This window comes from Hevea brasiliensis, chromosome 10 (genome assembly GCF_030052815.1).
Source record: "Hevea brasiliensis isolate MT/VB/25A 57/8 chromosome 10, ASM3005281v1, whole genome shotgun sequence".
Lineage (NCBI taxonomy): Eukaryota > Viridiplantae > Streptophyta > Magnoliopsida > Malpighiales > Euphorbiaceae > Hevea > Hevea brasiliensis.
This window is the reverse complement of record NC_079502.1, coordinates 62,555,745-62,699,923: the sequence shown is the minus strand read 5'-3', so window position 1 is coordinate 62,699,923 and position 144,179 is coordinate 62,555,745.

Genomic DNA, 144,179 nt, shown 5'->3' with positions numbered 1-144,179 from the left:
TGGTCTACGAGGTTCATAAAATGATTTAGAGAAATCATTTATGGTAAGAAAGAGTTCTGATGATATTAAGAGTTCATATCATGTCTCATTGCCAATTAGTGATGAGCCTAGTAAGTCACACACATACACAAGTTATCACCTAATTAAATATGATTTAATTAATTAATTAAAGAGTTTAATTGATTAATTAAATAGGTTTGGTTTGCAATTAATTGCAAAGTCCCTAGCATGACTTGAAACCAAATCTAGATTATTGGATGTATAATATAAGTTAAATTTATATTTAAAGTGTTTAAATATTAATTTAATTAATGAGAAATTAATTAATAGAGATTGATTAATTAATTTATATTTGATATAAATTAATTAGAAGAAGAAAAATAATTATTTTGGGTTAAGAACTCAAAATTAAGACACAGGGGCATTTTGGTCATTTTGCAGTGTGACACGTGGCACCATGAGATGGTGACACATGGCATAACACATAAGCTTGCCAAATGTTTTTTAATCATGTAAGATGATTAAAATCAAGATTACATATAGGTTTGACACTTGGCACAATGTGATTGGGTCACTTAAACCTAGAGCTAATCAAAGGGTGACATGTGGCAAGGGTTTAATGTGTTAACCTAGCTATTTAAGTGTTGTTATGAGAAAATAAAACACAACCAGCAGCCACACTCCTTTGTCACGCCACTTTGAGGGTTTTTATCTCTTCTTCTTCATCTCTTATCAATTCAAAGAGATTAGCCATCAATCTCTTGAATTAAGAACACTAGAAATTGTTTCTAGTGTCCTGTTTACATCTTTAATCTCTTAAAAGGCAGAACTTGATTTTCTAATTAATAGAAAAAGCTTTAGAAGCTATTCAAGGGCTGCCATAGGTGTTCTTGGTGTGGACAAGCTAGAGGGACAACATCTGGTGTCCTGAAGACGAATCTCAAAGGCGCAGACACACTGCAGTGCATCAAGAGGTTAGTGTAATCGTTCTTGATTTAATCTAGGGTTCTAAAATTAATCTGATTAATTTTAAAATCTTAAATGGCAAATACAGATCCAAAAATATATTAAAAAAGTTTTAATATGTTGTTTATCATTGAAATCAAATAGATAAAAATAAATCTTGCATGATGCATGTGACCCTAGGTGAAAATTTTTGAATTCAATGGTATAAACTTGTGTTTTTCACGCTTCCGTTCCTTCAATTGGTATCAGAGCCACTATATTTGCCATTTAGATTGTTGATTATATAATTTAATTGTGTGTTTGATCATGAGATCAAGAGATTATTGCTGGTTGCAAAGCAAGGTGTGGCGGCATGCTTGATGAACTCCAACATGGTGCGCATGGTTTGGGAAGATCATGGTGCGCATGGTTGTTATTAAATTCTGCAATTGTTGCATGATGAAAGGTTCATCATATGACTAATTAAAATGTTTAATTAGGATTTTTAATCACACAATTAAATTATGATTCAAATCAGATTTTTAAAAATTGTTTGAATGTGATTCAAATCTGAATTTTAAAAGTCGTTTGAATGTGATTCAAATCTGAATTTTTAAAGTTGTTTGAATCATATTTAAATCTGAATTTTTAAAATTGATTGAATAAAATTTAGATATGATTTTTTAAAAAATATTTGAATGTGATTCAAATCTGATTTTTTTAAAAATGTTTGAATGTGATTCAAATCTGAATTTTTAAAGTTGTTTGAATGTGATTCAAATCTGAATTTTTAAATTTGTTTGAATGAGATTCAAATATGAATTTTTAAATTTATTTGAATCATATTCAAATCTGGATTTTTAAGTTAAATATGAGATATTCAATTTAATTTAAGTATGTATGTTTTTATTTAATTGTTAAATAGTGATATGCATGATGGATGATCATGGACTATAAAAGACCAATGTGATTGGATTTATTTCTTTTATGTTTCTTTGGGATTGTAAATTAATTAATTTATTTTAATTTATTTTGGGCATGTATTATTAAGTTTGTAATAAATTTTGGGTTGTAATTTCATTTATTTAAGTTCTTGTAAATTCGCCTTGGTATGCCAAGGATTACTATGTAATACTGGATTGCAAGAAGTTCAAGGAGGTCAAGAGCATTGGTGGGACCAGTGGGAGGAATTCAAGATCAAGTGTTGATTATGTACTCCTTCAGCAACTCTTGTAAAATGAATGAATGAAATGCACCTAGGAATGCCCTGATTCAATTCTTGGTGGCTCAGAATTGAATCCCTTAGAAAGTCCATGATCATACCATATTTACTGCTTATCCATGAATGCATGAGATGTATGGGAATGTATGCAATTATATGATATATGCATGCTAAATGGATAATGTGCAAAGTGAGACCTTAATAGTAATAAGAATGACCATAAAATCTTCCAAACAAATGATTAAGTTAGAAATGCTATAATTAAAGTAATTATAACATAGGGCCTCCATTGAGGCAATTATTTTAAGAATTTTTAAATAGTTGCATAAGATGCAATTAATTTAAGAGATTTTCTTAAGAATAATTGTTAAGCATGAGATGTTGTAAATATGTAAATGGTTTAGTGGCCAATATTGGATGTACCTAAGGACATTAAAATTATTTGCATAATTACTGGCTCAATGGGATCAACTTAACTAATGCAAGATAAGTCAATAATGGATGTACCTGAGATTTTGAGCATTAGGGGCTAGGTAAAGGATTGAACCTCACATGAAATGTGATGGGCAAGGAGTTGCTCACTTATAGTTTATTGTAATTCCAATAATGGATGTACCTGAGGATGATCAATAGAATTATAAGAATTCAATCACCCACTAGAAATCCATCCAACTAGGATTTCCGTTTTCTACTTTGGAAGTGTAGGATTCGCTAAGTTAGTGGGAGGACCAATTTGATTAAAAGACCATAATCATTTTGGTTAATTACATGATATATTTACTAATTAATCTGGTTTTTTTCTGTAGTTAATTTTCTGATAAAAATGAGCACAAAACAACCACCACCATCCAATATCCTTGCAAACATACTTGATCACAATAGGTTGACAGGACCTAATCTGTCTGATTGGCTAAGAAATTTGAAACTTGTCCTGAACCTTGAACATATAGGATATGTTCTAGATTCAAATGTTCCTGGTCCCTTACCTCCAGAGGCCACACAAGAGGAACATGAAACTTTGGACAAGTGGAAGGAGCATGATATGAGAGCTAAGTGTTACATGTTTGCTTCCATGAGTAATGAGTTACAGAAGCAACATGAGAACATGCAGAGTGCGAGTGAGATCCTCCTTCACCTACAAGAGTTGTATGGTGAGCACAAAGAGAATGCTAGGTATGAGATATCTAGACAGCTATTCCGTATGAGGATGTCTGAGGGACAGAATGTTGGGGATCATGTCCACAAGATGATTCGGCTGATTGAACAGTTGGAACATCTTGACTTCAACATGGATTTCCAACTACAGACGGATTTGATCCTTGATCCTTCCTGAGTCTTTTGGGAATTTTGTGACAAATTTCCATATGACTAAACAGGAATGCACCTTAGCTGGTTTACTCAACATGCTGGTTATTACCCAAAAGAATATGCCAGGCAATAAAGGAAAAGAGGTAGCTTTGGTTGCATCTTCTTATGCCGGAAAGTCCAACAAGAAGAAGGGCAATAAGAAAAAGAAACCTCAGATTCCTGGTCCTTCCAAGAAAATAGCTAAACAGAAAAGGAAGACTAAAGCTGATAAAGGCAAAGGAAAGTGTCTCCACTGCCAACAGGAAAGTGTTTCCATTGCCAACAGGAAAGTGTTTCCATTGCCAGTAAGAAAGTGTTTCCACTGGCCAGAGTATAGCAATCTAAATGAATGCAATGCTATGGTGAAAACCAACTCAAGTTCAAAATATATTTGGCACTTAAGGTTATGTCATGTTGCAGAAGATAGGATTGCAAAAATGGAGAAAATGGGGATTTTATCCTCATTGGGCTCTGAGCCTACTTCAACTTGTGAATCTTGCCTTTAGGGCAAAATGACTAGATCACCCTTTGTTGGACAAGGGCTAAGAGCTGAAAATATTTTGGAGCTAATACATAGTGATGTATGTGGTCCATTTAAAGAAATGGCTAGAGGGGGCTTTCATTATTTTATTACCTTTACTGATGATAAATCAAGTTTTGGGTATTTGTATTTGATGAAATACAAACATGAATCCTTTGAAAAGTTCAAAGAATTTAAATCTGAAGTAAAAAATCAAACAGGAAAGAGTATTAAAGCTCTTCGATCAGATCGTGGAGGTGAATATTTGAGTACTGAATTTGATGAATACTTGAGAGAGCATGGCATTGTTTCTCAGCTGACTCCTCCAGGAACGCCACAGCTAAATGGTGTATCTGAAAGGAGAAATCGTACCCTATTGGATATGGTACGTAGTATGATGAGCTATACTGAAATGCCAATCTTCTTTTGGGGATTTGCATTAGAATCAACTTTGTATATTCTGAAAAGGATTCCATCAAAATCAGTTTCTTCCACACCTTATGAGATATGGCATGGAAGAAAACCAAGTCTTAGGCATGTTAAGATTTGGGGTTGTCCAGCTTATATCAAAAAGCTGAACATTGATAAATTAGAGACCAGATCAGAAAAAGGTCGATTTGTTGGATATCCAAAAGATAGTTTTGGATATTATTTTATTTGCCTACTTCACAAAAGATTGTGATAAGTAGAGATGCCACAGTTCTTGAACAACAGTTTGTTCAAGAAGGAGGCAAATGAAGGCAAATAGAGTTAGAATTGGAGGATTCTGACCAATCAACAGATTAGATGGATATAGATCCATCTAGTCAACCAATACCCGTTGATGAAACATCTACAGCTGTTCCTCGTAGAACAACCAAGGTATCTCACCCACCAGTGAGATATGGTTTTCTTCATGAAGAAGAACAAGAGTTGTCTACTCATGAAGAAGTAGATCATGGGGATGATCCACTTACCTATGAAGAAGCTATATCAGATATAGACTCTTCAAAATGGATTGAAGCTATGAAATCCGAGATTGATTCCATGTATAAGAATCAAGTTTGGGATCTTGTTGACCCACCTGAAGGTATTATACCTATAGGGAACAAATGGGTTTTCAAGAAGAAAATTGGTTCTGATGGAAAGGTAGAGACCTATAAGGCAAAGCTAGTAGCGAAAGGGTTTCGCCAAAGGCAAGGAATCGACTATGAGGAGACTTTCTCGCCTGTTGCCATGCTTAAATCAATTAGGATTTTATTAGCAATAGCTGCGTACTATGATTATGAGATTTGGCAGATGGATGTCAAAACAGCTTTTCTCAATGGATACATTGAAGAAAACATTTTCATGGAACAACCTAAGGGATTTGAATCCCAAGATGGTTCCAAGGTATGCAAGCTAAAGCGATCCATTTATGGGTTGAAACAAGCTTCGAGGAGTTGGAACATCTGTTTTGATGAAGCCATTAAATCCTTTGGTTTTATCAAAAATGAGGATGAGCCATGTGTATATAAGAAGGTTAGTGATAGCATAAGGATTTATTCTTGACTTATGGAGGTGGAGACTTGCAATTGGATGGTTATACTGATTCTGATTTCCAATCAGATATCGATGATAGAAAGTCTACCTCTGGATATGTGTTCATTTGTAATGGAGGTGCAGTCAGTTGGAAGAGTTCCAAACAGAGCACGACTGCAGATTCCACTACAGAGGCTGAGTATATTCTTTGCATCGATGTCGCAAAGGAAGTCGCTTTGGATAAAAAGTTCGTGATGTAACTTACAGATTCCTTCCATTGAGTCAGCAGTTCCATTACACTGTGACAACAATGGAGCAGTCATGCAGGCTAAGGAACTAAGGTCTCACCCAAAATCCAAACACATAGAAAGGCACTATCACATTATCAGAGATATAGTTGGGCAAGGCGATATAGTCATGCAGAAAAATAACATCGGTGAAAAATTGGTGATCCATTCACTAAGCCTTTGTCATAAGCTCAGTTAGACTGACATCTTGAGAAGATGGGTCTAAGGTATTGTAATGAATGGCTCTAGTGCTAGTGGGAGATTGTTAGTAGTATGCCCTAGAGCATATCATTTATTATGTATCTTGTATATATTTTTATTAATAAAAGGCATTTCCACTTTTCCGTTTACATAACATATTTATGTGTAATAGAAAAGGTCCATTGATATTTTGTTAGAAATATTATTCTTAAGTTGTTAAGAATATGAGTGACAATATTTATAGCGTAAGTATCATAAATAGGTTCACAATCGAGGATACTTCATAATAAGGACATGACTTATCCAGAAAGATTGTATTCATGTTTGTTCCCAAGTTATTTATATGAGATATAAATAAGATGGAATGGTGAGTCTCATGCCATATAACAAACATGATAGGCACTTATAAATGATAAGTAGGCCGAACCAGTGACACTTATGACAAGCACATGGAGTTTACTCTTGTCAATGTTTTGTCATAAATCATATAAGTGCATATAATCTTTAGACCTGAGATAGCACAATTATCTTGTATATAGGTAGTTTGAGTTTGATACTGCTTTCATACTTGTACTGTGTATGGGTATATGGGCATGTGTTGGCTCCTACTAGTTATATATGGAGGTAGGTGTTGATCAAGATGGAATCTGTTCCTCTAAGTAAATAGAGATAAAATCCTATGTTCATTTAATTGTTCTTGATGTTTCAAGTTCTGGCCAGGACAGATAGATTTATTCAGAAAAGAGTTTCTGATGAGAAAATCTTTTTAATCAAGAACTGGAATTAAAAGAGAATATAATATTCATAGCAAATGGAGTTTGACATAAACCATGACTCCAGCTTGATTTGGGATTTTGTAACAGAGAGATTCTAGTGCATGGTAACATATGATTATAGGTTCATATAAGGTAAACCATATTACTAATTGGGTGGCCATGGCATGCTATGCTAGGTGTTAACCATGGTCTATGAGGTTCATAAAATGATTTAGAGAAATCATTTATGGTAAGAAAGAGTTCTGATGATATTAAGAGTTGATATCATGTCTCATTGCCAATTAGTGATGAGCCTAGTAAGTCACACACATACACAAGTTATCACCTAATTAAATATGATTTAATTAATTAATTAAAGAGTTTAATTGATTAATTAAATAGGTTTGGTTTGCAATTAATTGCAAAGTCCCTAGCATGACTTGAAACCAAATCTAGATTATTGGATGTATAATATAAGTTAAATTTATATTTAAAGTGTTTAAATATGAATTTAATTAATGAGAAATTAATTAATAGAGATTAATTAATTAATTTATATTTGATATAAATTAATTAGAAGAAGAAAAATAATTATTTTGGGTTAAGAACTCAAAATTAAGACACAGGGGCATTTTGGTCATTTTGCAGTGTGACACGTGGCACCATGAGATGGTGACACGTGGCACCATGAGATGGTGACACATGGCATAACACATAAGCTTGCTAAATGTTTTTTAATCATGTAAGATGATTAAAATCAAGATTATATATAGGTTTGACACTTGGCACAATGTGATTGGGTCACTTAAACCTAGAGCTAATCAAAGGGTGACATGTGGCAAGGGTTTAATGTGTTAACCTAGCTATTTAAGTGTTGTTATGAGAAAATAAAACACAACCAGCAGCACACTCCTTTGTCACGCCACTTTGAGGGTTTTTATCTCTTCTTCTTCATCTCTTATCAATTCAAAGAGATTAGCCATCAATCTCTTGAATTAAGAACACTAGAAATTGTTTCTAGTGTCTTGTTTACATCTTTAATCTCTTAAAAGGCAGAACTTGATTTTCTAATTAATAGAAAAAGCTTTAGAAGCTATTCAAGGGCTGCCATAGGTGTTCTTGGTGTGGACAAGCTAGAGGGACAACATCTGGTGTCCTGAAGACGAATCTCAAAGGCGCAGACACACTGCAGTGCATCAAGAGGTTAGTGTAATCGTTCTTGATTTAATCTAGGGTTTTAAAATTAATCTGATTAATTTTAAAATCTTAAATGGAAAATACAGATCCAAAAATATATTAAAAAAGTTTTAATATGTTGTTTGTCATTGAAATCAAATAGATAAAAAATAAATCTTGCATGATGCATGTGACCCTAGGTGAAAATTTTTGAATTCAATGGTATAAACTTGTGTTTTTCACGCTTCCGTTCCTTCAGGGTAACCTAGTAGGAAGTTGCAGTTCCCGCAACTAGGAGCCCTAGACCCGGGGGAAAATTCATAAAATAATTTTTGGGACTCCAGAGAAGAGTTATTGAGGATTTTATGTCATTAGAATGCCAAAAAAATGCTTAGAAAAAATTTTCAATCGATACAGATAATTTTAGTCTGTTAAGCCAAACGGAGGGCATTTTGGTCATTTCGCCTTCAAAGGTGATTTTTGGCCGACTTGTTCAGTTAAGCAAATAATTATTATGACATAAAATGTGATTAAATATTGCTAAAAATTGAATTGAAAATGAGTAGCAAATAAAAGAAAAGAAAATGAATTAAAATTGTAATTTTGACCTCATGCTTATGTCACTAAGCACTCTCACCCAATCATATTGTGACATATGTCCATAAACCACTTAAAATGAGTCAAATGGGCAGAAAATTGAAATGAAAAAACTGAACTCTTCTTTCTCATTTCCCGTCCACCACAGCCAAGAAGCTTTCTCTCCATTTTCTCTTTTAAAGGTTAATTTTCCTAAGCTTCCTCACCTCAAAACCTTATCCTCCCTTCACTAAAAATTATACCCACACCAAGGAGAAGTGTTTGGCAGCCAAGAAAGAGTAAGAAAGTAAAGATAAATTAAATTCTTGGTTGGCTTGGATTTGAGCTACAAGAGGTTAGTGCTTATTTATGCATATTTCTCTCTTTATTCCATGTTAGGGACTTAAAATGAGTATGAAATTGGAAGTCAAATGAAATAAAACTTATGTGTATGTACAGCATGGAATTTGGTAGCCCTAAGGAAGGGATAATGTTGATGGTTTTGATGGATTTAAAATGGCTTAGAAATGGTGTTGATGTGTAGACATAAATTTGAAATGGATTAGTATGCCTAATTGACATGTGTTGTGTGAACCTTGAATATGAGCTAGGGTTTGGACACAAAAACTTGAATCTTATTCATGTGTTGGTGAATGAAAGCTTAAATAGTCAATTAGTGACCATTTGGCTGTGTATGATGAAGAATTGAAGTGAGTTGTAGCTAGGGATTTGATTTTGGCTAAGCTGCCTTGTGTGACCTGCAGGTCTGGATGTGAGTCCAGCCTGTTTGGGCAGCTATAACATGGGTTGTATAGGTTCAATTGGTACAAGGCCAATTGGACATGAAACTAGACACATAATGGCACAACTTTGGTGAAGAAACCCTGCCCAGAAAACCAAATCAAGTTGGCCTAAAAATTGCCTTAATCCGGGTGACCTGCATTCTGCCTGGGCAAAATGATCAAATGAATAGTATTTATTCATTTGGTCATAACTCAGTGTAGAAAGGTCCAATTGACCTGAAATTTTACCAGTAGAAAGCTGAGACATAGAGCTACAACTTTCATGAAGAACACAAATCCAAATTCTGACTATAACCTAGTCAAATTGCCAACCAAACTTAGGTTACTAAATCTAGTAGAACCAGTTTTGCCCAGAATTTTGGATTTTGTCCAATCCGGCCAGTTATGGTTTTTAGGCCATAACTTAAGCTACAAAACTCCAAATGGAGTGATTCAAAGAAGGAAATCTAACTAGACAAAATAAGGAACAACTTTCATGAAGACAATTTTGCCAAATTCCTACTGTACAAATGACCAATGGAACAGTAAATATAAGGCTTGAAATTTGAAAATTGTTAATAATTAACACTAAGCTTAGAAATGGTATTGGCAACCAATACCAACAACTTTAGAATGCAAAATGTGGTATGTTGAGAGTATTAGAACCAATGTACCTATTTTCTATGCAAAAGTCAATATTTTAGCTGACTAATGAAATGAATAGTAACACCTAAACTTAAATTTCAAGAATTGTAAAGTTTAAAAGTGTAACATGCCCTAGTACACCTAGCAAGATTGGTTTGGATAGGTTGGCACGCCAATAAGGTTGATTAGCGATCGCACATGGCATTATGCCATTCGTGATTTCATGGCTTTTAGCCATTCGACATTATGTTGATACTTGGCCTTGTGCCTAATGTTATCTGACTTATTAGTCGTTACATTACTGCCGGAGACACATATGTGACCGATGGTGTGACGGCCCGAGGTACTTGATACCCAGTGCCAGTTTACCCATTTATCCAGTCCAGTCGTGTAACACCCCTATTTGCATAGCTTGGTATATTTCATTGTTCCGGTGACGGGAGTTAGTTCGGACAATTAAGGGGATTAGGACCACACTTAAGACAACTAGATAAGCTTTAAATACAAATAATTAGTAATTGCCAATTAGTTGAGTATAAATAATAAAAACGGAACACAAGAAGTTAAACGAGCTGAGAGTCACAGCGATGGGTGACCTTCTCAGGAATGACTGCGAGGTCATTTTAAACTCAAATTTCGAACCGTAAAATGTGACGGCGCGGTCCTTAGGACCCTTATGAACACAGTGGAAAAGAGAAGATCATGAAAAAGAACTGTTAAGCCAGTCAAATAATTAGGTCAAAGAGCCGGAAGAAATATGAAATTAATTGCAAACTGAGATGAACCGGCGAGGGGCAATTTGGTCAATTGACCCCAAGAGCTGACTTCTGACCTAACTGTTAAATAAAATCGGAGAAAAGAAAATTTCGGAATCGAGAATTAAATTAAAGAACTAATAGAAAAATTAAAAAAAAAAAGAGAAAATGGAAAAGTCAAAAGGTGATGACATCATGCATGACCTCATGCATGATGCCATAAAGAATAAAATTAATTTATTTACTTATTTGGATTTTTGGTCTTCCTAAAGAGATAAAAGACAAAATAAAAGAAAAGAAAAAAAAATCATTCTTCTTCTTCAAATAAAAAATGTGCATCTCTCCTCTCTCTCTTTTTTCTCCTTAGTTTCCTCCATAGCCATGAAATTCAAGCTTTCAAAGCTTGAATCAACCCCATAAATTCCCCAAAAATTCCACTAAATTATGATTAAGCTTTGTTTAGGCTACTAGAAGAGGAGATTGAAGAAGCAAGAAAGAAGAAAAAAGGGAAGAAAATTAGTGATTGGAAAATCAAACAAAGTTAGTATGTAAATTTGAATTCTTTTGTTAAATTTCTATGTTCTTAGTTTAATTAACTTAGAAAGTAACTTAAAATGAAATAAAAATAATTATGAGGGACCAAAGCTGAATTTATGCCAGCTAGAGTTTGATGTGTGTATGCATGAATTTGATTCAATTCAATATGTATGGAAGCTTAATTGAGTGATAGAGTGATGTTAGTATGATTTGAATTGGTTAAATGCAACAAAATTAGTGAGTTAGGGTTTTGAACATTAGGGTTTAGAGACAAAAAATGTGAGAAACTTGTAAATGGTGTCTTTGACCTAATGTGAAGTGAGAAATGGTCATTTGTGACCTAATTAAGTGTGTTAGAAGTGTTGGAATTAAAAGCCAATTCGGATTGGATAAGGTCATGTTGCTGCAGCAAGACAAAAATCAACTTTGAGGGACCAAAAATAAAATTTTACAAGTCCAATGGATATGAGACCAATTGGGGATGAAAATAGGCACTAAATGACACAATTTTCATTTAGGAAGCATGCAAAAAAAATGACTAAAACCTAGTGAACAAATTGATCTAAGTCGAAAAATCGTAGGCTGCCCTGCACAAACTGACCAAATGAACAGTATTTGTTCATTTGGTCATAACTCGAGCTAACCAGGTCAAAATGACCTGAAACTTTACCTGTAGTTAGATGAGATATAGATCTAAAACTTTCATGAAGAATACAAACCCAAATTATGCCATTAACCCAATCAAATTATTAAGTAAATTTGAGTTACTGAATCTGTAAAACTGCAGAATTGCCATATGAGCAGTAAAGTTTTAATGGCTATAACTCTCTCTAGAAAACTCTGATTTAGGTGATTCTTGAACCGATGGAAACCTAAGGCATATTAGAACATTTCACATGAAGAAAATCAGACCAAATTATGGACTTAACTTGGTCAAATTGCTGAACGAAGTTGGATCAATAAATCTGCAGAACTAAATTCTACAGCATGAACAGTAAAAGTAAATTGCATATAACTTGAGTTACAAAACTCCAATTGGAGTGATTCAAAAAGGAGAATAAACTTAAGACAATAAGGAACATTTTCTATGAAGGAAGTTTTGCCAAATTCCAACAGTAAAATGACCAATGGAACAGTGCAACCGAGACACCAAAAACTGAAAATTGACAATTTTGCCTAAAAGACTTAAGTGTTTAGAAAATGACCAAAACCAATAAGTTTAGTGACCAAAATGTGGTATATGGGTGAAGTTAGAATTCCCATACCAATTAAGCCTTAGAAAGTCAATAATTTGACTTGAATAGTGTAGTGAATAGTAACCCAAAACACAAAATTTCAAGAACGTCGAACTTAGCACGTTAGAGCTAGGTAAAAGTGAAGTTAAATTTATTTTTGGATTTATACTAAGTTATGGTACTGAAACACTGTGAAACTGTGTGTTTCAGCTGAAAAAGACTTGGAAGCTTTGAGAGACTGAGTCAAGGCCTAGAGGCGACTCACGTCAGGTTTGTGCACAAAAATTTATAAATTATAGTTTTACAATGAAAATTGATTTGTTATACATTGTGAATATGTTTTATTCATTATGAATTTCGAAAATGTTGTGTTGCCTATTTTACAATGGAAATTTGAAATGAAAATTATTTATTGATTTGTAAGGAATATTTGAACAATATGGTTTTGAAGTTAGTTATGGCTTTGGAAATTTTATTTGAGAATTTGTGTGTTGCCTACTTTGGAAATGGAGATTTAAAATGAAGCTTGTTTATCAATTATAATTGAACATCATATTTTTAAATCGATTTAATTCACACTTGGCATGGCAATATTAATATGTTCCTCATCCACTTGTGGGGTGAGTTTGACATTTGATCAATTTCCTCCCTCTCTGGCTTCCCAGTCTGAGGGGCGAGTTTGGATGAGTACTCATTAGCTAGCTAGCCACCTCCCTAATTGATTTCGATTAGTGGGGGTGTTTGCCTTGTCGTGATGTACACACGGCATGTTCAGAAATTTTGTGTCATGGCCTAAGTTGTGTTATTGATTGGCAACACTATCTTTATTGAATTATTTAATCAAAGTTGTGTTGTGTTAAGCTTTGAAAATTATGATTTGTTATAAATGTGATTTGAAAATTTGAAATATGATTGTGAAATATTTGAATTATGAATTGTTCATGAATGTTTTAAATTATACATTTTACGTTTTATTGTGCACCACTGAGTGTCTTTATACTCAGCGATAGCTTTAACTTGCTGTCGCAGATAGAGAAAAGGACATAGCAGTAGAGTGAGCTGCTATAGTCAGAGAGGAGCACAGTTGAAGAAATTCTGTACGGGTATTGTCTATACCCTGGTAGTTTAGTTTGATGTAAATATGATAGTATGCATATGTATCTCTGTAGTTTTTGCAGTTGTACAGATAAAATTGTAATAATATTATTTTTGAGATTTTGTGTTTGTAAATTAAATAGTGAATGTAAATTAAATATTTAAAATGCAATGTGCTTGAGTTTATGAAATGTTTTGAGTTATTAAATTTTGATGTGAAATTTGGATTTTGAGTTGAAGTATTGCCATTGTTATTGATTTGAAGTTTGGTGGTTGCAAATGATGTTGTGATTGAGTAATATATTAGAAGTGTTTTTTTTTTATTTTCAGGTTTTGAAAAACTGTTTTCTCAAAATACAGACAGCACTCTGCCGAAATTTTTGTAAAAATTACGGAAATTTCAAATATCCAAAAAATTTAATTTATGTTTGGACTTTAAATAAAGGTTTTTAAAATTTGAAAAAAATTTTACCCACCAATTTCAAAATGAATGAAAATTGTTTTAAAATCCCTTGTAGTATATTTAATGGGTTACCAGTAGGTGAAGTACGGCAATTCATTAGGTGTACTACGGGAACATGTTACATCTTACAATGAGTAGGGTGTGACATGTTTAGTGGTATCAGAGCAAAGGTTTTAAATAAATTTTGAACTGTGAATTTGCAATATTTTGTTGGTAAATACAACTGCTCAAATGTTTGATATATGTGACATAATTACATCATGAATATGCACTAACGGAGGTCAACCTCCTTGTGTTTGTTATCAGAGAGTAGAAAATTTCTGGAAAATGGAATGGAAGAGGGAGATCATTCCGTAGAGCAATCTGTCGAGGCTGAGGCCCAAGGAGAAGCCCCAGCATTCCAGAATGTGAGTGGGTCAGCCACTTTAGTTCCTCCTCAAGCACCGCAGTTCCCTGCTCAGTTTGCACAGCAGATGGTTGCGTTCTTTCAACAAATGGCAGGAAATGTGCTACCTCAAGCACTGACACAAGCACTTGCAGCACAACCTCATCCTCTGGCTCAGCAATATGAGAAATTAATGAAATTTGAGGCTACAGAATTCAAAGGAACAGTGGATCCACTGGAAGCAGAACAAAGGTATGAGAGGATGGAACGGGTTTTCAGAAAATTACAGTGTGCTGAAGAGTTGAAGTTTGAATATTCAGTATAACTTTTGCACGGGGATGCAAATGAGTGGTGGAAGACCATCCCCTACAGTCTGGTAGAGCCACCAGTCCTCACATGGGCAGACTTTTTAAGGGAATTTCGACAAAAGTGGGTCCCTGATACTTATGTAGACATGAAGCTGCAAGAGTTTTTAAGTTTGAAGCAAGGGGATAGAACTGTAGCAGAGTATAAGCGGGACTTTTCAAGGCTAAGCCATTATGCTAGAAGCTTAGTCACCAATCCCAGAGACCGGTGTAAGAGATTTGAGGCTGGGTTGAGGCTTAGCTTGAGAATGCAAGTGGTGGGGTTTCGACACCAGAATTTTTCTGAATTGATTTCACAAGCCCTAGAACTGGAAAGGATAAAATCAGAATGGGCAGTGAAAAAGAGTACACAGGAGAAAGAAAAAACTGAAAAGGTTACTGGCCAAGCTACTGAGAGTGGCTCTGGGAAAAGAAAACATTTTGGAGGGTCTAGCTCACGCCAATCAGGTAGAGGTAGATCTTCTAGACAGAAACCATCCCAATCCGATCAACAAACTCAACAGACACGCAGAAAAATGCTGTCGGATCGACTTTGTGAGACTTGTGGTAAACCACATAGTGGAGTATGTTATAGAGCTATAGGAGCATGTTTCAATTGTGGAGGGACTGGTCATTTTGCTAAGAATTGTGTAAGTCCATGCCGTTATGGATCATTTACCACGTCAAAAGGATCAGCTCAAGTTTCTACCCTGAAGAGTTCATCAGCAGTTGGCAGAGGTAGGGGTAGTACACCTGGAAGTCAGAGTACTATGAATCAACCAGGACAAGATGATGCTCTAGTGAGAGTATACACTATGCGACAGAGGAACGAGGATGAAACTTCTGACATGATTGCTGGTATTTCCTCGATTCTTAACTAAGATATGTATATGTGTTGAAACAAAAAATAAATAAAAATCAATTTTGACATGTTAGTGACTAGTCTTTTTAAAATTAATTTTGGAAGAGTTTGTCAGTGAAAAGTATTTGCTAGCACACAAGAATTTGTAAAGTTAATTAGTAAGCCTAATTATGTAAGGAAAGAGAACCTAAAAGTAAGTTATAGTAATATAGCTACCTTAGATGCGGGTAAAGGTATTACTGCTGATATATGTCAGTGGGTACCATAATTAAAATAAGTTCAAGATATTAGTGAATATAAAAGAAATAAGATATAGGGAAGTTTGTTCTATTTGGATGTATCATAGTAACTATATAATATTCTTGATGTTTGTGCTGTAAGCTGCAGATTACAGTACTGACTTGGGATTTATTGTGTGGAGCTACGTACTACCCAATAGTACACAAGAATAAGAATAGTTGTAAACGGCATCTGTTTTGGTACAGTTATGATAAGATAATGTTTTCTTATTGGAAAGGAGTTTGAAAATCCTAACCTGGGATTTAAAACTCTAAAGTTAGAATATTGAAAGGTTATAGTTCAGTACAAAAGAAAATAATGACTACACATCAGTGCAAAATAAGCTGTAGAATATCGATAGATAAAATTAAATAGAACAGTAAGAAATGAGAAAAATAGTAGATGAGGAATTGCCACCAAGGCAAGCAATTTACTTAAGATGCGTAACGATATTCCGAATTATTTTATCAAGAAAGAAATAAGTTAAATCAAAGCAAACAAGATAGTGCAAAATGGCACATAGGCCTTGGTCATAAATAGATATGGTAAGATAATGGTTATGGACCTATGGCCAAGAAAGAAAAGACTACAAAAGAAAATAATTGCTAAAACAACAGCAAGAAAAGACTAAAATATTCTAAACTAAACTGAAGGTTACATCAAATGATTAATAGATTTGATAAGAAAAGAGTAAAACTAAGTTCTCACCCACAGGATCATGCGAGGCCCTAGAAAAACAGATCCACTAGCACACAGATTTGCTTACCTCTAAAATTGAAATGAAATTAATCTAACTTATGACAGAAGCTCATAAGAAACTTGGCACACGAGGTGAGCAATCGATGAGTAAATAGCATTGGTTAAAGTGCTAAGGAACTATCATTCAGGCCAGGAAACTACTTAGGAGCGTGAATAGGATATAAGGAGACAACAATCCCAACTGTTCAGAGACTGATACTGGGTAAAATTTCGAGGACGAAATTATTTTAAGGGGGGGGGGGGGGAATTGTAACACCCCTATTTGCGTAGCTTGGTATATTTCACTGTTCCGGTGACCGGAGTCGGTTCGGACAATTAAGGGGATTAGGACCACACTTAAGGCAACTAGATAAGCTATAAATACAAATAATTAGTAATTGCCAATTAGTTGAGTATAAATAAGAAAAACGGAACACAAGAAGTTAAAAGAGCCGAGAGTCACAGCGATGGGTGACCTTCTCGAGAATGACTGCGAAGTCATTTTAAACTCAAATTTCGAACAGTAAAATGTGACGCCGCGGTCCTTAAGACCCTTATGAACACAGTGGAAAAGAGAAGATCACGAAAAAGAACTGTTAAGCCAGTCAAATAATTAGGTCAGGGAGCCAGAAGAAATATGAAATTAATTGCAAACTGGGATGAACCGGCAAGGGGCAATTTGGTCAATTGACCCCGAGAGCTGACTTCTGACCTAACTGTTAAATAAAATCGGAGAAAAGAAAAATTCGGAATCGAGAATTAAATTAAAGAACTAATAGAAAAAAAAAGCGAAAATGGAAAAGTCAAAAGGTGATGGCATCATGCATGACCTCATGCATGATGCCATGAAGAATAAAATTAATTTATTTACTTATTTAGATTTTTGGTCTTCCTAAAGAGATAAAAGACAAAATAAAAGAAAAAAAAAATCATTCTTCTTCTTCAAATAAAAAACGTGCATCTCTCCTCTCTCTCTTTTTTCTCCTCAGTTTCCTCCATAGCCATGAAATTCAAGCTTTCAAAGCTTGAATCAACCCCATAAATTCCCCAAAAATTCCCCTAAATTATGATTAAGCTTTGTTTGGGCTACTAGAAGAGGAGATTAAAGAAGCAAGAAAGAAGAAAAAAGGGAAGAAAATTAGTGATTGGAAAATCAAACAAAGGTTAGTATGTAAATTTGAATTCTTTTGTTAAATTTCTATGTTCTTAGTTTAATTAACTTAGAAAGTAACTTAAAATGAAATAAAAATAATTGTGAGGGACCAAAGCTGAATTTAGGCCAGCTAGGGTTTGATGTGTGTATGCATGAATTTGATTGAATTCAATATGTATGGAAGCTTAATTGAGTGATGGAGTGATGTTAGTATGATTTAAATTGGTTAAATGCAACAAAATTAGTGAGTTAGGGTTTTGAACATTAGGGTTTAGAGACAAAAAATGTGAGAAACTTGTAAATGGTGTCTTTGACCTAATGTGAAGTGAGAAATGGTCATTTGTGACCTAATTAAGTGTGTTAGAAGTGTTAGAATTAAAAGCCAATTCGGATTGGATAAGGTCATGTTGCTGCAGCAAGACAAAAATCAAATTTGAGGGACCAAAAATGAAATTTTACAATTCCAATGGATATGAGACCAATTGGGGATGAAAATAGGCACTAAATGACACAATTTTTATTTAGGATGCATGTCCAAAAAGTGACTAAAACCTAGTGAACAAATTGATCAAAGTCGAAAAATCGCAAGCTGCCCTGCACAAACTGTCCAAATGAACAGTATTTGTTCATTTGGTCGTAACTCGAGCTAGGCAGGTCAAAATGACCTGAAATTTTACCAGTAGTTAGATGAGATATAGATCTAAAACTTTCATGAAGAATACAAACCCAAATTATGCCATTAACCCAATCAAATTATTGAGCAAAGTTGAGTTACTGAATCTGCAAAACTGCAGAATTGCCATATGAGCAGTAAAGTTTTAATGGCTATAACTCTCTCTAGAAAACTCTGATTTAGGTGATTCTTGAACCGATGGAAACCTAAGGCATAGTAGAACATTTCATATGAGGAAGGTCAGATCAAATTATGGACTTAACTTGGTCAAATTGCTGAACGAAGTTTGATCAATAAATCTACAGAACTAAATTCTGCAGCATGAACAATAAACATAAATTGCATATAACTTGAGCTAAAAAACTCCAATTGGAGTGATTCAAAAGGGAGAATAAACTTAAGACAATAAGGAACATTTTCTATGAAGGAAGTTTTGCCAAATTCCAACAGTAAAATGACCAATGGAACAGTGCAACCGAGACACCAAAAACTGAAAATTGACAATTTTGCCTAAAAGACTTAAGTGTTGAGAAAATGACCAAAACCAACAAGTTTAGTAACCAAAATGTGGTATATGGTGAAGTTAGAATTCCCATGCCTATTAAGCCTTAGAAAGTCAATAATTTGACTTGAATAGTATAGTGAATAGTAACCCGAAACACAAAATTTCAAGATCGTCGAATTTAGCACCTTAGAGCTAGGTAAAAGTGAAGTTAAATTTATTTTTGGATTTATGCTAAGTTATGGCACTGAAACACTGTGAAACTGTGTGTTTCAGCTGAAAAAGACTTGGAAGCTCTGAGAGACTGAGTCAAGGCCTAGAGGCGACTCACGTCAGGTTTGTGCACAAAAATTTATAAATTATAGTTTCACAATGAAAATTGATTTGTTATACATTGTGAATATGTTCTATTCATTATGAATTTCGAAAATGTTGTGTTGCCTATTTTACAATGGAAATTTGAAATAAAAATTATTTATTGATTTGTAAGGAATATTTGAACAATATGGTTTTGAATTTAGTTATGGCTTTGGAAATTTTATTTGAGAATTTGTGTGTTGCCTACTTTGGAAATGGAGATTTGAAATGAAGCTTGTTTATCAATTATAATTGAACATCATATTTTTAAATCGATTTAATTCACACTTGGCATGGCAATATTAATATGTTCCTCATCCACTTGTGGGGTGAGTTTGACATTTGATCAATTTCCTCCCTCTCTGGCTTCGATCCGAGGCGAGTTTGGATGAGTACTCATTAGCTAGCTAGCCACCTCCCTCATTGATTTCGATTAGTGGGGGTGTTTGCCTTGTCGTGATGTACACACGGCATGTTCAGAAATTTTGTGTCATGGCCTAAGTTGTGTTATTGATTGGCAACACTATCTTTATTGAATTATTTGATCAAAGTTGTGTTGTGTTAAGCTTTGAAAATTATGAATTGATATAAATGTGATTTGAAAATTTGAAATATGATTGTGAAATATTTGAATTATGAATTGTTCATGAATGTTTTAAATTATACATTTTACGTTTTATTGTGCACCACTGAGTGTCTTTATACTCAGCGATAGCTTTAACTTGCTGTCGCAGATAGAGAAAAGGATATAGCAGTAGAGTGAGCTGCTATAGTCAGAGAGGAGCACGGTTGAAGAAATTCTGTACGGGTATTGTCTATACCCTGGTAGTTTAGTTTGATGTAAATATGATAGTATGCATATGTATCTCTGTAGTTTGAGCAGTTGTACAGATAAAATTGTAATAATATTATTTTTGAGATTTTGTGTTTGTAAATTAAATAGAGAATGTAAATTAAATATTTAAAATGCAATATGCATGAGTTTATGAAATGTTTTGAGTTATTAAATTTTGATGTGAAATTTGGATTTTGAGTTGAAGTATTGCCATTGTTATTGATTTGAAGTTTGGTGGTTGCAAATGAAGTTGTGATTGAGTAATATATTGGAAGTGTTTTTTTATTTTTAGGTTTTGAAGAACTGTTTTCTCAAAATACAGACAGCACTCTACCGAAATTTTTGTAAAAATTGCGGAGATTTCAAATATCCAAAAAAATTTAATTTATGTTTGGACTTTAAATAAAGGTTTTTAAAATTTGAAAAAAATTTTACCCACCAATTTCAAAATGAATGAAAATTGTTTTAAAATCCCTTGTAGTATATTTAATGGGTTACCAGTAGGTGAAGTACGGCAATTCATTAGGTGTACTATGGGAACATGTTACATCTTACAATGAGTAGGGTTTGACATGTTTAGTGGTATCAGAGTAAAGGTTTTAAATAAATTTTGATCTGTGAATTTGCAATATTTTGTTGGTAAATACAACTGCTCAAATGTTTGATATATGTGACATATTTACATCATGAATATGCGCTAACGGAGGTCAACCTCCTTGTGTTTGTTATCAGAGAGTAGAAAATTTCTGGAAAACGGAATGGAAGAGGGAGATCATTCCGTAGAGCAATCTGTCGAGGCTAAGGCCCAAGGAGAAGCCCCAGCACTCCAGAATGTGAGTGGGTCAGCCACTCCAACTCCTCCTCAAGCACCGCAGTTCCCTGCTCAGTTTGCACAGCAGATGGTTGCGTTCTTTCAACAAATGGCGGGAAATGTGCCACCTCAAGCACAGACACAAGCACTTGCAGCACAACCTCATCCTCTGGCTCTGCAATATGAGAAATTAATGAAATTTGAGGCTACAGAATTCAAAGGAATAGTGGATCCACTGGAAGCAGAACAAAGGTATGAGAGGATGGAACGGGTTTTCAGAAAATTCCAGTGTGCTGAAGAGTTGAAGTTTGAATATTCAGTATCACTTTTGCACGGGGATGCAAATGAGTGGTGGAAGACCATCCCCTACAGTCTGGTAGAGCCACCAGTCCTCACATGGGCAGACTTTTTAAGGGAATATTCAGTATCACTTTTGCACGGGGATGCAAATGAGTGGTGGAAGACCATCCCCTACAGTCTGGTAGAGCCACTAGTCCTCACATGGGTAGACTTTTTAAGGGAATTTCGACAAAAGTGGGTCCCTGATACTTATGTAGACATGAAGCTGCAAGAGTTTTTAAGTTTGAAGCAAGGGGATAGAACTGTAGCAGAGTATGAGCGGGACTTTTCAAGGCTAAGCCATTATGCTGGATGCTTAGTCACCAACCCTAGAGACCGGTGTAAGAGATTTGAGGCTGGGTTGTGGCCTAGCTTGAGAATGCAAGTGGTGGGGTTTCGACACCAGAATTTTTCTGAATTGATTTCACAAGCCCTGGAACTGGAAAGGATAAAATCAGAATGGGCAGTGAAAAGAGTACGCAAGAGAAAGAAAAAATTGAAAAGGTTACTGGCCAATCTACTGAGAGTGGCTCTGGGAAAAGAAAACATTTTGGAGGGTCTAGCTCGCGCCAATCAGGTAGAGGTAGATCTTCTGGATAGAAACCATCCCAATCCGATCAGCAAACTCAACAGACACACAGAAAAATGCTGTCAGATCGACTTTGTGAGACTTGTGGTAAACCACATAGTGGAGCATGTTATAGAGCTACAGGAGCATGTTTCAATTGTGGAGGGACTGGTCATTTTGCTAAGGATTGTGTAAGTCCACGCCGTTATGGATCATTTACCACGTCAAAAGGATCAGCTCAAGTTTCTACCCCGAAGAGTTCACCAGCAGTTGGTAGAGGTAGGGGTAGTACACCTGGAAGTCAGAGTACTGTGAATCAACCAGGACAAGATGATGCTCCAGTGAGAGTATACACTATGCGACAGAGGAACGAGGATGAAACTTCTGACATGATTTCTGGTATTTCCTCGATTCTTATCTAAGATATGTATATGTGTTGAAACAAAAAATAAATAAAAATCAATTTTGACATGTTAGTGACTAGTCTTTTTAAAATTAATTTTGGAAGAGTTTGTCAGTGAAAAGTATTTGCTAGCACACAAGAATTTGTAAAGTTGATTAGTAAGCCTAATTATGTAAGGAAAGAGAACCTAAAAGTAAGTTATAGTAATATAGCTACCTTAGATGCGGGTAAAAGTATTACTGCTGATAGATGTCAGTGGGTACCATAATCAAAATAAGTTCAAGATATTAGTGAATATAAAAGAAATAAGATATAGGGAAGTTTGTTCTATTTGGATGTATCGTAGTAACTATATAATATTCTTGATGTTTGTGCTGTAAGCTGCAGATTACAGTACTGACTTGGAATTTATTGTGTGGAGCTACGTACTACCCAATAGTACACAAGAATAAGAATAGTTGTAAACGGCATCTGTTTTGGTACAGTTATGATAAGATAAAGTTTTCTTATTGGAAAGGAGTTTGAAAATCCTAACCTGGGATTTAAAACTCTAAAGTTAGAATATTGAAAGGTTATAGTTCAGTACAAAAGAAAATAATGACTACACATCAGTGCAAAATAAGCTATAGAATATCGATAGATAAAATTAAATAGAACAGTAAGAAATGAGAAAAATAGTAGATGAGGAATTGCCACCAAGGCAAGCAATTTACTTAAGATGCGTAACGATATTCCGAATTATTTTATCAAGAAAGAAATAAGTTAAATCAAAGCAAACAAGATAGTGCAAAATGGCACATAGGCCTTGGTCATAAATAGATATGGTAAGATAATGGTTATGGACCTATGGCCAAGAAAGAAAAGACTACAAAAGAAAATAATTGCTAAAACAACAGCAAGAAAAGACTAAAATATTCTAAACTAAACTGAAGGTTACATCAAATGATTAATATATTTGATAAGAAAAGAGTAAAACTAAGTTCTCACCCACAGGATCATGCGAGGCCCTAGAAAAACAGATCCACTAGCACACAGATTTGCTTACCTCTAAAATTGAAATGAAATTAATCTAACTTATGACAGAAGCTCATAAGAAACTTGGCACACGAGGTGAGCAATCGATGAGTAAATAGCATTGGTTAAAGTGCTAAGGAACTATCATTCAGGCCAGGAAACTACTTAGGAGCGTGAATAGGATATAAGGAGACAACAATCCCAACTGTTCAGAGACTGATACTGGGTAAAATTTCGAGGACGCTAAGTTATGGCATTGAAACACTGTGAAACTGTGTGTTTCAGCTGAAAAAGACTTGGAAGCTCTGAGAGATTGAGTCAAGGCCTAGAGGCGACTCACGTCAGGTTTGTGCACAAAAATTTATAAATTATAGTTTCACAATGAAAATTGATTTGTTATACATTGTGAATATGTTTTATTCATTATGAATTTCGAAAATGTTGTGTTGCCTATTTTACAATGGAAATTTGAAATGAAAATTATTTATTGATTTGTAAGGAATATTTGAACAATATGGTTTTGAATTTAGTTATGGCTTTGGAAATTTTATTTGAGAATTTGTGTGTTGCCTACTTTGGAAATGGAGATTTGAAATGAAGCTTGTTTAATTGTTGCATCAATTATAATTGAACATCATATTTTTAAATCGATTTAATTCACACTTGGCATGGCAATATTAATATGTTCCTCATCCATTTGTGGGGTGAGTTTGTCATTTGATCAATTTCCTCCCTCTCTGGCTTCCCAGTCTGAGGGGCGAGTTTGGATGAGTACTCATTTGCTAGCTAGCCACCTCCCTCATTGATTTCGATTAGTGGGGGTGTTTGCCTTGTCGTGATGTACACACGGCATGTTTAGAAATTTTGTGTCATAGCCTAAGTTGTGTTATTGATTGGCAGCACTATCTTTATTGAATTATTTGATCAAAGTTGTGTTGTGTTAAGCTTTGAAAATTATGATTTGTTATAAATGTGATTTGATAATTTGAAATATGATTGTGAAATATTTGAATTATGAATTGTTCATGAATGTTTTAAATTATACATTTTACGTTTTATTGTGCACCACTGAGTGTCTTTATACTCAGTGATAGCTTTAACTTGCTGTCGCAGATAGAGAAAAGGACATAGCAGTAGAGTGAGCTGCTACAGTCAGAGAGGAGCACGGTTGAAGAAATTCTGTATGGGTATTGTCTATACCCTGGTAGTTTATGTGACACCCCTTACCCGTCTACAGTATATTCTAATAAGATATGTCACACAGTGTACCGGAACACTCTATTTTATCTCAATCATTTTTATTCTTCCTTATTTTATTTTTATCATAGTTTTGAATACAATTTGTGAAATATAATTCATTTAAGTCATTTATTAAAATTATAATTTATTTGAGGTTCCGAAAATTTTATAGAAAATCCGGCAGAATACCGGCTAAAAATGGAGAAAACAGTTCTTCGGAACCTGTGAAAAACACTTCCAATAATCATTTCCAATCAATCCCAAACTCCAATATCAAAATCTCAATATGTTTTTCAACAACATTTCCATTTCTCAATCATTCATCTCATGTAATAATCATGTAAAAGTCATAAATAAATATTCACTTTTCCATTCACAAACACAATTTCTATTATTTACATGAACATCAAAATACATTACATAAGTTTCAATTACACAAAAGAAAATTAAAGTTAGTTACAAAATACCAAAATGAAACCTAGTGTCCTACCAATGCACTGAAGATGGTGAGGTGACACGGACACTATGCAGAGCTGCAGGAGGTCTCACCCAGTCTGCGGTCTACTGGGCTCTAAGTCAGTATCTCCAGAACCTACGCATGGCAAAAGCAACCCGCTAAGCAATAATGCTTAGTGGTGCCAATAATAAAATAAAAGGAAATAATATAAATAAATATGCATTGAATGTATCGATGTTTTACTTGATTTGTACTTGTTATATTCATTATTTCGTTAAATTTATCCACTTTCATTCTTTTGGTTGCCCAAGTAAACTATACTGGACGACTGGACTGGATAAACGAGTAAACTAGCACTGGGTATCTAGTACCTCGGGCCGTCACACCATCGGTCACATATGCATCTCCCGGTGTGCAACAGAACAGCTAATAAACTATAATGACAATAGGCATAAGGCCAAATATCAACACAATATCAGAATGGCTAAAAGCCATGAAATCACAGAATGGCATAATGCCATGTGCAGTACTGCTAACTGAACCCTATTGGCATGCCAAACTATCCAAACCAATCTTGTTAGGTATACTAGGGCATTTGATACTTTTGAATTTTGTAATTTTTGAATTTCAAGCTTTGGTGTCACTATTCACTTCATTAGTCAACAAAAATGTTAACTTTTGCATAGAAAATAGGTACATTGGTTTTAACACTCCCAACATACCACATTTTGCATTCAAAACTTGTTGGCATTAATCACCAATACAATTTCTATGCTTAACACTAATGGAGCAGAATTTTCAGTTTTTATACCCTAACTTTACTGTTCCATTAGTTACTGTTGCAGTGGGAATTTGAGAAAATGATAAACATGAAAGTTGTTCCTTATTTTGTCTAGTTAAATTTCTTTTTTTTGAATCACTCCATTTGGAGTTTTGTAGCTCAAGTTATGGTCCAAAAACCACAACTGGCCGGATTGAAAAATTTCAGAACTGACCATATCTACAGTGCAGTGAACAGTGAATGCAACTGCCTTGTTGAATAAGCTCTGGTCATAATTTGGAGTAGGTTTCTTCATGAAAGTTATTGGTCTATATCTTAACTTGTTGCTGTAAAACTTTCAGGTCAATTGGGCCATTCTACAATGAGTTATGGCCAAATAAACAATCACTGTTTATTTGGTCATTCTGCAGAATCTGGTTGCAGGACATCTTGATTGGGGCAAGTTTTTGGTCCACTTGCTTTGGTCTTTTGGGCATGGTTTCTTCACCAAAATTGTGCCATTATGTGTCTAGTTTCGTTTCCAATTGGCCAAACACCAATTGAATCTACACAGCCAAAGTTATGGCTGTCCAAACAGGCTGGACTAACAGCTACACCTGCTGCTCTCACTAGGCAGCTACACTAATCCTAAATCCTATCACTAAACACACTTCAATTCTTGTTTACCAATACCCAAATGGTCACTAATTGACCATTAAAATGTTCCTACACCATTATAGGAGCTAAACTCCAATTTGCTCAAAACCCTAAATTTTCAATTTCCCTACTTTTCCATTAACCTACAATTCAATGTGCTAAATATTAAGTTCATATCAAGGGCAGCTTATATACTCATTTAATCCAAAGAAATCATCAAAACTCTAATAAATCCATGGCTGCCAAAAATATAAAGTGAGTACATCAAAGGTTTTCATTTGAATTTCTTATAAATTTCAAGTTAAATCAACTTTCTAGTCATAAATTTAAACTTTCTAGTCATGAATTTAAAGAGAGAGGAAAGTATTGGATACTAACCTTATTAAAGCTCCCACTTGAGCTTGTCAATCTTCAAGATTTCTCCCTCTAATGGCTGTCTAAATATGATTTAGGGTGTGAGGATAAATTTTAGTGAAGTGAGGATTAGGTTTTATGGTGTAAAGGGTGAGGTTTTAGCAAGAAAAAGAGGAAGTTTTAATGGAGATAGTGAGGGAAGAGAGGCTGCCGGAAATTGAAGGAGATGAGCAGAAATTTTTTTCAATTTTTAACTCTTTTTTGTGCTTTTTAATTGATTTAAAGGTGCTTGTTAGATGTTGATTGGTGGAGCTCTTTTAAAGACATCATATGGTGTCATAATTTAGTATTTTCCTTCATTTTCTTTTCTTCTTTTCTCTACTCATTTTCAATTCAATTTTTAGCAATATTTATTCACATTTTATGTTATAATAATTATTTACTTAACTGGACAAGTCGGCCAAAAATCATCTCTGAAGGCGAAATGACCAAAATGCCCTCTGTTTGGCTTAACAGACCAAAATTGTCTGTACCGATTGAAAAATTTTTCTAAATATTTTCTTGGCATTCTAATGCCATAGGAACCTCAATGACCCTTCTCTGGAGTCCCCAAAATTATTTTATGAATTTTCCCCTAGGTTTAGGGCTCCTAGTTGTGAGAACCGCAACTTCCTACTAGTTTACCCATCGCTTGGGCACCGGCTCATTTGACTTAGTTGTATTTTATTTCTAAAATTTTTACTAAATTTTTCTTATTAATATTTGAGTTAATTATGGTTCCTCACTTTAGTTTAAATATTTTTCCGGACGTTCTAGCTATCCGGACCGACACTGGCCACCGGAACAGTAGAATGTACGGAGTTGCTACAGGGAGGGTGTTACATTTTAGTTTGATGTAAATATGATAGTATGCATATATATCTCTGTAGTTTGAGCAGTTGTACAGATAAAATTGTAATAATATTTTTTTTGAGATTTTGTGTTTGTAAAGTAAATAGTGAATGTAAATTAAATATTTAAAATGCAATGTGCATGAGTTTATGAAATGTTTTGAGTTATTAAATTTTGATGTGAAATTTGGATTTTGAGTTGAAGTATTGCCATTGTTATTGATTTGAAGTTTGGTGGTTGCAAATGAAGTTGTGATTGAGTAATATATTGGAAGTGTTTTTTTATTTTCAGGTTTTGAAGAACTGCTTTCTCAAAATACAGACGGCACTCTGCCGAAATTTTTGTAAAAATTGCAGAGATTTCAAATATCCAAAAAATTTAATTTATGTTTGGACTTTAAATAAAGGTTTTTAAAATTTGAAAAATATTTTACCCACCAATTTCAAAATGAATAAAAATTGTTTTAAAATCGCTTGTAGTATATTTAATGGGTTACCGGTAAGTGAAGTACGGCAATTCATTAGGTGTACTACGGGAACATGTTACATCTTACAAGGAGTAGGGTGTGACAAGTAGTCCAGTGTGGGTTACTTGGGCAACCAAAAATGAAAGTGGATAAATTTAATGAAATAATGAATATAACAAGTACAAAATAAGTAAGACTACAAATACTCATCGAAAATTTATTTGCAATGAGACATCAATACATTCACTGCATATTTATTTTATGTTATTTCTTTTTATTTTATTATTGGCACCACTAAGCATTATTGCTTAGCGTGTTGCTTTTGCTTCGCGTAGGTTCTGGAGAGACTGATCGAGAGCCCAGTAGACCACAGACTAGGTGAGACCTTCTGTAGCTCTGCATAGTGTCCGTGTCACCTTACCAACGTCAGTGCATTGGTAGGACACTAGGTTTCATTTTGGGTATTTTGTAATTAACTTTTATTTTCTCATATATAATTGAAACTAATGTAATGTATTTTGGTATTAATGTAAATAGTAGAAATTGTGATTATGAATGAAAAAGTAAATATTTATTTATGACTTTTACATGATTATCATATGAGATGAATGATTGAGAAATGGAAATATTGTTGAAAAAAATATTGAGATTTTGTTGATGAAATGGAGTTTGAGATTGATTGAAAAGATTGGAAGTGTTTTTCACAGGTTCCGAAGAACTGTTTTATCCATTTTTAGCCAGTACTCCACCGGATTTTCTATAAAATTTGCGGAACCTCAAATAAATTTTTAATTTCAATAAATGACTGAAATGAATTATATTTCACAAATTGTACTCCATAACTATGAAAAAAAAAATAAATTAGGAAGAATAAAAAATGATTGAATTAAAATAGGGTGTTCCGGTACACTGTGTGGCATATCTTGTTCGACTACACTGTAGACGGGTAAGGGGTGTCACAGAGACTAGAGGAGCAGCAGAGTGAGCTGCCGAGGATTGAGGAGCTACCTACTTTGAAGTTTATGGGGTATATTTTATACCTTGATTGTAAAAATTATTTTGATGTATATAATGTATGTAATGTAGGAAATGGTCATGAGCAGTTGTATAAAGCTTGTAATAAATTTTGGTTTGGATTTTTCCTAATGTAAATTTTTGGAATGATGTATATAAATTATTTTATCTTTATTGAAATATGAATGGAAATATTTTGTTTTAATTTGAATGAAATTGAATTGTAGTATTTTGATGATGTTGAATTTTGGAAAGTGAGAAATGATGTTGAAATTAGTTGGGATGGATGTTGAATTGATGAAGTTGTTGAGATAAATCTTTGAAAATGCTTTTTACAGGTATTTGAAGAACTGTTTTCTCAAAATACAAATGACACTTTGCAGAAATTTTTATAAAATTTACAGAAAAATAAAATGGAACAAAAATTTTAACTAGTTTCAAACTCTAATTAAATGTTTTAATACCTAGTAGAAAATGCTCACCACTTATGAAAGTAAGAAAATTGTTTTAAAATCCCTTGTAGCATACTTAATGAGTTATCGGTAGGTGAAGTTCGGTAGTTTATTAGGTATTCTATGGGATGTTATGCCTTACAGAGGGGTAAGGTGTGACATGTTTTAATGGTATCAGAGCAAACTTTTAAAGTACGTTTTAACTTGTGAATTTGTGTCTTTTCTTTGTTTAGTACAATTGCTCAATGTCCTTATTTGTTACATACAGTGCATTACATCATAAATATGAACTAACGAAGGAAAATCTCCTTGTGTTATTTGTTCAGGAGATATCCTAACTTCAGACCGAAATGGAAGAAGGGGATCGCTCTGTTGCACAGTCTGTAGAAGTTGAGGCACAAGGAGAAGCCCCAGCTCTACAAAATGTCAGTGGGTCAGTGGCACCAGCCCCATAAATGCTGTAGTTTCCTGCACAGTTCGCACAGCAGATGGCGGTAATGTTTCAACAAATGGCTGGGGGTTATGCCTACTCAAGCTCTACCCCAAACTACTGTGGTGCAACCTCAAGCTCCAGTTAGACAGTATGACAAGCTGTTGAAGTATGGGGCTATAGAATTTAAGGGTACAGTAGACCCACTAGAGGCAGAGCAATGGCTGGAAAGAATGGACAGAGTGTTCAAGAAGCTACACTGCCCAGAAGAACTAAAATTCGAGTACTCAGTATCACTACTGCAAGGGGATGCATATGATTGGTGGAAGACAATCCCCCACAGCTTAGTTGAACCACTAGTATTGACCTGGGATGACTTCATAAGAGAATTCAGACAGAAATACGTCCCAGATGCATACGTGGATCAGAAACTACAAGAATTTCTGAGTCTAAAATAAGGTAGCAGAACAATGACAGAATATGAGAGGGAGTTCTCCTGCTTAAGCCACTATGCTGGGAGTCTCCTTTCTACTAGCAAGGAATGATGCAAGAGATTTGAGACGGGTTTGAAGCCCAGCCTACGGATCAAGCAGTGGGATTCAGACACAATAATTTCTCAGAGCTCATCTCTCAGGCACTTGAGTTGAAAAGAATTGAATCAGAAGCGACCCTAGTAAAAGAAAAATCAGAGAAAACTGAGAAATCAGGGAAAGATAAAGGGGAACAGTCAGTAGAGCAAAGTCCTAGTGGTACCTCTGGAAAAAAGAAGAAATTTGGTGGACCTAGCAGAAGTCGAGGTGGAAGGTTTGGAAGGGGCAGATTCTCTGGACAGAGACTCCCTAGGTCTGGTCAACAGTTGAGCAGGGGTTCACAACCTCTCCGCCCCTGTGAGACTTGTGGCAAGATTCACGGGGGAGAATGCTATTGGGCAACAGGAGCTTGCTTTAACTATGGAGGCAAGGGCCATATTGCAAAAGATTGCACTAGTGCTCCTAGATTCGATCCAGCTCCCACTACTGCAGAAGGATCTGTTCAGAGTCCTGCTCCCAGAGGTTCACAATCGGTTGACAGAGGAAGAGGCAGAGGTAGAGGCAATGCTTCGGGCAGTTAAGGTACTGTTGGTCAGTCAGCACAAAGAAGTGCTTTAGCCAGGGTTTATACAATGAGACAGCGAGAAGAGGCTAAGACTTCCGATGTGTTAGCCGGTATATTCTCTATCTCTGATCAAGAAGTATTTTTTGTTGTTTGGCATAGTCAGTTCACTCGCCGTTCCGTGTGTCAAAATGGATTTTGAAGTGCTAGTAACTAGTTCATTAGGACAAGAGGTTCGGGTCAACAGAATCTATAGAGACTGTCCTTTGGTGATCCAAGGACATGTTTTTCTATCAGATTTGATTGAAATGCCCTTCAGAGATTATGATATTATCTTGGGCATGGATTGGTTAGCCAGGCATCATGCCATGATTGACTGTAGACTGAAGACAGTCACTTTTGATCTCCCTTTGTACGGTGATGTGGTAATACATGGAGAGAGGCATTTATTGCCATCAAACATCATTTCGGAATTTATTGCCATCAAACATCATTTCGGCTGCACTAGCCAAAAGGATTATCAAAAAGGGGTGTGAAGCATACTTGGCACATGTGATAGACACCCAAGTGGGAAGTCCAGCACTCAGGGACATCCCTACAGTATGTGACTTTCCGGATGTGTTTCCTGATGAATTGCCAGGATTACCTTCAGAAAGAGAGGTACAGTTTGAGATTGATGTTATGCCTGGTGTGGACCCAATCTCTATAACACCATATAGAATGGCACATGCAAAATTGAAAGAGTTGAAAATGCAGTTGCAAGAGCTGCTTGACAAGGGCTTTATCCGCCCTAGTGTGTCACCTTGGGGAGTGCCAGTGTTATTTGTAAAGAAGAAAGATGACACTCTCCGGTTATGTATTGATTATCGATAGTTGAATAAGGTGACAATAAAGAATAGATATCCATTGCCCCGCATTGATGACTTGTTTGATCAGTTGAGGGGTGCAGCTGTGTTCTCCAAAATTGACGTGAGATCAGGTTATTATTAGCTGAAAGTACAAGAGCAGAGTATCCCTAAAACTGCCTTTAGAACCCATTATGGCCATTGTGAGTTCTTAGTCATGCCATTCGGGTTAACTAATGCTCCGGCTACTTTTATGGATCTGATGAACATTGTCTTCAGACCATATCTTGACCAGTTTGTTGTGGTATTCATAGATGATATATTAGTCTATTTGAGGAGTGCAGAAGAGCATGATAGACATCTGCGGATTGTACTGCAGACTTTGAGGGAGAAACAGCTATACGCCAAATTGTCAAAGTGTGAATTTTGGCTGAAGGAAATATCCTTCTTGGGGCATGTAGTATCGGTAGAGGGCATTAAGGTATATCCAAGTAAGATAGAAGCTGTCCTTAATTAGAGGCCACCCAGAAATATCACGGAGATTCACAGTTTTTAGGGTTTAGCTGGATACTACCGTTGATTTGTGAAGGGATTTTCTATGTTGGCATCTCCATTGACTAAGTTACTTCGAAAAGATGTGAAATTTCAATGGACGGACAAATACCAGTAGAGTTTTGATGAATTGAAGAAATGTTTGACTGAGGCTCCGGTCCTGACTTTACCTACCCTGGGTAAAGAATACACAGTATATAGTGATGCTTCTCACAATGGGCTAGGCTGTGTACTAATGCAAGATCGAAATGTCATTGCCTATGCATCACGCCAACTAAAACCGCATGAGAGGAATTATCCGACACATGACTTAGAGCTTGCAGTTATAGTGTTCGCTCTTAAGATCTAGAGACATTATTTGTATGGGGAGAAGTGCTACATCTACATAGATCATAAGAGTTTGAAGTATTTGGGCACTCAGAAGGAGTTAAATTTGAGACAGAGGAGATGGTTAAAGTTGATAAAAGACTATGATTTTCTGATAGACTATCAGCCAAGGAAAGCTAATGTGGTGGCTGACGCCTTAAGTCGCAAAACTATGGCAAGTCTACGGGTTACTCGTTTGTCTATGGTACATGAGTTGAGATCATTACATGCTAGCTTAGAGATTAATAATGAGGGGCAAACAGCAGTTGCGTGGCATTTACAACCAGTGTTGATTGATCAGATCAGAATGGCTGCTTAGATTGATGAAAGGTATCAAAAGCTGTTGGAAGAAGTCCGACAGGGTAAGAAACCAGAATTCTCAATAAGAGATGACAGTCTATTGCTACACCAGGGCAGAATGTGTGTTCCTAATGATGTTGATTTGAGGAAGATCATTTTGAAGGAAGCACATGAGTCTCCTTTTACCATGTACCCTGGTGGCACAAAAATGTATAGAGGGCTAAAGAAGCATTACTGGTGGATGGGTATGAAAAGAGATGTGGCAGAATTTATTTTCAAATTCCTAACTTATTAACAAGTGAAAGCAGAGCATCAAGTACTCGCTGGGTTGTTACATCCACTACCGGTACCAGAATGGAAATGGGAGAGAATAACAATAGATTTTGTCATGGCACTTCCGAGGACACAGAATAGTCATGATGGAGTTTGGGTCATTGTTGACAGACTAACCAAGTCTGCTCATTTTCTGCCAGTTCAGATGGACTACAGTTTAGAAAGATTGGCCAAGTTATACATTGATGAGATAGTAAGACTGCATGGTGTGCCAGTATCCATCATATCAGACAGAAATCCTAGGTTCACTTTTAGATTCTGGGGTAGTCTTCAGAGAGCCCTAGAAACTAGATTGAACTTTAGCATGGCATTCCACCCACAGATAGATGGCCAGCCTGAGAGGGTAATTCAGATCTTGGAGGACATGCTACAAGCTTGTGTGATTGAGTTTGAGGGCAGTTGGGACATACACTTGCCTTTGATTGAGTTTACTTACAACAACAGCTACCAATCAAGCATTGGGATGCCTCCATATGAAGCTTTGTATGGCAGAAAGTGCAGAACTCCCCTATGTTGGGATGAAGTAGGTGAAAGAAAGTTGATTGGGCCAGAAATTGTTCAGCAAACTGAGGAGAAGATTAGGGTGATCAAAGATCGATTTAAGACTGCATCAGACCGTCAGAAATCCTATATTGATTTAAAGAGAAGGGATATTGAGTATACAGTGGGTGAGAAAGTATTCCTTAAGGTTTCTCCTTGGAAGAAAATTATGAGATTCAGCAGAAAGGGGAAACTGAGTCCTCGTTTCATTGGGCCTTATGAGGTTCTGGAAAGAGTGGGTCCTTTGGCATATCGTTTGACACTACCTCCAGAGTTGGAGAAGTTACATAATGTCTTTCATGTATCTATGTTGAGGAGGTATAGATCAGACCCATCTCATGTATTACCAGTGGAAGAAATTGAAGTTAATACAGACCTCACATATGAGGAAGAACCCATAGAGATGCTAGCATATGAGGTGAAGCAGCTACAGAACAAGCAGATACCGTTAGTGAAAGTGCTGTGAAACCATCATTTGGGCCAAGAAACTACTTGGGAACGAGAGGAGGACATGAGGAGATAGCACCCACAGCTATTTAGAGACTGATACCAGGTAAAATTTCGAGACGAAATTTATTTTAAGGGGGGGAGAATTGTAACACCCCTATTTGTATAGCCTGGTATATTTCACTATCCCAGTGACCGGTGTTAGTCCGGATAATTAAGGGGATTAGAACCACATTTAAGACAACTACATAAGCCCTGAACACAAATAATTAGTAATTATAAATTAGTTAAGTATAAATAAGAAAAACAGAACATCAGAGGTTAAATGAGCTGAGAGTCCAGCGATGGGTGACCTTCTCGGGAAGGATTGCGTAGTCGATTTAAACTTAAATTTCGAACTGTAAAATGTGACGCTGCGGTCCTTAGGACTATTGCGAACACAGTGGAAAAGAGAAAATCACGAAAAATAATTGTTAAGTTGATCAAATAATTAGGTCAGTGATTTGGAAGAAATATTAAATTATTTGCAAACCGGGTCAAACCAGCGAGGGGCAATTTGGTCAATTGACCCCTAGAGCTGACTCCTGACCTAACTGTCAAATAAAATCAGAGAAAAGAAAAATTTCATAATCGGGAATTAAATTAAAAAACTAATGGAAAAATAAATAGAAAAAAAAAGAAAAAGGAAAAGTGAAAAGTAATGACATCATGCATGACATCATGCATGATGCAATAAACATAATAATAATAAAAAGTTAAATTCAGATTAATTTGTGGTATTCCATAAAGGATTAATTTATAAAAGAAAGAAAAAAAAAAGTCATCTTCTACAATTGTCATTCCATCTCTTCTCTCTCAACTCTCTCACTTTTCTTATCTTCCTCCATTGAAGCTTATTAAAAAGCTTCTTAAACCCAAAAATTGAGCTATGAAATTTATAGATTTCTTAGTTAAAACTTTTAGTTGAGTCTTGTTAAGAATATTGAACAGAGAAAAATTGAAGAAAACTTGAAGAATCAAGGAGTTAGGAAGCTCCATTTGAGGTAAGCTCCCTTGCTTAACTTTGGTTTAGTTATAAGTATAGAAGTAAGATTTAAATGGTAGAATTACATGAAAATATGAAAAGAAGCATGCCTATCTAGAATCCTATGAATTTTGGCCAGCAGTAGATTAATATTGTAATTGGTGTTCTGATGCAAATAATGAAGTGGTTAAGTATAAATGAATGTATAAGTACTAAATATGCATTTAGAATTCAACAAATGTAACAAATTGGAGAATGAAGGTTTGAACCTAGGGTTTTGGCAGCCAAAAATTGGAGAATTAGTTAAATGGTGTGTTTGACTTAGTTTGAGCTAAAAAATGGTCATTTGTGACCAATTGATGTATGTTGGAAGTGTTAGAATTAGGTTCAAATTCGGATTGATTAGGAACATGCTACAGGCAGCATGACCAAGGTCCCTTTCAGGGACCAAAACTGAAAATTTACAAACCCAATTGGTGTGAGGCCAATTGAGAATGAAACTAGACACAAAATATCACATTTTTCATTTAGGAATTATGCCCAAAAAGTGACCATAGCATAGTGAACAAATTGGCCAAATCTGGATGTGAGTATTTTTCCCTATACAAAAATGGCCAAATGGATGTGAGTGTTCATTTGGCCATAACTTGGGCTAGGCAGGTCTAAATGACCTGAAAGTTTACCAGTAGAAAGCTGAGATATAGACCTAAAACTTTCATGAAGAATATAAACCCAAATTATGCCCTTAACCGAGTCATTTAGCCACCCAAAGTTGGTGACCTAAAACTGCCAGAACCCAGAAATTTGACTAGAAATCTGGGTAAGTCCAATCCGGTAGCCATGATTCAAATGGCTATAACTTTAACTACAAAATTCTAATTGGAGTGAATAAAAAAGGAGAATAAAGTTAAGACAATAAGGAACAATTTCTATGAAGAAAACTTAACCAAATTCTAATAGCAACATGACCAATGGAATAGTGCAACATAGAATATCAAAACTGAAAATTTACAAATTTTCCTAAAAGATTTAAAATTTGAGTAAACAACCAAAACCAACAAATTTAGTAACCAAAATGTGGTATGTGGGTGAAATTGGAATTTCCATACCTATTAAGCCTTAGAAAGTCAACAAATTGACTTGAATAGTATAGTGAATAGTAATCCCGAAACACAAATTTTAAAGAACGCCAAGTTTAGCATATTAAAGCTAGGTAAAAGTAAATTTGAATTTATTTTTGGATTTATGATAAGTTATGATACTGAAACACTATGAAACTGTGTGTTTTAGTTGAAAAGAATACCAGGAAAGAACCCGAGGGATCGAGTTATGGCCAAGAGGCGACTTATATAAGGTTTGTGCACAACATAGAATTTCTATAAATTTTCTTCTGCACATTTTTTTGAATAAATTGAAATATTTAATTGTGACACCATTGTTTTGAAATGTTTACTATGCTTCTGATTTAAATTATTGAAAGATTAATTGTTTGTGTTTGAAATGAAAATAAATTTTTAGTAAATTGTTAAGATAGTTTTGAAACCACAGTGTCATAACCATATATTTGAATACCTCACTAGCATGATTAGTGGGGGAAATCAGTTTCAAATTTTGATTCCTTCTCTGGCTGAAGTTTTGAGGTGTGTGCCAGTAGAAGAAGAAAAAGAATAGGTTCCCATATATTTGAGCTAGCTAGCCTTGTGATGTGACCTCTCCTTAGCCTCTGGCTATTGAGATGATATTTGTTTTGAATGGCATGATATAACTGTGTGTTTTTATGAAATTTGTTTTGAGACTTTCGAAATGAAATTGTTTGGATTAAAATCTTATAAATCGTGTTTTGAATTTATATTTCATGTTCAGTTTAATTTTTGAATAAATATGATTTAAATTTTGCATGAATGTTATTTTAGTATGTTGTGCACCACTGAATCCTAGTACTCAACGATGGCTGTTGTTGCTATCGCAGATATAGAGACTAGAGGAGTAGCAGAGTGAGCTATTGAGGATTAAGAAGCTACCTACTCTGAAGTTTATCGGGTATTTTTATACCCTGATTGTAAAAATTATTTTGATGTATGTAATGTATGTAAATGTAGGAAATGATCATGAACAGTTGTATAAAGCTTGTAATAAATTTTGTTTTGGATTTTTCCTAATGTAAATTTTTGGAACGATGTATATAAATTGTTTTATCTTTATTGAAATACGAATGAAAATATTTTGTTTTAATTTGAATGAAATTGAATTATAGTATTTTGATGATGCTAAATTTTGGAAATTGAGAAATGATGTTGAAATTGGTTGGGATGGATGTTGAATTGATGAAGTTGTTGAGATAAATATTTGGAAGTGCTTTTTACAGGTATTTGAAGAACTGTTTTCTCAAAATACAGATGGCACTCTGCCGAAATTTTATAAAATTTGCGGAAAAATAAAATGGAACAAAAATTTTAATTAGTTTTAAACTCTAATTAAATATTTTAATACCTAGTAGAAAATGCTCACCACTTATGAAAGTAAGAAAATTGTTTTAAAATCTCTTGTAGGGTACTTAATGAGTTATCGGCAGGTAAAGTTCGGTAGTTCATTAGGTATTGTACGGAATCATGTTATGCCTTACAGAAGGGTAAGGTGTGACATTATTCTATGTGAAGATGTTGCTAATTATTTTTAGTGACACCTTATCCGTTTTTAATACTTTTTAGCGACACTTTATCCGTTGCTAATACTTTTTAGTAACACCTTATCCATCGCTGATACTTTCAGCAGCGAGAAGTTTTTATATAAATTTATCGCTAATAATTTTTTTTAACAAGTTATCCATCGCTAATACATTTAGCAATGAGAAGCTATTCAATGTAAATTCATTGCTAATAACTATTTGCAATGACTTATCTGTCACTAAATATATAAAGAATTTTAATTTCTAATATTACTATAATTAATATAAATTAATATTTTAATAGTAATTGTACTTATACTTAAGATCCTATTATAATTGTATAGTCTTAATTCTATAGGTATTATCAATTCATTAAAAATTATTTAGTTTTACAGAGGGGTAAGGTGTGACAGTCCACACCATCAATGGGCAGCTCTCCAGGGACGGTGTTTAGGGGACCAGCCCCTGCATCTTCTGCTTGTCAGTACTATCAGAAGTGGCATAAGGGGGAATGTTGGCGAGTGGCCGGTGCATGCTTACGGTGTGGATCGACAGAACACCAGATCAAGAATTGTCCGAAGAGGACTACTACTGTTGCTCCAGCACAAACTGACAAACCTGCTCCTGCACCACAAAGGCATAGGAAGCCCGGTAAACCTGAGGCCGCTGGTCCATCATTGAGGCTTGCATCCGAGTCAGCTGAGAGGCCAGACACTAGAATACCTACCAGGGCCTATGCCATCAGAGCTCAGGAGGAGCAAGATGCCCCGGATGTCATCAGGGGTATGTTTTCCCTCTACAACACTACTGTGCATGCATTGGTGGATCTAGGATCCACTCATTCCTACATTTGTATCAAACTACCCATAGAGAGGGGAGTTCCAGTAGAGGAGTGTGATCAAGACATTCTGGTCACAAATCCATTAGGCCACAGTGTGGTAGTGAATAAGGTGCATAAAGGTTGTCTGTTGAGGATTCAGGGGTATGAATTCTCGGCAGACCTAATTGAGTTACCCTTCCACGAGTTTGACATGATTTTGGGAATGGACTGGTTGTCACGTCATCAGGCAATAGTTGATTGCAAATTGAAGAGGATTTCTCTGAAAACTTTTGAGGGTAATGAGATCACTGTTGTGGGTGAAAGGACAAATTTCCTGTCCAATGTTATCTCAGCCACAGTTGCAAGAAGATTGATGAGAAAAGGCTGTGAAGCTTACCTAGCACACGTGGTTGATACTAGGCAAGCTAAGCCAAACCTGTGTAATATACCCATAGTAAGAGACTTCCCAGATGTATTTCCTGAAGAGGTGCCTGGTTTACCACCAGAAAGGGAAGTCGAGTTTGCTATTGAGGTAATGCCGGGTACAGCACCCATTTCTATTGCTCCTTATAGGATGGCACCCACTGAATTGAGGGAGTTGAAAACTCAGTTGCAAGAGTTGCTTGATAAGGGGTTCATACGCCCTAGTGTGTCACCATGGGGAGCTCCGGTGCTGTTTGTGAAAAAGAAGGATGGAACTTTGAGATTGTGTATTGATTACCAGCAGTTGAACAAAGTAACTGTGAAGAACAAATATCCATTGCCCAGAATTGATGATCTATTTGATCAGTTGAAAGGAGCCGGTTTATTTTCAAAAATTGATCTTAGATCAGGGTATCATCAGTTGAGGGTAAAGGATGCAGATGTGTCAAAAACTGCATTCAGAACTCGGTATGGACACTATGAATTTTTAGTGATGCCGTTTGGTTTGACAAATGCACCAGCAGCATTTATGGACCTTATGAACCGTATCTTCCATCCATACTTAGATCGGTTTGTAGTGGTCTTTATTGATGATATTCTGGTGTATTCCAAGGCCAGGGAAGAACATGATGAACATTTGAGGATTGTTCTGCAAACCCTGAGAGAAAAGAAGTTGTATGATAAGTTGTCTAAGTGTGACTTTTGGATGAGTGAAATCTCTTTTCTTGGACACATAGTATCAGCTGAGGGGATTAGAGTAGATCCCAAAAAGATAAAAGCAATGATGGAATGGAAGCCTCCTAGAAATACAACTGAGGTCAGAAGTTTCTTGGGGCTAGCTGGGTATTACATAAGATTTGTGAAGGGGTTCTCTCTTATAGCTACTCCAATGACCAAGTTGTTGCACAAGAATGTGAAATTTGGCTGGAACGACAAGTGCCTAGCCAGTTTTGAGAGGCTAAAGGCTATGTTGACAGAAGCACCAGTGTTAACACAGCCAGTGACGGGAAAAGACTTTGTGGTTTACAGTGATGCCTCGCATAATGGGCTAGGGTGTGTATTGATGCAAGAGGGGAAAGTGGTCACCTATGTTTCTAGGCAGTTAAGGCCACATGACCAGAACTATCCTACTCATGAATTGGAGTTAACAGCAATTATTTTCGCACTGAAGATATGGAGGCATTATTTATATAGTGAAAAATGCTACATCTATACAGACCACAATAGTCTAAAATATTTGCCAACCTAGAAGGAGCTCAATCTTGGACAGAGGTGATGGATTGAGTTCTTAAAGGACTATGATTGTGTGATAGATTATCATCCTGGGAAGGCAAATGTAGTTGCTGATGCCTTGAGCAGAAAGTCCATCACAGCTTTAAGATCACTCAAGGCCTATCTGTCCTTAGCTCAAGATGGAGCTATTTTGGCTGAGTTGCAAGTGAGGCCAACCCTGCTACAGCAGATACAAGATGGGCAGAGGGCAGATGAAAAACTAATGGCCATTATGGGTAAAATTCCTAAGGGGAAGGAAACTGAATATGAGGTGAAAGCAGATGGGTGTCTGTACTACAGAGGAAGAGTGTGTGTACCAGATGATGGGGAACTGAAGACTAGTATTCTGAAAGAAGCACACACTAGTGTTTATGCTATGCACCCGGGAAGCACGAAAATGTATAATGATTTGAAGCCTCATTATTGGTGGCCTAGTATGAAGAGGGATATAGCTGACTATGTGACTAAGTGTTTGACATGTCAGCAAGTTAAAGCAAAATATCAAGTTCCATCAGGATTGCTACAGCCTATAAGCATACCTGAATGGAAATGGGACCGGGTCACTATGGATTTTGTTAGTGGTCTACCTCTCACCCAAAAGAAGTATGATGCAGTGTGGGTGATAGTGGATAGATTGACAAAGTCAGCACATTTTCTGCCAGTTAGGACTGACTACTCACTGGAGAAGCTAGCAGAATTATATATCAGTGAGATAGTTAGACTGCATGGAATCCCACTTTCCATCATATCTGATCGAGACCCAAGGTTTACATCGAGATTCTGGAAAAAGCTGCAAGAAGCCTTGGGCACACAACTCCCCTTTAGCATGGATTTTCATCCTAAGACGGATGGACAGTCAGAACGAGTAATCCAGGTAAACCTAAGAACTAAATGAATTTTTGCAATTAATAAATTGAAATGATAGTAACAATGTGAATTATGTGATAGATCCTAGAGGATATGCTAAGGAGTTGTGTCATTGAGTTTGAGGGGAGCTGGGATAGATACCTCCCACTGGCAGACTTTGCATACAATAATAGCTACCAAGCTAGCATTCAAATGGTTTCGTATGAAGCACTGTATGGGAGGAAATGTAGAACCCCAGTGTGTTGGACTGAATTGGGCGAAGATAAGCTGGTAGGACCAGACCTGGTGAAACAGATTGAGGAGAAAGTAAAGATAATCAAAGCTAACCTGAAGGTTGCCTTAGATAGACAGAAATCTTATGCTGATTTGAAGAGAAAAGAGATAGAATATGCAGTTGGCAATAAAGTGTTTCTCAAAGTCTCATCGTGGAAGAAAGTACTGAGGTTTGGGAGAAAGGGTAAGTTAAGCCCTAGGTTCATTGGCCCATATGAAGTCATTGAACGTGTGGGACCAGTGGCCTATCGACTAGCTTTACCACCAGAACTGGATAAAATTCATAATGTATTCCATGTTTCGTTGCTGAGAAGGTATTGCTCAGACTCTTCACATGTCATTTCCATGGAAGAGATTGAAATCCAACCGGATTTGACATACACAGAAGAACCTATATAAATCCTAGCTCGAGAAGTGAAGGAATTGAGAAATAAACAAATTCCACTGGTGAAAGTGCTTTGGAGGCACCACAACACTGAAGAGGCAACTTGGGAAAGTGAAGAGATAATGAGGCAATAGTTCCCTCAACTGTTTGCATCAGGTATATTTCGAGGATGAAATTTTCTTAAAGGGGAAGAGTTGTAACATCCTCATTTTAGCTAGTCCGTACAGTCTACTGTTCCGGTGACTAGTGTCGGTCCGGACAGCTAGAACGTTCGGAAAAATATTTAAACTAAAGTGAGGAACCAAAAAAAAATTAACTCAAATAATTAATATATATATATATATATATATATAGGAAAAATTATAAAATAATTCTTGGGACCCCAGAGAAGGGTCATTGAGGTTCTTATGAGATTAGAATGCCAAGAAATTACTTAGAAAAATTTTTCAATCGGTAAAGACAATTTTGGCCCATTAAGCCAAACGGAGGGTATTTTGGTCATTTCGTCTTCAGAGATGATTTTTGTGCCAACTTTTCCAGTTAAATAAATAATTTATATAACATAAAATATGATTAAATATTGTTAAAAATTTAATTGAAATTAATTGGGCAAGAAAAGGATGGAAAAATGAAAGAAATTGAAATTATGACATCATAAGGATGTCATTAAAAGTCTCCAACCCAATCAAGTGTTGACACATGTCACCAAGGTATATAAAGAGGTAAATGGGATGCAAAAAGAAAGAAAAAAAAATCAGAACTCCCTTCTTCTCTTCTTCTCCTTAACGTAAAACTCTCCCACCATAGCCACCATGAGCAAGCTTTTGAAAGCTTGAATCCACACCCTTTCTCACCAAAAAAAACCCTAGTTGTCTTTATAAAAAATTCACCCCACACCTTGAGGAAGCTTTGGGCAGCAAATTTTTATAGAAAAATTGAAGTTTTGCAAGACCCAAACTTAGTTCCAAAGAGGTTAGTGACCTAACCATGAATTTTTCTTTAAATTCATGTTAAGGACTTTGAATGAGTGTAAATTACAAAGAAAAAAAATTGTTGAATACCATTTGTATGTAAACCCTAGATTTTTGGTAGCCATGGTTAGGGTTTGATTGTGTTGAGTTTAATGAAATTAAAAGACTATCATGGCTGCCCACAACATGTATTTACTAAGTGGATTGATGAAATGAAGTGAAAATGCATGTGGGGTAATGTTTGAGATGTTAGGGTTAGGGTTTGGAATGGAAAAATGGGACTTTGAGCATGTAATGATGAAAGTGAGTTTTAATGGTAAATTAGTGACCATTTGGTTATGTGTAAACAAGAAATGAGGTGGTTTGATTAGTGAGAATTGCAGTTGGTGTGGCTGCCCATGGTGACCTGCAGAATTGGACATGAGTCTAGCAGGTTTGGGCAGCCATAACTTGAATTGTAGAGGTTCAATTGGTGCAAGGCCAATTGGAAATAAAACTAGACACATAATGGCACAACTTTGGTGAAGAAACCATGCCCATAAGACCAAACCAAGTGGACCAAAAGCTTGCCTTAATCCAGGTGACCTGCAGTCTGTTTCTGCAGAATGACCAAATGAATAGTGACTGTTCATTTGGCCATAACTCAATGTAGAAAGGTCCAATTGACCTGAAATTTTACCAGAAACAAGCTGAGATATAGATCAACAACTTTCATGAAGAAACCTACCCCAAATTATGACCAGAACCTATCCAAAAAGTGAGTTCCATTCACTGTTCATTGCACTGTAGATATGGTCAGCCTAGAAAAATTTCAATCCGGCCAGTTGTGGTTTTTGGATCATAAATTAAGCTACAAAACTCCAAATGGAGTGATTCAAAAAAGGAAATTCAACTAGACAAAATAAGGAACAACTTTTATGTTGATAATTTTGCCAAATTCCCACTGCAAAAATGACTAATGGAGCAATAAATATAAGGTATGAAAACTAAAAATTCTGCTCAATTAACTTTAAAATTAGAAATGGTATTGGCAACCAATACCAACAAATTTTGGTATGTTGGGAGCATTAAAACCAGTGTACCTATTGTCTATGCAAAAGTCAATATTTTGGTTGACTAATGAAGTGAATAGTAACGCCAAAACTTGAAATTCAAAAATTGTAAAACTTAAAAATGTAATATGCCCTAGTATACCTAGCAAGATTGGTTTGGATAGCTTGGCATGCCAATAGGGTTCTGTTAGCAGTACTGCATATGGCTTCATGCCATTCTGTGTTTCATGGCTTTCCCATGCCATTCTGTGACATAATAGCCTTTGGCTAAGTTATTTGAGTTGATATACTTGGGTTTTAACCCTAATAATTATTACAGCTTATTAGCTGTTTTGTTGCACACCGGGAGACACAATGTGACCAATGGTGTGATGGTCCGAGGTACTTAGTACTCAGTGCCAGTTTACCCATTTATCCACTCCAGTCAACTAGTATGAGTTACTCGGGCAATGATTATAAACCTTACCAAAGTTTAATCAAATAATAATGAAATTAATATCAGAAGTTAAGTCTACCAAAAATGTAAAAACACATTCTGCATATTCGTTTCATTTTATGTTATTTTATATTATTTTATATTGTCACCATTAAGCAGAATTGCTTAGCGCGTCGCTTTTGCCACGCGCAGGTACTGGAGACCTAGCTGGGGAGCCCAGCATACATCAGATGGGGTGAGCCTTCAGATCTGCATCTGGGGTCCGGAGTCACCTCATATTTGCACTGCATATGGTAGGACATTAGGACTATAGGTGGCCCTTTTGTATTTTTGCATTTTGTATTAGTTTGGATTGTAACTATAAACTTCTATAATTATGTATTAATGTAAATATATGAAATTTCATATTATTGAGATTTTCTGCATAATGTATGTTGATAAATGAAATGTTGAGAATTATTTGTGAATATGCTTCAAATGATGAAGTGAACAGAAAAGTTTTGAAAATAGTATTGTGATTTGAGATTGAGATTTTGAGATTGACTTGAATGTGTATAATGGAGTTTGGATTTGGAAATTATTTTTAGAAGTGTTTTTAAACAGGTTCAGAAGAACTGTTTTTTTTTCCAATTTACAGTCGGCACTCTGCTGGATTTTCTATAAAATTTGCGGATAAATTCATATTTATCAAAATTGAAAATAAATGAATTATAAAGGGATAAATTGCAATACAAACATAAATTGGTGCTCCGGCACACTGAGTGGCACAACTTGCTCGGCTATACTATAGACGGGTAAGGGGTGTTACAGGATTGTTACCAGTTAGGCATGGAATTCACCTTTCTAAAGAATTGTCCCCCAAGACTCCTGAAGAAAGGGAAAAGATGGCCAAGGTTCCTTATGCTTTGGCTATAGGAAGCCTAATGTATGCCATGTTGTGTACTAAGCCTGATATCGCCTACGCAGTTAGTATGACTAGCAGGTTTCAGTCCAATCCAGGTTTGGAACACTAGATAGCTGTCAAGAATAACCTTAAATATTTGAGAAGGACTAAGGATTTATTCTTGATATATGGAGGAGGTGAACTTCAACTAGAAGGATTTACATATTCTGATTTTTAATCAGATATTGATGACAGAAAATCTGTCTTAAGGTTTGTATTTTTGTGTAATGGAGGAGTTATCTGTTGGAAAAGTTCCAAACAAACAACTATAGATGACTCCATTACTGAAGCTAAATATGTTGTTGCATGTGATGCTACAAAAGAGGTTGTTTGGATCAAGAAGTTCATTACAGAACTAGAAGTGGTTCCTTCCATTGAGTCAGCAGTTCCTCTCTACTGTGACAATAATGGAGCCATTGTACAGGCAAAGGAGCCTAGGTCTCACTAGCGATCCAAACACATAGAGCGGCGATTTTATATTATCAGAGAGATAGTTGGAAGAGGCGACATTGCTATGCAGAATGTCACACCCTACCCCTCAGTAAGATGTAACATGATCCCGTAGTACATCTAATGAATTACCGTACTTCGCCTACCGGTAACCGATTAAATATATTACAAAAGATTTTAAAAAAATTTTCTTACTTTTTGAAAGTGGTGAACTTTTATAGTAAGTATTAAAAACATTTACTTAAAGTTTAAAGACTAGTTAAAATTTTTGTATATTTTTATTTTTACGCAAATTTTGAAAAATTTTCGATAGAGTATCATCTATATTTGGGAAAAATAGTTCTTCAAACACCTGTAGAAATTTATTTCATCAAAATCAACTACAACCACAACACAAATCAATATCATTTCTCCCAACTCCATAATTCAAAACAATTCTCAATTCAATTGTCTTCAAAAATAATATTAAATAACTTCATTCATATTCCACTAAAGAAAAATTAATTTACATTAATTACAAAACTCAAAAATAAGTTTGAACATTACAATAATTTGCACTTCCATTACACATCCAAAATAACATTTCAAAAGTTTTATACATCTGCTCAAATAATTTACATGCATATATTTACATGCATAATCAAATCTAATATACAAGGGTATAACTAAATACCTGTACAAAAGTCTCAGTGTAGTCCCAACAATCAGCAGCTCACTCTGCTGCATTTTTTCTTATTTCTATCTGCGACAACAAAGAAAATTATCGCTGAGTATAAAAATGCTCAATGGTGCACAATAAAATATAAAATGCAAAATATAAAACATTTGTTATTAATTCACAGTTTAAATATTTTACAATCACATTTCAATTTTCAAATCATATTTATCACAAATCACAATTTAAATATTTCACAATTTTTAAAGCTTAATAAACACAAATTTTATCAAACAATTTAATAACACAGTGTTACCAATCAATAACACAACTTAGGCCATGACACAAAATTTTCAAACATGCCGTGTGTACATCACGACAAGGCATACTCACCCCACTAATCGAAATCAATGAGGGAGGTGGCTAGCTAGCTAATGAGTATTCATTCAAACTCACCTCCGACTGGCACGCTAGAGAAGGAGGAAAATAATCATACTCACCCCATAAATGGAGGAGGAACATAGTGATATTGCCATGCCAAGTGTGAATCAAAAACAATTTAAATCAAGTTATTCAAACATTTCACACAAAACACAAATCAATTTCCAAATTCAAATTTCAAATCATGAAATGGCAACACAGCATTTCTCGAAACCCATAATTAGTACAACTAATTCACAATGCATAGCTAAATAAGTTTTCAATTAGAAAATAATAAATTAAAGTTTATTGTGCACAAACCTGATGTGAGTTACCTCTAGGCCTTGATTCAGTTTGCCCTATCCTTATCCAGGTCTTTTTAAACTGAAATACACAATTTATAGTGTTTCAGTATCTTATCTCATAATAAATCCAATAATTAATTCATATATTCTTAATTCTAGCCCCAATATGCTTAAACTAACATTCTTGAAAATTTTCATTTTGGACTTACTATTCACGATACTATTCAAGTCAATTTGTTGACTTTCTTATGCTTAATAGGTATAGGGATTTCAATTTCACCCACATATCACATTTTGGTTACCTAATTTGTTGGTTTTTGTTGTTTCCTTAATTTTTAAGTCTCTTAAGTGAAATTTCCAAATTTCAAATTTGGTGCCCTGTTTTGTACTATTCTATTGATCAAGTTACAGTTGAAATTTGGCTAAGTTTTCTTCATAGAAGTTGTTTCTTATTGTCTTAACTTTATTTTCCTTTTTGAATCACTCCATTTGGAGTTTTTTAGCCCAAGTTATGCCTATTTGAATGGGGCTGGCTGGATTTGGTGTTACCCAGAATTCTGAGCATTTTCTGGATTATGGCAATTTTGGTACATTGACTGCAGGTGAGTTTTTGGATAGGTTATGGTCAAAATTTGGGTTTGTTTTCTTCATGAAAGTTGTAGGGCTATGTCTCAACTTTTTGTCGGTATAAAATTCAGGTCATTTGGACCTTCCTAGACCAAGTTATGGTCATTTATGTAACTACTGTTAATTTGGTTATTTTTGTACAGGGCAGTGTGCCCTAATCCGGATTTAGCCTAATTGTTCACTAAGTTATGGTCATTTTCTGGGCATAATTCGTAAATGAAAAATGGTCCATTTTGTGTCTAATTTCATTCCCAATTGGCCTCACACCAATTGTGTTGATAAATTTTCAGTTTTGGTCCTTGAAAGGGACCTAGGTCTAGCTGTCTGCATATTGGCCCTAACCAATCCGAATTGAAACTTATTTCTAACAATTCACACACATCAAAAATGGTCACAATTGACCATTTTTCATCTCAAGTATGGTTATTTGCATCCATTGATCATTTTCTACAATTTTTCTCCCAAACCCTAAGTGCCAAGAATCCTAATTCACTAATTGTTACATCTCACTAAATCAAAGCATATAAACATTACCAATCAAGTTATTCAAGCTTATTTCTATGCATTTTACTCAAATTAAGTTGAAAAGATGAACTTACTTATTGAGCAGAATTTGTAACTCCAAATCTTCACTTTTTTTTTATTTTTCTTGTTTCCAATCTCTCTATCAAAGTTAAAGAGCAAGACCTTACTTTGGTGAGTATGAAATTTATGAAGAAATAATAGGGTTTAAAAAGCTTAAATGACCATTAATGGAGGAAATTGAAAAGAGAAAGAGAGAGAAGAAAATGGGAGCCGGCTAAAGTTGTAGGGAAGAAGAAAAATGCTTTTTCCTTTCAATTTTTGTCTTCTTATAATAAGATAATTATCCTATAATTAATTAATTAATTTTTAAAAGTTTAATTATGTCATACATGAGGTCATAATTCAATTATATTTTGAAATTTTCATCATTTTATTTTTTTTTAAATTGTCTTTTAAGTCAAAATTATTTCCAAGTTTCTTAAATTAAAAATTATCATTTATTGGGTCATGCATGTGTCATCCATGATGATGTCGTAATTCAAATTTTCTTTTCTTTTCTTTTTCTTTTCTTTTTTCATAGTTCTTTAATTTAATTCTTGATCCCAAAATTTTCTTTTTTTTGATTTTATTAGACAGTTAGGTCAGGAGTCAGCTCTAGGGGTGAATTGACCAAATCGCCCCTCGTCGGTCTGATCCGGTTTGCAAATAATTCGATATTTCTTCTGGATCCCTGACCTAATTATTTGACCTACTTAAAAATTCTTTTTCATTGTTTTCTCTTTTTCACTGTGTTCGCAATAGTCCTAAGGACCCCGGTGTCTCATTTTCCAGTTCAGAATTCGGGTTAAGATTGACCTCGCAGTCATTTCCTGGGAAGGTCACCCATCGCTGTGACTCCCGGCTCATTTAACTTCTTGTGCTTTGTTTTTCTTCTTTATACTTAACTATTTGGCAATTACTAATTATTTGCTCTTAGGACTTATCTAGGTGTCTTAGATGTGGTTCTAATTCTCTTAATTGTTCGAACCGACACCGGTCAGCGGAACAGTATAATTTACTAGGCTATGCAAATAGGGGTGTTACACGGAAAGTAGCTTCAACCGATAACCCGGCTGATCCATTGACTAAAGCCATGACACAGCAACAGTTAGACAGACATCATGAGAAGATGGGTCTTAGATACTATAGTGAATGGCTCTAGGCCAAGGGGGAGATTGTTAGTTATATGTGCCCTAGAGCATGGACTAGTCTTGTAACTTGTAAATAACATTGTAAATATTTTAATGGCAATAAACATTTCATTTAAATGTTGTGTATATTTAATAACATATTTATTTGAAATTGTCCATTAGCAGTATGTCATATATTCTATTCTTATGAGATAAGAATATGAGTGACAGAATATATGGGACATTTGCTATAAATCAGAGTTCGCAGCTAAAGGATATTTTGGTGGGCACATTATATCCAAAGAGCTATCACATCTTTTTATCTCCATTGATCAGTATGAGATATTGATGTATATGGAATGGTGAGTCACGTGCCATCTGATATGAGATACCAGGATAAATATAGTGGACACTTATGAGATAAGTAGGTCGAACTTGTGACGTACAGATAATATGAACATGGCATTTACTCGAGTCAATAAAATGTTATTTGTGTCATATTAGTGCATATAATCCTCAGACCTGATATGACACGGTTGTCTCTTATGTGGGTGGTTTGACTTTGATACCACTTACATATCTGTACTGTGTATGGATATTTCGGTGTGTGTTGGCTCAGATTGGTAATATGTTGGGACAGGTGTTCAGTCAAGAGGGGATCTGTAGCCTTGAGTAAACAGGGTTAAAAGTTCTATGTGGAATTGAGCTATTCTGAACAAGATTAAGTTCCTAGCCAGGACGAATGACTTTGTCAGAAAAGGTGTTTCCTGATGGTAATGTAACGCCCTCACTTTAGGTAGTCCATACATTCTACTATTCTGGTGACTAATGTCTGTCCCGAGAGTCAGAATGTCTGAAACTACATTTAAATTAGGGTGAGAAGTCATAATGTCACACCTATTCCCTTGTAAGGCATAACATATTCCCGTAGCATACCTAATGAATTACCGAACTACACCTACCGATAATCCATTAAATATGTTACAAGGGATTTTAAACAAAACATAGCTTTTTAGCTTATCAATTCTTTTGCGAAAAACTGCATGGTGGTGGTTAAAACTTTAGAAAACCCAAATTTATAACCTATGGAAATCATAAAATAAATCAAGTAAAAGATTTCCCTCAACCCATTTCACAAGCATAATAAGTTTAATTATATTTCAGGGAGACATTCATTATGTAACACCCTCACTTTAGCTAGTCTGTGCATTCTACTGTTTCGGTGACCGGTGTCGGTCTGGACAACTAGAACGTCTAAAAAAATATTTAGACTAGAGTGAGGAGTCATAAATAACTCAAATAATAATAAGAAAAATTTGGGAAAAATTTTAGAAATAAAATACAACCAAGTTAAATGAGTCGGTGCCCTAGTGATGAGTAACCAAGTGGGAAGTTGCGGTCCTTGCAACTAGGAGCTCTAAACCCAGTGGAAAATTCATGAAATAATTTTTGAGACTCCAGAGAAGAGTCATTGAGGTTTCAAGAAAAGGTTTAGAAAAATTTTTAGATCGGTACAAACAATTTTGGCTCAATAAGCCAAACGGAGGGCATTTTGGTAATTTCGTCTTCAGAGATGATTTTTGGCCAACTTTTCCAGTTAAGTAAATAATTATTATGACATAAAATGTGAATAAATATTGCTAAAAATTAAATTGAAAATGAGTAGAAAAGAAAAGGAAAGAAAATGAAGGAAATTTGGAATTATGACATCACAAGATGTCATTAAAATGCCCCCACCCAATTATATTGTGACACCTATCTATAAACTTAATTAAAAGCATAAAATGGGCAGAAAAATTGAAGGAAACAATTTGCTGTCTTCTTCAACCCAGTTGCATCTCTCTCTTCTACACCTTCACCATTGTCAATTCAATCAAAGCTCCGTTTCCCTCTCCATTTCACCATAAAACCACTAGCTTGCTTCACCAAAATTCATCCTTGCAACTAGAGCAAGCTTGAGGCAACAAAAAGGAAGAGAAAAGAAAGAGTTTTAGAAGCTTAGAAATTCCATCAAACAAGGTTAGTGCATGTACTTTTTTTCTTCCTTCTTATCTTTTGTTTAGAAAGCTAAATTGAGTTCAATTTGTTGAAGAATAAAAGAAAATATGTATGTATAACTAGCCATGAATTTTGGCAGCTTTAAGTGAGTGATGATTTTGATGATTTAAACTGAATTAAATTGGTTTAATGATGGTGTTTGAGGAGTGTGTATGGATTAGAGGTTGAAGTCCAAGTGTTATGCATGAGTAGGAAAATTGAAAATTTAAGGTTAGGGTTTGGGCAACAAATTTATGATTTTGCTCATGTAGTGGTGAAAGGAAGTTCTAATGGTCAATTAGTGACCATTTGGTTGTGTTTGAGTAGGAAATGAAGTGAATTGTGCCATGGGAATTGAGGTTATAGGTGCTGCCTTGAGTGACCTACAGGTCTGGATGTGAGTTCAGCATGTTTGGGCAGCTATAACTTGAGTTGTGTAGGTTCAATTGGTGCAAGGCCACTTAGACATGAAATTAGACACATAATGGCACAATTTTGATGAAGGAAACCTATCCAGAAAACAAACTTAGGATGCCCTAAAAAATTGACCAAATCCCGATAACACACATTCTGCCTAGGCAAAATGACCAAATAAACAGTGTTCATTCATTTGGTTATAACTCTGTGTAGAAAAGGTCCAATTGACCTGAAGTTTATATCATTGGAAAGGTTAGGCAATTTATAATAACTTTCATGTAGAACACAAACTCAAATTCTGGACTTAACTAAATGAAATTGCTAGCCAAAGTTGGACTACCAAACCTGGCAGAACCAAAAATTGCCCAGAAATTCTAGGTAAAGGCAATCCGATCAGTTATGGTGCAATAGCCATAACTCAAGCTAGAAAACTCTAAATGGGGTGATTCAAAAAGTGAAACGTAACTAGACACAATAAAGAATAACTTTGATCAAGAACACTTGGCCAAATTCTCACTGTAGAATGGCCTAATGGAACAGTGAACTCTAGTACCCAAAAACTGAAATTTGGATTTATTCTCCATTGGTTAGAAGTATGGATTGGCAACTAATGCCAACACTTTTGGGAACCAAAATGTGGTAAATCTATGTGATTAAAACTCATGTAACTATTATATATGAAAAAGTCAATATTTTGACTTAAATGACCAAATGAATAGTAACCTTATATGTTAAGTATAAATATTCAAGAAATAACTTTGTAATATACCATAGTAGGCTTAGTGTGATTGGTTTGGATAGGTTGGCATGCTAATAGGGTTCTGATAGCAGTATTGCATATGGCTTCATGCCATTCTGTAATATGATAGCCTATGGCTATACTGATTATGATGTTTTACTTAGCTTTATGCCTTATTGCTTTTATGGCTTATTAGCCATTCTATCTGCACACTAGGAGACACATTGTGACTGATGGTGTGACGGCCTGAGATACCTGGTACCCAGTGCTAGTTTACCCGTTTATCCAGTCTGATTAATTTGTACAGGTTACTTGGGCATGGAAAAGTATAAATGTAATTGAATTGATTATTAAAGGAAGTAAGGAAATTAAATGTCAAGATAAAGAACAAGAATGATTACAATAAAATGAGGCTCAAAGTCACCAAAGAAAATGATTAATAAAATACTAGAAAGAATTGAAATGAATTGGACTGATAAAAAAAAAAGTTATCTATTATTGAATACACTGGGAACTTTAATTATTATGAAATAATTTAAGATAACCTAGAAGGTTTTGAATTAAAGGATACAAAAAGATTAATAATAGAAATATAATTTAAATAAATGTTATAAATGTACCTTTCATAATAATATTAAGTTAAGAATAATGCTATTAGAATATTAGTATATTGTATATTTTTACTGTAACCTTATGAACTAAGCACCTCCAAAGAGGACTAAATTAGGAAAAAAAAAGGATATTAAATTTTAGAAACCTTATTGAAGCATAATTAAATCTAAATTATTTGAACCATGTTTTATTTCCATCTGTATTTTTTATATTATTTTCTTGTTATATTATTGCACCACTAAGCAGCAATGCTTAGAGCGATGGATTTGTTTCCTCGCGCAAGTACTGATGGTAAAGCCCAGCGAATATTAAATAAAGATTTTAGAGTTCTGATCTACAGAAGTGTCTGAAGTATTCAAGGTTGTCACCTCCTTAGCAATGCATGTAGATAGGGCCCATATAGGTCATAATTGTATATTGTATAAAATGCTTAGTTATAGTATTGTAATGTAAATTATGAAAATGTAATTAATAGGTATGTGATGTGAATTAATAAATCGGTTAATTCATATGTGATTAAATTGTATATCATGTAAATTAATGAAGATTGAAAATTTTCATATATGAGTTGAGCATGAATGGGAATGTATGGAAATGGATATGAATGAAATTGTATAGATTTGAATACGGAATTGAAATATATAGATGATGCATGATATTATTGAAAATTTCAAATAGGTGAATAGTAAAACACGTCAATCGTTAATAAAATAGGAGAAATTCTGTTAGTTTCTCCATCGAAAAATAATTGACATTAAAAGATAATAACTTGAAAATGATTAAAGGAATAAAGTAAGATAAGATAGGGTGCTCTAGCACCGAATGTAGCATGCCTTGCTCCGCTACACTGTAGTCGGGTGAGGGGTGTCACACATTAGGGGAAAGTAAACTTAATATTTCAAAAGCTACAGTTACACAAGTCTCAAAATGAAGTGTAAATATTTACAACTCAAAATGCTTTTTAATACAAACTACTTAATGCCCGTACATCATACATATAGATACAAAATTACATCAAAAGGAAATTACAAGGGTATACCTACTATATATACCCATATTCAAAACCAAAATACTGCTTCCAAGTCTCTCACTCTACAACCTTCTCCTTTCCCTTACCTGCGATAGCATAAATAAGCTATCGCTGAGTATATCACTCAGTGGTGCATAGCTAAAATTTCAAAACTTAGAATAAGGCACAATTGTCAAAACATAACAAATCACAATAAATTTTCTAAGCCCATGGCAACCATTTATTGAAAAGCACATTTCAAATAAGAAATCATGTTTCACAATTCATAGTTCACAACGTATAAGTGTTGCCAACAATAACACATAGTTTAGACCATGATACAAAATTTCACGATCAATGCCGTGTTTTACACTACGACAAAACAATCTCAACCTCACTAACCGTTATTAGTGACGGAAGGGCTAGCTAGCTAATGAGTACTCATATAGTCTTACCCCACTAACCGTTATTAATGGGAGACATAATCAATATCAATTATCAACTCCAAGTAGCCGTTACTAATGGAGAGTTTCGAAAGGGACTGTCATGCTAACTGTGATTTCAAAACAGTTTCCAAAAGTTTCCCACTCAACAATCACATTTGTAACCCAATAAACACATTCAAATCATCATAAAATCCATATTGAGGTGGTAACACCCCAATTTCTCAAATGTAAGAGAAAAACCATATTTCATTCAAAGTAAACTCATTCAAATAAACACATCCCAAACAATTTACAAGTTTAAAAATGAAGAAAAAGGTTAGTTATGCACAAACCTTCAATATTTCTTCTTTCTCGTTACTTACTTCTCCTTGTCCATTCCAATTTCTTTTTCTACTAAAAACATGCAAATAGAATGCCTCAATACTCATCTTAATTGCTGCCAAGTACTCATCACATAAAGGTCTAATGTCTCCCTAAGTTAGATTTGAAATTTCAAAGTGTTTTGAAATTTTAGACAACTTGGAGGTCTAAGCCTTGAACCCAAATTTTTACCTAGTTTCATTCATAATTTGATGACATGTTCTTCATGAAAAATGTACATCCAGGTCTTAACTTTATTTTCATTTTTGAATCGCCTAATTCAGAGTTGTGTAGCTTAAGTTATGACCAAAATAGTGATTACTGTTCACATGGGGCTGATTCTAGCAGCTTTGGTGACTTAAATTTAGCTAACAATTTGATTGGGTTATGTTCATAATTTAGGCTCCAAGTTCTTCATATGAAATGTTCTACTATATTTTAGGTTTTTATCAGTTCAAGAATCACCTAAATCGGAGTTTTTTGGAGAGAGTTATGGCCATTTAAAGTTTACTATTTATGTTACTATTTATGTTACTATTTATGTGCTGACAGATTCATTGACTCAAATTTGCTCAGCAATTTGGTTGGGTTAAGTTCATAATTTAGCTTCAAGTTCTTCATATGAAATATTCTACTATGTTTTAAGTTTCCATCGGTTCAAGAATCACTTAAATTAGAGTTTTCTAGAGAGAGTTATGGCCATGTAAATTTTACTGTTCATATGATCAATTTGTGCAGACTCAGATTTTGATAGATTTGGTGACTCAATTTTACTTAGTAATTTGATCGAGCTAAGTCCATAATTTGGCTTGGCATTCTTCATATGAAATGTTTTACTATGTTGTAGATTTCCATCAGTTTAAGAATCACCTAAATCAGAGTTTTTTAGAGAGAGTTATGGCCTTGCAAAGTTTACTATTTATTTGGTCAATTTTCAGATTTTGGCTTCTAGTTTCAAGGTTCATTTAGAGCAGTTTATGGTCATTTTCTGGGTAGGTTATCTTCATGAAAATTCTAGCCCTATGTCTTAAGTTTAATTTCCAATTAGTTTCTCACCAATTAGAGTTGTGTAGCTCAAGTTATGAGCTACCAAGCACACTGAACTTAGTGTGCAAAATTTGGTCATAAGGTTCAAATTTTCATTTCTTCAATTACTTCCATTAACTAACCTCAATTCACATTTAATTCACCCCAAATGACCATAATTTAACATTAACTACATCAATGGCACTTTCTAGCACAAAAACCCCAATTTTCCAAAACCCAAGTTTGCAAATTTCCCTAATCCATGCCATTCTATTAATTCCTTCCACCAACTAACATCAACCCACATTTAATTCATGCTAAGTAGTCATAATTTAATATTACACACATCAATTTCACTCTCTAGCACCAAAGCCCTAATTTCCCCATGAACCCTAATCTTCCATAATTAAATTTATGCAAATCTCATGTAATTTATTTACCCCAATCATGCATACTACTTCAACTAAGCTTTATTTCATCATCAATTACATTAAAATACATCAAACCCTAATTTACCCCAAATTGGCCAAAACCCTAGTTTAGGTTCTATGCATGATTCTCAATGCTTCCTTATGAAATTTTCCCATAATCAACATTAATTCAAAGCTAGTACAACTAATCTAACATAAAGAGAAACTTACCTCAATTGTGACCTTCCCAAATCTTCAATTTCTTCCAAATCTCTTATTTCCCCTTTCTTTTAATCTCTCAATCAAAGATTAATTTGATGTTCTCTACCAATTAGATGGAAAACCCATGGAGGACAAGTGGGGAGATTATGGGTTGAGAGAGGTTGTAAGTGGAAGAGTGAAAGAAAAAGAAGAAAGAACAAGAGAGGGAAAGAGAGGGAATGGGGCGGCACATTGAAGAAGAGAAGGAGAGGGTCTCCTTTTTTATATTGATCCCTAATTTTAAATTTCTTTAATTCATTTTAATTGAGTTGTCCAAAGCCCATTGGTCCTAAAATTTTAATTGGGTCAAAATGGACTTAAAATTCTAGATTTTTGTTTCTTTTATTTTCCTTTCACTTTTTACTTGAATTCTTTTCCTAAAATAAATTATTCCATAATTCAATTCATTAATTTCACTTAAATTAATAAATATTTTGGTCAAAAGTTAACTCTTGAGGTGAATTGACCAAAATAGCCCTCATCGGGTCATAATCTCTCTTTTTCAATATACCGGTGAGTCCTTTTATTTTTGGATCACTTAAATTTTTATTGTGTCTATCTCAATAAATTTTTATTTTATTTTTGGTCCTCAAGGTATCTTTGAATAGTACAAGTCACAGACCAAAAATAATACTATTTAAAGTGAAGGAGCGGAAGCATGAAAATTGTTAGATTAGAACATTGAATTCAAAAATTTTTTCTAGGGTTTCATGCATCATGCCACATTCATTATGTGCCTAATTGATTTCAATGTTCAATTGCATATTAAAACTCTTTTAATATGTATTAGGATCTATATTTTTCATTTAAGATTTTTAAATTAACAAATTAATTCATTAGAACCCTAGATTAAAAGAATAATATGTGCACTAACCTTTTAATGCACTGTAGATGTAATTGGTACCTTTGTGAAGCACCTACAACCCCAAGAGTTGTTCCTCTAGCTTGTCCACACCAAGATCACTAATGGGAAGCCCCTAAAATAGCTTTTCAAGCCTTGCCAACCAATTAGAAATTAGGGATTTGCCTTTAGAGAGGTTGTAGCTGTGTATAGAACACTAGAAATAATTTCTAGCAATTTCAATTCAAAGGAATTTGGGCAATTCTCTTTGAATTGATGATAGAAGATGAAGAGAAGAGGAGAGCATAGAGGTGGCGACACACTTGAGAGAAAATAAGAAGAGTGGCTGATTTTTATTTTCTCATAACATCACTTTATATAATTAGTTCATTACTTAAAATCTTTACCACATGTCATCACCTGATTGCATCTTAATTTTAATTGACCTAATCACATTAAGCTAAATGTCAAAGCTAGATTTAATCTTGACTTTGATCACCTTGCATGATAGGATGACAAACGGCAAACTTATATGGTGCCATGTATCACCATCTTATGGTGCCACATGTTATCCTGTGAAATGACCAAATTACCCTTATGTTGTAATTTTGAGTTCTCAACCCAAAATAATTATTTCTCCTCTTCTAATCAATTTATATCAAATATAAATTAATTAATTAATCTCTATTAATTAATTTCTCATAATTAAATTCATATTTAAACACTTTAAATATAAATTTAACTTATACTATACATCCAATAACCTAGATTTGGTTTCAAGCCATGCTAGGGACTTTGCAATTTAATTGAAAACCAAACCTATTTAATCAATCAATTAAACTCTTTAATTAATCAATTAAATCACATTTAACATGGTGATTACTTGTGTATGTGTGTGACTCACTAGGCTCATCACTAATTGGTAATGAGATATGATATCAACTCTTAATATCATCAGACCTTTTTTCTTACCATAAATGATTTCTCTAAATCATTTTAGGCATCTCATAGACCATGGTTGACACCTAGTATAGTATGCCATGGCCACCCAATCAGTAACAAGGAATACCTTAAATGAACCTATATTCATATGTTATCATGCACTAGAATCTCTCTGTTATAAAATCTCAATTTGAGCTGGAGTCATGGTTTATGTCAAACCCCATTTGCTATGAATATTATGTTCTCTTTTAATTTCAATTCTTGATTAAAAAGATTTTCTTGTCAGAAACTCTTTTCTGATTAAATCTGTCTGTCCTGGTCAGGAACTTGAAACATCAAGAACAATTAAATGAACATAGGATTTTATACCTATTTACTTAGGGTAACAGATTCCATCTTGATCAACACTTACCTCCATATATAATTAGTAGGAGCCAACATATGCCTATATACCCATACACAGTACAGGTACGAAAGCAGTATCAAACTCAAACCACCTATATACAAGATAACTGTGTTATCTCAGGTCTAAAGATTATATGTACTGATATGATTTATGACAATGCATTGACAAGAGTAAACTCCACGTGCTTATCAAAAGTGTCACTTGTTCGGCCTACTTATCATGCATAAGTGCCTATCATGTTTGTTATATAGCATGAGACTCACCATTCCATCTTATTTATATCTCATATAAATAACTTGGGAACAAACATGATTACAATCTTTCTGGACAAGTTATGTCCTTATTGTGAAGTATCCTCAATTGTGAACTAATTTATGATAATTTGTGCTAAAAATACTGTCACTCATATTCTTAATAACTTAAGTGTGACACCCCTTACCCGTCTACAGTGTAGCCGAGCAAGATATGCCACACAGTGTGTCGGAGCACCAAATCATATTTCCATTACACTGTACCCTTTTTAACTCATTTATTTATAATTTTGATTTAATTTGAATTTTTCGCAAATTTTATAGAAAATTTGGCAGAGTGCCGACTGTAAATTGGAAAAACAGTTCTTCTGAATCTGTTAAAAACACTTCCTATATAATCATATTATCAATCTTAGTCAACCACCAATATATTTCCACAATTTCTCAAATGACTTCAATATTTCAAAATTCAATTCATTTCATATCATACTAAACTCAACAAGAAATACTCAAATTTGTTACTGAACATGATTTATAGATAATTACATCAAAACATAATTACATGAGTTCATAATATACATGGCAAAATAAAGGTCTGATCACAAAAGTTTACAAAATACAAAATATCAAAAGTAGCCTAATGTCCTACCAATGCACTGCAAATGTAACGTGACTTTGGACTTTGTGTGCAGATCTGAAAGTTCACCCGGTTTGAGGTCTGCTGGACTCCCCAGCTATGTCTCCAGTACCTGCGCGTGGCGAAAGCAATGCGCTAAGCAATTCTGCTTAGTGGTGACAATATAAAATGAAATAACTAAAATAAAATAAATATGAAGAATGTATATTTATATTTTATGCAGACTTAATTTTTGAGATTTATTGCAGTATTATTCGATTAAAATTTGATAAGATTTTATTTTAATATCCCGAGTAAGCCATACTAGTAGACTGGACTGGATAAACGGGTAAACTGGCACTGGGTACCAAGTACCTCGGACCATCACACCATTGGTCACATTATGTCTCCCAGTGTGCAACAGAACAGCTAATAAGCTGTAGTAATTATCAGGGATAAAACCCAAGTATAACAACTCAATCAACAAAGCCAAAGGCTATTATATCACAGAATGGCATGGGAGGCCATAAAACACAGAATGGCATGAAGCCATATGCAGTACTGCTAACAGAACCCTAGTGGCATGCCAACCTATCCAAACCAATCTTGCTAGGTGTACTAGGGCATGTTACACTTTTAAATTGTACAATTCTTGAAATTTAAGTTTAGGTGTTACTATTCATTTCATTAGTCAACTAAAATATTGAATTTTGCATAGACAATAGGTACATTGGTTTTAATACTCTCAACATACCACATTTTGCAATCTAAAATTGTTGGTATTGGTTGCCAATACCATTTCTAAGCTTAGTGTTAGTTATTCAAAATTTTTAGTTTTCAAGCCTTGTGTTTACTGTTCCATTGGTCATTTTTACAGTAGGAATTTGGCAAAGTTGTCAACATGAAAGTTGTTCCTTATTGTGTCTAGTTACATTTCCTTTTTTGAATCACTCTATTTGGAGTTTTGTAACTTAAGTTATGGCCTAAACACCATAACTGGCCGGATTGCAAACTTTCTAGATTTTCTGGACTGACCAAATCTAGAGTGTTTTGTGCAGTGATTACAGGTCACTTTTTGAACATGTTATGATCAAAATTTGGGTTAGTTTTCTTCATGAAAGTTGTAATTCTATATCTCAGCTTTCTTCTGGTAAAATTTCAGGTCAATTGAATCTTTCTACACTAAGTTATGACCAAATAAATAAATACTGTTCATTTGGTCATTTTGCTCAAGCAGAATGCAGGTTACCCAGATTAGGGCAATCTTTAGGTCAACTTGATTTGATTTTCTGGGCATGGTTTCTGCACCAAAGTTGTGCCATTATATGTCTAGTTTCATGTCCAATTGGCCTTGCACTAATTGAACCACTACAACTCCAGTTATTGCTGCCCAAACCTGCTGGACTCACACCCAGTCCTGCAGGTCACCAAGGGCAGCAAGACTAACTTCAATTCCCACTAAACAAAGCACTTCATTTCTTATTCACACATAACCAAATGGTCACTAATTGACCATTAAAACCTACTTTCACCATTATATAATCAAAGTCTCAATTTCATACCCAAACCCTAACTCAACCCTCTCAAATCATGCATTTAACTTGCATTTCATTATCCCACTCAAGAGATTAGTACTAAGGGCATCCATGCTACCATTTTAGTTCCATGAAATCCTCAAAACCTTACCACATCTAAGGCTGCCAAAAATTTGGGACGGGCATACACATGATATTTATTCCATTTTCTTGTAAATTTTGTATTCAATTCACTCCTTTAACATGAATTAAAAGAAAAAGGGTAAGTTTGGTCACTAACCTTTAATGAAGTAAATTCCAAGCTTATCAAAGCTCCTCCTTTCTACTTCCTTTTGCTGTCTTTAGCTTGCCCAAGATGTATGGTGTGACACCCCTTACCCGTCTACAGTGTAGCCAAGCAAGTTATGCCACTCAGTGTGTCGGAACACCAATTCATATTTCAATTTTAATTAATCTCTTTTAATTCATTTATTTATAATTTTTGATAAATCTAAATTTTTTTGCAAATTTTATAGAAAATCCGGCAGAGTGCCGGCTATAAATTGGAAAAATAGTTCTTCTGAACCTGTTAAAAATACTCCCAATAATATCATCACCTTATTCTCAATTAACCTCCAATATATTCTCAACAATTTCTCAATTCACTTCAATATCTCAAAATTCAATTAAATTCAAAATTCAATTAAATTCAAACCACAGTCAACTCAATTAAAAAAAAAGCTCAATTTATTATTGAACATGTTTCATAGATATTTACATCAAAAGCATAATTACATGAATTTATAATATACATTACAGAAGGTTACAAAATACAAAATATCAAAATATCAAAATGGCCTAATGTCCTACCAAATGCACTGCAATGTGAGGTGACTCTGAACTCTGAGTGCAGATATGAAGGCTCACCCTGTGTGAGGTCTGCTGGACTCCCCAACTATGTCTCCAGTACCTGCGCGTGGCAAAAGCGACGCGCTAAGCAATTTTGCTTAGTGGTGACAATATAAAATAAAATAAAATAATATAAAATAAAATAAAATAAGACATGTGTGCAAAATGTATATTTACATTTTTGGGGTGGACTAAATTTCAAATATTATTCGATTAAAGTTTAGTCAAATTTATTAATACTGCCCGAGTAACCTACACTAGTTGACTGGACTGGATAAACGGGTAAACTGGTACTGGGTACTAAGTACCTTGGACCATCACACCATTGGTCACATTGTGTCTCCTGGTGTGCAATAGAACAGCTAATAAGCTGTGATAATTATCGGGGATTAAACCTGAGTGTAATAACTCATTATCATAGCCAAAGGCTATTATGTCACAGAATGGCTTGGGAAGCCATGAAATACAGAATGGCATAAAGCCATATGCAGTACTGCTAATAGAACCCTATTGGTATGCCAACCTATCCAAACCAATCACATTAGGCCTACTAGGGCATTTAACACTTTTAATTTGTGTAATTCTTTGGAATTGAAATTTTTATGACCACTATTCATTTCATTAGTCAACCAAAATGTTGACTTTTACATTGACAATAGGTAATTTAGTTTAAATATTATCAACATACCACATTTTGCATTTTAAACTTGTTGGTATTGGTTGCCAATACCATCTCTAAGCTTAATGTGAATTGGACAGAATTTTCAATTTTCAAGCCTTGGGTTTACTGTTCCATTAGTTACTGTTGCAGTGAGAATTTGGAAAAATGGTAAACATGAAAGTTGTTCCTCATTTTGTCTAGTTGAATTTCCTTTTTTGAATCACTCCATTTGGAGTTTTGTAGCTCAAGTTATGGCCTAAAAACCATAACTGGCCGGATTGGGCAGATTCCAAAAATCTGGGCAAAACTGGTTCTGCCAGATTTGGTAATCTAAGTTTGGTTGGAAATTTGACTAAGTTATGGTCATAATTTGGGTCAAGTTTCTTCATGGAAGTTGTTGGTCTATATGTCACCTTGTTTCTGGTAAAATTTCAGGTCAATTGGGCCTTGCTAGATTGAGTTATGGCCAAATGACCAAATACTGTTCATTTGGTCATTTTGCCCAGGCAGATTGCAGGTCACCCGAATTGGAGCAAGGTTTTGGTCCATTTAGTTTGGTCTTATGGGCATGGTTTCTTCACCAAAGTTGTGCCATTTTATGTTTAGTTTCATGTCCAATTGGCCAAACATCAAATGAACCTCTACAATTTAAGTTATGGCTGTCCAAACAGGCTGGACTTACATCCAAACCTGCAGGTCACACAAGGCAGCCACTCCAACCTCAAATCCCACAACCCAATTCACTTCATTTTTTATTCAAACCAAACCAAATGGTCACTAATTGACCATTAAAACTTAATTTCATCATTACATGATCAACATCTCAATTTTGGGTCCAAACTCTATCTCTACCATTTCAACTTTTCAAACACATAAAATCAATGGATCAATTCACACTCCTAATGATGCATATATAAGTTTAAAGAATTAATTGTCACTAACCTTTAATGGAGCTAATCTCAAGCTTGTAAGAACTCTTCCTTTTGATTTCTTTTTGCTCCCAAAAGCTTTACTAAGAGGAAAGAACAAGAATTTGTGTTGGGAACTTAGGCTTTAGTTGGGTAAAAACCAAGAAAATCAAGCTTGGTAAAGCTTGGCTATGGTGGACAATGGGAGAGCATGGGTGACGTTTTTGAAGAGAGAAAGGGCTGCTGAAATTTTCTAGAATTCTGCCTCATTTATCCCTTTTTATTGAATTTTAATTGTCTTGCTTTAATGTGATTGGCCATAGCATTTTTAATTACCTAAGCATGACATCATAATTCCCAATTTAGCTCCTTTTTCTTTCTTTTCTTTTCTACCAAATTTCAATTTAATTTTTATCAATATTTATTCATATTTTGTGTCATAATAATTATTTACTTAACTGGACAAGTCGGCCAAAAATCACCTCTGAAGGCGAAATGACCAAAATGCCCTCCGTTTGGCTTAACGGGCCAAAATTGTCTGTACCAATTGAAAAATTTTTCTAAGCATTTCCTTGCCATTCTAATGCCATAAGAACCTCAATAACCCTTCTCTGGAGTCCCAATAATTATTTTATAATTTTTTCCCCGAGTCTAGGGCTCCTAGTTGTGAGAACCGCAACTTCTCACTAGGTTACCCATCGCTAGGGCACCGGCTCATTTAACTTGGTTGTATTTTATTTCTAAAATTTTTACTAAATTTTTCTTATTAATATTTGAGTTAATTATGGTTCCTCACTTTAGTTTAAATATTTTTCCGGACGTTCTAGGTATGCGGGTGACCTTAGTCACCAAAACAGTAGAATGTACGGAGTTGCTACCGGGAGGGTGTTACAACTCTTCCCCTCTAATTTAAATTTCGTCCTCGAAATTTACCTGATGCAAACAGTTGAGGGAACTGTTGCCTCATCATCTCTTCACTTTCCCAAGTTGCCTCCTCGGTGTTGTGGTGCCTCCAAAGCACTTTCACCAGTGGAATCTGCTTATTCCTCAACTCTTTTACTTCCCGAGCCAGGATCCGTATGGGTTCCTCTTCATATGTCAAATCCAGTTGTACTTCAATTTCTTCCATGGAGATGACATGTGAAGGATCTGAGCGGTATCTTCTTAGCATAGACACGTGGAACACATTGTGGATCTTGTCCAGCTCTGGTGGTAAAGCTAGCCTGTAGGCTACTGGTCCCACACGTTCAATGACTTCATATGGGCCAATAAACCTAGGGCTCAACTTACCTTTTCTTCCGAACCTCAATATTTTCTTCCATGGTGAGACTTTGAGAAACACTTTATCACCAACTGCATACTCTATCTCTTTTCTCTTCAGGTCGGCATAAGACTTCTGTCTATCGGAGGCAATCTTCAGGTTAGCTTTGATTATTTTCACTTTTTTCCTCAGTCTGTTTCACCAGGTCTGGTCCCACCAGCTTATCTTCGCCCAATTCAGTCCAGCACACTGGAGTTCCACATTTCCTCTCATACAGTGCTTCATACGGAGCCATTTGAATGCTAGCTTGGTAGCTATTATTGTATGCGAATTCTGCCAATGGGAGGTATCTATCCCAACTTCCCTCAAACTCAATGACACAACTCCTCAGCATATCCTCAAGGATTGACATATATTTCATGTTATTATTATCATTTCAGTTCAATATTTGCATTAGTTCAATTGGTTTCAGTTGTTTACCTGAATTACTCTTTCTGATTGCCCATCCGTCTGAGGATGAAAAGTCATCTTTGAAGTGGAGTTGTGTACCCAAGGATTCATGGAACTTCTTCCGAATCTTGATGTAAACCTTGGGTCTCGATCGATATGATAGAAAGTGGGATTCCATGCAGCCTAACTATCTCACTGATATACAATTCTGCTAGCTTCTCCAGTGAGTAGTCAGTTCTAACTGGCAGAAAATGTGCTGACTTCGTCAATCTATCCACTATCACCCATACTGCATCATGCTTCCTTTGGGTGAGGGGTAGATCACTAACAAAATCCATAGTGACTCGGTCCCATTTCCATTCAGGTATGTTTATAGGCTGTAACAAACCCGATGGAACTTGATGTTCTGCTTTGACTTGCTGACATGTCAAACACTTAGTCACATAATCAGCTATATCCCTCTTCATACCAGGCCACCAATAATGAGGCTTCAGATCATGATACATTTTTGTACTTCCTGGGTGCATAGCATAAACACTGGCATGTGCCTCTTTCAGAATACTGGCTTTCAATTCCCCATTAATTGGTACACATACTCTTCCTTTGTAGTACAGATACCCATCTGCTTTCACCTCATAGTCAGTTTCTTTTCCCTCTGAGATTTTGCTCATAATAGCCATTAACTTTTCATCTGCCTTTTGCCCATCTAAAATCTGCTGTAGCAGGTTTGGCCTCACTTGCAACTCAGCCAAAATAGCTCCATCTCGAACCAAAGATAGACGGGCATTCAATGATCTCAAAGTTGTGATGGATTTTCTGCTCAAAGTATCAACAACTACATTTGCCTTCCCAGGATGGTAGTCAATTACACAATCATAGTCCTTCAGGAACTCAATCCTTTGCCTCTGTCTAAGGTTGAGCTCCTTCTGAGTTGGCAAATATTTTAGACTTTTGTGATCTGTGTAAATGTAGCACTTTTCACCATATAAGTACTGCCTCCATATCTTCAGTGCGAAGATAATTGCTGCAAGCTCTAGATCATGGGTAGGGTAATTCTGTTCATTTGGTCTTAACTGCCTGGAAGCAAAGGCGACCACTTTCCCCTCTTGCATCAATACACACCCTAGCCCATTATGTGAGGCATCACTGTAGACCATAAAGTCCTTTCCCGACACTGGCTGTGTTAACACTGGTGCCTCTGTCAACATAGCCTTTAACCTCTTAAAACTAGCCTGACATTTGTCATTCCAGTTAAATCTGACATTCTTGTGTAACAACTTGGTCATTGGAGCAGCTATTAAGGAAAATCCCTTCACAAATCTTCTGTAATACCCAGCTAGCCCCAAGAAACTTCTGACCTCAGTTGTATTTCTGGGAGGCTTCCATTCCATCACTGCTTCTATCTTTTTGGGATCCACTCTAATCCCCTCTGCTGATACTATGTGTCCAAGGAAAGAGATTTCACTCATCCAAAAGTCACACTTGGACAACTTAGCATATAGCTTCTTTTCTCGCAGGGTATGCAGAACAATCCTCAAATGTTCATCATGTTCTTCTCTGGTCTTGGAATACACCAGAATATCATCAATAAAGACCACTACAAACCGATCTAAGTATGGATGGAAGATACGGTTCATAAGGTCCATAAATGCTGCTGGTGCATTTGTTAACCCAAACGGCATCACTAGAAATTCATAGTGCCCATACCGAAGTTCTCAATGCGCTTTTGACACATCCGCATCCTTTACCTCACCGATGATATCCTCGACCGAGATCAATTTTTGAAAATACACCGGCTCCTTTCAAATGATCAAACAGATCGTCGATTCTGGGCAATGGATATTTATTCTTCACAGTTACTTTGTTCAACTGTCGGTAATCGATGCACAATCTTAAGGTTCCATCCTTTTTCTTCACAAACAGCACCGGAGCTCCCCATGGTGACACACTGGGGCGTATGAACCCCTTATCAAGCAACTCTTGCAACTGAGTTTTCAACTCCCTCAATTCAGTGGGTGCCATCCTATAAGGAGCAATGGAAATGGGTGTCAGATCTTGCATTACCTCAATAGCAAACTCGACTTCCCTTTCTGGTGGTAAACCAGGCAACTCTTCAGGAAATACATCTACGAAGTCTCTTACTGTGGGTATATCATTCAGGTTTGGCTTAGCTTGCCTAGTATCAACCATGTGTGCTAGGTAAGCTTCACAGCCTTTTCTCATCATTCTTCTTACAATCAGTGAGATAACATTGACGTAAAAATCATCCTTTCACCCACAACAGTGATCTCATTACCCTCAGAAGTTTTCAGAGAAATTCTCTTCAATTTATAATCAACTATTGCCTGATGACGTGACAACCAGTCCATTCCCAAAATCACGTCAAATTCGTGGAAGGGCAATTCAATTAGGTATGCCGAGAATTCACACCCCTGAATCCTCAACGGGCAACCTTTATACACCTTATTCACTATCACACTGTGGCCTAGTGGATTTGTGACCAGAATGTCTTGATCACTCTCCTTTACTGGAACTCCCCTCTCTACGAGTAGTTTGATGCAAATGTAGGAATGAGTGGATCCTGGATCCACCAATGCATGTACAGAAGTGTTATAGAGGGAAAACGTACCCCTGATGACATCCGGGGCATCTTGCTCCTCCTGAGCTCTGATGGCATAGGCCCTGGCTGGTATTCTAGTGTCTGGCCTCTCATCTGACTCAGATGCAGGCCTCAGTGATGGACCAGCTGTCTCAGGTTTACCAAGTTTCCTACCCCTTTGTGGTGCAGGAGCAGGTCTGTCAGTTTGTGTTGGGGCAACAGTAGTAGTCCTCTTTGGACAATTCTTAGTCTGATGTTCTGTCGATCCACACCGTAAGCATGCACCGATCACTCGCCAACACTCTCCCTTATGCCACTTCTGACAGTACTGACAAGCAGAAGATGCAGGGGCTGGTCCCCTAAACACCGTCCCTGGAGAGCTGCCCATTGATGGTGTGGACTGGCCTCTCCTAAGTGTGAATCGTGGTCCGGCCTCGAGATCGACCACGACTCGTGGTGGTCCTGAACTCTGAGCAGGAGGACCCTTACTCTTCTTACTGGGAGCAGAATATGCACTGGACTGACCCGGACCCCTCTTCTGCTGTCTTTTCCTTCTATTTTGTTCATTGATTCTAACCCTTTCCACTTTTGATGCTGCATCTACCATTTTAGCAAAATCCGTAATCTCCAGTGCTGTGATCATAACTTTGATGTTGTCATTGAGCCCTTCCTCAAACTGTCTGCACCTCTCCGTCTCGGTAGGTATTATCTCCCTCCCATACCGGCTCAGTCTGACAAACTCACGCTCATACTCAGCCACTGACAACTGTCTTTGTCTCAAACTGATGAATTCCCTTCTTCGCTCTTCTAAATACACTTTACTAATATATTTCTTCCTGAACTCTGTGAGGAAGAATTCCCAGGTGATCCGTTCAGGTTGCACCTCACCGTTCTTGTGTCCCACCACTGATATGCATCATCCTGAAGTAGGGACACAGCACCCACCAGGTTCTGCTCGGGGGTGCAGTTTAGCTGTTTCAGTACTCTGATGGTTCTGTCCAACCAATTTTCTGCAGCCATGGGATCATCCTCCCTCTTCCCAAAGAAGTCTACAGCCCCATGTTTTCACAATTTCTCCAAATGGGACTTCTGTGGTGCTGGTGGAGGTTGTGGTTGTGGTTGTGGTGGTGGAATTGCCCCCATCATTTGCCTGTAGAACTTGGTCATTTGCTGAAATAGCGCAAACTGAGGTTGAGTAGGTGCCTCAGCTGCTGGTGGAGTAGGTTCTCCCCTGCCCCCAGACTCAGCCCTTGGTGGAGCATGACTCTCCACCTCTTCATCAACTGCTTTTTACGAAGCAGGATCCATGTCCTATTCAAAATAAGAAAACAACAGATCTGCATCAGTGTCACCTCAACACTTACAAATGCAATGCAATGGTATGTACTCTATCTAGACCCAGAACGCCTAAACCGATGCTCTGATACCATTAAATGTGACACCCCTTACCCGTCTACAGTGTAGCCGAGCAAGTTATGCCACTCAGTGTGTCGGAACACCAATTCATATTTCAATTTCAATTAATCTCTTTTAATTCATTTATTTATAATTTTTGATAAATCTAAATTTTTTCCAAATTTTATAGAAAATCCAACAGAGTGCTGGCTATAAATTGGAAAAACAGTTCTTCTGAACCTGTTAAAAACACTCCCAATAATATCATCACCTTATTCTCAATCAACCTCCAATATATTCTCAACAATTTCTCAATTCACTTCAATATCTCAAAATTCAATTAAATTCAAACCACAGTCAACTCAATAAAAAAAAAAGCTCAATTTATTACTGAACATGTTTCATAGATATTTACATCAAAAGCATAATTACATGAATTTATAATATACATTACAGAAGGTTACAAAATACAAAATATCAAAATATCAAAATGGCCTAATGTCCTACCAAATGCACTGCAATGTGAGGTGACTCTAACTCTGACTGCAGATATGAAGGCTCACCCTGTGTGAGGTCTGCTGGACTCCCCAGCTATGTCTCCAGTACTTGCGCGTGGCAAAAGCGACGCGCTAAGCAATTCTGCTTAGTGGTGACAATATAAAATAAAATAAAATAATATAATATAAAATAAAATAAGACATGTGTGCAAAATGTATATTTACATTTTTGGGGTGGACTAAATTTCAAATATTTATTGCAATATTATTCGATTAAAGTTTGGTCAAATTTATTAATACTGCCCGAGTAACCTACACTAGTTGATCGGATCGGATAAACGTAAACTGATCGTTACTAAGTACCTCGGACCATCACACCATCGGTCACATTATGTCTCCCGGTGTGCAACAGAACAGCTAATAAGCTGTGATAATTATCGGGGATTAAACCTGAGTGTAATAACTCATTATCATAGCCAAAGGCTATTGTGTCATAGAATGGCTTGGGAAGCCATGAAATACAGAATGGCATAAAGCCATATGCAGTACTTGTCACACCCTACCCCTCTGTAAGGCATAACATGATCCCATAGTATATCTAATGAATTACCAACTCCGTCTACTGATAACCCATTAAATACACTACAAGGGATTTTAAAAACTTTTCTTACTTCTTTTACAGTGGTGAGCACTATTTACAGGTATTAAAAACCTTTTTGAACTGAAGTGATAAAACTAACACATTTGAATTATTTGGAATTTCTATAAAAATTTTGGCAGAGTGCCATCTGTATTTTGGATAAAACAGTTCTTCAGAAAACCTGTAAAAAGCACTTCAATATTTTTCCAAATCTCAACTTCAACATATTTCTCAACACAACATATTTATCAACTCAAATCCACAGTGATTTTTCAAATATTGAGATAAAAGAAATATAATACAATTTTTACAAGCCAAAATAACTCATAATTATTTTACAACTTCAAGGTACAATTTGAATTTACAACTGCTCAAAACCAACAACAATATGTACATACAGTGAACATACATTACATTACAAAATACAAAATGTGGGTATACTCATTATACCCGGTAATCTCTCGCTGGAGGTACTAGCAGCCTAGTCTCATACATGCTGTCTACTGCGGCAATAAAAGCTATCGCTAAGACGATGTCTCAGTGGTGCACAACATTAACCAAATACAATTTAAATCACAATTCATAAATCATATAAATAGTGGATACTTAAAACCATAGTTAATTTCAAGACAGTAATTGTCAACAAGAATTTAAACTCCATTTCTCAATATCACAATAAATTTCAATAAGTCAGATCATGGTTGAATTCAAAAGACAGTATATGTCCATAAGAGTTTAAATTCATTTCACAATCTCACAATACAAATCAATAAATCACACACAGCTTAAATCATGTTCCAAGGTTCAATTCGTCCCAAAAGCCAATGGCTAATGAGGTATTCAATTCGTCCCAAAAGTCAATGACTAATGAGGAATAACATAGCTAGCTAGCAAAAATATGAGCACTCATCCAATTCGTCCTCAACAGGCACACACCTCAACACTTCAGCCAGAGAGGGAATTCAATTCGTCCCACTAGACAAGCTAGCGAGGAATACAATCAATATACATGATAGCTATGGTTTCAAACCATTTCCAATACTTTTCAATCAATAAGTATCCATCAATATCATTCAAATAATTTATCACAGTGTTCAAATCATTTACAATGCTTTTCAAGCAATAAATATCCATTCAAACACATTTCCACAATTTAAAACAATAATGTACAAATAGTCATAATTCATTTCAATTGAAAAATTCAAAAGAATTAGTTGTTGTGCACAAACCTCTGATGACTGTCTCCTGGTCTCGACTCAGTGTTTCCTTCCCTTTCTCTGAGTCTTTACTAACTGAGAAACACAATTTGAAGTGTTTCAGTACTAAATTAAACTGTCTCTAACGATAATGTTCGATAAGTAATTCACTGAAAGCTATTATTTGCTTAATCACCTAATATACCGACCCTCGATGCGTTCTAGGTAAATTAGGTTTTAGTGTCACTAATATGTCACATTCGATAGTGTTTTAGGGTTAGTACTCATTACCAATTTCATTTCCTTGTTTAGTGCATTTTATTACAAATTGCTAGATTCCGGGATACTAGTTTGACCTAGCCGGACGACCTAGTTTCCTCGGTTTTCGGGTTTTGATCAAAACTACAAACTTGTAGATCTATGTCTTATTGCACACAGGGCAAAATTTCAGGTCAATCCAAGTTATGTAGACCAAGTTATGGTCATTTTACTATTGCTGGTCAAATGCCATCAAATTAGGTCATTTTAGGTCAACTTTGGTCAACTTTGGTTCGGCCAGTTTTTGGACCCGAACTTGTGCAAGTTGTTTGACTTGCTTATGGTCCTTTCTCGGCTTTGGTGTCTTCATAAGACTTGTAGGTATGGGTCTTAAATATTCATGGTTAAAATTTCAGGTCAATTGGACCTGTTTTGAGTGAGTTATGGCCTAAACACTAACTGCTGCCCAATTGGTCAATTTTCAGATCTCAATTGTACTTAATCCGAATTGGTCATTTTTCATGCTACCTTGCAAGCAGAATTTTGGTATGCTTTCTAAATGAAAGTTGGCACATTTTGTGCCTAGTTTCACCTCCAATTGGTCTCATACCAATTGGAGTTACACATTTAGAGTTATAGGCCAAAATGCACACTATCCTTAATTACCTTGCTTAAACATGTAGCAATTACACATTTACCTTACCATAAATCCACTCGTCAACCCAATTCTGTTTTGGTACATTACCAAAACCATATACCACTTCACTTTAAAGTCACTTTGGGCAGATTACAAACATCCTTAACACACCAAATAAAACTCTAATTCATAAAGTCCAAATACAACCACAATTACACATAAACACTACTCATTATTTCAGACAATTTCCACAACTAATTTATATACATATCCATCAATCCTCAATGTCATAATTCTGCCAATATTTTCATGAATTCATACATTCATCATGGAGTCTCAAGGCTGCCAAAATGTGTAACACCCCTAAGTTCGGTAGTGCGTTCTACTGTTCTGGTGACCAGTGCTGTCCGGACAGCTAGGATGCCTAGAACTACACTTCGTTATGAGTGAGGAGACATAAAATAGTGAAATACAAGAAAAGAAAATACAAGAAAAACAAAGGAAAAATAATAGCAAAGAAATGTAACCAAGTTAAACAAGCCGAGAACCCTAGCGATGGGTGATCATGGCAGGAAAGTCACTGGCGTGGACCGTTGACTAATACTCGATTTGCGGAGAACCCTGGAAAATATTTTTAGGACTTAAATAGACCCTTATGGAAGTATAAATATCATTAGAAATATCAAAGAAAAATTAAATAATTAGTACAAAGAAAAGTGAGAAATCGAAAAACAAACAAAATCCGGTGTTACCGAAAAATCAGGAATGCAACCCGAACAGGGGCATTGTGGTCATTTGACATCCCGAATTGTCTTTTGACCTAAATGTCCATTAAAAATAAGTAATATTACACTTAGAAAATAAAATGAAAAATTAATTTGGTGGTACCTAAAGTAAATAGCAACAATTAAGGGTTTAATGTGGAATAAGTGGGAGTTAAACTTATTATATGATTTATTTGAGTGAGTGGGCCACTAAATGATTAATTAAAAGCTAAATGGGGCAGGTGTACACCCATTATCCCATCTGCATTTCATCTTCCTCACTTAGATTCAACCATGTCGAATTGAGAAGGAAGAAAATCCTCCATTGCAGTTTCACTTAGAGCTTGATCCTTTCCTCCATTTCACCTCTAATCACTTAGATTGCTTCATAAAAAATTGTCCCCACATCACAAGGAAGAGCTTGATACCAAAATCAAGAAGTTTGGTGAAGGTTTAACAAGCCCCAACCATAGGTAAGTTTGTATTTTTGAACTTTGCTTTGTTAAAGTTTGTATACTTGTTATGGGTGTTTGAATTGTGAAGAAAATTTTCAAGTTTGAGGAGTTCTTGATATATCAATTTTGGGCAGCCATGGAGTTGTATATTTGATGATTTATTTTACATATGTTTGATGGAAATTCATGTTGAATAGGGTGAATTGATGTCCTAGTAGTTAATTCCATATGTAAATGGTGATTATGCACTTGGAATGGAAATTGATGAATTATGGAGACTTTGGCATGGTGAAGCTTTTCGGCAGCCTTGAGGCTTCTTTGATAAATGTATGTGTTCATGAAGATATGGGTAGAATTGTGACATTGAGGATTGATGAGTGTGTATGTAAATTGGTTGTGTAAAGTATGTGTAAGAATTAGAAATGTCCATGTGTATGTATTGTTTTATTTGGACTTCATGAATTGGAGTTTTATTTGGTGTATTGAGAATGTTTGTAATCTGCCCAAAGTGACTTTAAAGTGAAGTGGTATATGGTTTTGGTAATGTACCAAAACAGAATTGGGTTGAGGAGTGGATTTATGGTAAGGTAAATGTGTAATTGCTACATGTTTAAGCAAGGTAATTAAGGACAGTGTTCATTTTGGCCTATAACTCTAAGTGTGTAACTCTAATTGGTATGAGACTAATTGGAGGTGAAACTAGGCACAAAATGGGCCAACTTTCATTGAGAAAGCATACCAAAATTCTGCTTGCAAGGTAGCATGAAAAATGACCAATTCGGATTAAGTACAATTGAGACACAGCCCGACCATTTGGGCGTGATTAGTGTTTAGGCCATAACTCACTCAAAATAGGTCCAATTGACCTGAAATTTTAACCTAAATAGTTAAGACCCATACTTACAAGTCTTATGAAGACACCAAAGCCCAGAAATGACCATAAGCAAGTCAAACAGCTTGCACAAGTTCGGGTCCAAAAACTGGCCGAACCAAAGTTGACCAAAATTGACCTAAAATGACCAAATTTGATGCCATTTGACCAGCAATAGTAAAATGACCATAACTTGGTCTACATAACTCGGATTGATCTGAAATTTTGCCCCGCATGCAATAAGACATAGATCTACAAGTTTGTAGTTTTGACCGAAACCCGAAAACTAAGGGAACTAGGTCGTCCGGCTAGGTCAAACTAGTATACCGGAATCCAGCAAGTTGCAATAAAATGCACTAAACAAGGAAATGAAATTGGTAACGTGTACCAACCCTAAAACACTATCGAATGTGACATATTAGTGACACTAAAACCTAATTTACCTAGAACGCATCGAGGGTCGGTATATTAGGTGATTAAGCAAATAATAGCTTTCAGTGAATTACTTATCAAACATTATCGATAGAGACAATTTAATTTAGTACTGAAACACTTCAAATTGTGTTTCTCAGTTAGTAAAGACTCAGGGAAAGAGAAGGAAACACTGAGCCCAGACCAGTAGACAGTCATCAGAGGTTTGTGCACAACAACTATTTCATTTGAATTTTCCAATTGAAATGAATTATGACTATTTGTACATTATTGTTTTAAATTATGGAAATGTGTTTGAATGGATATTTATTGCTTGAAAAGCATTGTAAATGATTTGAAAACTGCGAGAAATTATTTGAATGATATTGATGGATACTTATTGCTTGAAAAGTATTGGAAATGGTTTGAAACCACAGCTATCATGTATATTGCTTGTATTCCTCGCTAGCTTGTCTAGTGGGATGAATTGAATTCCCTCTCTGGCTGAAGTGTTGAGGTGTGTGCTTGTTGAGGACGAATTGGATGAGTACTCATATTTTTGCTAGCTAGCTATGTTATTCCTCATTAGTCATCGACTTTTGGGACGAATTGAATACCTCATTAGCCATCGGCTTTTGGGACGAATTGAACTTTGGAACATGATTAAGCTGTGTGTGATTTATTGATATGTATTGTGAGATTGTGAAATGAATTTAAACTCTTATTGACATATACTATCTTTTGAATTCAACCATGATCTGACTTATTGAAATTTATTGTGATATTGAGAAATGGAGTTTAAATTCTTATGGACAATTACTGTCTTGAAATTTATTATGGTTTTAAGTATCCACTATTTATATGATTTATGAATTGTGATTTAAATTATATTTGGTTAATGTTGTGCACCACTGAGACATTGTCTCGTGATAGCTTTATTCTTTATCGCAGTAGAGCAGACAGGCGTGAGACTAATTTGCTAGTACCTCCAGTGAGAGATTACAGGGTATAATGAGTATACCAACATTTTGCATTTTGTACTGTAATGTATGACCACTGTATGTACATATTATTTTTGGTTTTGAGCAGTTGTAAATTAAAATTGTACATTGAAATTGTAAAATAATTATGAGTTATTTTGGCTTGTAAAAATTGTATTATATTTCTTTTATCTCAGTCTTTGAAAATCACTGTGGATTTGAGTTGAGAAATATGTTGTGTTGAGAAATATGTTGGAGTTGAGATTTGGAAAAATATTGAAGTGCTTTTTACAGGTTTTCTGAAGAACTGTTTTATCCAAAATACAGATGGCACTCTGCCAAAATTTTTACAGAAATTCCAAATAATTCAAATGTGTTGATTCTATTACTTCAGTTCAAAAAGGTTTTTAACACCTGTAAATAGTGCTCACCTCTGTAAAAGAAGTAAGAAAAGTTTTTAAATTCCCTTGTAGTGTATTTAATGGGTTATCAGTAGACGAAGTTGGTACTTCATTAGGTATACTACGGGATCATGTTATGCCTTACAGAGGGGTAGGGTGTGACATGTTTTAGTGGTATCAGAGCTAGTTTTTAAATTCTATTTTCACATGTTATTTGAATATTCTTTCTTCATAGTACAACTGCTCAACATCATTGTTTGATACATACAGTACATTACATTATAAATATGCACTAATGGGAGGAAATCTCCTTGTATTTTTTGTTCAGGAGATCTAAAATCCTCGCATTGACTATGGAAGAGGGTGATCGTTCAGTCGATCAATCTATTGAGGCTGAGGTGCAAGGGGATGCCCTAGGCCTACACAATGTCAGTGGTTCAAGACACCAGCCCCTGCGATCTGTGATTTCTGCTCGATTCGCTCGTGAGATGGTCGCAATGTTCCAACAAATGGCTGGTAATGTGCCTACTCAAGTCCCAATACAGACACCAGTGGTACAACCACAGTCTCCTACGAGGTAGTATGATAAATTGATGAAATATGGGTCTACAGAGTTCAAGGGGACAGTAGATCCTCTAGAGGCTGAACAGTGGTTAGAAAGGATGGATAGGGTATTCAAGAAACTGCATTGCACAGAGGAGCTCAGATTCGAATACTCTGTATCTTTGTTCTGAGGAGATGCTTATGATGGTGGAAAACCATTCCCCATAGTCCAGTAGAACTGCGTGCTAACATGGAATGACTTTCTCGGGAATTGATGTAAATATGTCCCGATGCTTATGTAGACCAAAAGTTACAAGAATTCCTAAGTGCGAAACAAGGAGCAGATCGTGGTGAGTATGAAAGAGAATTTTCCACTTTGAGCCATTATGCGGTGAGTTTACTTTCTACCAGTAGGGAGAGATGCAAGAGGTTTGAGCGGCTTGAAGCCAGTGTCAGTTACAAGTAGTCGGCTTCAAACACACTAACTTCTCGAACTTATTTCTCAAGCTCTAGAGTTAGAAAGAATTGAGTCCAAGTGCTCTGAGAAAAGAAATCGAGAAGATAGAGAAAGAGGAAAATTTGTAGAAACGAGTTCGGTGGTCCCTCTTGGAAAGAGGAAGAACTGTGGGGGACATGGCAGAGGTGGCAAGAAATCTAGTAGGGGAAGATATTCAGGACAGAAGCCTCCCCTATCTGGTCAGCAGAGTACCAGAGGTTCCTACCCTCCCCGCCAATGTGAAACATGTGGAAGAAATCATGGTGGGATCTGCTACAAGGCTATAGGAGCCTGTTATAACTGTGGAGGCACAGGACACTTTGCTAAGGACTGCACCAGTAGTCGCATAGTTGGACCACCTCCTACTACTGCGAAGGTCGATTCGAGCCACTGTCACGAAGTTCACAACCACCAGCAGAGGTAAAGCGAGGTAGAGGTAGCCAGCGGCCAAGGCACGATGAAACAATCGAGCAAGAGCGATTGCTCGGTCATAATGTATGCAATGAGACAGAGGGAAGAGGCCGAGACATCTAACGTTGTAGCTGGTACCTTCTCAACTTTTAATCAGAATGTGTTTGTGTTATTTGATCCGGGTTCTACCCATTCTTATGTGAGTGCTAGCATCATTGATTACATTGTTGTTCCATGTACAAAAATGGACTTTGAGGTGCTAGTAACAAGTCCGTTAGGACAGGAAGTTAGGGTTAATAGAATGTATAGAGATTGTCCTTTGATGATCCAAGGACACACTTTCCTGTCTGATTTCATTAAAATGCCCTTCAGAGATTATGATATCATCTTGGGCATGGATTGGTTAGCTAGGCATCATGCCATGATTGACTGTAGGCTGAAGACAGTCACTTTTGGCCTTCCTCGATCTGATGATGTGGTAATACATGGGGAAAGGCAGCTATTGCCATCAAACATCATTTCGGCTGCACTAGCCAGAAAATGATCAGAAAGGGGTGTGAAGCCTACTTGGCACATGTGGTAGACACCCAAGTGGGGAGTCCAGCATTGAAGGACATCCCTACAGTATATGACTTTCCAGATGTGTTTCCTGATGAATTGCCAGGATTACCTCCGGAAAGAGAAGTGCAGTTTGAAATTAATGTTATGCCTGGTGTGGAACCAATCTCCATAACGCCATACAGAATGGCACTAGCAGAGTTGAAGGAGTTGAAGATACAGTTGCAAGAACTACTTGAAAAGGGCTTCATCCGCCCTAGTGTGTCACCTTGGGGAGCACCAGTGTTGTTTGTTAAGAAGAAGGATGGTACTCTCCGCTTATGTATAGATTATCGGCAGTTGAATAAGGTGACAATAAAGAACAGATATCCATTGCCTCGCATTGATGATCTGTTTGATCAGTTGAAGGGTACAGCTATATTCTCCAAAATTGATCTGCGATCTGCTTATTATCAGTTGAAGGTGCAAGAGCAGAGTATTCCAAAAACTGCTTTCAGAACTCGGTATGGCCACTATGAGTTTCTAGTAATGCCATTCGGGTTAACAAATGCTCCAGCTGCTTTTATGGATCTGATGAACACTATCTTCATACCATATCTTGATCAATTTGTGGTGGTGTTTATTGATGACATTTTGATATATTAAAGGAATGCAGAGGAGCATAACAGACATCTGCGGATTGTACTGCAGACTTTAAGGGAGAAACAGCTATATGCCAAATTATCGAAATGTGAATTTTGGCTGAAAGAAATCTCCTTTTTGGGACATGTTGTGTCAGCTGAAGGGATCAAGGTAGATTCCAGCAAGGTAGAAGCTATCCTTAATTGGAAGCCGCCAGAACATCACGAAATTCGCGATTTTAGGTTTAGTGGATATTACGGTCGGTTTGTGTAGTGGTTTTCTATGTTATCTTCTCCTTGACCAAACCGCCGGAAAGATGTAAAATTTCGGTGATGATAAATGTCGCAGAGTTTTGATGAGTTGAAGAGGTGTTTAATCAAGCTCAGTCCTCACTTTACCTACTCGGGTAAAGAATACACGATTTATAGTGATGCTTCTCACAATGGGTTAGGCGTGTCTTGATGCAAGATCGAATGTCATTGCTTATGCGTCACGCCAAATGAAACCGCATGAGAGGAACTACCCAACACATGATCCGGAGCTAGCGGCTATTGTTTTTGCTCAAGATCCGGAGACACTATTTGTATGGAGAGAAATGCTACATTTACAGATCACAAGAGCTTGAAGTACTTAGGCACCCAGAAGGAATTGAATTTGAGGCAGAGGAGATGGTTAGAACTCATCAAAGATTATGATTACTTAATAGACTATCAGCCAGGGAAAGCAAATGTGGTGGCTGACGCCTTAAGTCGCAAGACTATGGCAAGTCTCAGAGTTTCTCCTTTGTCCATGGTATGTGAATTGAAAGCCTGACATGCGGTTTAGAGATTGATGATGAGGGACAGACGGTAGTTGCATGGCATGTACGGCCGGTGTTGATTGATCGGTCGAATGGCTGCTCAGTGATGAAAAATATCGGAAGCTCTCGAAAGAAGTCAGCAGGGCAAGAAACCGAATTCTGTGAGAGATGATGGTTTATTGCTACATCGAAGCGAATGTGCATTCCTAATGATGCTGAATTGAGACAGATCATTATGAAGGAAGCACATGAGTCTCCATTTGCTATGCACCCTGGTGGAACTAAAATGTATAGAGGGCTAAAAGAGTATTACTGGTGGATGGGCATGAAGAGAGATATAGCTGAATTTGTTTCCAAATGCCTAACTTGTTAGCAAGTAAAGGCAGAATATCAAGTTCCAGCTAGTTTGTTACATCCTTTGTCAGTACCAGAGTGGAAATGGGAACGAATAACTATGGATTTTGTTACAGGACTTCCAAGGACACAGATTAGTCATGATGCAGTATGGGTTATAGTTGAGAGATTGACCAAGTCTGCTCACTTTTTGCCAGTTCGGATGGACTATAGCCTAGAAAGATTGGCCAGATTGTACATATATGAGATTGTAAAATTGCATGGAGTGCCAGTATCAATTGTATCTGACAGAGATCCTAGGTTCACTTCTAGATTCTGGGGTAGTCTTCAGAGAGCCCCAGAACTAGATTGAACTTCGACAAACATTCCACCCACGCATGGATGGCCAGCCTAAGAGGGTTATTCAGATATTGGAGGATATGCTACGGGCTTGTGTGATTGAATTTGAAGGTAGTTGGGATACACACTTGCCTTTGATTGAGTTTGCTTATAACAACAGCTACCAATCAAGCATTGGGATGCCTCCATATGAAGCTTTGTATGGCAGAAAGTGCAGAACTCCCTGATGTTGGGATGAAGTAGGTGAAAGGAAGATGATTGGGCCAGAAATTGTTCAGTAGACAGAGGAAAAGATTAGATTGAACAGAGATAGACTCAAGGCTGCATCAGACCGTCAGAAGTCCTATGTTGATTTGAAAAGAAGAGATATTGAATATGCAGTGGGTGATAAGGTATTTCTCAAAGTTTCTCCTTGGAAGAGGATCATGAGATTTGGCAGAAAGGGGAAACTGAGTCCTCGTTTCATTGGACCATATGAAGTTCTGGAAAGAGTGGGTCCTTTGGCATATCGGTTGGCATTACCTCCAGAGCTAGCAAGGATACACAGTGTCTTCCATGTGTCCATATTAAGGAGGTACAGATCTGACCCATCTCATGTACTATCAGTTGAAGAGATTGAGGTAAATCCAGACCTCTCATATGAGGAAGAACCCATAAAAATTCTGGCATATGAGGTGAAGCAGCTGAGGAACAAATAGATACGTCTGGTTAAAGTGCTGTGGAACCATCATTCAGGCCAAGAAGCTACTTGGGAACGTGAAGAGGATATGAGGATACAGCACCCACAGCTGTTCAGAGACTAATGCCAGGTAAAATTTTGAGACGAAATTTATTTTAAGGGGGGGGGGGGGAGAATTGTAACACCCCTAAGTTCGGTAGTGCGTTCTATTGTTCTGGTGACCAGTGCTGTCCGGACAGCTAGGATGCCTAGAACTACACTTCGTTATGAGTGAAGAGACATAAAATAGTGAAATACAAGAAAAGAAAATACAAGAAAAACAAAGGAAAAATAATAGCAAAGAAATGTAACCAAGTTAAACGAGCCGAGAACCCTAACGATGGGTGACCGCGCCGTGAAGTCACGGCGTGGACCGTTGACTAGCCCTGGACTGCGGAGAACCTGGAAAATATTTTTAGGACTTAAATAGACCCTTATGGAAGTATAAATATCATTAGAAATATCAAAAAAAATTAAATAATTAGTACAAAGAAAAGTGAGAAATCGAAAAACAGACAAAATCGATTATTCAGAAAAATCGTGAATGCAACGAGCAGGGCATTGTGGTCATTTGACATCCCGAATTGTCTTTTGACCTAAATGTCCATTAAAAATAAGTAATATTACACTTAGAAAATAAAATGAAAAATTAATTTGGTGGTACCTAAAGTAAATAGCAACAATTAAGGGTTTAATGTGGAATAAGTGGGAGTTAAACTTATTATATGATTTATTTGAGTGAGTGGGCCACTAAAGGATTAATTAAAAGCTAAATAGGGCAGGTGTACACCCATTATCCCATCTGCATTTCATCTTCCTCACTTAGATTCAACCATGCCGAATTGAGAAGGAAGAAAATCCTCCATTGCCATTTCACTTAGAGCTTGATCCTTTCCTCCATTTCAACTCTAATCACTTAGATTGCTTCATAAAAAATTGTCCCCACATCACAAGGAAGAGCTTGATACCAAAATCAAGAAGTTTGGTGAAGGTTTAACAAGCCCCAACCATAGGTAAGTTTGTATTTTTAAACTTTGCTTTGTTAAAGTTTGTATACTTGTTATGGGTGTTTGAATTGTGAAGAAAATTTTCAAGTTTGAGGAGTTCTTGATATATCAATTTTGGGCAGCCATGGAGTTGTATATTTGATGATTTATTTTACATATGTTTGATGGGAATTCATGTTGAATAGGGTGAATTGATGTCCTAGTAGTTAATTCCACATGTAAATGGTGATTATGCACTTGGAATGGAAATTGATGAATTATGGACACTTTGGCATGGTGAAGCTTTTCGGCAGCCTTGAGGCTTCTTTGATAAAAGTATGTGTTCATGAAGATATGGGCAGAATTGTGACATTGAGGATTGATGAGTGTGTATGTAAATTGGTTGTGTAAAGTATGTGTAAGAATTAGAAATGTCCATGTGTATGTATTGTTTTATTTGGACTTTATGAATTGGAGTTTTATTTGGTGTATTGAGGATGTTTGTAATCTGCCCAAAGTGACTTTAAAGTGAAGTGGTGTATGGTTTTGGTAATGTACCAAAACAGAATTGGGTTGAGGAGTGGATTTATGGTAAGGTATTTATAATTGCTACATGTTTAAGCAAGGTAATTAAGGACAGTGTGCATTTTGGCCTATAACTCTAAATGTGTAACTCCAATTAGTATGAGACTAATTGGAGGTGAAACTAGGCACAAAATGTGCCAACTTTCATTGAGAAAGCATACCAAAATTCTGCTTGCAAGGTAGCATGAAAAATGACCAATTCGGATTAAGTACAATTGAGACCTGAAAACTGACCATTTGGGCAGCAGTTAGTGTTTAGGCCATAACTCACTCAAAACAGGTCCAATTGACCTGAAATCTTAACCATGAATAGTTAAGACCCATACCTACAAGTCTTATGAAGACACCAAAGCCCAGAAATGACCATAAGCAAGTCAAACAGCTTGCACAATTTCGGGTCCAAAAACTGGCCGAACCAAAGTTGACCTAAAATGACCAAATTTGATGCCATTTGACCAGCAATAGTAAAATGACCATAACTTGGTCTACATAACTCGGATTGACCTGAAATTTTGCCCCGCATGCAATAAGACATAGATCTACAAGTTTGTAGTTTTGACCGAAACTCGAAAACTGAGGGAACTAGGTCGTCCGGCTAGGTCAAACTAGTATACCGGAATCTAGCAAGTTGCAATAAAATGCATTAAACAAGGAAATGAAATTGGTAACGTGTACCAACCCTAAAACACTATCGAATGTGACATATTAGTGACACTAAAACCTAATTTACCTAGAACGCATTGAGGGTCGGTATATTAGGTGATTAAGCAAATAATAGCTTTCAGTGAATTACTTATCAAGCATTATCGATAGAGACATTTTAATTTAGTACAGAAACACTTCAAATTGTGTTTCTCAGTTAGTAAAGACTCAGGGAAAGGGAAGGAAACATTGAGTCCAGACCAGGAGACAGTCATCAGAGGTTTGTGCACAACAACTATTTCATTTGAATTTTTCAATTGAAATGAATTATGACTATTTGTACATTATTGTTTTAAATTATGGAAATGTGTTTGAATGGATATTTATTGCTTGAAAAGCATTGTAAATGATTTGAAAACTGCGAGAAATTATTTGAATGATATTGATGGATACTTATTGATTGAAAAGTATTGGAAATGGTTTGAAACCATAGCTATCATGTATATTGATTGTATTCCTCGCTAGCTTGTCTAGTGGGACGAATTGAATTCCCTCTCTGGCTAAAGTGTTGAGGTGTGTGCCTATTGAGGACGAATTGGATGAGTACTCATATTTTTGCTAGCTAGCTATGTTATTCCTCATTAGTCATCGACTTTTGGGACGAATTGAATACCCAATTAGCCATCGGCTTTTGGGACGAATTGAACTTTGGAACATGATTAAGCTGTGTGTGATTTATTGATATGTATTGTGAGATTGTGAAATGAATTTAAACTCTTATTGACATATACTGTCTTTTGAATTCAACCATGATCTGACTTATTGAAATTTATTGTGATATTGAGAAATGGAGTTTAAATTCTTGTGGACAATTACTGTCTCGAAATTTACTATGGTTTTAAGTATCCACTATTTATATGATTTATGAATTGTGATTTAAATTATATTTGGTTAATGTTGTGCACCACTGAGACATTGTCTCAGCGATAGTTTTTTATTGCTGTCGCAGGTAGACAGACAGACAGGGCAGCGGACTAGGCTGTTAGTACCTCCAGCGAGAGATTACCGGGTATAATGAGTATACCAACATTTTGAATTTTGTACTGTAATGTATGACCACTGTATGTACATATTGTTTTTGGTTTTGAGCAGTTGTAAATTAAAATTGTACATTGAAATTGTAAAATAATTATGAGTTATTTTGGCTTGTAAAAATTGTATTATATTTCTTTTATCTCGGTCTTTGAAAATTACTGTGGATTTGAGTTAAGAAATATGTTGTGTTGAGAAATATGTTGGAGTTGAGATTTGGAAAAATATTGAAGTGCTTTTTACAGGTTTTCTGAAGAACTGTTTTATCCAAAATACAGATGGCACTCTGCCAAAATTTTTACAGAAATTCCAAATAATTCAAATGTGTTGGTTTTATCACTTCAGTTCAAAAAGGTTTTTAACACCTGTAAATAGTGCTCACCACTGTAAAAGAAGTAAGAAAAGTTTTTAAATCCCTTGTAGTGTATTTAATGGGTTATCAGTAGACGAAGTTGGTACTTCATTAGGTATACTACGGGATCATGTTATGCCTTACAGAGGGGTAGGTTGTGACAAAATGCTCCACCTTGCCAAAGTTTCACATAATTTCCTCAACTTCAATTTCAAATGCACTATTACCATTACATATGGAAATAACTTACTAGGACATTAAATCACCCTACTCAACATGAATCCACATCAAATATATGCAAGAATACTTCATCAAATATAGAACTCCATGGCTGTCCAAAATTGGACATATCAAGAACTCCTCAAACTTGAAAATTTTCTTCACAAATCAAACACCCATAACATGTATACAAAGTTTAACAAAGAAATATTAAAAAATACAAACTTACCTATGGTTGGGACTTGTTAAACCTTCACTAAACTTCTTGATTTTGGTATCAAACTCTTCCTTATGATGTGGAGATAAAACTTAATGAAGATAGGTGTGAGAAAAGAAGGCTTGATCATAGGATTGTGAAGGTTTGAAGGTGGGCGACCATGGGAGCTCTTTGGAGAAATTCATTCGGCCATGGGTGAAGGGTTTGGAGAAAATGAATTTGCAGATTGTTTGATGAACTTACACCTGCCCATTTTGTTCTTACTTTATTCTATAGTGGCCCACTCACTCAATTTAATCATATTATATGTTTAACTCCCATTTATTCCACATTAAACCCTTAATTTTTGTTATTTACTTTAGGTACCACCAATTTAATTTTTCATTATATTTTCAAAGTGTAATATTATTTATTTTTAATGGATATTTAGGTCAAAAGACAATTCAGGGTGTCAAATGACCATAATGCCCCTGTTCGGGTTACATTCCCAATTTTTCGGTAACACCGGGTTTTGTCCGTTTTTCGATTTCTCACTTTTCTTTGTACTAATTATTTAATTTTTCTTTGATATTTCTAATGATATTTATACTTCAATTGATGTCTCTTTAAGTCCTAAAAATATTTTCCAGGGTTCCCATGATCCGAGGCAGATCAACGGTCCACGCCGTAACTTCCCGGTGCGGTCACCCATCGCTAGGGTTCTCGGCTCGCTTAACTTGGTTACATTTCTTTGTTATTATTTTTCCTTTATTTTTCTTGTATTTTCTTTTCTTGTATTTCATTATTTTATGTCTCCTCACTCATAATGAAGTGTAGTTCTAGGCATCCTAGCTGTCCGGACAACACTGGTCACCGGAACAGTAGAACGCACTACCGAACTTAGGGGTGTTACAATTCTCCCCCCCTTAAAATAAATTTCGTCTCGAAATTTTACCAGGCATTAGTCTCTGAACAGCTGTGGGTGCTGTCTCCTCATATCCTCTTCATGTTCCCAAGTAGCTTCCTGGCCTGAATGATGGTTCCATAGCACTTTAACCAGGTGTATCTGTTTGTTCCTCAGCTGCTTCACCTCATATGCCAGAATTTTTATGGGTTCTTCCTCATATGAGAGGTCTGGATTTACCTCAATCTCTTCAACTGATAGCACATGAGATGGGTCAGATCTATACCTCCTTAACATGGACACTTGGAAGACACTATGTATCCTTGTTAGCTCTGGAGGTAATACCAACCGATATGCCAAAGGACCCACTCTTTCCAGAACCTCATATGGTCCGATGAAACGAGGACTCAGTTTCCCCTTTCTGCCAAATCTCATAATCCTCTTCCAAGGAGAAACTTTGAGGAATACCTTATCACCCACTGCATATTCAATATCTCTTCTTTTCAAATCAACATAGGACTTGACGATGCGATGCAGCCTTGAGTCTATCTCTGATCAATCTAATCTTTTCCTCTGTCTGCTGAACAATTTCTAGCCCAATCATCTTCCTTTCACCTACTTCATCCCAACATAAGGGAGTTCTGCACTTCCTACCATACAATGCTTCATATGGAGGCATCCCAATGCTTGATTGGTAGCTGTTGTTATAAGCAAACTCAATCAAAGGCAAGTGTGTATCCCAACTACCTTCAAACTCAATCACACAAGCCCATAGCATATCCTCCAATATCTGAATAACCCTCTTAGACTGGCCATCTTTCTGTGGGTGGAATGCTGTGCTGAAGTTCAATCTAGTTCCTAGGGCTCTCTGAAGACTACCCCAGAATCTAGAAGTGAACCTAGGATCTCTGTCAGATACAATTGATACTGGCACTCCATGCAATTTTACAATCTCATATATGTACAATCCGCCAATCTTTTGTGCTATAGTCCATCCGAACTGGTAAAAAGTGAGCAGACTTGGTCAATCTGTCAACTATAACCCATACTGCATCATGACTACTCTGTGTCCTTGGAAGTCCTGTAACAAAATCCATAGTTATTCGTTCCCATTTCCACTTTGGTACTGACAAAGGATGTAACAAACCAGCTGGAACTTGATGTTCTGCCTTTACTTGCTGACAAGTTAGGCATTTGGAAACAAACTCAGCTATATCTCTCTTCATGACCATCCACCAGTAATGCTCTTTCAGCCCTCTGTACATTTTAGTTCCACCAGGATGCATAGCAAATGGAGACTCATGTGCTTCCTTCATAATGATCTGTCTCAATTCAGCATCATTTGGAACGCACATTCTGCCCTGATGTAGTAATAAACCATCATCTCTCACAGAGAATTCAGGTCTCTTGCCCTACTGGACTTCTTTCAGTAGCTTCTGATATTTTTTATCACTCTGGCGACCATTACGATCGATCAATCAACACCGTTGTACATGCCATGCAACTACTGTTTGTCCCTCATCATCAATCTCTAAACTGGCATGCTGTCTTTCAATTCACATACCATGGACAAAGGAGAAACTCTGAGACTTGCCATAGTCTTGCGACTTAAGGCATCAGCCACCACATTTGCTTTCCCTGGCTGATAGTCTATTAAGCAATTATAGTCTTTAATGAGTTCTAACCATCTCCTCTGCCTCAAATTCAATTCCTTCTGGGTGCCTAAGTACTTCAAGCTCTTGTGATCTGTGTAAATGTAGCATTTCTCCCCATACAAATAGTGTCTCGGATCTTGAGCAAAAATAATAGCCGCTAGCTCGGATCATGTGTTGGGTAGTTCCTCTCATGCGGTTTGGTGGCGTGATGCATAAGCAATGATATTCGATCTTGCATCGATACAGCCCTAACCCATTGTGAGAAGCATCACTATAAGCGTGTATTCTTTACGAGTAGGTAAAGTGAGCTGGAGCTTGATCAAACACCTCTTCAACTCATCAAAACTTTCTTGGCATTTATCATCCATGAAATTTTACATCTTTCCGAAGCAGTTTGGTCAGTGGAGAAGATAACATAGAAAACCCCTTCACAAACCGACGGTAATATCTAGCTAAACCCAGAAAACTGCGAATTTCTGTGATGTTCCTGGGCGGCTTCCAATTAAGGATAGCTTCTACCTTACTGGAATCTACCTTGATCCCTTCAGCTGACACAACATGTCCTAAAAAAGGAGATTTCTTTCAGCCAAAATTCACACTTCGATAATTTGGCGTATAGCTGTTTCTCCCTTAAAGTCTACAGTACAATCCGCAGATGTCTGTCATGCTCCTCTGCATTCCTTGAATATATCAAATTGTCATCAATAAACACCACCACAAATTGATCAAGATATGGTCTGAAGATAGTGTTCATCAGATCCATAAAAGCAGCTGGAGCATTTGTTAACCCGAATGGCATTACTAGAAACTCATAGTGGAAACTCATAGTGGCCATACCGAGTTCTGAAAGCAGTTTTTGGAATACTCTGCTCTTGCACCTTCAACTGATAATAACCAGATCGCAAATCAATTTTGGAGAATACAGCTGCACTTTCAATCGATCAAACAGATCATCAATGCGAGGCAATGGATATCTGTTTTATTGTCACCTTATTCAACCGCCAGAGTCAATGCATAAGCGAGAGTACCATCCTTCTTCTTAACAAACAACACCGTGCTCCCCAAGGTGACACACTAGGCGGATGAAGCCCTTTTCAAGTAGTTCTTGCAATTGTATCTTCAACTCCTTCAACTCACTGGTGCCATTACGTATGGCGTTATGGAGATTGGATCCACACTAGGCATAACATTAATTTCAAATCGCACTTCTCTTTCCGAGGTAATCCGGCAATTCATCAGAAACACATCCGAAAGTCATGTCTTGTAGGGATGTCCTTCAATCTTTGGACTCCCCACTTGGGTGTCTACCACATGTGCCAAGTAGGCTTCACACCCCTTTCGATCATTTTTCCGCTAGTGCAAATTAAATGATGTTTGATGGCAATAATCGCCTCTCCCCATGTATTACCACATCGTGCATCGAGGAGACCAAAAGTGACTGTCTTGACCTACTGATCAATCATGGCATGATGCCTAGCTAACCAATCCATGCCCAAGATGATATCATAATCTCTGAAGGGCATTTCAATGAAATCAGACAGGAAAGTGTGTCATTGGATCACCAAAGGACAATCTCTATACATTCTATTAACCCTGACTTCCTGTCCTAACGGACTTGTTACTAGAACCTCAAAGTCCATTTTTGTACATGGAACAGCAATGCAATCAATGATGCTAGCACTCACATAAGAATGGGTAGAACCCGGATCAAATAACACAATCACATTTTGGTTAAAAGTTGAGAAGGTACCAGCCACAACATTAGATGTCTCGGCCTCTTCCCTCTGTCTCATTGCATACATTCTGATTGGAGCACTGTCTTGCTCTGATTGTTTCACTGTGCCTTAGCTGCCTGCTGGGCTACCTCTACCCCTGCCTCTACCTCTGCTGGGTGGTTGTGAACTTCTGGTGATTGGGCTTTGAACTGACCCTTCTGCAGTAGTAGGAGGTGGTCCAACCCTGCGACTACTGGTGCAGTCCTTAGCAAAGTGTCCGGTGCCTCCACAGTTATAATAGGCTCCAATAGCCTTGTAGCATATCCCACCATGATTTCTTCCACAAGTTTCACATTGGCGGGGAGGGTAGGAACCTCTGGTACTCTGCTGACCAGATAGGGGAGGCTTCATTCCGAATATCTTCCCCTACCGCATTTCTTGCCACCTCCGCCATGTCCCCATAGTTCTTCCTCTTTCCAAGAGGACCACCGAACTCGTTTCTCTGATTTTCCTTCTTTCTCTGTCTTCTCTAATTTCTTTTTCTTAAGAGCAGCTTCAGACTCAATTCTTTCTAACTCTAGAGCTTGAGAAATAAGTTCAGAGAAGTTAGTGTGTTTGAAGCCGACTACTTGTAATCTGATACTGGGCTTCAAGCCAGTTTCAAACCTCTTACATCTCTCCCTGCTGGTAGAAAATAAACTTACTGCATAATGGCTCAGGCGGGAAAATTCTCTTTCATACTCAGCCACTGATCTGTTCCCCTGTTTCAGACTTAGGAATTCTTATAACTTCTAGTCTACATAAGCATCAGGGACATATTTCTATCTGAATTCCCTGAGAAAGTCATTCCATGTTAACACTGCAAGTTCTACCAAACTGTGGGGAATGGTTTTCCACCAGTCATAAGCATCCCCCTGTAACAAAGATACAGAGTATTCGAATCTGAGCTCCTCTGTGCAATGCAGTTTCTTGAATACCCTATCCATCCTCTCTAACCATTGTTCAGCTTCTAGAGGATCTATCGCCCTTGAACTCTGAGCCCCATACTTCATCAATTTATCATCTCGCCTAGTAGGAGATCGTGGTTGTACCATCGTGTCTCAGATTGGGACTTGAGTAGGCACATTACCGACCATTTGTTGGAACATTGCAGCCATCTCACGAGCGAATCGAGCAGAAATCATGGATCATAGGGTGCAGCTGAACCACTGACATTATGTAGGCCTGGGGCATCCCCTTGCACCTCAGCCTCAATTGATTGATCGACTGAACGATCACCCTCTTCCATAGTTAATGCGAGGATCTTAGACCTCCTAAACAAATAACACAAGGATATTTCCTCCCGTTAGTGCATATTTATAATGTAATGTACTGTATGTATCAGACAATGATATTGAGCAGTTGTACTATGAAGAAAGAATATTCAAGTAACATGTGAAAACAGAATTTAAAAAAAACTAGCTCTGATACCACTAAAACATGTCGCACCCTACCCCTCTGTAAGGCATAACATGATCCCATAGTATATCTAATGAATTACCAACTCCGTCTACTGATAACCCATTAAATACACTACAAGGGATTTTAAAAAACTTTTCTTACTTCTTTTACAGTGGTGAGCACTATTTACAGGTATTAAAAACCTTTTTGAACTGAAGTGATAAAACTAACACATTTGAATTATTTGGAATTTCTGTAAAAATTTTGGCAGAGTGCCATCTGTATTTTGGATAATCCAGTTCTTCAGAAAACCTGTAAAAAGCACTTCAATATTTTTCCAAATCTCAACTTCAACATATTTCTCAACACAACATATTTATCAACTCAAATCCACAGTGATTTTTCAAAGACTGAGATAAAAGAAATATAATACAATTTTTACAAGCCAAAATAACTCATAATTATTTTATAACTTTAAGGTACAATTTGAATTTACAACTGCTCAAAACCAACAACAATATGTACATACAGTGAACATACATTACATTACAAAATACAAAATGTGGGTATACTCATTATACCCGATAATCTCTCGCTGGAGGTACTAGCAGCCTAGTCTGCTGCCCTGTCTGTCTGTCTACCTGCGACAGCAATAAAAAGCTATCGCTGAGACGATGTCTCAGTGGTGCAAAACATTAACCAAATACAATTTAAATCACAATTCATAAATCATATAAATAGTGGATACTTAAAACCATAGTTAATTTCAAGACAGTAATTGTCAACAAGAATTTAAACTCCATTTCTCAATATCACAATAAATTTCAATAAGTCAGATCATGGTTGAATTCAAAAGACAGTATATGTCCATAAGAGTTTAAATTCATTTCACAATCTGACAATACAAATCAATAAATCACACACAGCTTAAATCATGTTCCAAGGTTCAATTCGTCCCAAAAGCCGATGGCTAATGAGGTATTCAATTCGTCCCAAAAGTCGATGACTAATGAGGAATAACATAGCTAGCTAGCAAAAATATGAGTACTCATCCAATTCGTCCTCAACAGGCACACACCTCAACACTTCAGCCAAAGAGGGAATTCAATTTGTCCCACTAGACAAGCTAGCGAGGAATACAATCAATATACATGATAGCTGTGGTTTCAAACCATTTCCAATACTTTTCAATCAATAAGTATCCATCAATATCATTCAAATAATTTCTCACACTGTTCAAATCATTTACAATGCTTTTCAAGCAATAAATATCCATTCAAACACATTTCCACAATTTAAAACAATAATGTACAAATAGTCATAATTCATTTAAATTGAAAAATTCAAAAGAATTAGTTGTTGTGCACAAACCTCTGATTACTGTCTCCTTGTCTGGACTCAGTGTTTCCTTCCCTTTCTCTGAGTATTTACTAACTGAGAAACACAATTTGAAGTGTTTCAGTACTAAATTAAACTGTCTCTAACGATAATGTTCGATAAGTAATTCACTGAAAGCTATTATTTGCTTAATCACCTAATATACCGACCCTCGATGCGTTCTAGGTAAATTAGGTTTTAGTGTCACTAATATGTCACATTCGATAGTGTTTTAGGGTTGGTACTCGTTACCAATTTCATTTCCTTGTTTAGTGCATTTTATTGCAAATTGCTGGATTCCGGGATACTAGTTTGACCTAGCCGGACGACCTAGTTCCCTCGGTTTTCGAGTTTCGATCAAAACTACAAACTTATAGATCTATGTCTTATTGCACGCGGGGAAAAATTTTAGGTCAATCTGAGTTATGTAGATCAAGTTATGGTCATTTTACTATTGCTGGTCAAATAGCATCAAATTAGGTCATTTTAGGTCAACTTTGGTCAACTTTGGTTCGGCCAATTTTTGGACCCGAACTTGTGCAAGTTGTTTGACTTGATTATGGTCCTTTCTGGGCTTTGGTGTCTTCATAAGACTTGTAGGTATGGGTCTTAACTATTCATGGTTAAAATTTTAGGTCAATTGGACCTGTTTTGAGTGAGTTATGGCCTAAACACTAACTACTGTCCAATTGGTCAATTTTCAGGTCTCATTTGTACTTAATCCGAATTGGTCATTTTTCATACTACCTTGCAAGCAGAATTTTGGTATGCTTTCTAAATGAAATTTGGCACATTTTGTGCCTAGTTTCACCTTCAATTGGTCTCATACCAATTAGAGTTACACATTTAGAGTTATAGGCCAAAATGCACACTATCCTTAATTACCTTGCTTAAACATGTAGCAATTACACATTTACCTTACCATAAATCCACTCGTCAACCCAATTCTGTTTTGGTACATTACCAAAACCATATACCACTTCACTTTAAAGTCACTTTGGGCAGATTACAAACATCCTTAACACACCAAATAAAACTCTAATTCATAAAGTCCAAATACAACCATAATTACACATAAACACTACTCATTATTTCATACAATTTCCACAACTAATTTATATACATATCCATCAATCCTCAATGTCATAATTCTGCCAATATCTTCATGAATTCATACATTCATCATGGAGTCTCAAGGTTCCGAAATGCTCCACCTTGCCAAAGTTTCACATAACTTCCTCAACTTCAATTTCAAATGTACCATTACCATTACATATGGAAATAACTTACTAGGACATTAAATCACCCTACTCAACATGAATCCGCATCAAATATATGTAAGAATACTTCATCAAATATAGAACTCCATGGCTGTCCAAAATTGGACATATCAAGAACTCCTCAAACTTGAAAATTTTCTTCACAAATCAAACACCCATAACATGTATACAAAGTTTAACAAAGCAATATTAAAAAATACAAACTTACCTATGGTTGAGACTTGTTAAACCTTCACTAAACTTCTTGATTTTGGTATCAAACTCTTCCTTATGATGTGGAGATAAAACTTAATGAAGATAGGTGTGAGAAAAGAAGGCTTGATCATAGGATTGTGAAGGTTTGAAGGTGGGCGGCCATGGGAGCTTTTTGGAGAAATTCATTCGGCCATGGGTGAAGGGTTTGGAGAAAATGAATTTGCAGATTGTTTGATGAACTTACACCTGCCCATTTTGTTCTTACTTTATTCTATAGTGGCCCACTCACTCAATTTAATCATATTATATGTTTAACTCCCATTTATTCCACATTAAACCCTTAATTTTTGTTATTTACTTTAGGTACCACCAATTTAATTTTTCATTATATTTTCCAAGTGTAATATTATTTATTTTTAATGGATATTTAGGTCAAAAGACAATTTGGGGTGTCAAATGACCACAATGCCCCTGTTCGGGTTACATTCCCGATTTTTCGGTAACACCGGGTTTTATCCGTTTTTCGATTTCTCACTTTTCTTTGTACTAATTATTTAATTTTTCTTCGATATTTCTAATGATATTTATACTTCAATTGATGTCTCTTTAAGTCCTAAAAATATTTTCTAGGGTTCCCCGCAGTCCAGGGCCAGTCAACGGTCCACACCGTAACTCCCGGTGCTGTCACCCATCGCTAGGGTTCTCAGCTCGCTTAACTTGGTTATATTTCTTTGTTATTATTTTTCCTTTGTTTTTCTTGTATTTTCTTTTCTTTTATTTCATTATTTTATGTCTCCTCACTCATAACGAAGTGTAGTTCTAGGCATCCTAGCTGTTCGGACAATACTGGTCACCGGAACAGTAGAACGCACTACCGAACTTAGGGGTGTTACAGTACTGCTAACAGAACCCTATTGGCATGCCAACCTATCCAAACCAATCACATTAGGCCTACTAGGGCATTTAACACTTTTAATTTGTGTAATTCTTTGGAATTGAAATTTTTATGACCACTATTCATTTCATTAGTCAACCAAAATGTTGACTTTTACATTGACAATAGGTAATTTAGTTTAAATATCATCAACATACCACATTTTGCATTTTAAACTTGTTGGTATTGGTTGCCAATACCATCTCTAAGCTTAATGTGAATTGGACAGAATTTTCAATTTTCAAGCCTTGGGTTTACTGTTCCATTAGTTACTGTTGCAGTGGGAATTTGGAAAAATGGTAAACATGAAAGTTGTTCCTCATTTTGTCTAGTTGAATTTCCTTTTTTTGAATCACTCCATTTGGAGTTTTGTAGCTCAAGTTATGGCCTAAAACCATAATCGGCGGATTGGGCAGATTCAAAAATCAGGCAAAACTGGTTCTGCCAGATTTGGTAATCTAAGTTTGGTTGGCAATTTGACTAAGTTATGGTCATAATTTGGGTCAAGTTTCTTCATGAAAGTTGTTGGTCTATATGTCACCTTGTTGCTGGTAAAATTTCAGGTCAATTGGGCCTTGCTAGATTGAGTTATGGCCAAATGACCAAATACTGTTCATTTGGTCATTTTGCCCAAGCAGATTGCAGGTCACCCGAATTGGAGCAAGGTTTTGGTCCACTTAGTTTGGTCTTATGGGCATGGTTTCTTCACCAAAGTTGTGCCATTTTATGTCTAGTTTCATGTCCAATTGGCCAAACATCAAATAAACCTCTACAATTTAAGTTATGGCTGTCCAAACAGGCTGGACTCACATCCAAACCTGCAGGTCACACAAGGCAGCCACTCCAACCTCAAATCCCACAACCCAATTCACTTCATTTTTTATTCAAACCAAACCAAATGGTCATTAATTGACCATTAAAACTTAATTTCACCATTACATGATCAACATCTCAATTTTGGGTCCAAACCCTAGCTCTACCATTTCAACTTTTCAAACACATAAAATCAATGGATCAATTCACATTCCTAATGATGCATATATAAGTTTAAAGAATTAATTGTCACTAACCTTTAATGGAGCTAATCTCAAGCTTGTAAGAACTCTTCCTTTTGATTTCTCTTTGCTTCCAAAAGCTTTACTAAGAGGAAAGAACAAGAATTTGTGTTGGGAACTTAGGCTTTAGTTGGGTAAAAACCAAGAAAATCAAACTTGGTAAAGCTTGGCTATGGTGGACAATGGGAGAGCATGGGTGACGTTTTTGAAGAGAGAAAGTGCTGCTGAAATTTTCTAGAATTCTGCCTCATTTATCCCTTTTTATTGAATTTTAATTGTCTTACTTTAATGTGATTGGCCATAGCATTTTTAATTACCTAAGCATGACATCATAATTCCCAATTTAGCTCCTTTTTCTTTCTTTTCTTTTCTACCAAATTTCAATTTAATTTTAGCAATATTTATTCATATTTTGTGTCATAATAATTATTTACTTAACTGGACAAGTCGGCCAAAAATCACCTCTGAAGGCAAAATGACCAAAATGCCCTCCGTTTGGCTTAACGGGCCAAAATTGTCTGTACCGATTGAAAAATTTTTCTAAGCATTTCCTTGGCATTCTAATGCCATAAGAACCTCAATAACCCTTCTCTGGAGTCCCAATAATTATTTTATAATTTTTCCCCCTGGTCTAGGGCTCCTAGTTGCGAGAACCGTAACTTCTCACTAGGTTACCCATCGCTAGGGCACTGGCTCATTTAACTTGGTTGTATTTTATTTCTAAAATTTTTACTAAATGTTTCTTATTAATATTTGAGTTAATTATGGTTCCTCACTTTAGTTTAAATATTTTTCCGGACGTTTTAGCTGTCCGACTGATACTGGTCACCGGAACAGTAGAATGTACGGAGTTGCTACCGGGAGGGTGTTACATATGGATAATTTTTTATGAAGACAAAGATGGGTTTTATGGCGAAAAGCTTAAGGAAATCAAGGTGGAATTGAACAAAAATGGTGGAAGGCGCTAGGAAGGAGTTTCGGCCACCATGAAAGAAGAAGAAGATGAAATGATTTTTGGCCTTCTTTTGTCTCTTAAAATGAGTTTATTTAATTCTCATTGGTGGGAGGGTTTTTAATGAGGTCATGCTTATGTCATTATTTGACTTTTATTTCATTATTTTTTTTTGTTTTGTTTTTCTTCCATACTTCTTTTACTTATTTTTAATAGATTTTTCATCAATATTTGTTCATATTTTATGTCATATAATTCACTTACATAAGTGGACAAGTTGGTCAAAAATCATCTCTAAAGACGAAATGACCAAAATGCCCTCCGTTTAGCTTAACGAGCTAAAATTGTTTGTACCGATTGATTAAATTTTTCTTGTGTTTTCTTAACATTTTATTATCATTGGAACCCAAAAAATCCTTCCCTGAGGTCCCAAAAATTATTTCATGAAGTTTTCCCAGAGTCTAGGGTTGCTAACGGCCTTCACCGTCACTTCCCCTTCGGGTTACTCATCACTGGGGTTTCGGCTCATTTAACCTTAGTGTATTTCATTCTTAAAAATTTTCCTTGATTTTTCTGATCATTATTTGGTTTATTTATAACTCCTCACTCTAGTTTAACTATAATTTCAAATATTTTAGCTGCTCAGACTGTCATTGGTCACCGGAACAGTGGACTGTACGGACTAGCTAAAGTGAAGATGTTACAACTCTTCCCCTCTAATAAAAATTTCATCCTCGAAATTTACCTGATGCAAACAGTTGAGGAAACTATTGCCTCATCATCTCTTCACTTTCCCAAGTTACCTCCTCGGTATTATGGTGCCTCCAAAGTACTTTCACCAGTGGAATTTGTTTATTTCTCAGTTCCTTCACTTCCCGAGCCAGTATCCGTATAGGTTCTTCTGCATATGTCAAGTCCGGTTGGATTTCGATCTCTTCCATGGAGAAGACATGCGAAGGGTCTAAGTGGTATCTTCTTAGCATAGACACATGGAATATATTATGGATCTTATCCAATTCTGGTGGTAAAGCTAGCCGATAGGCCATTGGTCCCACACGTTCAATGACTTCATATGGGCCAATGAACCTAGGGCTTAACTTACCCTTTCTTCTAAACCTCAGTACTTTCTTCCACGGTGAGACTTTGAGAAACACTTTGTCACCAACTGCATACTCTATCTCTTTTCTCTTCAAGTCGGCATAAGATTTTTGTCTATTTAAGGTAACCTTCAAATTAGCTTTGATTATCTTCACTTTCTTTTTAGTCTGTTTCACCAGGTCTGGTCCTACCAGCTTATCTTCGCCCAATTCAATCCAACATACGGGGGTTCTACACTTCCTCCCACATAGTGCTTCATACGGGGCCATTTGAATACTAGCTTGGTAGCTATTGTTATATGCAAATGCTGCCAGTGGGAGATATCTATCCCAACTCCCCTCAAACTCAATGACACAACTCCTCAGCATATCCTCCAGGATCTATCACATAATTCACATTATTACTATCATTTCAATTTATTAATTCTGAAAATTCAATTAGTTTTTTTTTTTAAGGTTTACCTGGATTATTGGTTTCGATTGTCCATCCATTTGAGGATGAAAAGCCGTGCTAAAGCAGAGTTGTGTGCCCAAGGCTTCTTACAACTTTTTCCAAAATCTCGATGTAAACCTTGGGTCTTGATCAGATATGATGGAAAGTGGGATTCCATACAGTCTAACTATCTCACTGATATACAATTCTGCTAGCTTCTCCAGTGAATAGTCAGTCCTAACTGGCAGAAAATGTGCTGACTTCGTCAATCTATCCACTATCACCCATTTCCATTCAGGTATGCTTATAGGCTGTAGCAACCCTGATGGAACGTGATGTTCTTCTTTAACTTGCTGACATGTCAGGCACTTAGTAACATAGTCAGCTATATCCTTCTTCATATTAGGCCACCAATAATGAGGCTTCAAATCATTATACATTTTTGTGCTTCCCGGGTGCATAGCATAAACACTAGTGTGTGCTTCTTTCAAAATATTAGTCTTCAATTCCCCATTATCTAGTACACACACTCTTCCTCTATAGTGCAAACACCCATCTACTCTCACCTCATAATCAGTTTCCTTCCCCTCTGGAATTTTACCCACAATTGCTATTAATTTTTCATTTGCCTTCTGCCCTTATTGTATCTGCTGTAGCAGGTTTGGCCTTACTTGTAACTCAGCCAAAATAGCTCCATCTTGAGCTAGGGACAGACGGGCATTTAGTGATCTTAAAGCTGTGATGGACTTTCTGCTCAAGGCATCAGCAACTACATTTGCCTTCCCAGGATGGTAATCTATCACACAATCATAGTCCTTTAGGAACTCAATCCATCGCCTCTATCTAAGATTGAGCTCCTTCTGGGTTGGCAAATATTTTAGACTTTTGTAGTATGTATAGATGTAGCATTTTTTACCATACAAATAATGCCTCTATATCTTCAATGCGAAGATAATTGCTGCTAACTCTAAGTCATAAGTAGGGTAGTTCTATTCATGTAGCCTTAACTGCCTGGAAGCATAGGCGACCACTTTCCCCTCTTGCATCAATACACACCCTAACCCATTATGCGATGCATCACTGTAAACCACAAAGTCCTTTCCCGATACTGGCTGTGTTGACACTAGTGCTTCTGTCAACATAGCCTTTAGCCTCTCAAAACTGGCTTGGCACTTATCGTTCCAGCCAAATTTCACATTCTTATATAACAACTTGGTCATTGGAGCAGCTATAAGAGAGAACCCCTTGACAAATCTTCTGTAATACCCAGCTAGCCCCAAGAAACTTTTGACCTCAGTTGTATTTCTGGGAGGCTTTCATTCCATCACTGCTTCTATCTTTTTGGGATCCACTCTAATCCCTCCAGCTGATACTATGTGTCCAAGGAAAGAGATTTTACTCATCCAGAAGTCACACTTGGACAACTTAGCATTGTCGACACCATATTTTGGCCGATCACTGAGGTCAAGGGACTTTAAGATTGACTCCCAGCCAACGTCCTTCAATCACAACTGACTTTTCCAAACACATCGATTGCTCGATCATGAAATAAACCTATCCCACACTTAGTTGATTGTTTTTTGATCTCTTATCATAGGGGTTCGAACCAATTTCAAGTCTCCGTACCATCCAGTCTTGTCTCCCGATCTCTCTTTACAAATATTGTGGAAAGTCATTTAGCTAATGCTAGAATCGGGTTCCTCACTTGTATGTCCCAGATATTCTTTAAAATAAAGTTAAGGTGTCTGTCCGATTTAATGATGATTCCAATCTTAAGAATCTGAATCAAGTCTTTCCAATTCAAATGTTCTAATGTTCTACCCGGTGTTTGGTCATGGCTTAGTCTGATCTCATGCTTACAATGTTTTTCTGACCTCTTATACTTAGGTTAATAGTTGCTTTTAAGTTTGATGTTCTAATACGTTCAAACAATCAAGTACTCATACAATTGGGACGCTTTCCGATCTCATTAAGAAATTGAACAAAAGAGAGAATTTCATTTCAAAATAAAAATTTATAAGTCATTCGGCTGGAGGATCTCCCCCAGCCTATTCTCTAAGTACATCATCATTTCTCTCATTTCCTCTCTCTCTCTGGCTCCTCGTCGCTCTCATCTTCGGCCTCTGGCATGAGCTCATTCATCCAGGAGAAGTCTTCTTCAGGATACTGCTTCCTCAGCTCGGCCAGAAGGTCATTATGGGCTTTCACATAAGCCCCGACCTCCTTTGTGGTGCTCTCCTCTTCCTTAGCTTAGAGCTCCTCATCCTTGTGTAACACCCTATGCAAATCCCACATCGGCAAAACACGGGAGAGATGCTGGGTTTATAAGTTGGTGGTTCGTAACCTCTATTGACGCGTTTTAAAACCGTGAGGGCTTCGGCCCAGAGCGGACAATATCACTAGTGGGCCGAGCCGTTACATTTATTGGTATCAGAGCCGCTCCGCATGCAACCTTGAGCGATGGTGGGGCAAACCTCAGCGAGGACGCTGAGTCCCATAAGGGGGGTGCATTGTAACACCCTAGGCAAATCCCACATCGGCAAAACACGGGAGAGATGCTAGGTTTATAACAAAAATAAAATGCAGAATGTGGTATCTTGGTGAACTTAGGTTCAATAAATTTATTATGTATTAAAAAGTCAACAATTTGAGTGAATAGTAATGTGAATAGTAATACAAAGACACAAAGTATAATAACTAAATTGGTAGAGGAAATTAAGGTATGAAATTTGGAATCCATGAAACATTCATGGATTACTTGGAATAGAAATAGTAATTCACCTAAATGACTTAATGAACATTTAAGTTATGTGAGTATATAGTTAAAATTTGTATTCCCATTACTAGTAGGTCTAATAAAACATGAGTGATACCACTTGAATATGAAATAAAATTAACCTAGATGGATTGTTGAGTATAAATGGGATGAGGTTTACATTAGGATCTTTGTTTCCATTACAAATAAGATAATAACACCTTGTATGAGTTATGAATCGATATAAATATTGTAATGAATAAATAAATCACATGAAAATATGAATGGAACATTAGTTTTCTTTATAAGGGAAAGGAAGAACATTTTGAGTACAATGGTATATGAACACCATTGTTATAAATTGTGATCAATATGAATGATGTAAGGAATGTATGAATATTATGATGAATGTATAAATTATGAAATTTATCATGAAATAATGAAGTCATAAAATACAATATATTAATATTTAATGATATTATGTGCCCTTGTATTGCCTAGACATGTGTGTCAGATTGGATAGTTTGGCATGCCAATAGCGTATTGTTTTAGCAGTACTGCGAAAGGCTTTATGCCTGTATTCATGGCTTTGTGCCCATATTCATGGCTTTATGCCCGCATTCATGGCTTTATGCCAACATTCATGGCTTTTATGCCCGATTATGTGTTATCATGGCTTTTTAGCCATACTAAATGCATACGTGGTTGACGTTCTGCGTCCCATGGTATGACGGCCCGAGGCACCGCGGTGTCCAGTGCCAACGACCCGTTATCCAGTTTAGTCAGCCTGTCATAGGTTACTTGGGCAGTAAAATTTTTTGAAATAAGTTAAGAATATTAGTAATTAAAACTATTAGAAATTAAATAAATGAGTAAGATGACCTAAAATAAATTAGAATAGTTATTTATTAGAAAGAATCGAAATAAACTGGACCGATATTAAAATTTACTTATTATGAAATAAACTGAGACAACCTAGAAAGTATTGAGAAAATGCTAAAAGATTAGCAAAGAAAATTATAACATACATAAATATTGCAAATGTGACTTACATAATAATATAAGCATAAATTTATTATTTTTAGATCATTTTTTCTTTATACATTATTACTGTACATTGGTGAAATAAACACTTTCAAAGAAGACTAAATTAAGATAAAACATATTAAATTTTAGAAACCGCATGCGAAGTATAAATAAATCTTAATTATTTGAATTATGTATTATTTCTATCTTTATTTGTATATTATTTCCTTGTTATATTATTGCACCAATAAGCAGCAATGCTTAGCGCGATGGAATTGTTTCCTTCGCGCAGGTACTGAAGCTAGAACCCAATGGACGTTTGACTGGGAATTTTGGGAGTTTTGATCTGCAGAGTGTCAAAGCTTGTCACCTCCTCAGCAATGCATGTAGATAGGGCCCATATAGATTATATTTTATATTTTGTATAAAATGCTTAGATATTGTATTGTAATGTATATTATGAATAGGTAATTAATAAGAATGCGATGTAAATTAATTAATTAGCTTTTTCATATGTAATTAATTTATATATCATATAAATTATGAAAATTTATAATTATTTTGTAAATTATGTAAATTAAGGAAATTTGAAAATTTTGCTTATGTAATTTGAGAATGTTTACATATGAATTGAGTATGAATGGAAATGTATGGAAATGATTATGAAATTGAAATGTATGGATGAGATTTGAAATATGAGAAAATTATGAGAATGATTGATGAGATAATTATGATTAGCGTGGATAAGATTTTATTTTGGAAATATTGTTGAATTTCAAACGGGTGAATATTGAAATACGCCAAACGATAATAAAATAGGGGAAACTCCGCTGGTTTCTCCATCGAAAAATAATTGATATTAAATTAAATGAATTTAAAATTATTTAGAAAAAAAATAAAGTAAGATAAGTTAAGGTGCTCCGGCACCAATTGTAGCATGCCTTGCTCGACTACACTGTAGTCGGGTGAGGGGTGTTACACCTTGGCTCAGAGCTCTTCCTCCTTCGCCCGAAGGTCTTCAGCATAACGAGTGAGATCAGCAGACCAACCAGTTCAAGAGTCATCAAGTTCTCGTTCCACTCTGCTATCCTCTCCTCATAACATTTCATCTGATCTTCCATTCTGGCGATGTAGTCATTAGCAGAGGAGAGCTGAGCTTGTGCAGTAGAGGCATCTTGGACCGCCTTGAGGATCTCTTTCTTTAAGGTATGGGCTTTCTCTCTGAGTATGTGCTGGTTTGCAATGGCCTCTAAGCCTAAGCTCATTGTCTGAGCTAAGATATCATCAAAGCTCTCCTCTGCCAACCTGTTCCGATCTTCTTGGAAACAAATGGAAGCATCCATGACTTTGGCCAGGCCGGGATTCCTTCTAGTGGAGTGGTTCCTTTCCAATGATTGGATCAAAAGTTAAGCACCCTGGGAAAGTGTCCTGATCGTAGGACCAGAAGACTCCCCTTCTATATTGGAAGAGATCGGAGGAGGAGCGGGAGGTGGAAGCTCGATTTGCTGAGGAGCAGGAGCAATGACCTCTACCTCAGGGATCGGTCGCTCCTGAGATCGGGGAGGAGAGCTCGGCACCCCTACTGATTCACGATGAGGGGTCTGAGCATCAGCAATGGTGGCCCCCTTCATCGCCCTCACTTTTCTAGAGACCTCCCTCTTTTGTTTGTGGCTCTCTTTAAAAGCATCCCCGCCCGCCATGCCTGCACAAAGAAGAAATCAGTGAGTTCACTAAGATTCAAAGACTAGAGATATGGGCAGTACCAGGGCCAAGGTCAGAGAGCTGAAGCTCGTATTCTTCGTCAGTGATTAGCTGCATCATCCAATACTTCAGTTCGGCCATCACAGTGTCTAAGCAAGAGAATTTCTAGGTGGACGCCTGAGACTTTCACTCTTTCACCACGGTGTCTTTGTCCTTATTTAAGGAGATCTTTTTTGGGATCAGAGCGACCAGGTGTTGCCAACTCCGTGGGATACCCTCAAAGCCGTTCCGAATCTTGCTCTTCAAAATGAAGAACCGGTTCTTCCAATTCTTCAATAAAGAAGGGAGATCGGTAAATAGAGAATAGTTAGGCTTAGCCTGAAAGAACCAAAACTCATCATCTTTCCTTCGGGCAAGCCTATGTAGTTCGGTAAAGACTTTAGCTGTGGGTTCCTATTCCTTAGCTCTGCAGAGGCCCCGGAAAGCTATTAGAGTCCACTAGGAGTTGGGATGCACTTGGGTTACCGAGACATGGTGGAATTTTAGGACGGCCTTGTAAAATTCATCCAAAGGAAAACAAAGCCCGGCCTTCAGTTGTTCTTCATACACCATGATGAGATCGCTCTCATCGAAAAAGTGATCGGCCTGATGATCGCCATGGCATTTGATCAGTTCAAAGGAGTCGATCCACAGATTGTACTCTTGACTTATAGATTGAAGATCGGTTTCCCTCAGGACCGAAGACAATTTGTCCACTGGCAGGTTTTCTCTTCTGAAAGATGCCCCCCTCCTCGGTCTGGCAGCCAGACCAGTTATCGAAATGAGGGCCGTGCTGGCTTGGCCACTTGATCTAATTACATCGTCCTCTTTTGAGGTCCACGAAATGTGGACAGAAGGCAGGCTCACAGCTCTCTGACCCTCGGCGCCGCTCATTTTTAAGAAAACAAAAGAATTTTAACTAAGAAAGGAATCAAAGTCCTTACCGGAATATGATCGGTGCCATAAATGCTTGAAGAAACGAGAGAATGTTGAAATTGCTAACAAAGTGCTGAAAGTGACATAAGAGAGCAACTGATTGACCCTCCCCCTATTTATACCCGTCTGAGCATTTAATGCTCACGAAGTCCCAAACGGCACATCGGTTAGTAGAATCAACCCGTTTTCCTGACACGTCGTGGGAAGGTTCCAGAAACACAATAATAAAATCGAATAAAATGAGATCGATTAGCTAGGGTTATCAGATTGGGCAAATTTTCAGAGCCACAGATCTGCTAATGACGATTTAGTTAGAGACTAGATCGGATATGCACATCAAAGATCAGAAAAATAACTGATGCAATAATTAAATAATAACCTTCAAATAAAATTTCATTTCATTTCCAAAAGGTCATATTACATCATTTGGGTGATCTCAAGAGATCGGATTACATCATTAAGAGAACTTTTAAAGATCAAATTACATCACTTGGGTGATCTCTAAAGATCAGCCCTACATCTTACCTAATGAGGACCTATGTCAAAGCATAGTCTTATGGATGAATCAAAAGATGTGTTTGATCAGAAAGCCAGCCATAGGTATCGGATAGATGTGCAGCTCAGATAGGGTGACTATGACTCTCATGATGGTGAGTGGAGTCATCGTCGATGTCATCGACCAAAACTGAGCTGCAGTAGGGATGCCCGATGTGGTGAGGAGCCAAATGAACTTCAAGAGGCGATCACCAACATTAAGATTGAAATTAGCAATACTCTTGCCCAAGATCGGCCCACAATTCATACTGGTGGACCGATTCGAGATTAGCATGATTGTCATCTTTGATCTTGATCGGTAAATTAGTCCGGTTCCCTCACTGACATCGGATATTGTTCTCATGATTCTTCGATCGTCGGGATCATAAATTTTCAAGTGAGGGGCAAAGAACATAGTCAGAAAAGGATCAAAAGCAGTCACCATGGTTAGAATTGTTATTGCAGAAGCTAGAATGGGAGAAATGGAGAAATGGAAGGAGGAGAAGTGAAGTGTGAAGGGGCTTTCTCTCGGGTGCATATATATAGGGCCTGAGCATTTATTGCATACAGAAACCAAAGCGGATGCATCGATAACTGAAGAATTAATTGCATTGACCAAGGCAGGTTGGATGAAAAGGAAAATTCTAGAATGGGAGAGATCGGGAAGCGATGAGAGACCCGATATGAGGAAGATCGGAAAAGGGTCATAATAGAGAGATCGGAAGGAATAGAGATCAGAAAGCACGAAGAGGATAAAATGACTTCCAATAACTCTCTTCATAATCAGAGCCGAGTTAGTTAAAGAGTTGCAGGCGTGATCAAATCTTCACTGCACACCTCTTTTGAAGAATCGCCCACATTACTGAGAGACGCCAAAACAGTTATGGTAGTTCTGTACATCTTAATCTCCATCGTTGATCATACTTGTAAGGACGAACCCAGAGCCCTTGGATCAAAAGCATATGAAAGGTTTAGCAGTTTTCATTCCCAGCCCTCAGATCCATCTTATAAGGCAAGATCCTGAGCCATTGGATTAAGAAGAGAAAGGATGGATATTCTGAATAGGATCCCAGCCGTCCATTTTGATTCTCTTTAATTCTCAGACATCGGATTGTGTCCTTTGAATCCAAACCTTCCGTCTCCCTAGGAGAGATCCTGACCCTTCATTAGAAGCACCCGTTCCCTATAAATACCCACATGCAATAGTGTAGAGGGGATAGACAAAAAGGTGGCTGTGATTATAGTGGAAAGGCTTTGAAATTTAATTCAGTCTTGCTACTTTGCTGTTCTAAGCTTGCATAAAATCGAGAAACTTCAGAAACTAGTTTTCTTAAGTATCTCTATTGAAAGAGTTTTGGACCCTGAAATTCTTCATTTTCAGTCTGTTCATTACTCTGTGATACCATTTTTTGTTCAGTTTCATCTTCATCACCCTAACACCAACATATTATTCTCCAAGCTTGATCTTATTCCGACCCAGTTACTGTCTCTTCGGCTCAACTACATTCTGACCTAGTTCTTGTTATTTTGAAGCAAGCATTAGTCCCTGGACCATCAGCTTTCAACTCTATAATATTTTTGGTCCCAGAGTTAGTTCAATAGCCTCAACCTCCCATATGTAAGTGTCTTGACTGTCACTTTACCAAATACTCGTGTTTCATTTTCTCTGCTTTTATTCTCGAAATTTCCATTAAGTTCAGTTGCACTAAAAATCCCAACGTAGATTATTCTGACCGATAGTTATTTCTTGAGTTTACTTCTTCTATTCATTCGTAAACTTTATTTATTTCTTCTTAGTTTTCATATCCTTTCAAAAATAGGTGTTCTGGTTGTGGGCAAATTGTAGGTAACTTAAAAAATATTAGTAGAAGTATCTTAACGTGAAAGTTTTTTTGAACAAATAAAATAATAAAAGGTCGAATAGTAGGCTAGAGAAATGAGTTATAAGGTCGGGCTACTAAACGAGCCTAAGAGATAGCATAATAGAGCGGGAATCGACTTGGGATCGGATCTCGGACTAGTAACCAAAAGAGATCGGATATCGCCAACCAAAGAATTCTGATAAGGTGATCATATAGGAGATCGGTGAAAAGTTCGGTCTTGTATCCACCCTCTAGTTATAAGGCATCACTGGGTTAAGAAAAGCATCGTGCGGGTTTCTGGTGCCTTCAGGCGCTAGAATCCTTAGTCCAAGGTCCTTACGGTATGCAATCATAACAAACACTGTAAGAGATCGGGGGAGAGTTCTTACCTAATTCTCATTTAAAATAAAACATGGAGATCGAAGGAGAGTTCTTATCCGAGATCCTTCGCTTAAAATTTTAAATTAAATATTCTAAGAGATCGGGGGAGAGTCCTTACCTGATTCTCATTTAAATAAAACATAGAGATCGGAGGAGAGTTTTTATCCGAGATCCTTCTCTTAAAATTTTAAACCAAAAACATGAAAATCGGGGGAGAGTTCTTACCTGATTCTCATTTAAATAAAAAACATGGAGATCGGAGGAGAGTTCTTATCCGAGATCCTTCACTTAAAATTTTTAAACCAAATATTCTAAGAGGTCGGGAGAGAGTTCTTACTTGATTCTCAGCCAAAACCTTAATAAAATATGTGGAAATCGAAGGAGAGTTCTTATCCGAAATCTCCCATTTAAAACTCTAAAAATATACCTAGAGATCGGTAGAAACTTCTTATCCAAGCTCTGTTAACAAAATTCAAATTAAAATAAAACAACTCCAATACACTAGATAACTTTACTCGACACCTAATCACTAAAGAGTCATCTCATGAACTTGTGTTCTTGGGGCAATCCAAAATAAGTGAAATATCAAATATTCCTTTATGTCGCACAAAGGATTAACATCATCACTATCCTAACCCTCTAATTATCTTTTTAACTTATGAAAAGCATAACATTAAATCTGTTTACCCTCACTGAGGGACGAGGTGGGGTGCCTAACACCTTCCCCACCCGTTTACGGACCCCGAACCTAGAATCTCTGTTCTCTTTTGAAGTGGTTTCCTTTTAATTTATTTTTACAAAATGGTTTTCTTTAATTTCCCTCAAAATTAAAGTGGCGACTCCTCACTTTTCCCACTTTGGTGAAGAGCTTCGTCCAGGAGACCGCAAAATACCTTGCGATAGCTTGGCGACTCCACTGGGGAGTTTTTTTTAAATACCCTAGTTTAGAGGCCCAAGAACAAATTTAGTTTTATGCTCATATAAATTTAAATCATAATTAGGGGGGTTTAATTTGCAAAATTAAAAAATCTTGATATATTGATTTGTTATTGTTCTTTCTAACCATTTTCGCTTACTTTGATTGTCTTATCTCCCACAGCAACTTTCGTCAAAAAAATTTAGAAAAAAAAAACTCCCACGAAGGGAAGAGGTAAATGTGTCCCTTCACACACCAATTACTTACACAATGTCCTCACACACTTCAGCCCTATACCCGAGCTTTCTTACCCTTTAGGAAAGTAGGAGGGAGTCATGTAGTGATACCCATGGGTTTTACCTTGTTAGTATCCGTAAAGGCTTCTGCTCAGATTGAAACTCACTCCATCTACTGCGATACACGGGGAATTCTCCCATTAGTATCATGGTGATGGAATGAGGCTCTACTATCTACAGTAGGGGCAATTTGGGAACCTGTGGCTTTTAGAAAATTAGACCTTGAGCTAAACTATCATAGTAGCTGGAAGCCATAGCAAACTACCTCATAAGATAGAATTATTCAATCAGATAGCACTTACTCAATACTAGGATTCTCCCTATTTTAGGACAAAAGGGACATACTTACTCTCACCCTACTCTGTTTGTGTTTTCTTGTATTTTTTTTTTTTTTTAGTTTTGAGGGTAATTTTGAATCATACTGTTAGGATGATCTACACATCTTCCTACTTTGATAGATGTGTAGATATCGCCCTGCCAATGGTATAATTCAAAATTATCGGAATTTGTCCTGCTAACGAGTTTTCTCCATAGGCATCACAGAACTAGGGTCTGTAAAAGAATAAACGTCAATTTTAACATGGCATCCTCGAGTCAGTCGATGGAAGAAGTTCCTAGATAAGAACAGAATGCTAGACCATGGTCCAGACCGCCTCATAGTTCAGTGTCCCCACAAGGTGATGTCACCGAGGCAGATACTGGCCTGTTTCATCTATTAGACCCAAGCAAGGTCGAAGTCAGAATGACCGATCTCGAGGGTTTATCCAGTAGTTGGAAATCGCTTCTTGATCACGTCAAGGCAAAGTTCGAGGAAAAATATGGAAGGATTGCGACCTTGATACGGGTCAAAGTCCAAGTTTCGACATTAAAGGCCATGTTGTCTATTTGGAATCCCAAGTATGGGGTGTTCTCCTTTAATGACATTGATACGACCCCCACTATGGAAGAATATTAGGCACTGCTAGAAATTCCTTATGTGGCACAGAATCGGATCTACCTACACCTCGAGCATAGGCAAACTTGGAAACGGTTCGTGCATATGTTGGAGATCCCCCTAGAGGAAGCAAAGGCAAGAGAAACTATCAAAGGGAACACACATGGGTGGTATTGGACCTACCTCAAGAAGCAGTTGGACCTGTACATCCAGAATGAACAATGGGAGCAAGCTTCGTTGGCGCTAGCTTTGGGGATCTATGGCCTAATCTTATTTCCCGGGCCTTTAGGAATTATAACCTGTAGTGTCATGGAGATGTTATGGGTAGTAGAAAAGCAAAAGGTCAACCCAATACCGGCAATCCTTGCAGAGACCCTATTAACTCTTACTTATTGTCGATGATAAGGCAGGGGATCTATTAAGTGCTTTTCTCAATTGTTACACCTTTGGATCCTCAGTCACATGTGTCCTCTAGAGACTAAGGGATTAACTTGGTATCCTGACCAGCCTCTCATTGAGAAAATGACTAGATTAGCAATTAGTCCAAAGAACGAGCTGTAGTGGCAAGAGCGGATTCTAAGCTTCAACAGTCACAACTACTGTTGGAGGAAATTGTGGACATTGGGTCAACCTATTTTGTTCAGTACGGGGATAATCATTCAATATCTTTGATCGGAGTAATCGGATACACGAGTTACGCCCCGGCTTGGTAATGAGGCAGTTCGGTTCAACCCAATCCGCGCTCAGTGATGAAGAATACCATCAAGGTCATTTCTATCATGAGCTCGGCAGTGAAGAAGAATTGAAAGTATTCCGCAAATCCTAGGAGAGCATCACTATGATTGAAAGATTGCCTAAAGGGCCAGGTGCCACGGAAGATTACCTTAGATGGAAGGCCAGCAGGGATCAAGGATGCCCAACTGCCGAGCCAACAGAACCTAAAGGTAGCACCCCTCATCAGAAAATTCTTCCAGAAAAAACTAATGCTCAGTTGGTCAGTTCTTTACAAAGATCGGATACCGAGAACCAGCAATTACTAGAACGGATAAGCCAGTTGGAGGATCGATAGTAAATCCTCAAAAGGGAGGTAAAAAGGCTAAGGGAAGAAGCAATGACAACAAAGGCAGAATTTGAGAAACAAGAAATGCGGTGGGAAAGGGAAAAGATCTCCCTCCAAGGCACAATAAGGGAGGCAGGAGTTCGGAATGACGAATTACAAAAGAAAATGAAATACCAAGAGATACTCATGGAAGAGTATAAATAAGAGGGCAAAAAGAAGAAGCTTAAACTAAAAGAGCAAGCACAGCTTATCAATAATATTTTGAAGGAGTGTGCTAAAGCAAGAAAAGAAAAAGAAAAACAAGCTACTCTCCATCAAGAGCTGAGAGAAAATATTAACCAGCTGGAGAGAATGATAGCACGAGGGAAACAAAAGCTCTTGCCAGAATCTGAATATGCCTTGAGAACATTCAACCCTGCCTGACAAGAAGAAAGGCTCTACGAGTATCTCAAAAGATGCCATTGCATTCTAAAAAATCTCCCTCAGCTTAGGCCAATGTAAAGAATGCTATATTAATAAAATCACTTTGGACCATTGTTTAGTCAAATTGCGAATGAATAGTATGACTCCCGTAGGAACTATCCTCACTAGGGTTATGCGAAAAGACAAATGTGCCATATGGACAAGTATCATAGACACGCATTCGATCCAGTCATTCACAGTTAGACTATCGAGCGATGCCATGATAAAATTGATGCAATTATCCTTCTACAGATCCCATTCTTGGCTTTCAGACGCCACCGTATCCTTTGTCCAAATTAGGACCTTTAATTTTTAACAAAATTTGAAATTCATTTAATGATTTTTCCCACAGGAAACCAATATTGCTTCAAGCAAAGTAAGCCTGACCGAACAAGCAGTTCGACCGAGACGAGTGTACTTAACAAGATCACGAACGAAGAAGATAATGGAAGATCAGGAACATGTCCAGGGTACAGGGAAAGTTTTTGAATTGAGAGATCAAGTTTCAGAGCTCATGAAACTGATGAAGGAGATGTCCTAAAATAAGCATGCATCAGAACCAAATTTTCCGTTACCTCCCCCACTTTCTACAACGGTTGATTCTCACCAAGCTTCAACCTATTTTACTTTTCAGTCACCTATTCCAAATCCAACAATCACTGTCAATCTGACCCTCCTAAATAATGACTTACCTTTCCCCTATTACCCGGCTATCTCAAATGTTGAGCTACACCCTTCTATCCCGATCCCTCCAGTTCACCCTGCCCCTTATCTCCCAACAGGGGGAATAACTCATGCAGTAGGAGAGAGCAGAGTAAGAGAGAATGAGAAGCTTTCTGCTCTTGAAGAAAGATTAAGGGCAATAGAGGGCCTGAATATGTATGGTTTGGTAGATGTGTCATCGCTAAGATTGGTGTCAGATGTGGTAGTGCCACCCAAATTCAAAGTCCCGGACTTTAACAAATACGCCGGGAATTCAGACCCTCACATTCACTTGGCTACTTACATCACCAAGATGTCCACCCTTACAGAAGATGATAGACTTCTGGTCTACTTCTTACACGAGAGTCTCTTCGGGGTAGCCCTGAGATGGTGCATTCAACTAGATAGGAGCAAACTGCACTCCTAGAAAGATTTGGCAGATGCTTTCCTAAAACGATACAAATTCAACTGTGACATCACCCCTATAAGGAAAGACCTCCAGAATCTGGTGCAGAGAGAAAGAGAAAGCTTTAAGGAGTATGCCCAGAGATGGAGAGAGAAAGCAGCAGAAGTGTATCCTCCAGTGACTAACAATGAACTCTGCTCCCTATTTATTAAAACGTTAAAAGCTCCGTATTTTAATTTGATGATTGGAAATACCTCCAACAGCTTCTCAGATATCATCCAAGCAGGCAAAAGAATTGAAGCTAACCTAAGGTTAGGACGATTGCAGGAGTTGATTGAGAATCCTGCAAAGAAGACTGCCAGCTTTGGTAAGAAGAAAGAAGGTGATGTGCACTCCATCACCTGACAAACCCAACCTCCTTTTTCTCAGAATAATTTTTGGCCATATCCCCCTGCTCATGGTCCAACAATAGCTAATGTTCCATCCCCTTTTCCAAATTATTCTCACCCACGCCCACAATATCCACTGTAAGCAGCTTACCAACCCAGACCGCCTCCTCAACCTGTTCAACCAAGACCACCTCCTCCCCAAAACAATCCTAGACCATAGAGAAATCCTGATCCACCTCTCCCCCTCCCACTTAACGAAATATACTGATACCTCCTCGGTATAAATCAGATAGTGTCGATCCCCCTTGATCCAATTCAGCCACCATATCCCAGGTGGTATGACGTCAATGCCCGATGTGAATATCATGGAGGGGCACTCGGGCACTCGAATGATAATTGTAGAGCTCTTAGGGGAAGGGTACAAGCCCTGATCAGAAATGGATGGTTGAAGATTGAAGGAAACAGTTCTCTCCCCAATGTCACTTCAAACCCCCTGCCCAATCATGGTACGGGCAGTGGTGTGAACATGATAGAACCTGAGGATGAAAAGTCAACTGCGGAGGTAGATCAACTGATTCCTCACTTCGAGGAAATTTTTGCAATGGCAGTAAGGGAAGGCTACCTTTTCCCTCAGGCATCAGGGTCAGAAAGTGATACGGATGCCCCTACCATGGAGGAGCAGCTAATCATGAGCTGCGCAACTGTGGGGATTTCAGCAAGAGGTCTAGAGGATGCTGTCCCTCAAAATTTTGAGATATCAAAAGAGGTCAAAGGTAGAGGGCGAAGTGAACACAGCCAGATTTGGCTAGAATGCCTCCACCCCCAATCCCAGATTAACCTTTTCTGCTCCCAACGCACCAACACCACCACCACCACCAATAACAGTCATCCGAACCCCGCCTCAACTCCCAGTCACCAACACCCACGCAATACCTTGGAATTACAATCTCTAGGTATTTACTCAAAGTGCATCCAGCAGCACTCCAACTTCTACCCTCAACCAGGCCCAAGTTTAACCAATCACTCCTTCCAGATCGTGCTTTGCTCCTAATGAGCATTTTAAAATGACTTATGCTAGACCATCCAATAATGCTACTCCCCAATCAAACCCAGAAACAACCAGTAACTCCTCCTCACCAAAGCAAGAGGTGGAATTTATAACCCGAAGTGGGAGATATTACGGGAATGAAGAGAGGGAAAAGAATAAGGGGAAAGCAAAAATACGAGAGCCATAAGAGAACACGGAGGAGGAGGAGACTAAGAAGATTGAGAAAGGAGAACCTACCGAACCAAGGGGAGAAGAGGAGTTGTTGCTTCAAATAATAAAGTAGAGTGAATATGATGTTGTTGAGCAACTGAGGAAGACGCCTACCCGGATTTCATTGTTGTCACTGATTCTGAGCTCGGAAGTGCATCGCTAAGCTCTGCAAAAGATTCTAGATCAGGCCTGATATCATGCCAAGGCAATTCAAGAAAATAGTTGGGCAAATACAGGCATTCAGTTTCGTCACTTTCTCAGAAGAAGAGATAGACCCGGCTGGCTTGAAGCACACCAAAGCTTTACACGTAATAGCCAAATGTAAAGGGTGCATAGTCGCCAAAGTCTTGATTGATAATGGATCCACTCTTAATGTCTTACCCAATGCCACCTTAGCCAGACTACCAGTTGACTCATCAGATATCCGCCAGAGTGCTATGGTGGTAAGAGCCTTTGATGACATAAGGAGAGGGGTACTTGGAGACATCAATTTGCTGCTTCAAATCATGGCATGCAATTTCAACGTCACATTCCAAGTGATGGACATTGAACCTACATATAACATGCTACTAGGGAGACCCTGGATCCATTCAGCAAATGCCATACCTTCCACTTTGCACCAGAGAATTAAATACATCACGGGCGGCAAGATCATCACAGTAAAGGGGGAAGAAGCCATGCTGGTCACCAAGCCGCAATCAGTCCCTTACATGGAAACAACTGAAAAGTCATTGGAAAGTTCTTTCCAGGCACTAGAGTTACAAGAAACTGCCTTGAGGGAAGAAGGGGCCATGGCTATGGTGGCAAAGGTGATGTTTAAGAGCGAATACAAAAAGGGCAAGGGATTGGGCACTGCATTGTAGGTTATTGTTGAACCCATACCAGCTATTCAGAAGATCGGCCGCTTCGGCCTGGGATATGAGGAGGATGCCCTCATGGATGGGTGATTCTGGATGAGGAACACGTTCCGGGATTAAAGGTTTGACTAGAGAATCAGAAAAATGAAAGTTGTCCCAAAAATCACAGATGTTTTCACCAAGTCAACCATTGAGAATCTGGAGGAAAATGAAGAATTTCCCGAAGAACCATCCATTGATGTCATACAACTGGACTCCCTATATGTAGTCCTGATATCACCAATGGCTGAAGGGCCAGAGCTAGATAATTGGGTAGCAGAAGACATTCTTGTGCTCAATCTCAAGTAAAGTACACTTTGTTTTCCACACTTGATCATTTTGTCCATGGTGACAAGTGTAATGTTGTAAATGGACCTCTTTTTATGATAAGTAAATTAACGAATTAATAGTGCATTTTGCATCCCATTCTTCTTTTCTTAAAATCCTTTTTTTTAATATACTCCACTTTCATTTCTTCAGGACCATTCATCAATTCACGCCTAATAATTCAATTGATTCAGAAATTCCTCATGTTAATTTCAAAATTCTTGCGTGATTCTGAAGAATAACTTATAGAAGAAAAGGGTGAAAGAGATGAACCTTCCCTGGTGCCCTGTGGGGATGAAACGCACACCATGAATCTGGGCACTGAACAAATAAAAAGGGAACTTAGGGTTATGGAAAGCGGAGAGCTAGAGAGTATGGTCAGCTTGCTTAAAGAATTCTTGGATATATTTTCATGGAACTACGACGATATGACCGGATTAGACCTTCAGATAGTGACACACAAGATACCCCTAATTCCCGAGACAATTCCAGTAAAGCAGAAGTTAAGAAGAATGAATCCCGACACCCTGCTTAAAGTTAGGGATGAAGTCAAGAAGCAGTACGATGCCGGATTTTTGGAAGTAGTCAAGTACCCTCAGTGGATAGCTAATGTTGTCCGGGTAATGAAGAAAGACGGGAGAGTCAGGGTATGTGTTGACTACAGGGATCTCAATAAAGTGAGCTTGAAGGATGATTTCCCTCTCTCACATATAGATGTGCTGGTCGATAACGCTGCAGGATTGGGTAGATGTTCGTGTATTGACGAGGCATCAGGGTACAACCAAATCCCCATGGATGAAGAAGACAAGGATAAGACTGCTTTTATCACTCAGTGGGGGGTGTTCTGTTATCGAGTCATGCCATTTGGGTTAAAGAATGCTAGAGCTACCTACCAACGCACTATGCTCACATTATTCCATGACATGTTGCACAAAGAAGTGGGGTGTATGTGGATAATATGATCATCAAGCCTAAAGAAGGGGAAAGTCATGTACAAGTGCTGAGGAAAGTATTTGAGAGACTCAGGAACTATCAACTGAAATTAAACCCAGCCAAGTGTGTGTTTGGGGCTAGATCTGGAAAGCTATTGGGGTTCATAGTAAGTGAAAATGGAATAGAAGTAGACCCAGACAAAGCTTGAGCCATTCAAGAAATGCCATCCCCAAAGACAGAAAGGGAAGTGTGTAGTTTCCTGGGAAAACTAAACTACATCTCAAGATTCATTTCCAACCTCATTGTTAAAGCTGAACCCATCTTTAAACTACTCAGAAAGAACAACACCACTCAATGGGATTCAGTTTGTCAAGAGGCTTTTGAGAGAATTAAACAGTACCTATCAAACCCGTCTATATTGGTCCCTCCAGTGGCAGGAAGGCCATTGATTCTGTACATGGCAGTCCAACAGAGTTCAATGGAATGTGTTTTGGGACAACACGATGTCACAGGTTGAAAGGAGAGGGCCATTTATTACCTGAGCAAGAAATTCAATGATTGCGAGTCAAGGTACTCGTTCCTAGAAAAAACTTGTTACGCGTTGGCCTGGACGGCGAATCGGATTAAACACTACATGTTGAATCATAAGACATGGCTCATCTCCCGGATGGATCCCATCAATTATGTATTTGAAAGCTCATTCATGCCAAGGAGGATAGCAAAATGGCAGGTCATACTCTCTCAATATGGTATTGTCTATATGACCAGAAAAGTAGTAAAAGGGAGTGTAATTACTGATCTCCTAGCAGAAAACCCTATCCAAGAATATGAAGCCTTGGATTTTGCATTCCCTGATGAGCATGTTAATGAGATCGGCGGCGAGGAAAAGGAACCAGCTGATGTATGGGAAATGTATTTTGACGGAGCTGTCACTTTGTCTGGTAATGGGATCAGGGCTGTGTTGGTATCCCCTGACGGAAAACACTTCCCGATAGTTGTTAAGTTAAGATTTGACTGCACCAATAATGTCGCGGAATATGAAGCCTGTGTGATGGGCTTGCAGGCTACCATCGAAATGAAAGTCAAAAAGGTAGAAGTGTATGGAGATTCGGCCTTAATCATTTATCAAGTCAACGGAGAATGGCAAACCAAGGACCCGAAGCTGATCCCATATCAAAAGTACCTGCTGGAATTGTCAAGAAATTTGAAGAAATTTCTTTCACTCACCTCAGTCGGGACAAGAATTAATTCGCGGATGCCTTAGCCACTCTGGCTGTTATGGCTCAAATGGAAGAGGGGCAGACGACTCAGGTATTGCAAATCAAAGCAAGGGGTGAGCCAGCTTACTGTTTCATGGTCGAGGAAGAAATCGATGGTAAACCCTTGTACCATGATATCCAGGTCTACATCAAAACCAGGGAATACCCCCTGGGGGCAAGCAGAAACGAAAGGAGAATGATAAGGAGATTAGCTTTGGGATACTTTCCTAGCAGTGAAATTCTGTACAAAAGGAGCTCCAATGGCTAATTGTTGAGATGCGTAAATGCAAAAGAAGCAAGGAGGATCTTTTTTGAGACTTATGAAGGGAATTGTGCAACCCACGCTAATGGACATATGATGGCCAAGCAGATCATGAGACGGGGATACTTCTGGACTACTATGGAGAAAGACTGCATCAAGTACTTTCGAAAGTGTCATAAATGTCAAATCTATGCGAATCCAATAAACGTTCTGCCTCATCAATTGTTCAATCTCGTCTCACCTTGGCCTTTCGCAATATGGGGCATCGATGTAATTGGTCCCATTAACCCTAAGGCATCGAATGGGCATAGGTTCATCTTGGTAGCTATTGACTACTTTTCTAAATGGGTCGAAGTGACCTCATATGCCCACATCACACAGAATACATTCCTTAAGTTTCTCCGAAATAATGTCATCTGCCGACACGGCCTCCCCAGCGAAATCGTCACTAACAATGCCAAGAATTTGAATGGTCCGAAGGTTCAAAGTTTAAGTGACCAATACAAAATCCAGCATCTCAATTCTTCACCATATAGTCCCCAGATGAATGGAGCGGTAGAAGCCGCTAACAAAAATCTTAAGAGAATAATCCGAAAAATGATCGTCACCTATAGAGATTGGCATGATATGCTTCCCTATGCTCTTCATGCATACCGGACCTCCGTAAGGACATCAACTGGGGCAACTCCATACTCACTGGTTTACGGAATGAAAGTTGTTTTGCCTATTGAAGTAGAAATTCCTTTCCTGAGAATTCTGAAAGAATCAGGAATCGATGAGTCAGAATAGATCCAATCAAGGTTAGACCAATTGAATTTGCTGGATAAGAAAAGGCTAGCAGCAGCGTGTCATGGTCAATTATACCAAGGAAGAATGGCTAGGGCATTTAACAAAGGCGTTCGCCCCTGCGAATTCCAACCAGGAGATCTGGTCCTGAAAAAGATTCTTCCAAATCAAAATGATGCCCGAGGCAAATGGTCGCCAACTTACGAGGGACCCTATGTAGTTAAAAGGGCATTTTCCGGTGGTGCCCTGATCTTAACCCACATGGACGGCGAAGAATTCCCAAAACCCGTGAATGCAGATGCTGTCAAAAGGTATTATGCCTAAAAAAAAAAAGGAGAAAAAAGGTAGGGTGAAAACCAGCAAGGGCGCCCTAGCAAAATGTGCGAAAGAGGGTGAAAACCCACAAGGGCACTTTCTGTAAAATGAGTGAAGGGTGAAAACCCAAAAAGGCAAGCAAAAAAAAAACTAGGGGTGAAAACCCGAAAGGGCTCTCTTAGAATTAGAAAATGGAGAAATAAGGAAAGGAATATAAGACCAGGAAAGGAAATAAGTCACCAAGGAACGAACATTCATCAAAAGACTACTTGAAATAATGGCAATTAAGGGAGTTCGAAGTTGACTACAAGGAATTTGTGAGAACCATTCTTGTACCTTTTTTAAAACTGTACCTTTATTCTCAAGCCATAATAACGTGCTTCTTTCACCCTAATTTATCTTTCTTACTTACACTTTGATTTATCCTTCTTATATACCCACACCCTAATGTTATCTTTCTTCTACACCTTTATTTTATGCGCTATTAATCTATTAAAATTTTGTTATAAGATTAGGATTTGAATATTGATAACCTCGTGTACTTTACTATGAGATTTGCAGGGAATGATCGATAGCAAAAAAAAAAAAAAACTAGGGGTGAAAACTCGGAGGGTGCTTCTAGTCAACTATGTAGAGGGAAAAGTGAAAACCCGCAAAGGCACTTTTCGCAAAATAAGAAAGAAGTAAGAACAGAAAGGGCATCTCGGGAAGTGAGTAAGAAAAGGAAACTGGTGGGTTAAGTCTTGGGATTGGTCCTCCATTAATCGTTTATCTTCGGGATTCTGTTAAGTACACTTCGACGCGGAAGAACTTCTCGGGCCAGGTTAGCCTTACTTTGTCAGCATTTTAGTTTTCAGCATTTTAAATTTCTTGTTATCAACCTCTGGTTCCTTGATTCAAGTTGATTTTAATTTCTTGCATTTAAATTTCATGTTATCAATCTCTGGTTCCTTGATCCAAGTTGATTTTAATTTCTGGCATTTATAATTCCATGCTATCAACCTCTGGTTCCTTGATCCAAGTTGATTTTAATTTCTGGCATTTAAAATTTCATGCTATCAACCTCTAGTTCCTTGATCCAAGTTGATTTTAATTTCTTGCATTGAAATTCCTGTCATCAACCTATGGTTCCTTGATTCAAGTTGATTTTAATTTCTTGCCTTTAAATTTCATGCTATCAACCTCTGGTTCCTTGATCCAAGTTGATTTTAATTTCTTGCATTTAAATTTCTTGTTATCAACTTCTGGTTCCTTGATCCAAGTTGAATTTAATTTCCAGCATTTAAATTTCATGCTATCAACTTCTGGTTCCTTGATCCAAGTTGATTTTTAATTTCTAGCATTTAAATTTCTTGTTATCAACCTCTGGTTCCTTAATCCAAGTTGATTTTAATTTCTTGCATTTTAATTTCATGCTATCAACCTCTGGTTCCTTGATCCAAGTTGATTTAAATTTCTGGCATTTAAAATTTCATGCTATCAACCTCTGGTTACTTGATCTAAGTTGATTTTAATTTTTTGCATTGAAATTCCTGTCATCAACCTCTGGTTCCTTGATCTAAGTTGATTTTAGCTTCCAGCTTTTAACTTCCAAGTCAAATTTTGATTCTCAGTGTTTTAATTTTTCATACCCCATTCGCCCAAAATATGGGTATGAATCTTTACATAATTCCTATACGGGAAAATTTTATTCCCTTTAATAGAAATTATGTAAAGAGGGGCAGCTATCGACACCATATTTTGGCTGATCACTGAGGTCAAGGGACTTTAAGATCGACTCCCAGCCGACATCCTTTGATCACAACTAACTTTTCCAAACACATCGATTGCTCGATCATGAAATAAACCAATCCCACACTTAGTTGATTATTTTCTGATCTCTTATCAGAGGGGTTCGAACCAATTTCAAGTCTCTGTACCATCCAGTCTTGTCTCCTGATCTCTCTTTACAAATATTGTGGAAAGTCATTTAGCTAATGCTAGAATCGGGTTCCTCACATGTATGTCCCAGATATTCCTTCAAATAAAGTTAAGGTGTCTGTCCGATTTAATGATGATTCTGATCTTAAGAATCCGAATCAAGTCTTTCTAATTCTAATGTTCTAATGTTCTACTCGGTGTTTGGTCATGGCTTAGTTCGATCTCATGCTTACAATGTTTTTCCGACCTCTTATACTTCGGTTAATAGTTACTTTTAAGTTTGATGTTCTAATACGTTCAAACAATTAAGTACTCATACAATTGGGACGCTTTTCGATCTCATCAAGAAATTGAACAAAAGAGAGAACTTCATTTCAAAATAAAAATTTACAAGTCATTCGGCTGGAGGGTCTCCCCCAGCCTGTTCTCTAAGTACATCATCATTTCTCTCATTTCCTCTCTCTCTCTCGGACTCCTCGTCGCTCTCATCTTCGGCCTCTGGGGTGAGCTCATTCATCCAGGAGAAGTCTTCTTCAGGATATCGCTTCCTCAGCTCGGCCAGAAGGTCATTATGGGTGTTCACATAAGCCCCGGCCTCCTTTGTGGTGCTCTCCTCTTCCTTAGCTTGGAGCTCCTCATCCTTGGCTTGGAGCTCCTCATCCTTGGCTTGGAGCTCTTCCTCCTTCGCCCGAAGGTCTTCAGCATAATGAGTGAGATCGGCAGACCAACCAGCTCGAGAGTCTTCAAGTTCTCGTTCCACCTCTGCTATCCTCTCCTCATAACGTTTCATCTGATCTTCCATTTTGGCGATGTAGTCATTAGCAGAGGAGAGCTGAGCTTGTGCAGCAGAGGCATCTTGGACCGCCTTAAGGATCTCTTTCTTTAAGGCATGGGTTTTCTCTCTGAGTATGTGCTGGTTTGTAATGGCCTCTAAGCCTAAGCTCATTGTCTGTGTTAAGATATCATCAAGGTTCTCCTCTACCAACCTATTCCGATCTTCTTGGAAACAAATGGAAGCACCCATGACTTTAGCCAGGCCTGGATTCCTTCTAGTGGAGCAGTTCCTTCTAATGATTGGATCAGAAATTGAGCACCCTGGGAAAGTGTCCTGACCGTAGGACCGGAAGACTCCCCTTCTACATTGGAAGAGATAGGAGGAGAAGGGGGAGGTGGAAGCTTGATTTGCTGAGGAGCAAGAGCAATGAACTCTACCTCAGGGATCGGTTGCTCCTGAGATCGGGGAGGAGAGCTCAGCACCCCTACTGATTCATAACGAGGGGTCTGAGCATCAGCAATGGTGGCCCCCTTCATTGCCTTCACTTTTCTAGAGACCTCCCTCTTTCGTTTGCAGCTCTCCTTGGAAGCATCGCTGCCCGCCATGCCTGCACAAAGAAGAAGTTAGTGAGTTCTCTAAGATTCATAAACCAGATATATGGGTAGTACCAGGGCCGAGGTCAGAGAGCTGAAGCTTGTATTCTTCATCAGTGATTAGCCGCATCATCCAATACTTCAGTTCGGCCATCACCACGTCTAAGTAAGAGAATTTCTGGGTGGACGCCTGAGACTTTAACTCTTTCACCATGGCGTCTTCGTCCTTATTTAAGGTGATCTTTTTTGGGATAGGAGCGACCAGGTGTTGCCAACTCTATGGGATACCCTCCAAGCCGTTCCGTGTAACACCCCTATGTTCAGTAGTGCATTCTATTATTCCGGTGACAATGTCTGTCCGGACAACTAGGATGCCTAGAACTACACTTAGATATGGGTGAGGAGACATAAATAATGAAATACAAGAAAAGAAAATACAAGAAAAATAAAGGAAAAATAATAGCAATGAAATGTAACCAAGTTAAATGAGCCGAGAACCATAGCGATGGGTGACCGCACCGGGAAGTTGCGGTATGGACCGTTGACTAGCCCTGGACAGCAAGGAACCCTGAAAAATATTTTTAAGACTTAAATAAAATCTATTGAAGTATAAATGTCATTAGAAATATCAAAAAAAAATTAATTAATTAGTACAAAGAAAAAAGAGAAATCAAGAAAATGACAAAACTCGGTGTTACTAAAAAATTGGGAATGCAACCCGAACAGGGGCATTGTGGTCATTTGACACCTCAAGTTGTCTTTTGACCTAAATGTCCACTAAAAATAAATGATATTACACTTGTAAGATGTCATGAAAAATTAAAATAGTGGTACATAATCTAAATAGAAAAAGATAAGAGAAAAATGTGGAAAATTGGAAAGTTTAACATTAAAATACCCTTTTATTCAATTAGTTCTCCACTAACACCACTTAAGTGGACCACTAATCAACCCTTGGATAGAAAAATTCTATCATCTTCAACCTTGGGAAAAACCAGCCGAAACAAGGGAGAGAAACCTCCATGGCTAAATTGCATGCAAGCTCTCATTTCACCACCTTCAAGCCATAAATTCTTGTAAGTCCCTTCCTTAAAAGTGATCCTCACACCATGGGCAGTAGATAGGCAGTAAGAAAGTTAAGTTTTGGTGAGGTTTTGAAGAACTTCAAAAGTGGTAAGTGTGTATTTTCAATTCTTGTTTCATTAAAAGTGTAACCAAGGTTGTGGGTAGTTGATTTGTGGAAGAATTTTTGAAGTTTGATGAATTAGTGGAAATGTACATTTTGGTAGCCATGGAACTTCACTATGAACAGTTTGTTCTTGCATGTAAATAGTGATTTGAATGATGATTTAAATGTTTGATTGTATTGTAGTTGAAAGGTTTGATTTGTAAGCTTGAAAATTGCAAATGGAGGTTGATGGGTATGTGTAAACTTGTGGTAGCCTCATGAAGAAGATTGAAGTGTTTGAGTTCATGAAATATTGTTGAATTATGTTGTCATTGATGGCAGCATGTGTATATAAATAATTGTTTGAATTTGGACATGGAAATGAGATATGTTCATGTGGTTGAATTGTGGTAAATGGGACTTTAATTGTTGTAAATGGGACTTTGGAAAATTTTGTATTATAGTGTGTATGTTGAGAGTGGTTACAAGCTCCCAAAATGACCAAAAATGTGAAGTAAAATGTATTAATGGTATGGTACAACCAGAATTGGCATGGAAGAGTTAACTTGGTAAGTGTTGAATGGGTAATTAGTAAAGGATGAACAATGGGCAATAGGGCAGTGTATGTTTTGGCTTAGAACCTTTAGTGTGTGACTCCAATTGGTATGAGACTAATTGGAGGTGAAACTAGGCACAAAATGTGCCAACTTTCATGAAGGAAGCTTACCAAAATTCTGCCTAGAAGGTTACTTGAAAAATGACCAAATCCGAATTAGTGACTTGAAAGCCTGAAAATTGACCATTTAGGCAGTAGTAAGTATTTTGACCATGACTTACTCAAAACTGGTCCAATTGACCTGAAATTTTTACCATGAATATTTGAGACATATATCTACAATTCTTATGAAGACACCAAAGCCCAGAAATGGCCAGAACCAAGCCAAATAGCTTGCACAAGTTCAAGTACCAAAACTGACCGAACCAAAAGTGACCTAAAAATGACCTAAAGTTACCATTTTGGTGTATTCTGTTCAGCATTCGTAAATTGACCATAACTAGGTCTACACAACTCAGAATGACCTGAAATTTTGCCCTGCGTGCAATAAGATATAGACCTATAAGTTTGTAGTTTGGACCGAAACCCGAAAATTGAGGAAACTAGGTCATCCGATTGGGTCAAATTAGTATACCAAAATCCAGCAAATTGCAATAAAATGCAATATACTTAAAAATGAAATTGGTAACATATACCAACACTAAAGGGCTATAAAATGTGACATATTAGTAACATTAAACCTAATTCACCTAGAATGCATCGAGGGTCAACATCTTAGGTTGACTAAGGAAATAATAGAATTCAATAAATTAATTATTAAGCCTTATTATTAGAGATGGTTTAAATGAGTACTGAAACACTTCAAATTGTGTGTTTCAGTTAGCAAAGACTCAGGGAAGGGGAAGGAAACACTAAGTCAGGGCCAAGAGACATTTATCAGAGGTTTGTGCACAACTAGTTTTTGACTGATTTTGTTCTGAATATTTCATATGATTAAATGACATATTTTTCTTATGTATTATGTTTAACAAGCATTGGATTTAATTCAATGAGTATTGAAATTGTTATAGTATGTATGAATTTAGCTTTGTGAAATGGTATTTCCACAAGTATTAAGCATTGTTGTAAATTGAATAAATTATGTTTTTGGAAAATTGTGATAGAAAATGTTTTGAATTGTGATGGGCACTTTGCATGGAAAAATGTAAATTTATGATTTGAATTATGATGAGCATAAAAATTATTAGATATTGGAATTGACTTTGAATCAAATTGTATTGTGATTTATGCTCACTAAAAGGATTGTGATATTGTTTTATATCTCACTATAGATGCTTGATTAGGTTATTATCCGTCTCTCTCATTTGTTGAGAAGACAATGGAGTTAGTTGTGTTTTGATTACCATGGTACATGCACAAGCTTAGATTCTCCTCTTATTAGAGGTTAGATCTAAGTTTTTTTATATTATGGCCCTTTTGAAAGATTCATTATTATGGTGTGTACTGTGCACGATAATTCAACCTCCCTGGCCATAGGGAGTTAGAATCCGATTCGACCTCCCTGACCATAGGGAGTTAGAATCACCCCGAAGATGGCCCTTTCGGATTAGTCTTGCATAGTTAGTGAGATAAAGAATGGTTTTCGAGATAAAGAATGATTTTTGAGATAAAGAATAGTTTTGAATAGTAAAGAATTGTGATTTCAATTATGATTTATGTATAATTGATTTTGTTGGAATTACCTAAAATGTTTGGTTGTGATTTGATAAATTGAATTTCACAATCAAAGTCATTTTATATAAATGATTTATATTATTGGTAATGAATATTTTGAGTTTTGGAATTTGACGAGTATCCAAATTTCCAAATTATTTACTGTAATTTTTGTTAAGGTATATTGCACTATGTTTTAAATTATAGTTGTGCACCACTGAGTTCACCACTCAGCGATAGCTTTGTATGCTGTCGCAGGTGAAAAGAGCATAGAGCAATTGAGTAAGCTTCTTTGAAGACACATGCAGATCAGCTCCAGGTTTACCCATGTACACATGTTTTAATGTATACATGTAATAATATGTATGTAAATTATTTGAGCAGTTGTATAAAAACTCTTGTAAAATATTTTGGTATATAGTTAAATGTAAATTATTGTAAATGTAAATTTGAGGTTTCATTTACCTGAATAATTTTGTAATATTAATTTTTTTAGCCTTGTAATCAATGAAATATTTCTTTTATGATGAGGTTGGTTTGAAAATAAAATGATTGATTATTGAGATTGAATTGTGAGATGAAATGAATTTTCTTGGAGTTGTATTTGAGAAAACATATTGGGAGTGTTTTTCCTTTTTAGGTTTGAAGAACTGTTTTCTCAAAACACAGCCGGCACTTTGCCGAAATTTTCAAAAAAAACAACATATTTTAATCGATGATTTAAATTTCACGAAAATTGTTTTTAAGTCTCTTGTAGTATATCTAATGGATTATCGGTAGGCGAAGTATGGTAATTCATTAGGTGTACTACGGGATCATGTTACATCTTACGGGGGAGTAGGGTGGGACATTCCGAATCTTGCTCCTCAAAATGAAGAACCAGTTCTTCCAATTCTTCAATGAAGAAGGAAGATCGGTAAAGAGAGAACAGTTAAGCTTAGCCTGAAAGAACCAGAACTCATCATCCTTCCTTCGGGCTAGCCTATGTAGTTCGGTAAAGACTTTAGCCATGGGTTCCAGTCCCTTAGCTCGGCAGAGGTCCCGGAAAGCTATTAGAGTCTGCCAGGAGTTCGGATGCACTTGGGCTACTGAGACGTCATGGAATTTTAGGATGGCCTTGTAAAATTCGTCCAAAGGAAAATGGAGCCCGGCCTTCAGTTGTTCTTCATACACCATAATGAGATCGCTCTCATCGAAGAAGTGATCGGCCCGATGATCCCTATGGCATTTGATCAATTCAAAGGAGTCAATCTGTATATTGTACTCCTGACTTATAGATTGAAGATCGGTTTCCCTCAGGACCGAAGGCAATTCATCCACTGGCAGGTTTTCTCTTCTGAAAGATGCCTCTCACCTCGATCTGGCAGCCGGACCAGTTATCGGAACGAGGGTCGTGCTAGCTTGACCACCTAATCTAATTACGTGGCCCTCTTCTGAGGTCCACGAAACATGGACAGAAGGCGGGCTCGCAGCTCTCTGACCCTCGGCGCCTCTCATTTTGAAGAAAATAAAAGAATTTTAACTAAGAAAGGAATCAAAGTCCTTACTGGAATGTGATCAGTGCCGAAAATGCTTGAAGAAATGAGAGAATGTTGAAATTGCTAGCAAGGTTCTAAAAGTGACATAAGAGAGCAATTGATTGACCCTCCCCCTATTTATACCCGTCTGAGCATTTAATGCTCACGAAGTCCCAAGCGGCGCATCGGTTAGCGGAATCGGCCCGCTTTCCTGACACGTCGCGGGAAGGTTCCAGAAACACAATAATAAAATCGAATAAAATGAGATCGGTTAGCTAGGGTTATCGGATTGGGCAAATTTTCAGAGCCACAGATCGGCTAATGACGATTTAGTTAGAGATCAGATCGGATATGCACATCAAAGATCGGAAAAATAAATGAAATAATTAAATAATAACCTTCAGATAAAATTTCATTTCATTTCCAAAAGGTCAGATTACATCATTTGGGCAATCTCAAGAGATCGGATTACATCATTAAGAGAACCTTTAAAGATCAGATTACATCATTTGGGCGATCTCTAAAGATCAGCACTACATCTTACCTAGTGAGGACCTATGTCAAAGCCTAGTCTTGTGGCTGAATCAAAAGATGTGTTTGATCAGAAAGCCAGCCATAGGTATCGGATAGATGTGCAGTTCAGATAGGGTGACTATGACTCTCATGATGGTGAGTGTAGTCATCGTCGATGTTAACGACCAGAACCGAGCTGTAGTCGGGATGCCCGATGTGGTGAGGAGCCAAATGAACTTCAAGAGGCGGTCACTGACATTAGATTGAAATTAGCAGTACTCTTGCCAGAGGTTGGCCCACCAATCATACTAGTGGACCTATTCGAGATTGGCATGATCGTCATCTTTGATCTTGATTGGTAAATTAGTCCAGTTCCCTCACTGACATCGGATATTGTTCTCATGATTCTTCGATTGCCAGGATCATAAATTTTCAGGCGAGGGGCAAAGAACACAGTCAGAAAAGGATCAAAAGCAGTCACCATGGTCAGAATTGTTACCGGAGGAGCTAGAATGGGAGAAATGGAGAAATAGAAGGAGGAGAAATGAAGTGTGAAGGGGCTTTCTCGCGGGCGCATATATATATGGCCTGAGCATTTATTGCATACAGAAACCGAAGCAGATGCATCGATAATCGAAGAATTAATTGCGTTAACCAAGGCAAGTCGAATGAAGAGGAAAATTCTAGAATGGGAGAGATCGGGAAACGATGAGAGACCTGATATGAGAAAGATCAGAAAAGGGTCATAATAGAGAGATCGGAAGGAATAGAGATCGAAAAGCACGAAGAGGATAAAATGACTTCTAATAAATCTCTTCATAATCAGAGCCGAGTTAGTTAAAGCATTGCAAGCGTGATCAAATCTTCACCGCACGCCTCATTTGTAGAATCGCCCACATTGCTGACAGACACCAAAATAGTTATGGCAATTCTGTACATCTCAATCTCCACCATTGATCATACTTGTAAGGATGAACCCAGAGCCCTTGGATCAAAAGCATACGATAGGTTTGACGCTTTTTATTCCCAGCCCTCAGATCCATCTTGTAAGGCAAGATCCTGAGCCATTTGATTAAGAAGAGAAAGGACGGATATTCTGAATAGGATCTCAGCCGTCCATTTTGATTCTCTTTAATTCTCAGACATCGGATTGTGTCCTCTGAATCTAAAACTTACGTCTCCCCAGGAGAGATCCTGACCCTTCATTAGGAGCACTCGTTCTCTATAAATACCTGCATGCAATACTGTAGAGGGGATGGACAAAAAGGTGGTGGTGATTATAGTGAAAAGTCTCTGAAATTTAATTCAGTCTTGCTACTTTGTCGTTCTTAGCTTGCATAAAATCGAGAAACTTCAGAAACTAGTTTTCTTAAGTATCTCCATTGAAATAGTTTTGGACCCTGAAATTCTTCATTTTCAATCTGTTCATTACTCTGTGATACCATTTTTTGTTCAGTTTCGTCTTCATCACCCTAACACCAGCATATTATTCTCCAAGCTTGATCTTATTTGGACCCAGTTACCGTCACTTCGACTCAATTGCATTCTGACCTGGTTCTTGTTATTTTGAAGCAAGCATTAGTCCCTGGACCATCAGCTTTCAACTCTACAATATTTTTGGTCTCAGAGTTAGTTCAATAGCCTCAACCTCCCACAGGTAAGTGTCTTGACTGTCACTTTACCGAATGCTCATGTTTCATTTTCTCTGCTTTTATTCTCGAAATTTCCATTAAGTTCAGTTGCACTAAAAATCCCAACGTAGATTATTCTGACCGATAGTTATTTCTTGAGTTTACTTCTTCTATTAATTCGTAAACTTTATTTATTTCTTCTTAGTTTTCATTTCCTTCAAAAATAGGTGTTCTAGTTGTGGGCAAATTATAGGTAACTTAAAAAATATTGGTAGAAGTATCTTAACGTGAAAGTTTTTTTGAACAAATAAAATAATAAAAGGTCTAATAGTAGGCCAGAGAAATGAGTTACAAGGTTGGGCTACTAAACGAGCCCAGGATATAGCATAATAGAGCGGGAATAGAGTTAGGATCGGATCCCGGACTAGTAACCAAAAGAGATCGGATATCGCCAGCCAAAGAATTCTGATAAGGCAATCATATAGGAGATCGGTGAAAAGTTCAGTCTTGTATCCACCCTCTAGTTATAAGGCATCAGTGGGTTAAGAAAAGCATCGTGCAGGTTTCTGGCGCCTTCAGGTGCCAGAATCCTTAGTCCAAGGTCCTTACGGTATGCAATCATAACAAACACTCTAAGAGATTGAGGGAGAGTTCTTACCTGATTCTCATTTAAAATAAAACATGGAGATCAGAGGAGAGTTGTTATCCGAGATCCTTCGCTTAAAATTTTAAATCAAATATTCTAAGAGATCGGGGAAGAGTCCTTACCTGATTCTCATTTAAATAAAACATGGAGATCGGAGGAGAGTTCTTATCTGAGATCCTTCTCTTAAAATTTTAAACCGAAAATATGGAAATCGGGGGAGAGTTCTTACCTGATTCTCATTTAAATAAAAAACACAGAGATTGGAGGAAAATTCTTATCCGAGATCCTTCACTTAAAATTTTTAAACCAAATATTCTAAGAGGTCAGGGGAGAGTTCTTACCCGATTCTCAGCCAAAACCTTAATAAAATATGTGGAGATCGGAGGAGAGTTCTTATCTGAAATCTCCCACTTAAAACTCTAAAAACATACCTAGAGATCGGTAAAAACTTCTTATCCAAGCTCTCTTAACAAAATTCAAATTAAAATAAAACAACTCCAATACACTAGATAACTTTACTCGACACCTAATCACTAAAGGGCCATCTCATGAACTTGTGTTCTTGGGGCAATCCAAAATAAGTGAAATATCAAATATTCCTTTATGTCGCACAAAGGATTAACATCATCACTATCCCAACCCTCTAATTATCTTTTTAACTTATGAACAGCATAACATTAAATCTGTTTACCCTCACTGAGGGATGAGGTGAGGTGTCTAACACCTTCCCCACCCGTTTACGGACCCCGAACCTAGAATCTCTGTTCTCTTTTGAAGCGGTTTCCTTTTAATTTATTTTTACAAAATGGTTTTCTTTAATTTCCCTCAAAATTAAAGTGGCAACTACTCACTTTTCCCACTTTGGTGAAGAGCTTCGTCCAGGAGACCATAAAATACCTTGACTGGACTGACCTAGACCCCTCTTTTGCTGTCTTTCCCTTCTATTTTGCTCATTTATTCGGACTCTTTCTACTTTCGATGTAGCATCTACTAATTTGGCAAAATCCGTGATCTCCAATGCTGTTATTATGACTTTGATATTGTCATTGAGCCCTTCTTTGAACCTTCTGCACCTCTCTGCCTCTGTAAGGACTATCTCCCTCCCATACCGCTCAGTCTGACAAATTCACGCTCATACTCTACCACTGATAATTGCCTCTGTCTCAGACTGATAAATTCTCTTCTTCTCTCTTGTAAATGTACTTTACTGACATACTTCTTCCTGAACTCTGTGAGGAAGAAATCCCAGGTAATCTGATCTAGTTGCACCTCACTGGTTACTGTGTCCCACCACTAGTATGTATCATCTTGAAGTAGGGACACAGCACCCTCCAGGTTTTGCTCAGGGGTGCAATGAAGCTGTTTCAACACTCTGACTGTTCTATCCAACCAGTTTTCAGCTGTCATGGGATCATCTTCCTTCTTTCCAAAGAAATCCACAGCCCCATGTTTTCACAGTTTCTCTAAATGGAACTTCTGTGGTGCTGGTGGAGGTTGTGGCTGTGGTTGTGGTGGTGGAATTGCCCCCATCATTTGCCGATAAAATTCGATCATTTGTTGAAATAATGCAAACAGAGGTTGGGCAGGTGCCTCAGCTGTTAGTGGAGCAGATTCTCCCCTGCCTCCAGATTCAGCCCTTGGTGGAGCACGACTCTCCACCTCTTCATCAACTGCTCTTTGAGAAGCAGGATCCATATCCTAATCAAAATAAGAAAACAAATAGATCTGCATCAGTATCACCTCAACACTTACAAATGCAATGCAATGGTATGCACTCTATCTAGGCCCAAAAATGCCTAAACCGATGTTCTGATACTACTAAATGTGACACCCCTTACCCATCTACAGTGTAGCCAAGTAAGATATGCCACACAGTGTGCCGGAGCACCAAATCATATTTTCATTACACTGTACCCTTTTTAACTCATTTATTTATAATTTTGATTTAATTTGAATTTTTTGCAAATTTTATAGAAAATTCGGCAGAGTGCCGACTGTAAATTGGAAAACAGTTCTTCTGAATCTGTTAAAAACACTTCCTATATAATCATATTATCAATCTCAATCAACCACCAACATATTTCCACAATTTCTCAAGTGACTTCAATATTTCAAAATTCAATTCATTTCATATCATACTCAACTCAATAAGAAATACTCAAATTTATTACTGAACATGGTTTATAGATAATTACATCAAAACATAATTACATGAGTTCATAATATACATGGAAAAATAAAGGTCTGATTACAAAAGTTTACAAAATACAAAATATCAAAATTAGTCTAATGTCCTACCAATGCACTGCAAATGTGAGGTGACTTTGGACTCTGTGTACAGATCTGAAAGTTCACCCGGTCTGAGGTCTGCTAGACTCCCCAGCTATGTCTCCAGTACCTGCATGTGGCAAAAGCGATGCGCTAAGCAATTCTGCTTGGTGGTGACAATATAAAATAAAATAACTAAAATAAAATAAATATGAAGAATGTATGTTTATATTTTATGTAGACTTAATTTCTGACATTTATTGCAGTATTATTCGATTAAAATTTAGTAAGATTTTATTTTAATTGCCCAAGTAAGCCATACTAGTCGACTGGACTGGATAAACGGGTAAACTGGCACTGGGTACCAAGTACCTCGGACTATCACACCATCGGTCACATTGTGTCTCCCGGTGTGCAACAGAATAGCTAATAAGCTGTAATAATTATCAGGGATAAAACCCAAGTATAACAACTCAATCAACATAGCCAAAGGCTATTATATCACAGAATGGCATGGGAGGCCATAAAACACAGAATGGCATGAAGCTATATGCGATCGCTAATGTAACCCTATTGGCATGCCAACCTATCCAAACCAATCTTGCTAGGTGTACTAGGGCATGTTACACTTTTAAATTGTACAATTCTTGAAATTTAAGTTTAGGTGTTACTATTCATTTCATTAGTCAACTAAAATATTGACTTTTGCATAGACAATAGGTACATTGATTTTAATACTCCTAACATGCCACATTTTGTATTCTAAAATTGTTGGTATTGTTTACCAATACCATTTCTAAACTTAGTGTTAATTGTTCAAAATTTTCAGTTTTCAAGCCTTGTGCTTATTGTTCCATTAGTCATTATTACAGTAGGAATTTGGCAAATTTGTCAACATGAAAGTTGTTCCTTATTGTTTCTAGTTACATTTCCTTTTTTGAATCACTCCATTTGGAGTTTTGTACCTCAAGTTATGGCCTAAACACCATAACTGGCCGGATTGCAAACTTTCCAGATTTTCTGGACTGACTAAATCTATAGTGTTGTGTGCAGTGACTGCAGGTCACTTTTTCAACATGTTATGGTCAAACTTTGGGTTAGGTTTCTTCATAAAAGTTGTAGTCTATATCTCAGCTTTCTGCTGGTTAAATTTTAGGTCAATTGGACCTTTCGACACTGAGTTATGACCAAATGAATAAATACTATTTATTTAGTCATTTTGCCCAGGCAGAATGCAGGTCACCCGGATTAGGGCAATCTTTAGGTTAACTTGGTTTGATTTTCTGGGCATGGTTTCTTCACCAAAGTTGTACCATTATGTGTCTAGTTTCATGTTCAATTGGCCTTGCACCAATTTAATCTCTACAACTCCAATTATTACTGCCCAAACCTGCTGGACTCACACCCAGTCCTGCAGGTCACCAAGGGCAGCAACACTAACTTCAATTCCCACTAAACAAACCACTTTATTTCTTATTCACATATAACCAAATGGTCACTAATTGACCATTAAAAAATACTTTCACCATTACATGATCAAAGTCTCAATTTCATACCCAAACCCTAACTCAACCCTCTCAAATTATGCATTTAACTTGCATTTCATTATCCCACTCAAGAGATTAGTACTAAGGGCAGCCATGCTACCATTTTAGTTCCATGAAATCCTTAAAACCTTACCACATCCAAGGCTGCCAAAAATTTGGGATGGGCATACACATGATATTTATTCCATTTTCTTGTAAATTTTGCATTCAATTCACTCCTTTAACATGAATAAAAAGAAAAAGGGTAAGTTTGGTCACTAACCTTTAATGATGTAAATTCCAAGCTTATCAAACCTCCTCCTTTCTACTTCCTTTTGCTATCTTGAGCTTGCCCAAGATGTATGGATAATTTTTTGTGAAGACAAAGATGGCTTTTATGGTGAAAAGCTTAAGGAAATCAAGGTGGAATTGAACAAAAATGGTGGAAGGCTCTTGGAAGGAGTTTCGGCCACCATGAAAGAAGAAGAAGATGAAATGATTTTTAGCCTTCTTTGTCTCTTAAAATGAGTTTATTTTAATTCTCATCAGTGGGAGGGTTTTCAATGAGGTCATGCTTATGTCATTATTTGAATTTTATTTCATTAATTTTTTTTTTTGTTTTGTTTTTCTTCCATACTTCTTTTACTTATTTTTAATAGATTTTTCATCAATATTTGTTCATATTTTATGCCATATAATTCACTTACATAAATGGACAAGTTGGTCAAAAATCATCTCTGAAGATGAAATGACCAAAATGCCCTCCGTTTAGCTTAACGAGCTAAAATTGTGTGTACCGATTGATTAAATTTTTCTTGTATTTTCTTAACATTTTATTGTCATTAGAACCCCAATAATCCTTCCCCGAGGTCCCAAAAATTATTTCATGAAGTTTTTCCCAAGTCTAGGGTTGCTAACAACCTTCACCGTCACTTCCCCTTCGGGTTACTCATCACTGGGGTTTCGACTCGTTTAACCTTAGTGCATTTCATTCCTAAAAATTTTCTTTGATTTTTCTGATCATTATTTGGTTTATTTATAACTCCTCACTCTAGTCTAATTATAATTTCAAATATTCTAGCTGCCCGAACAGATATTGGTCATGGGAACAGTGGACTGTACTGACTAGCTAAAGTGAGGATGTTACATTAAGAATAGAATTTCTAACAAAATATCAATGAACCTTTTCTATTACACATAAATATATTATGTAAATGGAAAAGTGAAAATGCCTTTTTATTAATAAAACATGTACAAGATACATACTAAATGATATGTTCTAGGGCATACTACTAATAATCTCCCACTAGCACTAGAGCCATTCATTACAATATCTTAGACCTCTCAAGATGTCGGTCTAGCTGAGCTTGTGACATAGCCTTAGTGAATAGATCAGCTGGATTTTCAGTTGATGTTATTTTCTGCATGGCTACATCGCCTCGCTCAACTATCTCTCTGATAATGTGGTAGCGCTTTTCTATGTGTTTGGATTTCTGGTGAGACCGAGGTTCCTTAGCCTATATGATTGCTCCATTGTTGTCACAGTGGAGTGGAACTACTGACTCAATGGAAGGAATTGCAAGTTCTATCACGAGCTTCTATATCCAAATAGCTTCTCTTGCAGTATCTGATGCAGCAATATACTCAGCTTCTATAGTGGAATCAATAGTCGTACTCTATTTGGAACTCTTCCAACTAACTGCACCTCCATTACAAATGAACACAAACCTAGAGGTAGACTTTCTATCATTGATATATGATTGGAAATCAGAATTAGTATAACCATCCAATTTTAAGTCACCACCTCCATAAATCAAGAATAAATCCTTAGTTTTTCTCAAGTACTTAAGGATATTCTTGACAGCTATCCAATGTTCCAAACCTGGATTGGATTGAAACCTGCTACTCAAACTAACAGCATGTGCAATATCCGGCCTAGTACACATCATTGCATACATCAAACTTCTAATAGCCGAAGCATATGGAATCCTGGCCATTTTATCTCTTTCTTTAGGTGTCTTTGGAGACATCTCTTTAGAAAGGTGGATATCATGTCTCACTGGTAACTATCCTCTCTTGGAATCAAGCATGTTAAACCTCTTTAACACTTTTTCCAAGTATAGACTTTGGGATAAACCACTTATTCTTTTCGCTCTATCTCTATAGATGCGAATTCCAAGAATAAAGGTTGCCTCCCCTAAGTCTTTCATGGAGAATGTATTTGACAACCATACCTTTACAGCTGTTAATATACCTATGTCATTACCCATCAATAAAATGTCATCCACATATAAAACAAGGAAAGTGACAGCACTATCACTAACCTTCTTATATACATGGCTCATCCTCATTTTTGATAAAACCAAATGACTTAATGGCTTCATCAAAATGGATGTTCCGACTCCTCGAAGCTTGTTTCAACCCATAAATGGATCACTTCAACTTGCATACTTTGGAACTATCTTGGGATTCAAAACCCCTAGGTTGTTCTATGAAAATGTTTTCTTCAATGTATCCATTAAGAAAAGCTATTTTGACATGGATCTGCCAAATCTTATAATCATAGTATGCAGCTATTGCTAATAGAATTCTAATTGATTTAAGCATGGAAATAGGCAAGAAAGTCTCCTCATAATTGATTCCTTGCCTTTGGCGAAACCCTTTTGCTACTAGCCTTGCTTTATAGGTCTCTAACTTTCCATCAGAATCAATTTTTTTCTTGAAAACTCATTTATTCCCTATAGGTACAATACCTTCAGGTGGGTCAACAAGATCCCAAACTTGATTCTTATACATGGAATCAATTTCGGATTTCATAGCATCAATCCATTTTGAAGAGTCTATATCTGATATAGCTTCTTCATAGGTAAGTGGATCATCTCCATGATCTATTTCTTCATGAGTAAACAACTCTTATTCATCTTCATGAAGGAAACCATATCTCACTGATGGGTGAGATATCCTGGTTGATCTGCGAGAAATTACTGTAGACGTTTCATCAATAGATGTAGGTTGACTAGATGAATCTATATCCATTTGATCTGTTGGTTGGTCAGAATTCTCCAATTCTAATTCTATTTGCCTTCCTTTGCCTCCTTCTTGAATAAACTGTTGTTCAAGAAAAGTGGCATCTCTGCTTACTACAGCCTTTTGTGATGTAGGCAAATAAAAATAATATCCAAAACTCTCTTTTGGATATCCAACAAATCAACCCTTTTCTGATCTAATTTTCAATTTATCAGTGTTCAGTTTTTTATATAAGCTGGACAACCCCAAATCTTAACATGCTTAAGACTTGGTTTTCTTCCATGCCATATCTCATAAGGTGTGGAAGAAACTGATTTTGATGGAATCCTATTCAGAATATGCAAAGTTGATTCTAATGCAAATTCCCAAAATGAGATTGGCTTATCAGTATAGCTCATCATACTACGTACCATATCTAATAGGGTACGATTTCTCTTTTCAGATACACCATTTAGCTGTGGCGTTCCTAGAGGAGTCAGCTGGGAAACAATGCCATGCTTTTTTAAGTATTCATTAAATTTAGCACTCAAGTATTCACCTCCACGATCTGATTGAAGAGCTTTAATACTTTTTCTTGTTTGATTTTCTATGTAACACCCTCACTTTAGTTAGTCCGTACATTCGACTGTTTCGGTGACCAATGTCTGTCCGGACAGCTAGAATGTCTTAAACTATTTGTAAACTAGAGTGAGGAGTCATAAATAACCCAAATAATGGTAAGGAAAAATTTAGAAAAATTTAAGAAATAAAATACAATGAAGTTAAATGAGCCGGTACCCTAGCGATGGGTGACCTTGACGGGAACTTGCTGTCTTCACATCTAGAAGCCCTAAACACAGGGAAAAATTCATGAAATAATTTTTGGGACTCCAGAGAAGAGTCATTGAGGTTTCAATGGCATTAGAATGCCAAGAAAATGCTTAAAAAAATTTTTAAATCGATACAGACAATTTTAGTCTGTTAAGCCAAACGGAGGGCATTTTGATCATTTTGCCTTCAGAGATAATTTTTTGACTGACTTGTCCATTTATGTAAGTGAATTATATGACAAAAAATATGAATAAATATTGCTAAAAATTAAATTAAAAATGAGTAGAAAAGAAAAGGAAAGAAAATGAGTTAAATGGGATTATGAGTTCATTATGAGGTCATTTAAAAAAGCCTCCACCAATCAAATTAAATTAAGCCTTATTAAGCCAATCTAAAGATAGTTAAATGGGCTGAAAATAAAAAGGAATTTCTGCTCCTTCTTCCTCCCATAACCCAACCGTTCCTCTCCTTTCACACTCTCCACCATTTTTGCTAAACAAGAGCTTTCTCTCTCCACTTCCACCACAAAACCCTAACCTTTCTTCATTAAAACTTCTCCTCACACCTTAGATTACCTCTAGGCAGCAATTTGAAGGGGAAATTAAGAAGATTTAACAAGTTTGGGATAACTCAAGTTAAGGTTAGTGCCTATTTCTTCTCTTTTTCTTTAGATTTTGTGCTAGTAACATTATTTATGCTAGGAAATTGAGAAAATTAAATAAATATGTGCATGTTTGGGCCTCTACAAATTTTGGAAGCTTTATGGGGGGAAGTAGTTCTGATTATTTTGATGGATTAAAGTGGATTAGAGGTGGTGTTTGAAGTGTATATGTAGAGTGATAATGAATTAGTATGTTTAATTGATGTATGTGCATGAATGGACATTTGAAAATTAGGGTTTGGGGCATAAAGTTATGGTTTTGCTCATGTGTTGGTGAATGAAAGTCCTAATGGTCAATTAGTGACCATTTGGCTGTGTTTGATGAGGAATTGAAGTGAATTATGGCTTTGAATTTGAGGTTGGGTATGCTGCCTCATAGGACCTGCAAGGCTGGATGTGAGTCCAACAAGTTTGGGCAGCTGTAACTTGAGTTGTGTAGGTTCAATTGGTGCAAGGCCAATTGGAAATGAAACTAGACACATAATAGCACAACTTTGATGAAGAAACCTTGCCCAGAAAACAAACTTAGGATGACCTAAAAATTGTCCAAATCTGGGTAACCAATTCTGGACCTGGTAAAAATGATCAAATGAATAGTATGGCTATAACTTAGTGTAGAAATATTCAAATGACCTGAATTTTATATCAATAGAAAACTTAGACAATTTAGAACAACTTTCATGAAGAACATAAACTCAAATTCTAAACCTAACCAATTCAAATTGCTAGTCTAAGTTAGGACACCAAATCTGGCATAACCAAATTTGCCCAGAAAATCTGGGTAAAGACCAATCTGGCCAGTTATGGTAAATTGACCATAACTTGAGCCACAAAACTTCAAATGGAGTGATTCAAAAAGGAAATTAAAAAAGGCACATAAAGGAATAACTTTGATGAAGAGAATTTTATAAAATTTCAACTGTAACAATGACCAATGGAACAGTAAACTTAAGGTATGAAATCTGAAATTTTTGAATAACATAAAATAAGCTTTGAAATGGTATTGGAAATCAATGCCAACAAAAATAAAATGCAAAATGTGGTATCTTGCTGAACTTAGGTTCAACAAATCTATTATATATTTAAAAGTCAACTTTTGTGTAGGAATAGTTAAGTGAATGGTAACCTCAATGAAATGAATGCAAAGGACCAAAACTTAAATTGCTAATGATACCTCACTTAAATGATTTAAGGTTTGTTTAAATCATGTGATTAGTTTCATGGGATTTGTAGGCTCATGCCAAATAGAACTTAGGAGAAATAGTTGATATAATTTGAAATGTGAAATATAAATTACTATAAATGAAATATTAAAGGTATAAATGATGTGTAAATAATATTTGGGGACTTTCCCTTTTTATTGAATAAAAATGAAAATTTGCTTGAACCTAGGTACATGTGAATTGGTATGATAGATTAGAGATGAAATTGTAAATGAACTATACAAATGAAATTTATGAACATATGCATTAGATAAAAATGAATTTGGATATTGTATTCCCACTAGGAAATAAAATAAAACCTATTAACACTTAATGGCACATGAGTGAAATTAAGAGTAATTATAAATACTTAGTAAGCAAAAACATTTCTTGAATTTCAAATGATAAATTATATAAATAGTGTAACGAATAAATGAACCATATTAATGTATGAATGAGACATGAGTTCTCATTATTGTAGAAGAAAAAAATATTTTGAGTATAATGATACATGAGAACTATTGTTTTGAATTGTGATCATTATGGATAACATAATGAATATATAAATTACAATGAATGCATAAATTATATAAATATTAGACTTAAAGATTTATGTTTTGATGTGAACCTTCAAGTAATTGGTAACTTGAAAACTCACATTCAAGAATTAAATTAACAATATGGAAAGCACCAAATCAAGATGTATGAATTTGAATCTTTGAACCAGCACAATCAGATTGTTGTGTAATTCAAAGAAAATATCAGAAATGGGATTCTTGACCTAATTCATATGGAGAATGAATAAACCAAGAATATCATGCACATTAAACCTTGCAAGATAGAATCTCAGCAAGTTAATGAGCTTCACAAGAACAAAGGCAACAGCCAATTTACTCACTAGAGGAGCAGAAACAATCTCTCATTAATATTCAAGTGTGTCCTCCACTCTCTCATTACACTTGTATTTATAGCCTCTTGGCTTCAAAACTAAAGACAAAAATATCCCTACTTTAGTAACAATTTGTAAGGAGCTTTAAGTCCAAACAAAAATTAATCTATCAAAAGACTAAAAACTCCTTACAAAAAGTAAATTTAATGCAGTAGCAAATAAGGGCATTTAAGTCCAAAAGAGAAGTGGTTATAACAGATGGAATATTCCTTGAAAAAGGTGCCAGCAGATACATGTACATGGGTTGGATCTGGTGCATGCATGTCCACAGGTTATTCCATGTAATCCACTTCTAAGCATAATTTTCACCAAATTTAATCCTTTACATTCTTCTTCATGCCATTCCAGCTTATAATCCTTGCTCCTTATGATTTCACAAATTAAATTCTGAAGTGATTTAGCTCTAGCCCTAGTAATTGGACCTTGGATGAAATCCTTTGTTGTGGATGTAGCTTGATTCTCATCATTCCCCTCCGCTTCAAAAGGATTCGTCCTCGAACTGTTCTGCATCAACACAAGGAGATAAATCAGCAACATTGAAGGTGGCACCGACATTATACTCACCGGCGGGTTTATTTTGTAAGCGTTATCATTAATTTTGGTCAAGACTTGGAAAGGTCCATCACATCTTGGTTGTAATTTTGATTTCCTTGAGAGAAACCTTTCTTTGCGCAAGTGAACCCATACCCAATCTCCAGGTTGAAATGTGACTTTCTTCCTTCCTTTGTTGGCTTGACTAGCATATTTTTCATTGTTCTTTTCAATTTGAAGCTTGGCTTGTTCATGGATTTTCTTCACCAATTCTGCTTTTCTTTTTCCATCTAAACTAGCAAGCTCGTTCACAGGCAAAAGTAAAAGATCCAAAGGAGTTGAAGGATTGAAACCATACACAATTTCAAATGGAGAATAGCCTGTAGAAGAATGCACATTTCTATTGTATGCAAATTCAACAAGTGGAATGCAATCTTCCCATGACTTCAAATTTTGCTTAACCACAGCACGCAAAAGAGTAGTTAGTGTCCTATTTACTACTTCAGTTTGACCATCGGTTTGTGGGTGACAAGTGGTGGAAAACAACAACTTGGTGCCCAATTTTCCCCACAAAACCTTCCAAAAGTGACTAAGGAATTTAACATCCCTATCACTAACTAAACTCTTAGGTATGCCATGCAAACCTAACAATATCTCTAAAAAATAAATTTGCAACATTTGTAGCATCATCAGTTTTATGGCATGGAATAAAATGTGCCATTTTTGAAAACCTGTCAACAACAACAAAAATTGAATCATGGCCTTGTTTAGACCTAGGTAATCCCAACACAAAATCCATAGACAAATGAACCCAAGGATCACTAGGGGTAGGCAAAGGTGTATACAAACCTTGTGGCAAAACTCTAGATTTAGCCTTAGCACATATAATGCACCTAGCACATACTCTTTCAACATCTCTTTTCATATTCGGCCAGTAAAAATGTTCCTTCAAATTTTAACTTGTTTTTAAGTTGCCTTTCTACCTTCATAGCCATGTGGACCATATCCTCCAACTCAACATAGTGATGTAACTCAACAATATGAGCAATCTCCTTGTTTAGCCCATTCAAGAATCTAGCCATGGTGGCTTCTCTATCCTCCTCCACATTTGCTTTAATCATAGCAATTTCCATTTCTTTATGATAATCTTCAACACTTTTAGAACTTTGAGTCAATCTTTGTAACCTCTGATGTAGCTCTCTATAGTAATGACTAGGAACAAATCTCTTCCTCATTATATTTTTCATCTCACCCCAGGTTGCAATTGATTGCTCATAATTTCTCCTTTTACTAATCAACACTTGATCCCACCATACCAAAGCATAATCAGTAAATTCTACTGCTGCTAACTTTACTTTCTTTTCCTCTGAATAGTGATGACAATCAAACACAGCTTCTACCTTCCTTTCCCATTCAAGATACACATCCGGATCATTTTTCCCTTGGAAAGAAGGGATGCTCATTTTAATACTTTTGATATTGTCATCTACCCTATTCCTCTCTCTTTCCTCTCTTCTTATCCTCCTATCCCCATTCCTCCTATCTTCAGCTCTTCTCTCATATCTACCCCTCCTAGGTCTTTCAACTTCAAAATCATAGTTATCAACCTCATCTTCATCAGATTCAACTACTGGAGGCACAAGATCCCTCCTATTTGGCCTTCTCCCATTTTGCCTATCTCTTTGCTCCAATCTTTCCAACCTATCTATGATTCCATTGCACACAACATTCATTCTTTCAAATTGTTGTCTAACAGCCTGCATGTAGAATGGATTTTCACCTTCCCCCTCACTACCATCACCCCTTCTAGACATGTTTCCAGACCTGCAAGAAAATGGTTAGTGTAAAGAAAACACCTCACTCACTCCCTTACGTGTTTACACTCAACAGGGGACACTCCACTCGTGTTTAACTCAACAAGGCTTTTTTCCTCTTATGAACTCACCACTCTGTGCCTTTTACCTCTCTTGGCTATGTCCACAAGTTCTTATCAAACTCAAGTAACTCAAACCAAGACTGTACCCACAAAAATTTAACACACAATAAAATCCTTGAATGTAACGGATCAAAACAAGTAATCAAGAAAACAATAATGTGACTCAAGAAGTCAAGAAAAGAAAAGCTCAAGTATGGAAATGTAATGCAATAAGGAATCAAGAAAGAAGACACCAAAATAAAAGAGCAGTAAGCTGGAAAAGAGACAACCTAAAGTAGAGATATCAAGCTTGAATATCCAAGTTTGCCACCAACTTATCACAATTACCAGCAGTTCACACAATACACCAAGCATTGCATAAATTTAGCATCACCAAGCAAACGAGTGTATTTTGATCTGAAATTGAGTAGGCAAATGCAACCCAATACTGACTAATTGCTGCTAGAATTTTAGGCTTTTCTTGACAGACTTACTATGTAAATCAAATATAATCGTGTCTGCCGCAAAATTTTGGTTCCCCACACAAACGATTAAATTTTGAGCTGAAATTTAATTTGAGAATAGCTAAAATGTGGCACAAATGGCCGGTAAATTTTCAGGAATTTCAGGGCTGATTTGCTATGTGAACTTAATTTGATCGGGTCTGCCGCAAAATTTTGGTTCCCCACACAAACGGATGAATTTTAAGCTGAAATTTAATTTGGGAACTACTGATATGGGGTATAAACACTTGGTAAATTTTCAGAAATTTCTGGGTGTATTTGCTATGTGAACTTATTTTGATCGATTCTGCTGCAAAATTTTGGTTCCCAACACAAATGGTTGAATTTTAAGCTGAAATTTAATATGGGAACTACTGATATGGGGTATAAAAACCTTGTAAATTTTCAGGA